Here is a 123,951-nt window from a genome sequence, read left to right as displayed (position 1 = left end):
CCCAACCCATGGGCTAATTTTGCCTGCCTCAGGTATTACATGGCCCCATAAATATCTGATTCTGCATATTTCAAGTGGTTTTTTTTTTTGAAGAGTATATTTCTAGCACCTATGTCTACAAAGACAGTCTTCTAAACATGAACTGAGGGCTTGTCTACACTTGAAATGCTATAGCAGCACAGCTGCAGCTGGGCCACTGTAGTGCTGCAGTGTAGACACTACCTATGTTAAAGGGAAGGGTTCCCCTGCTGGCGCAAGTAATCCACCTCGTGAGCGCTGGTCACGATGGATGCAGCCAGACCCAGTCGGTGTGTCTACACCACACACTAAGCCCAGGCTCTGACTCAGGTTTGTGTCCAAGGGCCGCTTCTGTTTGCACACAAATCAGTCCGACTCAGGTCAGCAAGCTTTCAGGACCCTGGTCCTAGGACCCTTCTAGGGAGTGGGTCAGAGCTTGAGTCCTGCTGAGATTCAGGTCCAAGCCCTGTCATTTTTCAGTGTGGACACAGGTCAAGCAGCAGACCCAATTCAGAAGGTCAGTGTAGTGCAGTATGATGAGTGAGCCTGGCTGTGAGACCTTGGCCCAGCAGCTATAAACCCAGGTTTACAATGCAGTGTGGATGCTCAGCATGGACTGGGAAATATCGGCTCCCACAGACTCAGGCTTAGTGTGCAGTCTAGATATACAGACACTCCCTGACTTATGCAAGCATTCTGTTCCGGAACGCCTTGCGTAAGTCTAATTTTGCGTAAGTCAGGGACATATAAACAACAATTACACACACAAAAAAAAAGCTTAAGGAACTTAATGGAACTTTTTCCGTAAGTGCGGGTTTGTGTAAGTCGGGTTTGCGTAACACAGGGAGCATCTGTACCCAATGTGGCCAGGCACTTTACAAGCATACCATACACAGCTCAGCCACTCCACCAGTCTTACTCCAGCTCTGGGACACACTGGCACCTTGGCAAAGGGTCCCCAGTTCTTTCTAAGCAACTCTGGTCTCAGACCTGACAAACTCACTAAACCAGGGCATTTATCCATAAAGAGTAACACGTAAGGTATCCACTGAAAGTTCATAACTTGGCAAGACTCAGAATCATTGTGAGGTGTGTGTACAGGTGATATTTAAGGACAATGTAAGTATATGGAAAGTCTGCTTTATAGTTATTTATAATTAAAGTTAGTCACCAGGGGCTATCATATCTCAGTGATGGGCCATTCAAGCAGGAGGGAGTTGTCACCCCTCCCTGTTTAGCTGGTGATGTAATGCAAGCCTTAGTTGTCCAGTCTTGTTCAATCCCAAGATTATCACAGGAAAACCATCAGAGACAGCTGCAAACAGTTGAAACCAGTCGGAGATAAAAAGGGAACATTACAACAGACTAGAGCGCTCACCCTGTCTATGAACAGAGACAAGACTTTTTCAGTATAACCCTGAGCGGAGACAGGCACCCTGGATGCATTCACTGAAGAAACATCTTGTACAATGGGGGTGTTTTAATCAAAAGTTTAGTTCCTGGTTCCTAAGACACCAGCCAGCTTTGCAACCTACTTTATTAGCTAGGAAAGGTAACTATTCATAACCGTAGGCCCTAGTGTGCATTCTATAGGGTTTTTTGTATTGTAACCATTTGTTTTTACCAGTCTCTTGTTTCCAGTTGAAGCTCTATTCCTTCTTAAATAAACCTACTTTTGTTTTATTATGAGTGCTCACAAGTGCTGTGCATTATATAGGAGCAGTGATTTAAGGTAAAACTAGTAACTAGAGTACACTGCTCCTTGTGGGGCAGAGGATCTGGGATTTCTGTGAGTTATCAATGTCAGGTGCAGAACATCACAGGAGAAAGGGACTTGGGGACTGGGGTGCACCAATTGTTAACCTGCATTTCCCAGAGGAGAGTGCTTGAGTGGCTAACAGGCTGGGGGTGTAGGGAGAAGACACCCAGTCACCACGGGCAAGGCCTACGTCTCGCTAGAATCATGGGGTAACAAGCTGACTCACAGTCCAGGATACCCCGAGAACCATCATAGCCTCCACCTAGCGCCAGTATCTCTCAATCCTGGCCAACAAAAGTTCTACTATTCCAGTCCTGCTCTCCTCACTCCTCTGCCAATCTACATCAAACAGGCCCACAGCACCTCTACTCTTCAAGTCTTCCCCCGTCCCCAGTCTGAGTCAATGTACCTTTATCTTGGCCTTCAGCCCTTCTGCAGTCCATAGTGGATCCCTGCTGAGCAGAAAATGCCAGCTCTATGACAGTTTTTGCAATGAGGAGAGAAGATTCAGGCCCTGATCCTGCAAACAAAAAAACATGTTTGACTTCAATGGGTCTGCTCACATCAGTAAATTATGCAAGGACTTGGGTATTTATAGGAATATTCACTTTAAATCTCAGTTCCCCCTTTGAGGTGAAAGGTAGGTATGTGCTGACTTTGCTGGGCCATGCATTTTCCCCAAATGTCTGGGAGTGTCCCCCTGCTGCAACAAAAGCATCTGCAGAGACCTGACAGCTCTCTGAACATCCATTCAGAGAAAAAATATTTGGGAAGAATGTACAGCTTGGATTAGTAACAGCTTCTGAACCATAGCTCAAACTTGCCACCTGGTGGCAGACTCCATGAACAGAATATTTTGCTCTCTCATGGCCATGGCCCCATGAGATGATGTCCTGTTTTAAAAAAAAACTTTTAAAGAACCATCTGTGCTTCCCACAGCCTATGGAATGCCCCACCCCATTTCTACACAGAGCCCTGTTCTCCCAACAAGGGCAGAGACTAAGGGAATGACTGGGCTGATCTCATGAGATTTAAAGGCTGTATCCTATTTTACAGTAGCAGACGCGTATTTGGGCAAGAGATGGACAATCATTTAAACAGATACCTAATTCCTTTCAAGGGTTTCATCAAGCAGTGTGGAATATACAAGTCTACCTCTGAGTCCTGGCTGCTGAGACTGTTAATAACACTGCGAATAGCCCTGGAAATCCAGGAAGAGTGACAAATTGGACAAAGCTTGTTTACAATTTACAAATAAGTACATAAAAATCTGAAACAATTGAAAAAAAGCCTTTAAAATAATGATCAATATCATGGTGGAACTTGGGTGGGAGTTAACTTCTGGCACTGGGACACTCTCCTCCTAGAGATCTAGCACCAAGCCATATTAGAAAGTTTAAATCCAAGTTGCTTTTTGAGTTTATCCGAATATGCATGTGTGTGGGGTGGGGTGGGGTGGGGATGGGGCAAATAAAATCAAAACATGGTGACTAACATCATTATGTTTTACACTTGCATTTTTTTACAGTTGAAACAGGACAAAAAACGCCTCCCCCCTCCATACACTTTGCAAAAGATGATACAAGAATGTACCAGGAAAGGCCTTGATCCTGCAAGGACTTATGCCGGGGCCTAAATTTATACACCTGCAGTTTTAGGAGCTTGATCACCGTGCATAAAATTAAGCACATGCATAAGTCTTTGCAGGACCGGAGCCAAAAGTAGTTTTGAAGAACAGAAAATTATAAACAGTATTGTCAACCAGAGAGTCACGTTTTATAGGGCAAGTTCTGTGTTTCTAGCTTGCTCACCGACACATCCTGACAGAACACTTGGGCTGCAGAAACGATCAGTGTGATATGATGTTTTTCATGACAACGCAACATTCCATTCAAATCCCATTTCAACACTGCACCACCTTGCTTCAGTACAGCATCTCCAACCTACAAAGCAGTTTCAAAGAAACATTGCATGTGACTCTGTAACTATTGCATGTGCCATCGGAACATTCTGAAGTGGCAATTATCACTTTGCGGTGGGCTTGACCTGACATCATCATGCTTTGTGGCGCTGACATCATATTCTGATATGACATCGTCAGACTGTTGTGTCGACATCATATTCTGGTCTGACGCCATCACTTTCTGACGCAGCGAGTTCATGTCTTGGAATGACATAATCGATGCTGACTGCTTTGCCGCCACTGCCCTGCCAGGATGCCCATGCAACATGCTGCCACTTCAGTCTCGTGACGCCAGAGTCTGGCTAAATAGAGAAGCTGAGCCCTAAGCTCCTGAGGGCGCCCGTGAAGGAAAGAGAACTACAATGCCCAGAAGGCAGTGCCGTAATGTCTCATACTGCGCATGCGTGGCTTCCTGGCGTGCGCTCGGCTGACCCCGTTGTCTCGCGTTCCCAGTTTCCGCTGCCGCCGCAGCACGTAGCGAGCTGGGGGAGAGGCCGGGTTTCCTATTCCGGCCAGCCTCGCTCTGGTCCCTGCGGCTGGCTGCCGAGCCTTGTGCCTCCGCCATATTGTCTGTGTGAGGCCGGTGGGGAGGGAGGCCAGAGCGGCGGTCGCTTCAGGTACCGGCGGGCCGGGCGGACCCGACCCCTCCTCCCGGGGCCCGGCGGGGCGGGGACCACCCCCGAGGCAGGGAGGGGACAGGGAATGGGGCCGCGGGGGGGGCCCTGAGCGGGGAGGGGGTCCCTGAGGGGAGGCTCATCCTCCTTCCCTCTGCAGAGGAGGGGCCTACCCCTGCCCGGCCCCGCTAGGGGGTAGGGATGGGGGGGCGGGGAGAGGGGCCCAGCCCCTTCCCATCTCTGCCCGATGGGTGGGGGCGGGCCGCTTCTTCGCTCTGTCGGGGGGGAGGAGTAGGGAGGCCTCGGTTCTCTGGGGGGTGGAAGTGGGTGGGGGTCTATATCTTCCTGGAGAAGAGCAGCCCCCCCCCCCCCCCCCCCCATCCCAGCTCTGTTGGCAAGGTATGTACCCCCGGGAGAGGTAGTGTCCTCCCCACGCCCCTTAACAGTGAGAGGATCTGTCTTGCTCCACCACGATGAGGGGCGGGAAGAGGAAGGGTCCGTCTCTGCCTAATGCTATCAGAGGAGTATATCCTCTCCCCATGTGAAATAGGCTGTTTTCTTCTTTTAGCGTCATTGGGAGTGCGCTCTTGCCCCTGAAGCTGTGGTTGGCCAGTCTCTTCACAGCTCTGTGGATGGCAGGGGTTTATGTCCTGAAGAAAGCTCTTATCACTGCTCTTCTCACCTCAGCTGAAAATTGGTTCAAAATACTTCTGTTGGAATAGCAAGTTATATCACTGTTGCTCAAGCATGTGATTTTTTTTTTTTTTTAAAGAGGACCAATTGGGTAAGAATGTTTAGGCCACATACATTTTTCTAGCCAGTGTTGGAAACAATGGGAGATTTATGCAAAGGCTGATGATGGAATATGCTCCTAAAATGTTAGCTAAACTTTTAAGGCCTGATCTTGTGTCAAGGTCCAGTAGTGCAGTCCTCTGTGCCCATGTGGAGTCCCATTGACTGCAGTGGACTCTACAGTGGTGCAGGGCTTTGCACTATTAGAACACGATGCAGGTTTGAGGAGCTCAAGAAAATTACTGTTGTAATCCACATCATTTAGTGCAGAGTAAGTGGTGGAGGGCACTGCTAGGACCACACTACCCTGTTCTCTTTTGTTATGCTCGTTTCACATGTAGTTACCAGATTTGTTCGCATAAATATGGTAACTGTGCAAATTTGGTTCACAACACAACCTAAATTATTTGGAAAAAGTGGCCCATAAAGTGTTATAATCAGCTTAAGAGTCAACACCCAATTGAGATGACTGGGGAATAGTTCACATCTCTCCTACAGTTGCTGTTTCAGGCTACTTGCAGACACCTGGAGACAACACATCAGCTTTGCAGGTGTTTATACTCAGGCCTGGTCTAGACTAAAAAATTATATTGACCCAGTTACATTGCTTAAGGGTGTGAAAAATCCACACTCCTGAGTGGCATAGTTAAGATGACCAAACCCTGGTGTACATAGTTCTAGGTGGATGGAAAAACTCTTCTGTCAGCCTAGCTCTCACCTCCCAGGGAGGTGGATTACTTGCGCCAGCAGGGGAACCCTTCCCTTTACCATAGGTAGTGTCTACACTGCAGCACTACAGTGGCCCAGCTGCAGCTGTGCTGCTATAGCATTTCAAGTGTAGACAAGCCCTCAGTTCATGTTTAGAAGACTGTCTTTGTAGACATAGGTGCTAGAAATATACTCTTCAAAAAAAAAAACCACTTGAAATATGCAGAATCAGATATTTATGGGGCCATGTAATACCTGAGGCAGGCAAAATTAGCCCATGGGTTGGGTGTTTGGCTCCATTGGCACAGACCATGGACATCTGTAATAGGTAAGTATCAAACATCTATCCAGTATATATATCCCTCTTCTGTTGAGACAGACACATCTGACAAAGAGGCAAACTTCATTTCATAGTTATCTTGGGGATAGATGGATCTGTGAGGTGGGTGGGTTTACATCTCCCTGTGGTGATGGAGGTCCTACCTGTTCCTTGAACAGTTAGGTGTCAACCTCTTCTCACACCTGTAGCAGAGAGGGGTGTATTGCCTAAGAGGTGAGGGTGGACTTCTTCCCAGCTCTGAGGTGGGGGTGTGGCCCTTTGAGGGGTGGAGGTCAGGGGATCTGTTCCCTTGCAGCTTAGAGGTGGGTAGATAAGTAGGGGTAGATACAAGTTTTGATATTTTCTACACATTAGTGGAAACTACATCCTCCAAAATCTTGGCATGCGGAGGTGCAAATCTCTTGGGGTGCTGATAGTATAAACTTCTTCTGACTGTATTTTTCTAAGTAGGATGTGTCCTCTGAAGAGGAATCACTTTCTTTCAAGTATAATCCCATAATGGAGTGGGTGGTTTGTTCTGGGAAGGTATTAATCCTAAAAATGATTTGAGGGAGGTTATAAAGAGAATTCCAAAACAAGGAGGTGAATCTGCAGTGGGGTTGGGAATGTGTCCTGGCAATGGTTGTGGTAAAAAGAGAAGGGAATTTGACATCAGTGGAGAACCAGGTGATCTAGTACGGCCAGGATTAGATGTAGTAAACTGAAGGAAACTAGGTCCTGGATGGAGAAAGGGTAGTGAAATTGCTGATATGGAGGGGAAGTATTTCATGGAGAAAACAGGAAAATACATTTTGGTTGGGGTGAAACATAAGTTAAGGTTATATAATAAAAATGAGGGGAGGAGTAGATCCTGGGGGAATATGGATGTGTGGAAAAGGGATTAGACCATCTGCAGTTGTGTGATCAAAGTGGGGACTTTAGATTGTAGGATGGGGCTGGGGCAATGGAGATGAGGGCTATAGTGACGGGGAAGGGTTGCCACTTCATAATCAGGAGGTGTGTGAATTGAGAATGAAGATGAACTCTTGGGGCTGGGGTGCAGGCAAAAATTGTAGTAAAAGTACTTTCTCAGGGTAGAAGAAGAAATTGCTTTGAGTGTTAAGGATGTGATAGAGGGGGTGCACTGAGTGGAGTAGTGTGTTAACCAAATGAGGATGTGAAAGGAGTAAGAGTAGGTGACAGAGTGGAGGTGTGATTAGTTTCCATGTTTCATGTTATCTCTAGGGAGGCATGGGAATCTTTCTGGATTATCAGATGTGTCATTCTTTTTATCCAATGATAGTGAATTGCTTATGTTAACTTGTCCCGCTTATGGGGCTCTTGTGGTGGGGCTGAGCTCTTTATAGTGAGAAGTAACTCCTAGATTTTTAAGTCCAGAAAGGACCATTATGATGATCTAGTCTCATCACAATGATCATCTAGTTTTGATTACAAGGAAACTGCCTCCTATGAACTCCCTTGGTGCCAAATGCACCATACATAATTGCCAAAACCTGAGTCGCCTTCCTTGATGACTTCTACAGTGTAGTTATGAGTGGTTGGTACAAAATTCTTTAGCTTATATTGACAACTAATAGTGAGGATACTGTAGAACACATTGAGCTTAATATTAAAAACAGGAGCCACTGTACTGATTTTAACTTTCATTCAACAAAAACCTTATTCGCCAAAATTTCCTTTCTTTGTTTTAATCTACCACAAGAGTGCCACAGATTTTAGAGTGGTAGTAGCCATCTTGGTCCCAGGATGTGAGAGAAACAAGGTGGGTGAGGTAATATCTTCTGTGGCTGAAAGAAACAAGCTTTTTAGCTTACACAGAGCTCTTCTTTAGTCCTGAAAAAGATCACTGTATGAGCGCAAAAGCCTGTCTTTCAACCACAGAAGTTGGTCCAATAAAACATACTACCTAACCCACCGTGTTTCTCTCAGATTTTAGGTTCAGTTTGCTGCAGAGTATGAGAACCTTGACAAAAGGGAGTTCAACTTCCACTTTAGTGAGATGCCTGGGTGTTCAGAACAAGTTGACTTATGAGGTTGGTCACTGCTAACAGCAGTGCGATCTCCACTATAGTCTACTTTTTTAGGGCATTTAGGTATGTCCCTCTTGACAGAGGCATATACATTTTTTGGTACTATTTTCAGAATAAATGAACCTGAGGCAGTTGGATTCACTTAGTTAGTAGGTATGAAGAATGTTGCCAAGATGGAGGACAGATTCTCCTTAGAACAGCAATTGACAGTTGTGATTTTTATTTTTGTTTTAATATTTTATATGCTAAGGATGGACTTCAGCATTCATATCCCTACCGAGTTGTAATGACTGTTGAATACTGCTAGTCTTGTGGATTTAGTTGTCTTCAAAAGTGCTGGTATGAAATGCAGAATTATCATGTGATGCATTCCTCAGTGGATATAATTCAATTGCCCACTCTGTCTGAGAGCTGCCCTGTCTAACAATAATTTTTATACAGGGCAGCCTTTTCTTATACTGTATTAGTAACACAATAGCTAGCATTTAACAAACTCTGATTTATGTGGACCACGACTGTTTTTCTCCCCTTATAGTATTTATATATAAACTTCTCTGAAGTTCAAGTATCAGGTTTGTATGGGTGAAAATATTTTTATGTATTGCATCTCCTGCTTTAGGATTTGGGAGTGGCACAAACTTTTCCTGCCTTAGTTTCTTTCCTGATGCTGCCTGAATGTTGTTGAAATGACTTGCAGTCACTTGTCTTGCCATCCAGTTCTGTCAATTTCTGATGGTTACCACAAATTTTCTGTTGAACAAAGTTTACAAGTATTACCTACTTGACAGGAACAGACAGCCATGAGGATTTCCTGAGGAGAAAATTCCAGATAGTGAGATGTTTTTCCTTTTGGTGGTGGTGGTATTTTCCAACTCTGCCAATACATGGGCTAGTTAAAAACTTTAAAAACAAACCAAAAAAAAAAAATTGTTAAAATAGCTGTGGCTTTGCTTTGTGAACTCCAGAGAAAGCCTGTGCTTTAATGAGAATACTTGGGGTTGGACTTTTAGTTGTGATATAGATGCCTCTGCAGAACTTGGGAACCTGAGATAATTCAGTAGACTTAATCTAGAACAGGTCTTAGAGTTTTTGGGTCTATGAAACAAATCCAGACAGTTTTCCTTCCTCTAATCCAGTGAGACTCAGATGGAGGCTCAGGAGCCACAAGCAGTTCTTTAATGTCTTCTGTGGCTCTTTGCAGCACTTGATAGTAAAACACAGTGCGATTTAATTATTAACCAATCAAGATGCTTTTATAATGTTAACCAATTGTAGAATACTTGGTCATTTTGCTGTGAGAATTATATAAATAAAATGGTAAATGAACAATTCACACTATGATTCTTCTTGGTAATGTTGATTGCTAATTTGGTTCCTGAATCACTGAGGTTTGAGTATCACTGCTCTAATGTAACTGACTTCTGTGAGCACACTGCAATGCACAGAACTAGCCTTAATATTTAAGAGAGGATCAGGTGAGACTTTTTTTGGGGTGTGGGAGGGAGAGCATCCCAAGTCAACAGCCTGCATAAAGTGTTTGTCGGGCATGGAGTGGGAGAGTGTGGAAGGAAACCTCCTGGCTACTAGCAGCCTCCTGTTGCAGGCCTAGTTCCCAGCTGTTTGGGCCAGGTTGCATATGTCACTGCCAATACTTACACAAGTTTTGCATGCGATAGTTGCCCAGATAAATTGGGGACCATTGGAGGGATCTGTGTGTAGCCCTTATAAAGTTGTCTGTAAACATCAGCAGATTAATTGCCTCAGTGAGCACCCCTGTCAGGTGTGGTACTTTCTCCATTTTACAGATGGCAGAACAAAAGCAGAAAACTTAGACTGTTGAGGAAGCTAGCGTCAAGTATGAGATTACAGCGCAGGTGTTCCTGGTTCTCAGTCCTGTGCATTGTCCACTAAACTGTGCTGCTCCATTTTAATGGGATGACTCTCTTTTATGTCCAGATACAGCTTTGACTGTTCAGCAGAAGAGCCATTGACCTGTTAGGGTGTTCGTGGTATCTTTAGTGCCTTCAGTGTCAGTTTAGAGAGTGTGCTAATGCTGGAATTACTCTGGGAGACTTACTACCAATTTCTGAACTAAACTTTCCTGTCATTTCCAGTTATAAAGGCTTGGTCACATTTTCTTTTAAGTTGCAAACTCTTCTCTTGTTGCCTGAGTTGACAGAGAGAGTTTCAGGCTTTATAAAATCTGACTCCTCATTTCTCCACAGCTGAGCATCACAAACCATTTAAAAGGAAACTGGAAGGATAGCTTTGGCTCAAAATGTAGCTCAGGAGGCAACAGTGGTGGAAGAACAAAACCGGGGTAGCAAAACTTACTAACCTTCCGAGCTGCATATGACACTCTTCAGAAGTTCAAGAACCGGGGCACGCCTGCTCCTGCTGAAGCCCTGACCCCCACCAGGCGCACTCTGCAGGGCTGAAGCCCCGTGACCTCCCTCCCTGCTGGGCAGAAGCCCGTACCCCACTACAAGGCACAGGTCCAGAGGTCCCCCCACAAGTCTGGTAGGTGGAGAATGGGAGGGAGGCGTGGGGGGCTCCACAAGCCACACTTTAACTGTAAAAGAGCCCTATGCAGCTCGTGAGCCACGGTTTGGCCACCTCGGACTAAACGTAAACATCTTGTCTATCGGGGTTGGGTTTTTAATCTCTGAATTTCAATAGAATGTTTTGTTTGGATTTTAAAAACTGATTTTATTTTTAAATTGACATCCCTTTAATGGGCAAATGGATTCCTGGAAAAAAAGATGCAAAACACCAGTCCTGGTAAATCCAAGCCATTTCCATTTCTAGTTGGATTATGAAAAATTCAGATTGCTGGAGTTCCCATATCCTGTAGATATGCAAACCAAGTCCCTATTGCCAAAGTGAATTTGTTTGTAATGTATACCACAGCATTCACTAATTCTTCTGTTTTAGGGTTAAGAATGGGATTTTTGAGTACCGAGTGCAGGAAAGACTGCCTTCTTTTTGACCAGATAGGCTTCCCTGAAGTCATCTACAGTGTGTCTAGCTATTTTATTTAGAGTAACATGCACTTTGCGCTAAGCCCTTTCCAGACACAAGGACAGTCCCTATTCCAGGGAGCCCACAGTTGAGGTTAGCCAGACAAAGAGGCAGAGGTTAGAGGAAAGGGAATAACAACAGGCAGTTTGTATGTAAGTCAACTGCTTTTAGGATGTTTCCAGTAACTACACTGGACATCTTTAAACATTGGTTATTTCAGAGATGGACCTAAACCTTAATTCTGAAAGAGAGTATTCCCCCCCCCCGTGGTGTGGTAGACAAATAGATGCAGGTTTGGAAAGGATTCTTGCTCCTTAGGCCACCTGAGGGAGGAGGGTGATTCATCATCATTTTGCACCTCTCTGATACCTGGTAAAAAGTGGTATTTCAGAATGAGCAGGCTGTTTTCTTTCCTAGCTGCATGAACACTGCTACAATTACAGCTGTTAACGAGCTTATGTAGGGAAAGTAGGAGTGAGTGGAAAGCCTTTGGACCCATCTGAGTAATCAGCCTTTGCTCTAGTTCTTTTCTTAGAGAAACCTGTTTGGTATATGCACTTTCTAGGGATAATGAAGTGAGGGGAAGATTTCCCTGGATCTCTGGGGGCAACAGGCAGCCACAAGAAATAATTTTTTAAAAACTGGATAATCTCGTCAGTGCTCATCGTGTTCCTCTAGAGACATTTTCTGCCAGCTTAGTCTGGCTCTTATAACTGGGTCATCTTCTGTAATGGTCATATGACATACTATTGAAAAGAGTTCAGCAGTGCTCTGTCGAGATAAACTCGTAGCTTTCTGGTAATATTCTGCTGCTGGTGGAAGTAGTGAAGCCGTGCTTCTACTACCCACTCTATGGATTGTTACTGTTTAGTGATGTTTGTGTCCAGGGATATCTTATTTATACACTTAGAAAGGTCAGGAGTTAGCTGTTGCAACATTCCTCAGGCCACCAGTCTTCTGGGAAGTTCTTGGCTTCCAGTTCACTTAGTGTCAATGTAAGCACTCAGACTCAGTGTGACACTTGTTTTAGGTGTAGGGCCCTGAAGAATCTTATGCTTGGAATTTTCTGCAAGGAGAGCTTGGTGCTAGAAGAACTTCCACTGAAAAGGAAATGCATTCCCATAATTTAGCTACGCTCTCAATAAAATATACAAAGTGCCTTTTCAAAACAGTCTCCAGAACTGTGAAGGGTGCTGGTATCTCATAGGCAGCTATATTTTGCTGACATTTTGTATAGAATTCTTCTACTGAAGTAAATTGACACACAGGAATTGACACACATCTTATTAATTAATATTACTTTTTTGTTGTGTTAATGTATACCACCCTTTAGAAAACACTTCTCTGATATGAGCGGCTTACTATTGAAATTAATGAGAGCAGATTTTAAAAGCTATCAGTCTGTCTTTTTTAAAAAAAAAAAAAAATATATGGCTAATTTAACTTTGGCTTAAACTAAGCAAAATTTTTTTTAAAATAGAATGTTAAGCATCTCAGTCTCAGCTTTCTCATCATTCTAGAGGTGAGCTCCATTTCTTGTGTCCTAACCTACAGAGTCAAGCTCTTGAGATGGCATACTGTTTGCATCTTGTTACTGACTTGAACGTTAGAGAATTGATTTAATCCTTTAATAGGTATAGAAAAGAGGATTGTAATGTGCATGGTGCCTAGCACAATTGCTTCTGATCTTTGATCGGTGCCTTTAGCTGCTACTCTAATACAATTAATAATCAATTATACACTTCATATTTAATTTAACTGTGGTCTCATGCTTTTACTCTGTATAGGATAAATTAAGTTCTGTGGGGTACTTCCAGTAAGGATGTTATATGAAATAGTGATAAGTCCATTCTCAATTTGGTTAGTTTTGTTAGGAAAACTTCAAATGGTCTCTAAGAGTTTGTCTGCATGGGGAAATTGACCAGCATAGTTATAGCGCAGGGGCTGTCAAACTTCATTGCAGTGGTTTTGAGCTTTGGCCTGCTAAACCCAGGGTTGTGAGTTTAATCCTTGAGGGGGGCATTTAGGGATCTGTCTGGGGATTGGTCTTGCTTTGAGCAGGGGGTTGGACTAGATGAACTCCTGAGGAACTTCCAATCCTGATATTCTATGATCTCCTTGCGATAAGAATTACTACACGACCCCAGGAGGGGGGACCAAAACCTAAGCCCGCCCAAGCCCCGCTGCCCTAGGTAAGGGGCCAAAGCTGAAACCCAAGGGCTTCAGCCTCAGGCTGGAGGCCTGTAACCTGAGCTCCACCACCCAGGGCTAAAGCCCTTGGGCTCGGGCTTTGGCTCTGGGTGCCAGCAAGTCTAACACGAGCCTTGGCGACCCCATTAAAACGGGGTCATGACCCACAGTTTGAGACCACTGCTGTAGCAGTTTCCACTATAGTGTTCACACCTGGGAATTACAGCTATTGCAGAATCTTTCTGAATTATGCTGCTATAGCAATGCTGGTCAGTTTCCCCATGTAGACAAATCCGTAGTATTGAACAATCGTTAATCTTTCTAAAGCCCGACTCTTCCTCCTTCACCCCTCTTTTAACCACAGTTTGTCTGAACTCCAATACAGCATTGCCTAGAAACCCAAAACTGTGATTCTCACTTAAACCATGTTTGTGGTAGAGGTGGGCCTTCTCCAAATCTTTAGAAATCAATGTTACATCCACCACTTATGAAGAGGTGCTGAGATTTCCTCAGAGTTGTAGTGCATTACTACGGGCCTCAAGTACTTGATGCTTTGCTTTGGTGACACTTGGCTTCCTTGCTTTGCAGTGCTTAGTGCCCCAAGATGTGTTTTGTGTCTGTGGGCAGGATGACAATTTTGTATTTTGTTTTAAGTATCAGAGGGGTAGCCGTGTTAGTCTGGATCTGTAAAAAGCAACAAGGTTGATAGATTTCCATTCCATATGGCTAGAGTCCTGTGGCACCTTATAGACTAACAGATGTATTGGAGCATAAACTTTTGTGGGTGAATACCCACTTGTCAGATGCATGTTGTTTGTTTTGTTTTAGTATCTGGTGAAGATAGTAATGTGAACTGTAGATTAGAGTAATCCAGCTGCTGGTACTTGGTTCCATGTGTCTGTCTTTTCGGTATTACATGCGTTTCTGCTGAAGATTAGGGAGTTCAAATACCTGTCGCAACCAGGAGCAGTGACCATTGTTGCTTTTAGGCCCTGTTCATGCTACATCTTGTGTTGAATCAGTTAACTGTCATGGTTGGCTCTGGCACGTGATTGACTTCCTGTAACCAGTTCAGCGCACATTGTATTTTGAAATGTGGACATGACCCAGTCTTCCTCCCCCTTATCCCCAACACATTGATGTGACTAGTTTGGTGGTTCGTTCTTTCTCCTAGCTCTGTGTGCAGTAGGACGTACTGGACATGGAACAATGCACTCCCCTTGGTACCACACTGCATTTCCTCCATGTACTCTAGTCTCTGAGATTCACTATATGGTAGCTAAATTTTCCCTAAATGAACAGTATTGTCAGGCAGTTTGGTATGTGCAGCTGCACAAACAAGATTGTTAAGGCTAGAAAGTTGCTGTGTGGAAACAAACTTTACTTTATTGCTTGTGACCACTTTGATAATGCCTTTTAATCTGTTACACAATCACAGGTCAGAAATGGTGTGGACAGGGGCCTCTGTTCTGTCTTGTGCTTTTTCCCATCATTTTTTTTGACATACTGAATGTTTAGTTCATTTTTGTTGGCTTCATTGCTGTTTGGTTTGAAGGGAGGTGTGTCCACCCAGATTTGAGAGCATAAATGATGGCAGGAGGAAGTAGAGATGATAGCATTCATGCAGAAATAAACAAGTCACATGCTACATATAGGCTCTATCCACACTACAAGTGTAACTGTGGTTTTGTAACCAGGTCATTACACTCATTTGACCTAGGTACAACTCAGCTGTTTGAATTATCCATAGTGCAACTTTTCTTCCTCACAGCTATGGACTGAACTGTATTTTGCATGTTTCCACCTACCAGACTGCCTAATCATGTTGGTATCAGTACATTTTGGCCAGGAACTTAAACCATCTTATTTTGCCTCTTGAGATTAACCCTCCCCAAGCCACCCACAACACATTTCTTATCAAAAGGGATGAGAGACTTGACAGTGCTGGTCACTTTTGGTTTTAAAGGAAATGGAAGATGATATGCAAGTAATGTTACATTTAAAATAAAAAATGACCACTACTGTCAAATTCTCTCATTCTTCCTCGTATAGAACTGTGGAGGTAAATACATATTTATCCTTCCAGTCCCAGAAGTTTGTGTGGAATTGTTGGGGAATCTCCAGTGAGTGGTGGATGATGGTTTTCTGAGGTGCCTTTTTAGAGGAGTTCTTCATATTGTACATCCTGTGTCAGGCTATTATTACATGACTTAGGAAGCCATCTACTGTGAAATTTGTCCTGTCTTTGACTAGTAAGACTCACTTTTTTTTCAACAAAATGATGAAATTGTTCTTCTAGAAGAAGCTAGACCAGATGGAGCACTCTAAAATTCTTATTGATATTTAAATCCCTGTACGAGTTCAAACTAAAACAGCCAAGTCAGTTTAGACTAGATTAGAATCAGCTAGTTCTCCAAAGAGTATTACTAGAAAACTCTCCTTTGCTATTATGCCTACAAAACTTGACAATGACTAGATTGCTGGTGTGTAGAGACCACTGCATATCATGCTGACTGATATTTTCTCATTTTTTCCTTCTCGCCTCCCCATCCCCCAAATCTTTGTTTCCATCTGTCTTGTCTTATACTTGGATTGTAAATTCTTTGGGGGAGACTCTCTTTTTGTTCTGTTTGTACAATGCTGAGCACAATGGGGTCCAGGTCAGTGGCTGGGCTCCTAGGCAGTACGATAATATAAATAATCTCAAATTAGAAAATTAACCAGCTGAAACATTGCTAATTAGTCTTGCATCTCTGTACATCCAACCAGCTAGATTTCTAACTTTAGCTATTTAGTTGCATGAATTGAAAGTCACTGTCCCTCTGCTGGGAGGGAGCAGGGCAAGGGAATGAATAAAAACGAAAGTTTTGACTTGAAACGTACGATCTTAATAGATTGCAGTATACTAAGTGCATTTTAGTAAAGGTCTGGATTCTTGCGGTGTATAATTACACTTCAGGGGCTTTTCCATCTATCTGCACTCCTAATTTCTAGTTGTGCAGGTCATGCAGAGCCACACTCATGGCCTTAGGCCTTAGATGACTGCTGGGTAGTTTTCTACAGTAATATTAGTTTGTTGCAAGGGCATAATACTCTTTCCTGCTAGAGATTTTCAGTTGGTGCTCCAGGCCCACTCAGCTGAGCTGCTCTGAAATGCACCAGTAAATGTGTCTTTATTCTACATTTTATTGGAGGCTTCAATCATATCTGTGATTCAGTGCGATGAGGATGCACACCTTTGTAACCTTGAGGCTGCATTATCACAATGACTTCTACTTGGAGTTACACTTAAAAAGCACCTGCATGTTGCAGTTACAGCAAAATGCTGCAGCCCATGATATGAGTAGGGTTCTACCAAACTCATGGTCCATTTTGGTCAATTTCATGGTCATAGGATTTTAAAAATCATAAATTTCATGATTTCAGCTATTTAAATCTGAAAATTCACGGTGTTGTAATTATAGGGATCTTGACCCAAAAACGAGTGTGGTGTGGGGGCGGGGGGGCGGGTCGCAAGATTATTGTAGGGGTGGGTTGCAGTATTGCTACCCTTACTTCTGCACTGCTGCTGGCAGTAGCGCTGCCTTCAGAGCTGGACAGCTAGAGATGGGTGGCTGCTGGCCAGGATCCCAGCCTGAAGGCAAAGCCGCCGTCAGTAGCAATGCAGAAGTAAGGATGGCATGGTATGGTATTGCCACCCTTACCTCTGCGTTGGCAATACCGCAACCCCCCTAAAATAACCTTGCAACTCCCCCTGCAACTCCCATTTGGGTCAGAACCCCCAATTTGTAGGGTAAAAGCACACAAACAACCAGATTTCACAGTCCGTGATGTGTTTTTTATGGCGGTGAATTTGGTAAGGAGCCCTATGTATGAGCCACTACGAGCACCTAACCAGTGCAGAGAACAGATTCTACTTGCTTGTTTCTGGGTATAGCTCAGGATGTTAGTTACATTGTACAAAGTCCAAAAGAGTCACCTGAGAAATTACCTTTCCCTTTGTCCTTACATAGTAAATTGCTTTCTGCAGTTGGCTTGCCATCTATTAAGGGCAGGGGATGGAATGCTCTCTGTGGCGGGTCTATACCTCTGGGACTTGTCTCTCTGGTTGTGTGTCCCAACCTAAATTTAGCATGCGTCAGGGTGCTGTGCAAGGCTTGTTGATAAAGCCATAGAAATGTAGAGCTGGAAGGGATCTCAAGAGGTTATGTAGTCCAGCCTCCTGTGCTGAGGCAGGACCAAGTATACCTAGACCATCCCTGACAGGAGTTTGTCTAACCTGTTCTTATAAACCTTCAGTGATGATAGGGCTTCCACAACCTTCCTTTGTAACCTGTTCTAGTGCATAACTATCCTTATAGTTTAACAGTTTTCCCTAATAGCTAACCTAAATCTCCCTAACTGCAGATTGAGCTGATTACTACTTGTCCTACCTTCAGTGGACATGGAGTACAGTTGATCACGGTCCTATTTATAATAGCCCTTAACATATTTGAAAACTCTCATCAAAGCTCCCCTCAGCCTTCTTTTCTCAAGGCTAAACATGCCTAGTTTTTTACTCTTTCTTTGTAGGTCAGGTTTTCTAAACCTTCTGTAATTTTTGTTGCTCTTCTCTGGACTTTTTCCAATTTGTCAACTCTTTTCCTAAAGTGAGACACCCAGAACTGGACTGTTCTCCAACTGGGGCCTTTCCAGGGCTGAGTAGAGTGGGACAGTGACCTCCGGTATCTAACGTATGACATTCCTGTTAATACATTCCAGAATATTAGCCTTTTTCACAGCTGCATCATACGATTGGCTCATATTCAATTTGTGATCCACTACAACCCCCCGTCCTCTTCAGCAGTACTACCACCTAGCCAGTTATTCCATCCTTTGTAGTTATGCATTTGATTCTTCCTTCCTAAGTGTAGTATTTTGCATTTCTCTATTGAATTTCACCTTGTTGATTTCAGGCAAGTTCTCCAATTTGTCAAGGTTGTCTTGAATTCTAATCTTGTCCTACAAAATGATAGCAACTCCTCCCCTCTTGGTTATGCATGTATTTTATAAGGATATGTCCATTCCATTATCTGAGTTATTTGTAAAAATATTGACTAGTACTGACCCTTGTGGGCCTCCATTAGATACAGCCTCTCAGTTTGACAGCAAACGATTGATAACTACTTTTTAAATATGGTCTTTCAACCAGTTTTGCACCCAACTTATAGTAACTTCATGTAGAGTATATTTCCTAGGTTGTTTGAGACTGTCACGTGGGACTGTGTCAAAAGCCTTACTAAAATAAAGATGTCACATCTACTGCTCTTTCCCATCCACTAGGCCAGTGGTTCCCAATCTGTGGGGCTTGTCCCCTAGGGGGGTGCTGAAGAACATTCAGGGGGACACAGCAGGGAACTGGGCCAACCCCCATGGTGGATGGGGAGGAAGCACCATGCTGCTCAGCTCCTGGGCTCCTACGCCCAGGGCTCCACTACCAGCCCCACACCTCCGGCTCTGACCCTATGCTTGTCCCTTTGCCCCAAGGAGGGGTGGAGGAGACACTGCACTAGGCCAGTAACCCAGTCAAAGAAGGAAATTAGGTTGGTTTGGCATGATTTGTTCTTGATAAATCCGTGTTGGCTATTTCTTCCCACCCTGTTATCCTGTAGGTGTTTACAAATTGATCATTTAATAATTTGTTCCAGTGTCTTTTCAGGTATCAAAGTTTGGCTGGCAGACCTGTAATTTCCCAGGTATTCTTTGTTCCCTTTTTATTGGTCGCTGATTGACCAGTGGAGCTATTACTTCAGTAGACACTTAGACTACAAAATATTAATAGAGGCCTGTGGTTTTTGTAAGGGGCAAGGTGTAAGCTGCAGCACATACATGGTTGAATTGTTTAGATTGTGCCCACTCTGATCTAGGTGCCTTCCGCACAAAGGAAGAGACAAATCTCTACCTCTGACTGTACAATTTAAATAGTACACTTCTAAGGGTTTGTGGGGGGGGGGGAGTGGTTTGTGGACCATTCTGAAATACAGCTGTCTTCTTTTCCAAAACTGTTTTCTGAAGCTAGCAAAGATTTTTATGTGGGACCATTTAAACCGATGTTTCTCAAATTTCTGTATTGGTGACCACTTTCACATAGCAAGCCTCTTAGTGCAAGGGTTTCAGGGTGGAGGCTGACAGCTCGCGACCCCCATATAATAACCTCGTGTCCCCCCCTGCGCCCCCGATTTAAGTAAGTGTGCTGCCTCACCCCTTGAGTTGAAGGGGTGAGGATATGCAAGGATACAGGAATTATCTCCCTCTTTAGGAGGGAAGAAATGTAGGATTGCAAACCCCAGGATTCACTTAATATGATTCTGAAGGGTGAGTATCTGTAATGCACACCTGTGATGCATATAAATACTAGTCACTTCTATAGAGCCTTCCATCTGAGAAGCTGTAGGTGCTTTGTGGTCTCTAAATTTGCTCATAACCTTGTGAGAGCTGCTATTAATTTATGGATACTGCTATAAGATCATGAGCATTGGTATCTGTTCTAGGAATAATCATGACTCTAGTCTCTTTAGGTTTGTACCATGCCCAGTACCATAGGATCTGTGCGCCTTCCAAAAGTGCATTCAGCAATGTGACTAGTGTCTCTCCTGCATGACTTTCTCCCTTCCTCCTACCAAGGAGATCTTGTGTGGGATTTTTTTTAATGGATTATATGTACACTTTGCTGTGTTTGTATTACCAAAGGCAAGGTCAAAGCATGCCTTGCATTTGGGGCAAAAGGTGGTGAGGTTTGTGGTGGGTTAGGTGGTACTGAGGTTCATTCCACCATACTGGACCAGCTCCTGAGAGAGCTATCTTCTGCACAAATGAGCTTTACCCTTACAATGGACAATTCCATTTTGCCTGAGGATCAGAGTAATCAGTCACGATCTTCAGCCCAGTTTTAGGTGATATTTTAAGTTTTCTGGGCTGAGACCATTTCATGAGCATTTAACAACAGTAGGTGGCCCTTGTGGAGGAGTAGACTAGTTATGCTGTGTGTTCAGGTCTAGATTTCAGAATGGATGGCAGTTACCCATAACATTTAAATATTAAAATTTTTCCTTGGAATTGAAGTTAGTCTGTGACTCATTCTGACTGATTATTACAGTGGCATTAGTTGACATTAAAGCAAGGGCAAAGCTTAACTGAACACTCAGTGAGAGTCACACTAAAAACGAGAACATGAGAAACTGTTTGCAATATTCCTAACAAGCAAGATGCAGAGCAGTGTTGTCAGACAATCATTTGAATGTGAGACAGCTTTGAGAGCCACATTTTCTTGTAGGACAATCAGATTTGAAGTCTTAACTTTTTATGGTCAAGTGATCAAAATTATTTTCCTCTGCCTGTAGAATTTCCTCTAGTTAATGCAGCAGGCCCCAGCGATCAGTCACAAGTTATTGAGAATAGTTTCAAACCAATGCTTAAAACTCTGGGTAGCTCACAATGATCAGTCTTACTAAGGCCATGTCTACACACTTCTTGTACTGGAATAATTGTCGGCCAGGTGCAGGTTTTTAATGATGCAGCACTTAGTCTGGACACAGTTACATCAATATAAAAGTGTCCTATACAGGTATAGTTTATTCCTTTTCCTATATGGGAATAGCTCCACAGGTATAAGCACCTTTATAGTGATATAACAACATGAACACTGGGGATGTCCTGCTTTAACTATACAAGTAAAGTTAAAGCAGTACAACTTTTGTGTGTAGGCAAGCCCTAAGGTATGTGCCGAGCCCTTAAAAGCATGAGGACCAAGAGACTGGCTGTTGTTACTACACCATTACCTCAATATAATGCCACCCGATATAACACAAATTTGGATCTCTCTCATGAAGGTGGGGTTGGATACGACAAATTTGGATATAAGGCGGTAAAGCAGTGCTCCGGGGAGGGCGGGGCTGCGCACTCCGGTGGATCAAATCAAGTTCAGTATAACACTGTTTCACCTATAACATGGTAAGATTTTTTGGCTCCCAAGGACAGCGTTATATCGAGGTAGAGGTGTATCTTGTTTGATCTTAAGTTAATGTGTCAAAGCTGGGTTTTGTGTGTAGAGGATGTCAGTGTTGGGATGTCTGTGCAGAAGAATACGAACATAGACTCTTCTCCGCTATTTCTCAGAACAAGAGGAAGTTGGAAAAGTTTTACACCACAAAATAGAAAAAAATATTCAAAGGAGTGTTGGGCTGACTTCAGTAACTTTGTTGCTGTTAGGTTGCATTTGAGGTCCTAGGCGTGTTTTGAATCTACTAAACTTACATTTTTATTTCTTGAGAGAGTAAGTAAGCTATATTACGAAGTCTGGTTATTTCTGTTTGACGCAAGCCTTTTCAAAGAGATTTGTGGTCAGAATAAACTTTCCAGCTTAGATATGGAAGGATCCTTGCTCTGAAGCAGATTTCAAGGGTTTTTTTACACAAGGTACGGGAGCTCTTATGGAAGTGATTAACCTTTATCTAAATACATAATTGGAGAGAAGTTGTTTATCTAGTTTCTAGCTAATTCCTTAAGTGGCATGGAGAAGCAACAGCAGTGACTCGAGGCCAGTGATTCTTTCCATTCCACAAAATGGATATATGTGGTCATAAAAGCAATCTCCTACATGTTAGTCCAGATAAAATGCTTGGATTTATGTCTGTTCTTGGTGGAGGAGATGGAGTAAATTACAGATGACAAGCACTGGGAAGCAGTAGAGAAGGATTTGTTTTACTGCAGGATTGTTGACTAGGACACTAAGCATCAATATTTTTGTTCATTAACATAGCATCCACAGTGTTTTAGATGCTTTAGAGGTAAAAAAGCCGCAATCTCTTCCATGAGGAGCTCTCACTCTAGATGGTATAAAACTGCTGAATGATCAGTGAAACGTCCACAAGTCTTGACTTTCTGTGACTTTTTTTTTCTTTGCTTTTTGCAGATTTAGGATTTGTTGGATGTGGAAAAATCAGTAGCAAACTATTTTAAAGTAGGGTAGGGATCCCTTTGGGCAAGGGTTGTCTGCTCTTAGTTGAGTGGTTGTACTCACAATAGCTGGGATAAGATGAGACAGTGTTTACTAAATATATGCTGGGTAAGTCTCTCACCACTTTGAAATGCCCCATCAACAGAAGACCTCTTTGAGGGTCTCTGTTCTGAATACCAATCTCTTGGGCCAAAGCAAGAAGTGTTTCTAGACGCCCAAAAGGTCTTTCATTTCTAAACATCGCTTTTTTTACCATTTTCCCTGGTATTTTGGCTGTAGATGGCAAACTAATTTTCTGAACATAAAATAACTGAGATTAGACTGGAATCGGGTTGAAACTCATGGGCTTGAGTTTAATAAAAAACAAGCATAGAGACAGGGGAGACTGAAAAGAAATGTTTAACCCTCTTCTTTCATGCATATTTGCACTTCAGAGAACAAAATCATAGGCTATTTTTGCCCCAATGCATTTATAGTTCTTAGATACACACGATTATAAGTACAGATTGAAATATTTAAATACAAAATATTGATAATTTTTACAAAATATTTTATAATTTTCTACTCCAGAAAACTTGTCAATCCGCCCATCATCCCCCTATATTATGCAGCATCATTTATCACTGCATTACAAATAAGTGGTGTATTCCAGTCATATACGTCATCTCGTAATGTGGATATAGTAGATTGGGCTCTTCAACACACGGTGATTTGAGAATTGTTTCTCTACTGGAGGGTTAAGGAGTTGGATGTTGTTGCTTTCAGAACATGGCTGAACTAGGAGTTTGTCTGCAGATTCAGACCACGCTGCATTGATTCCCATTTGCAACCATGAAAGTTAGAAAACTTTTTTTTAAAGTGAAATTTTGAATCTACTAAAATGGATGGGGTAGTACTCCTTCCCACTTACTCAGGGTGAGCAAGCAAATACGTTTTTCAAGCCCTGAGGAATGATCTCCGGCCATGGCCAGTTTCCAGTTCTGCTAGACAGCTTTTAATGATTAACTTAAACATTTTAATATTGCCTTGAGATTTTAACCTTTGTTCGTTTTGTTTCTATAGTGGGAAAAACCAAAGGCCCATCCAAGGCCTTCACCCTGTGTCGGGTTTTGAGATCAGAGGCTACCAGAACTCTAAACACCTAATATAACCCCATCCAGCAACCTGTCCGACATGTCAGGACCCGTGCCAAGCAGGGCCAGAGTTTACACTGATGTAAACACGCACAGACCCCGAGAGTACTGGGACTATGAGTCACATGTTGTCGAATGGGGGTAAGTGTCTGCACTTTGTATTGACTGTGCTGGGCAGGGGCTGATTCTTGTTGGATCTGGCTGAGTGGTGTGTGGGAAGCTATCAGTTCGAGCACCTATAATACTTAAGGTTTTTCTTGCATTTTGCCAGTACTGTAGTATGAATGGTGTACGTTAGGGTTGTAAGGTTTATCATCAATTGTAGAAATAGCACAGTGTCCCTTCAATGTCTGAAAGATTTTCTTGTCATTATTTTAAAACCACAGCAGTATAAGAAAACTTTGAGCAGCTCCCTCCTTCCTTTAGTCTAGTTGATTTTCAGTAGTGATGGAGAAACTAAGATCTTAGCTCTGGGTGAATAATCTGAAAAGGTGGCAAGATACCTTTGTAAACTGGGTGATAATAGAAGAGACTTTTTTTTTTTTTTTTTTTTTTTTTTTTTTACAGTGTCTCTGTGTATATCACTTTGTAACAGTCTCATTGGTCAGCTCTCTGCAAGGGTCTGGAGAAGTTTTGTACATTTAATTCAAAGGAATGGAGTGTTTAAATTGAGCTTAGAACTAAAACCTCCCAAGATTCAGACAGCATTGGTGCCAGCCGATATTGCAGCATTTCTGCTTTTATATAGTAGCATCGGGGCTGTGTAGGCCCTTCCTGTGCTTGACTCTGAAATACACGTTGTCTTCTGAGCATAAGCAGTGCCCCAGACTCAGTCCATTTTAAACAGGTTTTATAGCACTTTTGGTGCTGTCTCCCTTAATAATTTTAATTGATGTTAACAGTCTGTTAGATTTTGTGATGTGCATGGAAGTCATACATGTCAAGTCTGTGGTAGAAGGACCAAACAAACGTATTGGGGTGGTCTCAACTGAAACACATCATTTTTCCCAGCCCTTCACTCAAGGAAAAGATTGGGTACTGGTTTTATCTTGTCACTTGTTGGAGGAGAAACACCTTAACTGATTACTCTCATTATAGTTAGTATGGCAACACCCATTTTTTCATGTTCTCTGTGTAATATATATTTTCCTACTGTATTTTCCACTGCATGCATCCGATGAAGTGAGTTTTAGCCCACGAAAGCTTGTGCTTAGATAAATTTGTTAGTCTCTAAGGTGCCACAAAGTACTCCTCATTCTTTTTGCTGATCAGTTCAAGTGAACTTGGTTCTTGTGACATCCCGGGAAATAAATCCCCTATCCAAGAAAAGATGCAAAACAGATAATGACAATGAAAGGTTTCCTACACTCCTCTCCCAATGTTCTTCAGCCCTGAACATGAGGGGTCACCTCTCTGTGTGAGGGTAGCTGTCTACATGGTCCCTTCAGTCCTTGACCTCTCTTGATGAGACTGCTTCAAGGTCTCCAGGTATGAAGGTTTTTTTGGGGGGTAGGGGGGAGGAACTCCTGCTGAGGAGGAACTACTTGGAGACCAGGGTCATTACAAATAGGCAATTATCAAATGGCAGCTACTCTTGGTCATTACTCACCTGGGTTGCATTTGTATTGAGGTGGAAAAGTGAGGTTCCACATTTCTCTATCAGTCTTTGATCCTTTATTTTAGAAAGAGGAGTCCAGTCAGCCATACTACTTAGCTTTTATAAAAGACGAGGCAGAGAGCTGATGTTTGTAGAGGGATAATTTTGTGAATGAAAAAGGACCGACTGAGCTCTTTGGGGACTCTGTGCCTTTATCTCTTCACAGAAATCAAGATGACTACCAGTTAGTTCGGAAATTAGGCCGGGGCAAATACAGCGAAGTGTTTGAAGCCATCAACATCACAAATAATGAAAAAGTAGTAGTTAAAATCCTCAAGGTGAGTAAGGGACCGTGTGGAAGATGGAAATCTATCCCTAGGGTATTTAGATATAAAGTGCAAGGCTTTGGCATAGAACATCTGAGTCTCCTGAAATAATTCTGTTATGGAAAATGTCACTCAGTGGTACTTGGAACCCCTTTGAGGTTCCTGTAACTCAGCACTTTTCTCAGTCCATCCGTGCAAGGCCCATGCTTGCTTACCATGTCAAATCTGTCTATAGGAAATTTCTGCTGGTAGCAGTATCCACTTCTGTGCCTATCCATCCTTCCAAGGTGCTACTCTGTATCACAGTGTGCTGCCATGGCTTTCTCCCCACTGCATTAGGAAAGTAGGTTTTCTTTGTGATCAACGCCATTACACCAGACATTAGCTTTTAGAGCTGAGCTCATAATCTGACACCAAAGGGATGATTAGCAGGGGGTTGGACTAGATGACCTCGTGAGGTCCCTTCCAACCTTTTGATTCTATGATTAGAAAATTCTCTTGCCCTGTGTGAAGCCATGAGCTCCCTCCCCCATGAACACTCTGGCTATTTCCCCCTTAAGAACAGAGAGGCAAAACACCCAAGAGTCAAGCTGCAATTCTTCCTCTTTAAGACCACGGATTAGCTAAACCCGGGGTCGGCAGCCTTGCAGAAGTGCTGTGCCGAGTCTTCATTTAGTCACTCTAATTTAAGGTTTCGCGTGCCAGTAATACATTTTAACGTTTTTAGAAGGTCTCTTTCTAGAAGTCTATAATATATAACTAAACTATTGTATGTAAAGTAAATAAGGGTTTTAAAATGTTTAAGAAGCTTCATTTAAAATTAAAATGCAGAGCTCCCCGGACTGGTGGCCAGGACCCAGGCAGTGTGAGTGCCACTGAAAATCAGCTTATGTGCTGCAGGTTGCCTACCCCTGAGCTAAACTTTTAGTGACTGCTAGCCTTAGAGCATTGCTTTTCTGCTCTACAGAATGTCACCATAGTTAAGATTTACATCTAAAATGCAGACTCAAGATGTAGGCTCTCAATTGCTAACTGCCAAAGACTCTGGCTTGTTGTCTCTGGCTAATAAAAGATCACTTGCACTGGAACGCACACATCTTACAGCCTTAATTGGTGAACTGTTGTAATCCGGAGTTTCTCAGACTGGTTGTAGTGCTGGTGTTCCACTCAGAGCTTGCTGATCACATGGTACTACTACTCATTTCCAGCTGTCTGGTCATATAGATAGTATCAGGATCATTTTGTATTTTTGGCTACCTTTCCAGGTAATAAGTGGTTTTAGCTGTTGCTCTCACCAAGTGGTTGTACAACTGAGAGTGGAAGGAGAGATGGTCTGAGACTCCCCTCTTTCTAATGCATGCAAAATCAGATAATGAAACTGGGAAGTTTGGCTTTTTAACCTAATTCCATAAGGGCTCTGACAGCCACTTTTAAGAGAGAGACAGATGCTGAGCTGCAGCTTTTCCATTTGTCTTACTCACAAGAATGTTTTATTTTACCAATGCTTTGGGTTTTTTCCTTCAGCCAGTAAAAAAGAAGAAAATCAAGCGTGAAATCAAAATCTTAGAGAACTTGCGAGGTGGTCCCAATATAATCACCCTTGCAGATATAGTAAAAGACCCTGTGGTGAGTATAAACGGCTTAGGGATGGCGCTCAAATTGCTGGGTTTGACTTCAATGTTGACCTGTCCTCACTCTGCTTTCCCCTCTGCTCTTAAATCCTGTCTTTAAATTGCTTAATCAGATCAGCCTTCTAATCAGTTTAGCTTCTTTCAGAGGGCCCCACCCCATCCAGAGACCATTTCTTAGGCTTTTTCTACACTTAAAACACTAACAGCGGCATAGCTGCAGTGCTTCAGTGTAGACACTCACTACAGCAACAGGAGGGGTAACTATGTTGACAGAAGAATTCTTCCATCAATCTAGCGCTATCTATGCTGGGGGTGCGGGTGACATAGCTCTATCTCTCAGGGGCATAGATTTTTCACACCTGCGAGATGCACAGCTATACCGATCATAAGTTTTCAGTGTAAACCGTCCCTTGCCCTTCTAGACTAAGAGACTGAACTGAAATGTGTGAATTCATTCTGCAAACACAGGGCCAATGCAAAGTAGTGATGGCTTCAATTCTGCCATCTCTTTGTGAATCCCAGAAAACAACTGGAGCATGTAAATTGTCCAAGGGGGAAGGGATTTTAGTGATGATCATAGAAAATCACCAGATTCATAACTGTGTACAAAGATTTAACATAGCTAAATATTTCTTTCTCTCTCTCTCCCTAGTCCCGGACCCCTGCTTTGGTTTTTGAACATGTAAACAACACAGACTTTAAGGTACAGTTTGACATATCTGCTTGTAATTGTGTTCTTTTCCATTTGAAAGCCACCTCCCTTAACTTTTATTTATGGAGAGGTGGGACTAGTACCGTTGTCTTGGGCAGGTAATGCAATCGCTGTTTCCTTTTGACATGTTATCCTGACATTAAAGATGGTTAATCCTGGGGCAGAAGTTTGTAATGTGCTCATTCCTAATGACTCAGTAGTAGAATACTTAATAGAATCCAGGAATGCTGATCCCAAGTCCCATACTGTTAAACACTTCTTGTGCAGCAGGTGCATCTCCCCAGCATTCATTGCCCTGGTCACTTCCCAGTTTTGAAATGTGAAAATGCATGTTACTGTGGCTTCAGTTCTGTGGAGAGTGAGTTCAGTGCTGCTTGCCCTTACCTCTTTTGACATACCCCTCGAGTTATTTACCCCTTCACATAACACAAGAACCAGGGGTCACTCACAGAAATTAATAAGCAGCTTGTTTAAAACAAACATAAAGGAAGTACTTCTTCACACAATGCACAGTCATCCTGTGGAACTTGTTGCCAAGAGCCTTTGTGAAAGCCAAAAGTTAACGGGATTCATGGAGGACAGGTCCATCAATGGATATTCAACAAGATGATCAATGACGCAGCTCATGCTCTGGGTGTCCCTAAACCTCTGACTGCCAGAAGCTGGGACTAGGATGATGGGATAGATCAGTCAATAATTGCCATGGTCTGTTTATTCCCTCTGACACATTTAGCACTGACTACTGTCAGAAGACAGGATACTGGGCTAGATGGATGATTGGTCTGACCCATTATGGCCACTCTTTTGTTAACACCATCTTGAATAGTTGTCTTAATTCTGCGGAAATCTTCAACCTCTGAGAGCCAGCCTGCAAGCCATTGCTTTTTATGACACTGCATTCGAGGGCTGAGGGTGTCTGTGGGAAATGAAATCAGAACTTTACTTCTTGGAAGTGAGCTTTACATTGTCCAAAACTAGAGGTGAACGATACAGTTGAATTATAGAAGGAAGGGGGCAGTGCTGAGTGGCTGGTGGATTGAGGAAATGTTGCCACTGCCATGAATGCAGCTGGAAAATCATAGCTGCAGGGAACCTGGTTGTTTTATTCTGTATTGGCATGGATGTGATTTCCTGCTATGTTCTTAACACTGAAGTGATGTCTTTCTCTCCCACAGCAATTGTACCAGACATTAACAGACTATGATATTAGGTTCTACATGTATGAGATTTTGAAGGTAAGTGGATGTTCTCCAGTTCATTGATTTTTTTTATCAGTTTTGCGTGGATCTGGGATTTGCCCCCAGTACAGTCCTATGGTGGCTGGCATGACTAGTCCAGTGATAGAAAACAAATGCAGATGGGAGAAGGATCAGGTCTCTGAATGACAGAAGTGAGAGGGCTCATACCAAGTTTACAGGAACTGGCCTGCTTTGTTCCCACATATTCTTGCCCTGCTGGGTATAGACGGGCTGCTGCCTTTGAATTTTTGGGTACATTGAGACAAGTAGAAATACTAAATCAGATGTGTGTGTGTACAGCCTGAGAAAGGGGAAAACTTGGATTGGAAGCTGTGATGTGCTGGCTTCCTGCCTTAATGTTGTCTGTGAACTGAGTGCGTTTGCAACACAAAATCCCCTTTCTTATGCAAATGGAGGGTATCCCTTTTCCCCCCTTCATCAGAGTTTGAAGGAAGCAAGACCTGTTTGGTCCATGGTGCCTTATAGCTCTGCTTTTACAGCTGTTATTGAAATTCCACTTACATTAGAAGGCATCTGAAGTGAAGCTAGAAGCATTGCTCTCCCCAAAACACCTTGATGGGCCCACTTCTGGGAAGAAGGTATTGAAAAGCAAGTTCTATAGGTTTTCTTTTTAGTATGAGTGAGTAGAACAGACCTCAGATGATAGTCAGGTCTGCTGTGTGGTGAGATTGGGGTATGCATGAAAACACTTCCCCACCTGCTGGGTTTGAAGAAAGCTGTTTCTCAAACATTATTCCTGTAACCAATATTAACTTTACAACTGGTGCAGTTCATAAATCTGTCTGAAGTAGGGCAGCTATCTATTTTTGGAATCCTTCCTCATACAGCTTCCTCCTTTCCTAGGCATGGGAGCCTTGACAAGGGAGTAGATCTCAAAGAACACAAAATGGTGTCGTTCCTTTGTGACTCCTGCTTTGGTCAAGAGTGGGTGCAAAAGAAATCTGTGTTGAATGACTTCTTCCTTTCCTCTGTTCTATGCACAGGCTTTAGATTACTGTCATAGCATGGGGATCATGCACAGAGATGTCAAACCCCACAACGTCATGATTGACCATGAGCACAGAAAGGTAAGGAGCAGAATGCTGGTTGGGTTTCACTTTTTCCTTCAGATCTACAGCACCTCCATCATGCCATCACTGCGCTATGGTGCTGCCAGAGATCAAGGCTCAAAGTAGCAGCTTTTCCATCATGTGAATAAATCTAAAATGAAAATCTGTAAAAAGCCTTTAACTGAATAGCTATGATTAAACAGTTGAATTCTGTATAAAGTTTAAGTGACGACTCTTCCTCACATGTTGTAATTCATACTGTAACATGTATAGCTAGTGGTGATTACGTGTACATTCGTTCAGAAGTGATTCCTATGTGTGGTTGGAATGTGGCGACTGCTTTTACTTGCAAGTCTAGCTATGTTAGTGACTATAATGTGGTTCCTTTGTCCCTCAAAAACTGATCTTGTATGAGACATCCCCACCCTGTTAACCCAGACAGAAGCTGCTTGTGCTAAGAAATTTCCTTCCTACTACGTTAGATCTTGGAACTGAAATGCAGTGCTCTGACTTGCTCAAATAGTCTCAAATGTGTGTTGGTGGGGGGGGGGGGGAGAGTTTAAGTATTTCCAGCACAAAGATAGAGGGGTAACAGTGTCAAGTTTAGACTAATCTTCTACCAAGAATCAACACAGATGTTCATGATCTCACTTCCAGCGGATTAAAAAGACCCAATTTAGTCTAAAATTTTCTGAGACATGGTGTCTAAAGTAATTGGAGAGCCAAGGCCCAGACCAGGCCTTCTTACCTCTTCCTCTTCCATTTCTAGCTGAGGCTAATAGACTGGGGACTGGCTGAATTCTATCATCCTGGCCAGGAGTACAATGTCAGAGTGGCTTCCCGGTACTTCAAAGGACCTGAACTCCTTGTAGATTATCAGGTAAGAATCACAAGTGAGGTTCAGACCACAGTTGCTTAACTTTGGCTTATACAGAAGCCCAGTACCATATCAGAGCAGAAGACTAAGGAACTAGACCATCTGAAGACTTGACAGAATTCAAGAGCCTTGGAGGACCTGTCCTCCAATGCAGGAAAAAACAGCAGAGTATTCAGCACCAGTGTATTGGAGAGATTAATGTTTCTAAGAGGCTCTAGAGAAGAGCCAAAAAACTTACAGGCCTGCTTCCTTGATTTCAGAAGCAAGGGAAGATAAGGGGACCAGCCTTGTACTAAGGAAGAGCATACAAAGAATTGAACTGGACCCATGTTTACACTCAGGGTAACTAAATGTATGGCATAAATTACTAAATAGAGCCATTAAAATCCTAAAAAGAGAAGTTATTGCTGTAGTTCATTTTAGCTACATGCTGTTTCCATTGTGGAGGGTTACAAACTGCGTGCTGGGGCTGGAAGGATGTTACTGACTGACCAAGGGGCCCAGCACTCCCAGGATCTGTTCTGGTTCAGGGCCAAGCCAACTTCTCACTTGCCAATTTTTCCTAGGTGAGAAACAACCTGTTTCTATTCTTTCTTGCTTACCTCACATTACTTCTCTGGCAACACAACCTGCCAGTTGATCAATTCCATAATATCTACTTCCAGTGAACGCAGCCCTCACACACCTTGTTACAGTTCCATCAAGATAGAAGGATGGAGCTGAGGACAATTGCCACTGTTCTCTTAAGTTCCCAGAGCCCAGTTTGAGCAACTGGAATTTTAGAGCCAAACAAGGTTTTTTAGGATCATATTGTGTGAGCACGTTTCATTCTTTATTCTTATCATCATCTGGCCTATATATCATTTGGACAATGCTCTCTTTAGCATTGGAGTCACTTAAGAAGTTATCTTGCCAGAAGGAGTGAGTCATGTCTTTGTTTTTTCCAGATGTATGACTATAGTCTGGATATGTGGAGTTTGGGTTGCATGTTGGCCAGTATGATCTTCCGAAAGGAGCCATTTTTCCATGGCCACGACAATTATGATCAGGTGAGTTTGGCAGGTGCAGTCCCCATGGTCCAGGTTTCTGGTTTGCATTTCCAGCCATCACAAGGGGCTGAAGAATTAGCATTTATCGTCACTATTTTTCTCAATCTGAAGCCATGTTTTAGTCTCTATTCAATGTGTAATGTTTATCTACTGATTCATTCAATGGAAATGTATGGCTAGAAGGAACAAAACTTTCAAATGGAACATGTCTAAAATTAAGCACTTAATCCCCATGGATTTAGGTGCCTAAACTGATATGTGAAGTTAAAGAACGTTGGCCGCCTTATTCAGAGACCTTCATTCTTGAGCCTTCTAAGATAGTGTATTGCCCTTCAGTGGCTCATTCTGGGGCTTCTGACTTTTCCCCGGTTTTATTCCTGCCTTCCCACAGTTGCTATTTTGGGACTTTTCCTCTACAAATTGAATTAGAATGCTGCTTGCCCTCCTCTAATAGACTGACATGACTGACCAGAACTGAATATTGGTAAGGGCATGTTTGCTGTATTTGTGATCCTATGCAGTCTGGGGAATAGGAGCCACAAGACCACCCCTGACCATGGATTCTATGTTCTGGAATAGCACTTCAGTGCTGATAAGAGGATATACTGTGTTACTGTCTTGATGGTTGTATCACATCCTTCTTCGCCCTTCATAGCGGCTTATCTTTTGTTGTTTTGTTGTTTGATACCAGTTGGTGAGGATAGCCAAGGTGCTGGGCACAGAAGATCTATATGACTACATCGACAAATACAACATTGAGCTGGATCCACGCTTCAATGACATCTTGGGCAGGTGAGCCAGGAACCTTTAAGATCAACCCAAAATCTTTGAGCAGGTAAACTAATGCTCTGGCAGCAGTGCTGTGTCTAGACACAGACCGCTGTCTAGGAAGAAAGCAGCTGTAGGGTTCCTAAAACTAACCTGGTTCTTGTGTGATATCAATCCAGTAGAGCAGTGCTGCCTTGAAAAGAATCCTGTCTCTGCAGTTGTGGCTAAGGACAGATGCTGACAGATTCTGGGAGATCTTGTAGGCAATAAATGTACAGTTGGAGTTAGTGACTAGGCAGATGCTACCACTCTTCTTCAGGGGAATTTGAGGTGGCTGTTGACTTTGTTACAGCAAATCAATCACTGCTTAGGAGGAGTTGGATTTTTCTAGTACAGTGATCGTTTTCAGTGGTGACATCCACCAAAACTACCTTGGGGGAGGTAGAGTAGGGAGAGAGAGGGCTTGTCAACACTACCAGCCAGATCAATGCTCAGCGATCAATCCAGTGGGGGTCGATTTATCGTGTCTATACTAGCCAATCACTCTAGCGTTGACTCTGGTACTCCATCTCAACAAGAAGTGCAAGGGGAATCAATGGGAGAGCGTCTCCCATCAACACACTGCAGTAAGTAGATCTCAATACGTTGACTTCATAGCTAAAGTTGCATAACCCAGGCCTGGTCTACACTGGGGGGCTGGGGATTGATAGATCAAAGTTACACAACTTTAACTACGTACTTAGATCTACTTACTGTGGTAAGTCGATGGGAGAGCGCTCGGCTGGATCAATCGCTGCCCATCAATCCAGCGCGTAATGTAAACAAGCCCTTAGTGTAGACCAGCACGCAGTATGGGCTGGGAGTTAATTTCACAACCTGAAGTCACATTGACTACTGTGTGACCAAGAGGTGGCATGGTGTACTTCAACTTTCTAATCTCCAGTACAATTTTGATCATATTTGCTGCCACATTGAATAGTGACAGTATCTCTTGTGGCATACACCTGGCCAGCAGGCCCTGTTTCAAAGAGGAAAAGCCATATTCAACAGTGGTGTTCCAGACTCCGCTCATTTGACTTTCCTCACTCTACAGGCACTCCCGTAAGCGATGGGAGCGCTTTGTTCACAGTGAGAACCAACACTTGGTGAGCCCAGAAGCTCTGGATTTCTTAGACAAATTGCTGCGGTATGATCACCAGTCACGACTCACAGCAAGAGAAGCCATGGAACACCCTTACTTCTGTAAGTAGAAGCCTTCTCATGTTTTGCTACTGTTTGAGCTGCTGATTCTATTGGTTAATGATGATGGAGATGCAGCAAGTGGCTGTAAACTGAGCCTTGTCTCTCCAGATGCTTGCATAGGATCTGAAAGATTGCCTCTGACTGTGTTAGATGAGGTAGTCCATTACACCTAAGCCAGCCTGGATTTGCCCTTCTGGGAAGGAAGGGCCCTCCCAGGAGGGAGAACGAGTTGTAGTATATGGTATTGTCAAGCCAGTCAATCAGCTTGTTAATGAAGACACTTAGTGGTGCTGCTTTGGTGATAATTGCAGCACAGATGCCTGATTTCTTATCTATCTCCTGTGTTTTAATAAAACCAAATGAATAGTATCTCATCCCATTTTGTTGTTTAATGTATAGTTTTTGCCTATATTTTGTTTGCTAGTATGGCAAAATTCTCATACATTTGTTCAAACTTATCTGTGATTTCTTCAACAAATAATTCTTGGTCCGCAGATTTTTTATGAATAGTTGCAAAAATGTTAAATCTGATTATTTGCTTAGTAATACTAGTCACGTTGTTTTCTTGGTCCCTGATTGATTCGTACAATTAAGCAACACAGTCTACAAGGAAAATTTTGCAACTTAATACACAACTTAGTTTGCTTTTGGCAAATGTTAGAGCTAAAAAATTTGATTTTAAAGCTTGAGTGCTAGAACTTTCATGAAGAGCGAATGCAAAAGACTTCTAGAAAGAGCTGAAGAGAATTTTATTCCAAATATGAACAAATATCTGAAGAAAAATGATTTCAAGATTTGCTCAGCTGTAGCTCAGCAGCAACCAGGGAAACATTTATGGTTCTTCGTGCTGCTGCAGAAGCAGGCTCTGGGTCTTTTATTATCAACCATGGGTGTGGCACTGTCAGTCTGCAGCTGGGAAGAAAAGGGGCAGCTAATGAAACAGGCTTTTTATGAAAGATTAAGACCTAAAAAGTAATTGTCACCCCCGAAGTTATAGTATCATATTAAACCCTTGATACAGTGAACAACTTAGGGTTGTATTTGGAAATTATCGGTTAATTTGAGATAAATCTTGGTCTCTGATCCACTAAACTCACTTTCAGAGATCAATTCATTATTAGTCAAGTCACTTAATCTTTCCTTCCCAGACTAACTTTGGATGCATTTCCCTCAGCTGCCTTTTATTATGTCAAGCACACCCACTGAGACTAGAGTGCTGCATTGCTGCAGCTTATAGTGATCAAATGTTACCCTCATCCACCTGTGTGCATTTCCTGCTGAAGTCAGTGGGACTTGTTTCTGTGCACCTGAGGGCACAATATGACATTTCATACTTAGATATCAGTTAGCAGTGCATATACAGGCCTTGTGCTTCTGAGATGCTGTCTGGCAGAACAAACCCTAACCCCTTGTATGTTGTTCTTAGATCCCATTGTGAAGGACCAGGCTCGGATGGGTTCATCCAGCATGCCAGGTGGCAGCACTCCTGTCAGCAGCGCAAGTATGATGTCAGGTCAGTTCCTTCTTGGTAATTGCTGTAAAACTTCCTGTACAACAGTGAGATGGGCGGTGAGGAAAGCAATCAGGACTAGCGAATTCTGCAGGCAATGCTGCTAGCCCTCAGCCCCAGGGTATGACCTATGTAAGGGGGTACAAACGAGTTGGGGATGAAACAGGAGTAAAGAGTCACTAACCTGCCATGGTCCCTGCTTGATTCACAAGAAAGTGCTCTATTGTTTTGAATGCCTTTGGGGCAGGGTTGAAAGATATTGAGATGGGAGGATAGTACTTATCCAGTGTCACGTGTCTGCTCCCAAGAGGAGATGTGTACAAACATGATTCTCCCCCCACCATTTGAGACCAATGGTGATTGTTTAGAGGCCAATGAAAGCTCTTTAGTCACATCTTGTTCTTTAGAATGTAGTGGCATTTTGTTACTCACACTAAAGTGGCCTCCCAAAGTAGCTGGCCTTTGGAAGCATATTGGGTTGCCTCAGGTATGATGTGCCATCCCTGCTTTAATTCATACTGAACTGTCTTGTTTCAGGGATCTCTTCAGTGCCAACACCTTCGCCCCTTGGACCTCTAGCAGGCTCACCTGTGATTTCTGCCACCAATACTCTGGGGATGCCAGTTCCAGCTGCTGCAGGAGCTCAGCAGTAGTGATGCGTTTTGTCTCCGAATGCCTGAGCTGAGTCAGGTGGGGAAGAGGTTCCCCCTCTACCTCTCCCCAGGCTGCAGCTTGCACCTGGCAGGGGAAGGGAGGGGATGGAACACTTTGGAGGCACCGTGTCTGAACAGTTGCTTGTGGATTTATAGTAGTTCAGTCATTATATAAAAAAAAATTATTATAGGCTGATTTTTTTCTTTTTTTTTTACTTGAACTTTTCGTAACTCAGGGGAATCCCTGAAAATACTGCAGATGGAATATTTCTCGGACAATTTTTTTCCCAAACTCCTCATCACTTGAGAACAAAGATGAACCAACTACGTTTCCAGGCCATTGTATCCTGCTGGAAATCTCTTTTCTTCGTAGTCCCACCATTACTCCTCCACCAGCTCACACCGTGGGGAGATTGTCTTGTACTTTTCTCTGGAGTCTACCAGACCAAGTCTTCACAAGGCAGTGGGAGGGGGATTCTTAAAGTACCAGTCACTTTAACACCATATTCTGCATATGACTCAACTGGGGTACACTGAGGAGACAACGTCAGTTTGTAGAGATGGTAAAAACTTCTAAGAAATAAGCGCAGATAAGGCCTAAAACCCTATTCTGTCCTGTATGAATCATGTCCCTCTAGGAGCTAACCAGAGTGGCGACTCTCTCCCTTGCATGTAATTTTAGTCTTAAAGCATAAAATTACTGATCCAGTTGACATTCTTGCCATCTCCTGTTGAAGGTGCTTCAGTAGGGTAAGCTGTACTCTAATCAGTACCTTTTCCACATAAGGTTCTTCCGGCCAGTCCCTTGGCTTGGAATTCTGGAATTAATTTGTTACTGGGTATATTGTTTTTTTTTAAAATTGTTTATACGGATTTCAAAATGGTGGCTACTTAAAGAGCTGGAAAATCAGACTGCGCCAAGTCACATATTGAGTCATCGCCCAGCACCCCCACCCTCATGTGCCACGGGGTGAGAATACTGGTTACCTCACAGTCTTGTAAATATGCACTGAGAGGAAGGAGCGAGTAGACTAACTTAAACTGAAATGGTAGACCTGTAATTGTGGACAGATATTACTATTGATGACAAAGCATCCTTGTTACAGCCTTGCTACCCTTTGCTGTGTATATATACTTTGTCCTTCATATGTGAAAGATCCAGTGTTGGAAGTCTTTGGTGTAAATAAACATTTGGTTTTATTTATCAAGGTTAGATTTAAGTTCCCTGTGTAGAGGTCTCACTGGGTTGGTGTTGCACACTTTTACACAGGAGTGGCCTGCAGGCCTGCACATATTGAGGGAGGCTGCTTTCCTATTCATATGCACCTTTGAATGATCTCTTGTAGTGAGCAATGCAGAGAAGCCTTATAGAAGCATCACAAGCCAAAGTATCTCCTGGGATAAGGATCTTTTGCCATAGAACTCCTTTTGTTTCTCAGCCATGTTGGGATTTGTGGTAGGGAAACAATTCCCAGCTTTTTGTGCATTGCTGTTCACTGAAATCAAACCACTTAAGCTTGTCAGGTGCTCCACTAGAGAGACTTTAAGCACAATGGCACCCATCACTTCTGGATCCTCATTTTAATGCCATTGCAGCAGCTGCTTGTTCTGGGCACTGAGTACTCTTCTAGCTCTTGCAGCAAGTCCTGAAGCCTTGGCATTTCACCTGTTTGTTCTATAAGCACCTACCACTTTAATTTTGTGTGGTGGGGTTTCAACCATTATTTCCTTATTGCTTCAATTAATTCTGCAAAGTAAGGCAGTTGAGTGCATGGGCTGGATTAAATTGAGAGAAACTGGCCAGCATGGAACCCATAGTCCTCTTTACATTAGGATCACCTAAATGGGAGATGAATTTTTAATGAACACCAGGGTAGCTTTCTTCTCCAGGATGTCATCCAGTGGAAATGTATTGTACTTAGAATATTTTTATATCCTAGAATGATGTGAAAATCGGACCATGTTGACTGTTTCTTTGATGTGCAGTAGCTAAAAGCACCAAGTATGGCAAAGATATTACTTGTGGTTTGTTTGCACTAGGTCAAGAGCTACACAGGACACTTAACCAATTTATTTTTTGTAAATGAGAAAATCAAAACAGTTGGCTCCTTCCTAGCTAAGAGAGCATCCTTGTAGATAAGGCTGGATAATAAGGAAACCACAAACAGCTGAAGGTTCTCATGCCCATCAAGCCTTGCAAAAGAGAGCAAGAAAACAAGATGAGAATGGAAGGACTCTGTTCTGGAAGTGACACAAGCTCTTTATATAAAATGCTACATCAGACTCACTGCACAAGCATGCAACTAAATAGACTGGGATAGTGTGTCCAAGTGGTGATGGGAGGGCAAGGAGTTTACAGATTGTAACAACTTCTGTGTTGTAGATTACCTCATCTGTATACCTTGTATTGGAACACTTGTTTCTCAGTACTACTTGTCTCTGCATTGTGTTAAATGGCAGCAAATCAAATGCCAATATATTAGTCCTGTTGGCAACTAATCTTCAAGGTCTTTTTTTTTTTTAAAAGGTTTTTTTATCTTGTTTGAAGTGGCCCTTTTTTGCTGAAGTTAACTTTCTTTTCTCGATTTATTGGTTGTAATTGTATTGTAATTGTTATAACTAAACTTAACCATGCTGGGAAGAAGTTGTGCCATGGAGGTCTTTAATTTTTTTTTAATAAAAACATTGAAACAAAAACATCCCTGCAGAGTGAGCAGTACAGTAACCTGCAGCTAGTTGCACATGCATACTAAATTGCTTTGATTTTACACAAATTACATTGGTGTCTTCCATAAAAGGAAATAAAGACGAAATGTTATTGTATTCATTCTAATGCTGCAGAAATTTGTGCCCTGCTCAGACAGTATTTTTTTCATCTTCTGTACCTGTGCCACTTTGTGCCTTGTTTTTTCCAAGCTCTCACAAGCAAACAGGTCCTGGCTTGTCAGAGCTTGGACTGAGGCCTCCAAAGAGCATGTAGGTGCTGCAGGAAGTGGGGTTGATTTGGCGGGTGCATTTTTTCCTCTGAGTCAGTCTCTGTGGCGATTAGAGGCATGCTATTGCTGGCAATACTGTCACTTGTGTGAAGGATGAAAACAAATGTCCTGGTCATGTGTGGTCACTAAAAACCTTATGTTGGTCTTTGGAAGTATTAGATTTTGTGTAGAAGAGTGGGGATAATTCAAATAATTACATTTGCACCCAAACTGCTCCTGCAGTTTGAGCTGGATTAAGGCAGTGACTCTCAAATTCTGGAATTAGGAGTGTGTGGAGCCCTTCCTCTTAATCCATGGAATGAAACTTCAGGAGCACAAGCAATGTGATGGAGGATATGTAGTTAACTGAAAAGGGATCTTTGTCTTGCAAAGCAAATGTTGGGCTTCTGGTGATCTGGTATTTAATTCCTGGCCTAAACTACTGGTGTGCTGCTAAATAGTTGTCACATTACAACCCAGGTCTGGCTGCATTTAAATGGCAAGTGATGCAATCTCAAAGTTTGTCTTTAACACCAAGAAGCCCTAGTGAGGATCAGGGCCTAATTGTGCCAGAAGCTGTACAAATACACACTGAAGAAAGTCCATACCTGCAAGAACTCCCTTTTGTAAAGTGGTGGTGGTGGATGAGGTGCTAGGTAAATGAATGATGCTATTAAACTGGGCCTGAAAGGTAGGGGAAAAAATGTGAGAAGGGAGGAAAAAATTTAAAAGCAAATTAGAAGTAAAAAAAAAACTCCAGGATGGCTGGCTAGCTCTGCTTTATCTGTCTCAGACGAGATCTTAGTACAACTACATGTGACAGCTGTTCTGGTACAGTATCACTGATGGTCAATTTGCTTATTTTCATCTTTGTTTGCATGTAGAGAGGAGCCCTTCTGAGTGTCAACTGATGGATTTGGCTTCTTTCTCTGGGTCACCCTCTCTCTCTCTCCAGGTGGTGTGCATGTGGACTGTACCTGATGTGGAGGTCATGTTGGTGGCATCCTTATGGGATGTCCTAAATGTGATCATCTTTGTCATCTTACCATACTTGATGCTTTAGGTTGGTTGGCTCTCCTTACAACTTCTCATGCTGCTGAAACTTTCTGAGACACTCTGAACTTTCACACTCATTTACTTTGGAATGAAGTAATCTTACCAATTTTCTTTTAGATTTCCACGAGGCCGCTCCATAAAGGACAGACATGATGCTGGTGTTAAATATTCATCTTTCTGTTGGTGTCCGTCTGGCCATTTTCCCTTTACCCAGAGCACGTTCTCAGCGCAGGAAAGTGGGCCGGCTCAGGCTGCGCTCATCAGGCGCCGCCGCCGCTCTGCGTGCGGAAGGGAGTTGGCTGGGGGAGGGACAGGCTTGCAGCGATATCTGAGGCGGATCCACCGGGCCCCGCGCCGATTTGCTCACAGCCACGTGTCCCAGGCGCGCTGGCGGCAGGGCCGGAGCGCGAGAGGCCGCGCGCGCGCACGCACGACTCTCAGGCGGCTGCGTCAGTCTTGCGCACGCGCAGTGGTTTCTACTGGCCTCTTCCGCCCTGGCCACGGGACGGGAGCCTCATGCGCAAGCGCTCGGCGCGGTGACGTAGGCGGCCGCGCGCCGCTAGCGGAGGAAGCGGAGCCGGGCCCCGCCCGCCCGGGATGCGCTCCGGCGCCCGGAGACCATGTCCCTGCGCAGGCCGTCGCCGGACGGTATCGCGCCGCACGGTACTGGGGGGCTGGGCCCCGCGCGCGGCCCCGGCCTGGGGGGAGGGTCTCTGCAAGCCCCGCCCCTCCGGAGCGCCCGTGTCCCAGCTGCCCCCGGGCGAGTACCACAAGGTGCATACGGTGTCGCCAGAGCCCTCCTGCTACATGTACATCTACGTCAACACCACGGACGTGGCCCTGGAGCGGAACCTGACCCAGCTGCAGGAGCTGCGGGACAAGGTGCAGAACGGCAGCGGTGAGTCTCTGGGGCCCTGCCCCCTAGCCTAGCTCCTGGCTGCTGGCACTGGCACTGACCCCTGAGCCCAGATCCCCTGGAGCCCTGGCTGGGGGGAGTAGCGGGCAGAGATCCCTACCGCTGGGCGTCAGTGGCTGTGTCCCTGCCATGGGGCACCCCGGGCATTTCCCCCCTTCCCTGTGGCGTACAGGCCCCTGGGGGTGAGAAGCCATCTCATGCCTGTGCCCCCCCCTCACCCCCCCGTGCAGAGACGGAGCCCCTGCCCCCCGTTTGCCTGGCGCCGCCGGGGTCCGGCCCCGCCGTTCCATAGCCTACCGCCCGCCCGCCGCCTGCCTCGGTCCCCGCCGCCCCGGCCTCGCACCGCCCCCTCACCCTCCCCTTACCCCTGTCTCGCGTGTTACCCCGTCCCGACGCTGCTGTCTTCTTCGAGTCCCGCCCCCGCCCCTACCTCGGTCCTGCCGCCGGCCTTGCACCCCCGCCTGAACCCGCCCCCCCCGCCGCCTGCCTCGGTCCCCCCCGCCCTGCCCTTGCACCCCGCCCGCTCCGCCTCCCACCAGCCTGTCTCGGTGTTACCTTTCACCGGCCCCGCGCTGCCTGTCTGGTCCCACGCCGCCCGGCCTTGCACCCCCCCGCCGACCCGGCCCCCGCCCTATCTGCGGTCCCCGCCGCCCGGCCTCGCACCCGCCCGCTCCCCGCCCCCTTCCCCCTCACCCCTCCCTTACCCTCTGTCCTCGGTGTTACCCCGGCACCCCGCCCCCTACCCTCGGTCCCCGCCCTCCTATCCACCGGCCCCGCCCCGGCTTGCAACCCGCCCCCGCCCCCGTCTCGGGTGTTACCCGGGCCCCGCCGCCCCAGCCTCGCACCACGCCCGCTCCCCCTCCCCTCCCTTACCCACCTGTCTCGGGTGTACCCCGGCCCGCGCTGCCTGTCTCGGTCCCGCCGCCCGCCCTACCTCGGCTCCCTTACGCCCGGCCTTAGCACCCCCGCCCCCGCCCCCTGCGCTCGGTCCCGCCGCCGGCCTGCCCCGCCCCGCCCCCACGCCTGTCCGGTGTTCCCGGGCCACCGCCGCCCACCTCGCACCCGCCCCCTCCCTTACCCCTGTCTCGGTGTTACCCCGGCCTCCCGGCCGCTGCCTGTCCTTCGGATCCCCGCCTCACCGCTCCGCCTATCCGTCGGTCCCGCCGCCCGGCTTGCCCCGCCCCCTGCCCCCCGCCGTCTCGGTGTTTACCCCCCCGCCCCCCCGCACGCTGACCCGGCCCCCGCTCCGCCCCCTACCACGGTCCCCCGCGCCGGCCTTGCCCCCGCCCCCTCCCCCAACCGCCTGTCTCGGTGTTACACCGCTGACCCCCCCCCGCCGCCTGACCCGCCCCCCGGCCCCGCCCCCTGCCTCGGTCCCCGCCGCCCGTACTTGCCCCCCCCCACGCGCTGTCTGGTGTTACCCCGGCCCCGCTGCCTGCCTCGGTCCCTTGCGCCCAGGCCTGCACCCCACGCCGCTGACCCGGCCGCACGCCCCCGCCCCCTCCCCACCGCTGTCTCGGTGTTACCCACGCCCACCCCCGCTGACCCGGCCCCGCCCCCGCCCCTGCCTCGGTCCCCGCCGCCCGGCCTGCCCCACGACCCCGCTTCTCGGCCGCCCACCCCACCGCCTGTCTCGGTGTACCAGGCCGGCGTTACCCCGGCCCCGCAAAGCGAGCCGGAGGGTGGCCTGGCCCTGGCCTGCCCACGGCGCAGTGACAAGCCAGCCGACTTCCCAGCCGCGCTCCCTTGGCAGTAGCCCCCACGGGCGCTAGTGACCGGGAAGGGATTTGTTGGTTGTTTACCCTCTTGAATGCTTCTGTCGGGAGCTGCCCTTACAATACCTAAGGGGTTCTTGAACGGTGCATCCGAAAGCCACTGCCCATGGGTAGGCAAGTCTGGAGCAGAACCTACATCACTGATGACCCAGGCAAAGGGTTTGTTACCCTCCAAGAGTATTTACAACAAGTGAAATCAGACACTGGTGCAGTAGCATCCTAGATGATCATCTGCATCTTTGGGGTTTTTTATTTCTGTAGTTTTCTATTTCTACAGCTATGTAAAAGAGCACCTGTCACGGGCTTTGAGCTCCATCTTTAGTCCTGGACATAAACAAAATCCAGCTGAGCCTTATTTTATGGAGGATTTGGAATTACTTGTGCAGCAAAACCTACCTCATCCCTTTGGCTGCACATTTCTCTCAGGCCTTGGCTACACTGGCACTTTACAGCGCTGCAGCTTTCTCCCTGAGTTCTGCAAGTTACAGCGCTGCAAAGCGCCAGTGTAAACAGTGCCCCAGCTAATCCCACAGGGAGGTGGAGTACGTGCAGTGCCTCTCTCCCAGCACTGGCGCCATGACCACACTCGCACTTCAAAGCACTGCCATGGGAGCGCTCCCATGGCAGCGCTTTGGAGTTTCGAGTGTAGCCAAGCCCTCAGAGAAGGTGATGGTGATTGATACTTGCTAGGGATTTGAGTAGAAATTGTTGGTGGATCAAAAACATGTTTGAAAACGTGTTCTTTCCACCCCCACACAACAGTTCTCAATTGTCAAGCTGGTAAACTTTAAAAATAATGTATTGTGGAGGAGGCCAATGCAGCATATGTTTTCTTTCCTGGGTGTTGCTTCCTAAATTTTTTGCGCTTTCTCTTTTATAAGCTTTCTCTCCTCCTTCCTGATTCATTCACTGTGTGTCAATCCTGTTTTTGTGTTGACATTAAAGCTTGGCTTCAGTAGACAGTAGCTGAGTAGAAAGGAGGTAACTTCTGTTCACACACTAACACCTTGGTGAGCAGCGGGGAGGAGAACTACTGGGTGAGGTTTTGATAACTTTCTCTGTTTACTGGCATCAGGTGACTTGTTTCTTAAGAGGGAGTTGCAGGCCTATCAAAACCTAACAGAACTACATCTTGATTGAAAAACAAGCTATACAAAATGAGTTTTGAAAGGGATGTTGTTTAGATGGGTATCATACACCACTTGAGCTACTGACTTGTTTGTAGGTGTTTGAAAAGCCTGTCATCCTGTTCATTTCTTTCATTCAGAACACAATGCTGTAAACTGAGCCCTCAGGAGCAACTCTCTAATAGCAGACAAAGGTGCAAGAGCAGTGGGGAGGAAACACTTCTGATATCAAATGTTCAAAGGGTTGCTGTAAACTGCAGTGAGTGAAAGCATGGTGGGAAAACCAACAGTTTTCTCCATTAGGCCAGTTTTAGTCCATCCCGGTCCAGCCACCCCCTAAAAAATCCCATCCAGACTGACTTAGTACCAGTTTGATGCAGTTCAGATCAAAGGGGTGATATAATAGATGGTGAGAGTGGGGTTTAGACTGGAAGTCACACAATCATGATCTTTTTTGAAAAGCTTTTGAAGACAGGCTAGATGTGCTCTCTCATTTTACTCACTGGAACTATGGCTCTCAAACACAACCTTCAGGTGTCCTGAAGGATTTTGCTGCCAAAGGATATGGAAATCAGCTGATTCTCAGCTGCCTTTCTTTTCCCACATATAGCATAGTGCTGGCAAGTAACCCACTGCAAATATGGCCATGCTGGAATCTGCTCTAAGGAAGTATTTCTGTATCCTGTATAATGCCTTTAACCTGTTAACAGGCAGTTCACTACCTGTATTGTGTGTGTCATTCTTTTCCCCACCTAATGTCCCTAAAAATCAAATGTCCTATAAAGGCATTATGGTATGTTTGCTTGACAGTACTTAGCCCTGACATCAGTTTACAAATATTAATTGGCATATCCTTGCAACACTCCGGAGGGGTGGGTAGGTATGATCTGTATGGAAATTGGGTATAATTCTAATGTAAATGCTCCTGTGCACATATGGCAGCATTGGGGAAATGTTCAGTTACGTGATATTTCTAGGTACTGATTTGGGGTAAGCTCAGCTCAACAATACTAGAGTCTAGCTGCCAGCCAGTAGGAATTCAGAGTACCAGTCTTATGAAACACTTGACACCTGAGCTAGAAGCTGAGCCATCCCAGAAGTGGAAGACAAACAGTTGCAAAGTGGCTTTGAATAGTAATTACTGGGTCAGGTGCAGTGGCAGTTCTGTTGGCATTAGAATTGAAGGACAAGGGATCATGTAGAACATTAGTGATTGCTTCTCTGACACTTCAGAATTCATATGTCATCTGAAGAACAGGAGCCTATATTCCAGTGAGATCTCACAGGGTGTGCAGGAATTGCAGAGCTGGTAGCAGGGTAGCAGAGTTGGCACTTTAAGTGGTGAAAGTGCCGTTGTTATGCTTGGCCTTTGGTGAAGATTCTTGGTATCCAGTGATGATAGGTCATATATCATCTGCCCTTGCAGGGGAAGCAGAGTGAATGATCTCCTAGGCCTCTCTCATCTCTAACTGGAGTGACCCAACATGTTTTTTCAATCAGTTTTTTTACATGGTCTTTGCATCTGTGAGCTAATCCATTCTGTGCCTTCGTTTTGCATGCTGGACAATAGCTGTAATTCTGACCCTTTATTTTTTGTTCCTCTTGCAGAGTATAATTCTAAGAAGAAAAGGAAAGTAGCTGAGATTTATCAGGCCCTGAACAGCGATCCCATTGATGTGGCTGCACTCAGACGAATGGCAATCAGTGAAGGGGGTCTCCTGACAGATGAGATTCGTTGCAAAGTATGGCCAAAGCTTCTCAATGTGAAGACGGATGATCTGCCTCCTGCTCCAGGTACAGAGAAGCCCTTTCGTTGCTGCTTTGGGAAAAACTCTAGTGATCTTTTGGGCTGTTTTTAACTTGCATTTTCTTCATGTAAATTGAGATGCCTTTTCCATTGCACTTGCTTGAGAATCATACTTGTGGCACAGAATGATTCCCCGTGGTTTCACCTGCGTTGCATGTTTAATTATATGAATAGCAGATCCAGGAACAACCTGAATTTTTTATTTTTCCATTGCACTGCAAAAGCCCTCTTACTTTTGGGCCACGCTGATGGAAGTAAGCATATTTGGAACACAGCTGGTGCAGTCTGGTGTAATTTGTTTGCAAAATGCACGTTAACCAGTAGCAAAAAGCTGCCATGTTGCAAACATATCTAGTTTAATTACCTTTATTGTGAATGGGAGCTTGGCTTTATTGAATACTAAATGGAGGTTCCTGTCCTAGGCATGGGTGAATCGGTGGCCAGATTTCTGTAAATTGAAGCTTGTATGTAGAATAAGTCGCATCTGAGGCAGGGAAAATTTGCTTTCTAGTGACACGCCCACCTGGAGGAGTTCCATATGCAGTGGTTTTTACTTCCACAGCTCCCAGAGGGTAAGATGGGGTTTTTGTGAGCAGAAGTATCTGTTCAAAGTGTGCATTCCTGGTTGTCCTTGAGTAGCTAGGGTTGTATTAAAAATGCAGAGGTGCAGGAGACTTATGTGTATAAATATCTTAGCTACCCATGCTTAATTTCACTTAATTTCTATTTATTAAACTCTGTGGTGTTGCCTCTACCCCTACATAGTGTCTTAGAGCTATATTCTGCCTTACTCCAGTGGTATGGTGATGGGGCAAAGATTTATGCCAAAGGACAAAGGAAAGATGATGGTGTAAGGATCTCAAAATGATGTTTGTAGCAAAGAAATTAGTGCCCTGTTTTCTGGCACTGGAATGTCATAAATTGGTATTGACAGTGCAAGAATGTATAGCAGTACTGGTCTCACGTGTAACAAGTGAAAATGGGAATCTAAAATTGGGGACTTGAACAGTTTGGGGCCTAAATTTCATGCCCTTGACTTGTGCAGAGTCCTTCTATGAACCAGCTCCTTCTAATGCACTCTGTATGCTATTCAGGGACCTGGGTGGGTTTGTAATGCCCTTCTTTCTCCATCAGGACAGGAGCTGCGAGAGGACAATGAAGACTACCAGCAGGTGTTACTGGATGTGAGGCGATCCCTGCGCCGCTTCCCACCCGGTGAGATGGTCTTCCTGTTTATAGCAGGGAAGCTCCATGTGCACCAGGAGCTCCCTGTCCCCACATGTCCATGTGATGCATCTCACTTCAGGGGCCACAGTAGATCTGCAGGACCAACAGTCCAGGGACCCATAGAAATGGAGTCTTCTGGAAAGGGTTTCCGATCTGTTTGCAGCAACACCCTTTTCAGATATGGTTGCAGGCTTGCACTGCAGCTGTTTTTCAACATGTTCTTTCCACACTAAATTCTCACCCTTAATGCTGATTCATTCTGCCAGCCCATTTGGTACAGTCAAAACTCGCCCTGTACCTAGAGAGGCCTGACTCACATATTACCATCCCTGGCCATTCTGCTGCTGTTCATAAGATGCGACAGACTCATGTATGGCGTTGAAGGGGTTTACCATTTTCCTACATGTATCCTGGGCTGACACATGTCTGGGTTAGGAGCCTGAGTTCACGAATGATTTACTTGGATTTTGGTTTTTTTAATCATTGCTCCTTCCAGTGACTGTCATGCACCAACCTGTAACAGCTCTCAACGTATAATAACAAACCCTTCTTGCTTTTGCTTAGTTCATATGGTTGGTTGGTGCTTGGTGCTATTTATAAACCCTTTTACAGTAGCAGTTACCTGACTTTGCAGAGCAGCTGTTTGTTGCTCCTGGGCAGAAACTGCTTTTCACTGCTTGCTTTTTTCCTTTGTATAAACAGTCAGTATATTCAGATCATCAGTATGTCGTGGATACCATGCAGATCCCTGTTGCTCGAGGTTCTGCTAACCCCATATTACTTCTGAATGGCCATATTCTGACAATGCTTAGAATTCATAAGACCAAAAAAAAAGAGATCTTTGTGTTGTCAGAACCTTGCTTGGGATTTTGTGAAGCTTGTTCTGTCATGGGGCACTGTATCTACTTAAAGGAGTCCTGGCAAAAGGTGGATACAGTTTTCTCTACATGTAGCATTCTGTTTCAAAGATGCTTTCTATCAGTGGGCAGAATAAACCTCTCTATAAGTGGGCAGTGCATGTGGCTTCTGTGAGCTTTGCAAACTCAGCACAGTTTCCATGAAAGGGGATTAGTTTAATTAGGACTTCTGGAATATTAAAAATAATTAAAATCCTCAGCACTTACAGGCATGGAATGTAATTTAGCCTTCAAGATGTTTTACAAATACTAGCAAATCCACCCCATCCTTGCACAGTGACTATTAATATCCAGGAGTTGCTGATTTCTAGTCCCATGCTCAGGCCACAGCACCATGCCCCACTCTCAGTTAGGGTTGCTTGACAGTTGTCAGGACATTGAGATTGTGGCCGTCTCTGCATGACACAGCTGATTAGACTGCTCCTGGGATTCTGTGGGTTGACTGACACAGTATGTGGCAGGTACCTTGTCAGGTCTCTGACTCAGCCTTGTACTAGCCCATCTGCCGCTGTCCCCACAGGGATGCCAGATGAGCAGAGAGAAGGGCTCCAGGAAGAACTGATTGACATCATCCTGCAGGTTTTACAGCGCAACCCCCAGCTGCACTACTACCAGGGCTACCATGACATTGTGGTCACGTTTCTGCTGGTCGTGGGGGAGAGACTGGCGACTGCTCTTGTGGAAAAACTTTCCACCCACCACCTCAGGTACTTCAGCTGGGCATGCGTGCCATGTCTCCTGCAGAGAGGGGTGACGAGGAGCTTCCTGCCTGCCTTCCCTGTCAGAAGCCGCATGTTGCGGAGGAGAAGCCTTTCCTGCCATTCACATAGGGAAGAGTCTGGAAATGTAGGGAAAACAAAGAAGCCCCTAGAGCCCAAAAAGCAAAGCATGACTAGACTGGCTGCTTTTAGCCGACAGTGCTAACAAAGCCCTGGGCTGCTATGAAACTGCAGTGGTAATGACATGGCTTCACAGAGAGCCATACCAAGGGCGCAGCTGAACTGAGGGCTGGTTGTTCTAATGTCAGCGTGGAATGCATTGCCTCTGCAACTTAAAAATCCACTTCATAGCTCCTCCTGTGACCGCCTGTTTCATTGTCACGTCCAGGGCTTCCCCCAGCGTGACCTAACACAATGGCCTACTTCATGCAGTGCAATAGGCTGTCCTGGACCTGCTCAGCGGTGAGCGTGGCCAGGTACCATGGGAGAATCTGAGTCTGAGTGAGTTGTGTGTGTCAGCCAAGCAAGAAGTCAGCCTCTGGCCAATGGGACTGGTTTTGAAGGGAGCTTTCTCCAGTCCCTCAGTGAGGAGCTGTTGGCTACAACCCTTGGCCCTGGGAAGGCGTTAGGGTTGTGTTGACGTTGTTTTCCTCACTCTGGGCTTGTCCGCACTCAGGTGTGCACGGACATAGCGAAAGGTGTGAATAAAATCAGTGCTGTAATTTCAGTGCAAGGTTGTATGTAGACCAGCGGTTAGTTCTTACTGCTAATGGTAGGTTGCTGTTGCGGGAAGAGGGTGTGCTAGGGCAGAGTCCCTGGCTCTTTTCTGACTCCTTGTTGTGAGGCTGACCTCAGGAAGGGGTGGAACGCAGCAGGGTCAGAACCCCTGAGATGCAGTAGTAGGGACAGTCCCACCCCAGGGGTCAGTTAGGTTGCAAGTGTGTCTTAACTTCTGATTTGCTGTATGTTGTGCACTCATGGTGGTGAATGGGACCAGAATGACACTGTTGCCTGATGGAGCTTTTGTTTGTCTCATGGCAGGGATTTTATGGACCCAACAATGGACAACACCAAGCACATTTTAAATTACCTGATGCCCATTATAGACCAGGTGAACCCTGAACTCCATGACTTCATGCAAAGGTACATCAAGATTCACCAAACCTTTCCCTTTCTCACGGGGTTCAGCAGCAGCTCCCAGCCAAGCCCTGCCGTTCTCTTGGTGTTATTCCAAGGCACTGTGTGGCTCAACTGGTTCAGGACCTGCACAGCACAGCGGTGCTTTCCTCAAAGTGAAGCTGTGGCCCCACTGCTGATAAATGAGGAAACTCTTGTGGCCCTTGGTTTTCTGGCAGCCCAGCTGCCCCTTGCTTTTGAAGCCATTACACTGCATCTTGAGGGCTGGTTCATACTGTGGCATCACCACCCTGGCTCCTTATCGTCTGTGCTTGCATGACAAAATGATTAGCGGCTGGGGTGGGACACAGTTCTAATTAGTCAGTTCTGATTGCCTCATTTGTATAGTTCTGTGAGTGCTGAGACATCTCCTCTGGGGTCTTCTGCAGTTTATCATTGGCCCTGAGGATAATTGGGGCGTCTTTCAAAAATGGCAGTGGGTTGAAAACAGGGGACCTATCCAGAGAAAAGCAGAGATGGGGACACTTTTGTTCAGAGTCCCTTGCCCACTAGCCCCATGGCTGCGCTGCTCATTGCGCTAGCAATATCTCTGTAGTGAGGTTGGCGGCAGACTCCCAGGGGCTGGTAACTCTTCAGGGTGGGGAGCCCTGCTGGAAGGGTTGTAACGCGTACTGTGCAGTTTGCTATATGTGGGTGCAGCACACATCACTGTCTTTAAAACCCTCCTGAAGAGAGATTCCAGGGTCAAGCTCCCGACCTTTGTGATGGAACTGTGTCCTCACTGAATGAACCGCTTCCACGCGGTGGTGATCTGGGAACTGAGGGAATCCTCGGCTACAGGTGATATTCCAAGACCTGAGTGTATGTGGTGCAGTTACTGTGCGTTTCCATGGTGGTAGCATCTGTCTGTTGTGGGGAGGGAGACACAGTTACAGTGGTGGGCTGGGCCCTAACCTCTCATCACTGATGACCAATGGCCCGTCCCTTACCAGAAATGGAGGAACCCCTGCCATTAAGGGATCACCAGAAGGTACTTTTACCCACACTGGAGAGGTGTGGCCAAGGAGATTCTGGTAGCAGATGAGCTGTCTGATTGGGTGTTTTCTGTTTGCACAGTGCTGAAGTGGGGACCATCTTTGCACTCAGCTGGCTGATCACCTGGTTTGGGCATGTCTTAGCTGACTTCCGCCATGTGGTGCGATTGTATGACTTCTTCCTGGCATGTCACCCGCTGATGCCCATTTACTTCGCTGCTGTGGTCAGTATCAGCTGGTGTGACTTTGTAACGGAAGGGAACCAGTGTGCATCATTAACAGTTATACAGCTGAGGCGAGTGAATACAGCACTGGCTTCTGACTGTGTTCCATCTAGAGTGTCAGGTGTACCGAAAGCCCTTTCCAAGGGAATGGGGTTTAGTGAGTTCACTGTGTTTTTAGTGAAGAACATCATGTGTCCCTCTTTGCCCACTGCCCTGATCTCTAAACCCTGGGTGTGGAATCCCAGCTGTATTCACCTTCCTGCTGTTCCCATACAGGGCAGTCATCATGGCTGCACCATGTGGCTAAGAGGGAGGCAGGACATAAGCCTGTTGTTTCATACTACGGCGATGAGTGGCTGTGTTGGGCAGACCCTGGGTGCAATACTGACTGGAATTCTTTTTCTTGGCATTGCCACTGCAATTTGAGATGGAGACTTACCAAGGCATTATTTACAGTAAGGACTTGGTTGCAAACAGGTTTCTGATTTGTGTCCATGTGCCATTTATCTGAGTGCCACCTAAACACATGTCGCTTTTAAAGCAGTTTCACCCCAGGGTGCCTTGTTCAGATACTGACTGGGCCTGATCAGGAGTCTTCGACGGCTCTCAAAGCCACAGCACCTCCGGCAGGAGCTTTTCATGGCTTCAGAGCAGCTGAGGGAACTTACTATGTCTCCTCACCCAGGAGTGTGATGTTCTAATATGCACCTCCAGGCTGGATCCTGGAATTCATTAAGAACTGGTGGGGGGGTCCCTTTTCACGGCAGGCCAAGTTCCTTCCAGGCTCTAGAGGCAGCAGTTGTGAATGAAAACAGAAAGGGCACCATTCTACCCCAGAGCACTGAGCTGCTGCTTCCTTCCCTTTGCAGATCGTGTTGTATCGGGAGCAGGAGGTTCTGGACTGCGAATGCGACATGGCCTCTGTCCACCATCTCTTGTCCCAGATCCCACAGGACCTTCCCTATGAGACCCTGATTAGCAGAGCTGGGGATCTCTTCGTCCAGTTTCCTCCGTCGGAGCTTGCCAGGAAGGCAGCACAGCAGCGTGCTGAGAGGTGAGTGGCAGATAGCGTGCGTTATCACTGTGCGACTCCCTGCATGCAGCATTAGTGCAGCTCAGGAGGGAATCCCAGTGTCCATCTCAGAAAGTGCTTGCAGGAATGGAGTATGACTGGGATCAGAGCGTGTGCTTTAAATCCTCGTGCTTCTGACCTGGGCAGGCAGAATGTTCCATTTCACCTGGTCACAGCTCTTTAAAAGAAAACCAAACCTGCAGGTTGGCTCATTCCTTCAGGCTCTGCCTTTTCCTCTTCTGCACAAACTCCCTGACAGCTTCTTTGCTCCCTTGGCACTCCCTGTGCTGCCCCCTCCCTGCTGGATCCATTCCTTCTGTGGGCTGGGATTCCTCGTCTTGGGGTCCAAAAGCCCACGCTCCTCTCTGCCATTTGGATCCCACACAAATCCAAACCCCGTAGCACTTGGTCAGGATAACAGAGCTTTGTTTCAACGTGGTATTAAGAGGATACTCTCACTTTGTTGGATGGACTGTTCTTGAGGCTGGTGGATACAACACCAGCAGAACAGTACTTAGGGGCTGACTAACATAAGAACAGCACTACTGGATCAGACCAAAGGTCCATCCAGCCCAGTGTCCTGTCCAGTAGCCAATGCCAGGTGCCCCAGAGGGAATGAACAGAACAGGGAATCACTAAGTGATCCATCCCCCGTCGCCCATTCGCAGCTTCAGGCAAACAGAGGCTAGGGACATCATCCCTGTCCAGCCTGGCTAAGAGCCACTGAGGGACCTACCCTCCATTAACTATTTTAAAGTGTTAGCCATGCTCTGTTCATGCCTAATCAAACCAGCAAAGCTGAAGGGGCCTCGCTACTCCAGAGTGCTGCTTTTCCATGATAAATGTCTCTTTCGGGTTCTGTCTGGAACACCAGTTTCCACCCTTTGCAGTCACTTGCCCTCTGGTTTTGTGCCTGTGGCATTGGCAGTATCTTATGGAGCAGTGGTTTTTACCAATATTTCTCTTTGCACTTCAGTTAGGTGCTTTCAGGACAGCGTAGGTCTGCAGTCCCTGCTCTTTCATCGCTCTCATTCAGCCAGCAGGGTGGAGTATGCTGAGCAATGTTCATCCTGCTTGGAGCAGCTTTCCATGGGCTAAGGGTGTCTGAGTGCAGAAGGACCCATTCAGCTCCTTTTCTCTTTATTTCTGTCTCTTCACTTGCAGAACCGCTGCTTCCACCTTTAAAGACTTTGAGTTGGCTTCAGCCCAGCAGAGACCAGACACTGTGCTGCGACAGCGCATCAGAGACCGGCTCCGAGTGGAGGAACGGACAAAATCCATCTTGACAAAACCAAGGACCAATCGCTTTGTCAAGCTGGCAGTGATGGGGCTGACGGTGGCACTGGGGGCAGCTGCTCTTGCCGTGGTGAAGAGTGCCCTAGAATGGGCACCCAAGTTTGAACTGCAGATTTTCCCCTGATGGAGGGAGAATGGTGCCCTGCCACTTTAAAGACCATGTCCTGCCATGGCAGGAGAGGCTGGTGTTTCCTTTACTGAAAGGACTTGTCTAAAAATGCCTGGCGTAGAGAGTTTTCTAGTCCTGCTGCTCTCCATAACACGACCTGCCTTTGTCTCCAAGGTGGAGGGGGACTGGCCCAGCAGCAGTGCTCACCATATGAGGATGCTCACCTTGTTCTTGTCTCCCTGAGCAGCAAGGAAACCCCTCCTCTCTTACTCTGAGGAATTAGAAGCGAATGCTTCCTGAACTGGCAGTGTCTGGAACAGCCTTGTGGGTCAGGTTTCGCACACAGTGGCTGGACACCTGCAGAGCTCTGTGTGTGTCGATCTCTTGAAGCACTCTGATGTTCTCCCCCCAGAGTGTAACAGGAGAGGAAATGACTAAATATTTTCAGGTAGATGAGCGGTCACATCTGCACTAGGAATCAGTCTGGGAACTCAGTGGGTTTGAGGGGAGGTTAGACTCCTGACGAATGGTGTAAGTAGCTTTCAGGTTCCCATAGCATCCCTTTCTGCCCTCCCCCAAAGCACTCCGCTTTCTGCAGAGTCAGGGTCTTACCAACACCCTGATCTTTTTCTTGCTCTGCAGGCAATGTTTTAGTAGAGCAGAGCCCTCTTTGCAAATTCCTCTCATGGGAATAGACCCCCTAGACTAACGCTAGGGTTCAAGGTTGTCACCACTGTATAACTGCATGAGTTAAGTTAGTGTCCTAATCTCCCCAGTCTGGTATGTGTAGAGGAGGGAACATCTGTGGGCTTTTTCTGGTCTGCTGGAGAGAGGTCAGCTCTCAGCCAGCCACAGCAACTGGACTGGTGGTAAGCTAGTCCGTTCTTTCAGTTCAGCAACATAAGACAGGGCTGAGTGTGAATTATTTGTCCCAGGTGTGAACAGTTACTTGCCAGGCCACACCAGCTCCTGTTACTACACCTGGAGAAGCCATTTCAATTGCTAACTTTTAAACACAGCCTTTAAAATAAAAAAAAAGAATCTTTCCACCATGCAAAATAGCTTGCGGCAGGACAGAAGCCATTGCCACTGGAAGCCCCTTTAAAATGTCTCTCCAACTAACCATTCAGACTTTCGCATCAACCTTAAAATGCTGCAGGTGAGTGACTTTTCCAGAAATTGACCCCAGGTGCCTAGAGCCCAGCCGCTCACCAGATCTGCTGCCAGCTTCTCCCAGCCCAAAAACCTCCAGGCACCTAGTACTGTCTAACTTAAACTAAGTTAATAGACGCTACACATCTCTACCTCCTCCTCACTGCTGCTAACCCCTCCCACAAGTGTCCTTACCCTGCCCCACTGCTTCCCAGGTGACTGACTGTCCCCTGCCGCATCCCACCCAATGCCATCTGTCCCCATTTCCAGCAGTTACACATCTAGAAATTAGGTGTTGGTTGAAGAGTTAAGGAAATCTGAATATACTAGAAGCTTTGTGCCCTGCAGTAATGTAGAGCCTTTTATTCATTCTTAATGCAGTCAATTTTATATCTGAACTACTCTGACTGTGCTGTCAGTCCTGAAGGCACCGTGCCATTCAGAACTGCAGCATAAGGAAGTAACAGTGCCTAGATAACATAGCAGTGTTCACCTATATACAAGCATAACTTTCTCGGATGGGAGCAGGGCTCTGAGCAAACTGCCCTTTGCTTGTGCAGTGGCTGATGTCTGTGGTATGTTTTGATTCAACAAACAAGAAAAGGAGGAGGAAATTTGCACCATTCCCCTTTCTGTTGCTGGCCCCTCTTTGTGGGCACCTTGCTTTCTAGTGACATCTGGCTAGTCACTGATCAGGTTGATTCCACTCAAGCAATCACTCTTCCCCTTGGCCAGCCTGTCATCTAACGAGCTGCATGTGTAAAAGGTATTGTCAATTTGCAGCTGCATGGGAGTGGGCAGCCCAACCAATGGGAAGTTGCTGGTGGCATCCTCTGCATAGCAATAAATGGAGTTGGGGCTATGGGGAGAGCTGTTAAATGAAGCACTTTATTTAAAAAAAACAAAGCACTGCTAGAAGAGGAGGGGACTCACCCCGTGGTTATTTGCTCACATGGTTTACCTTCCTCACCTAACTACAAACCCAGGACCCTGGTTCCATCGGGGCACCTTGGATACTTTCCTGTATAGCTACCGAAAGGGCTGAGCCTTTCTGCAGCATTTGGCCCTTGTTTAACTTGGTGTGGTTTGTGATAGGCCCAGGCAGGGAATTAAGAGGAGAGAGGGAGTGTGTGAGAGGATTTTTCCAAAGCACTTAGATGAGTTGGAAGTACAAGTCCCATTCAGTGGGGTTTATGCTCCTAATTCAGGGGCTTCTGCAACTCCTGCCTGATCTCTACAATTAAAATACAGGGGGGGGGTTTGGCCTTTTCTGTTGGGTAAAGGTAGCTGGAAAGGAGTTCCCACCCCCATCTGAAAATCTGGTTTTTTTTCTTTTTTAAACATTAGAAATTCAGGTCTTGTCTCACCTGCTTTGCTTGTCAAATGCAGGGCAACTAGAGAGCTGGTAGGATTGATATCACAAGTGTCAAGGAGCAAATACTGAGCCGTTGAGAGGTATAGTCAGCTTTTAACATTGTTTTTCCTGTTAACAGCTGTAGCTCCAACACCAGACACAGTTGGCAGGAAAAATATTCGTTAAAGATTGAAACCCTCTGCCCATGCTTCAGTTATAGGCTGCCAGTGCCTGTTCCAGCTGTCTGGTCCTCCACCACACACAGGGAAGAGACTTGATGTTACTGACTCCTGAGGGAAAAACACAAACGTCCCTGCCTGCCTTCCATATGCCTAGTAAAGCGACAGAAGGTGCCATTGCAGGGACCTGTTGTGGCACTGAGTGTTGTGTGTACTGTGTGATTTCCCTTTGCATGTACAGATCAAAAGCCCTAGCGGGTAGCCTGGAGATGCTGCTGGAAACCAGCACAGCTTAGGGATCCAGTCAGACACTTCCCACACCTAAGTGTGAACCCCTGCCTTACACGCTCAGCAGTTTCCAGCCCATGTGTAAACTCATTCCCGCCTGGAGGGGTTCCTGCACCTTCAGTACCCTGCTGTGGCTGAGGGTCCCTGGAGACTGGCAGTAGGTGCACTTGGCCTGCATTCAGGCTCTCCAGGAATGCAACAGTTTAATTCTCTTTTCACACCTTCACGGAGGAGGCCAGGATGGCCCTGCTGAAAGACACTGTTCTCATCAGGTGGTTTACTCTATATAAGGACTTGTATACATGTGTAAATGCTATTTTGTACAGAACTGTGTAAAATAAACAGCAATACCCGGTTACCACGTGTGACAAAGTGGGGGTTTTCTTGGGTTTTTTTTGTCTTTTCCAGGGTTTGCATGCACAGGGGGTGGGACTCAATGTACCTGGGTGTTACTGGTTTAACGAGGTGAGGGGAGAGGGAGTTTGTTGTTACAGAGGACCGGAGAGGGACTCGGGACCCCAGCCCAGGAGACACAACCGGTTCTGGCCAGTGGGAGGACAATGGGCTGCAGAGAGAGGACCCCGGTGACCTGACCAGCCGGTTCCAGCCAGAGGAGAGCTGCAAGGAGAGGGGACTCAGGCCTTCCTGTTTACGACCCTGTTTACCTGGAGAGAAGACAATGGACTGAGGCGGGGCTTGAGGCCGGGGATATCAGAGACCCAGCTGGGAAGCAGGGGGGCTCGGGCTGGCGAGGGGAAGCAGGCAGAGCCCACCTGGATGCAGGGAGACTGGGATGTGCTGTTATTGTGAGAGGCCAGGCCTGAGGCCCTGAGAGTTTCCTGTGCTGTGTTCAACTCTCAATAAACCCTCCTGTTTTATGCTGGCTGAGAGTCACTCTGGTCTAGAGAACAGGGTTGCATCAGCCCCTTTGGGGGTGAAGAGGCCCAGGGGGTCCAGAGTGCGTGGACTCCCGGAGGGGGCCCACGGCAGAGACAGACGTGCTAAGGCTCAGAGAGGTGCGGCTCCAGGAGGTGGAGGGGCCTGACCCCGAGGGAGAGTGGACCCCCGAGAAGGGCTGTCTCACTGAAAGGGGCACCCCCCACGGAGCGCACAGGGCCAAGTGTGGGCACGATCTGTGAGTCCGTGACACCACGTATCTCCCCTAGTGTGAGTGCACCTCTGTGCTAGCAGGTCTCCTGGCCTCCCAGGCACATGGCTTGCAGCATGTGTGGTCCAAAATTGGCTTTTCTGTCTCCCCCGAGCCTGGACCTGGTTGTGCTGTGCAGTGAGTGAGTCATCCCGTGGTTCTGTTTCCAGCCCTGCCACTGACAGATGTGTTGCTGCTCAAGGAACTTCATTGTTTCTAGTTCCCTATTTGCCACAAGTTCACTTGTGAACTGAGGAAGGCGAAAGGACGAGAGAATGGAGAGGCTGAAATGCACTTAGTGCCGTGCTCAGAGGTGCTGTGCATGTTGCCCATGTCACTTAGCCACCTCAAAATGAGACTGTAGGGCACCCATTGACCCCAGCCTGGCAGCACCATCTGCAGCTGGGTTTGAGTTCATTAGCAGCCCTCCCCCAAGCTCTGCTGAGCTGTGCAGACACTGCTGGTGTGCTTCTCCCCACTTCCGTGACAGGTTTCATGCACGCGGTAGCAGGAGGCTGTTTACTAGAGTGGGCTGGTGCTATTTTCGCCATGCTGCGACTTCCTCTCAAGAAGTAATTTTCATAATAGCATTTCAGGTTTATCTTGTAGGAATGTTAAATTGGATGTATTACTTCATCTGCTGGTGCAACGCAGCTCACCCCTGCACGACAGCAGCTAGTTACCAGTGTTCTTATCCAGCAGCACAGGCCAGGAAGGGAGTTGGACTTCATGCCAAAGGAGAAGCCAGGTAGCCAGATCTTGTAAAGGGAAGTGGGATTTACTCATGAATAACCAGGAGCTCAGGGGGTCTTGTGCACAGCTCAGGGCGTAGCCAGCAGACTGGATCCTCCACTGGGGTAAATCAGCATGGACGACAATGGGGTGGGGATTCTATCACAGTGAGACTAATTGCTGACAAACACCAGCCCCTCCTGGTACGAAGGAGCCGCTTTTATTCCCCAAAGCAGGAATCGTTTGGCCTAGTTTGGGATCTATGTCTACAAGTCACTGATGTGTCGAGGCAGGCTAACCCTGCCTCTCAGTAGATGCCATATCTGCATAACCAGGCACAGCACCAACATTGACACACAAACTTCTGGCTCAAAAGTTGCAGCTCTTTATTGTAAATCCAGATGGAGGGCAGTGAAAGCTGCCTGCTAAGAACTAACACTGCCCAGTCTGTCCCCAGTGCCCTGGAGCGTACCGTGCATGCCAGCTGGCTGGGAGGCTGCTGGGTCCTGCTGCACCAGCTGACTGAGAAGTGCTCCTGGGCTGCAGCAGACAGGCTGGAAGCTGTAACTGGAGCCAGGTGTAGGGGTTTGGGGTTGCCCTGGCAGTCCCCTGTGCTGCTCAGCAGTTTTGCTCCTCTCTGATGGGGTGGCCCTTTTTTCTGCTTGGCCACTTTGGGAGATGAGGGGCACCAAAAACCTTTTTCACTGTGGCTGGCAAAATGGCTCAGGTTGCAGTGCTGACCTGTAGGCAAGGGGGAGCCATGTTTTCCCTAAGGGATGAGCAAGGGTTCCTTCAGGCCTGAGGGCCACCAATGTACCTGCCACCTCCATCAACTAGAGGAGCCTGAATGTTCCTAATGTTCCTGCTGTTCCAACCCGGCCTGGTCATTTTCTACACAGCTGCTGCGGCGGGACACCTGAAGGGAGTAGCTTGTGAGGCAGGCCCCCCTCAACTTTCACAGGGCACACGGTTCCCAGCAGGGGGTGGCCAGCACCCAGTCTTCTCCTAAGTCCGCCTCCAATCCATGGACCCCCACGGCTGCGGACCTGCGCAGTCCTTCCCCAAGCGGACACATGGGTCTGTGGTGGGCTCAGGGAGCCAGAAACCAAGAGGCCTGGCCCCAGGCTATGAAGGCATGGTGGGGAGAGAAGCCAGGGGCTCGAGGGGAGCTGTGTGCCCCCCCCACCCCCAATGGGGCTGGAGCAATGTGTAGGGAGTGACCGCCCCCTCCTTCCTCTTGGCTCGTGTGCTCAGTGGCAGTTCTGACAGCGGGGATGGCAAGCAACGCCGTTCAGCCTGCAGCGGCAGCCACCGCTGGTATCGCCCGGGCCCTGGGGAGAGGAGAGCAGAGGAGAGATGATGCACACGCAGGTGATGGAGGGAGGGGTAGGAGGCAGTCAGGATGTGGGACTGGGAGCGAGGCATGTGTGCTAAGCTGCTAGCAGGGCTGAGTTTTGGGCAGGCTGGAGGCAGGCAAGGCTCTTGGCACTGGAGGTGGGGAGTGGAGAATCACATTTCCCTTCCCTTTGTGAGGTGGGAGAGGAAGGAAAATGTAATAGGAGGAGAACTGGAAGCAACTCCCCACTCCTGCAGCCAGCTGAGCTGTGAGCCGTGGCTCCTGCACCCGCCAGCCACTCCAGCATCCTGGGGGCCACCTGTGTGCAGCAGCAGTTAGTCATTTAAATGGTCACAATTAGGCTTCAGAGTGAACAGCCCTGCTGCGTCCAGTGGTTCATGCCTCTCTGAGCGTGTGGGGTGGGCTGTTTGCAGACTGGAGAAGGCAGAGCCGCAGGAACTTGGGTTGGACAGGTTTTTTTAATTCTGGGGCAAGCGACTCCGCAGAATGGCAGGATTCCCCAGGTCGAACCTACAGTTGCACACGCTGGTTCATGCTCCAAACCTACCGCTGGCCCCCAGCGTGGCCCCTTGGTCACCCAGCAGATCTCCGTGTGACAGACAGTGCAGCGGATCCAGTCACAGCCGTCCTTCTTCTGGACAATGATCTTACAGGTGGGACAGTACATGGCCTCGCCTCTCTGGACCATTGTCTGAAAGGAGAGGAGGGAGCTGATGGCCCTGGCTTCCTATTCCTACCCTGGATCCCAGGCAGTGCCACCTAAGACGCTCAGTGGGATCTGCCCTTTGCAGCTGATGAGGCTAGCGCCTGGACTGCCCCGAGCTCAGAATCATTGGACTGGTCGCTTTCCCTGGCTCTGTAAAGCTGATACTTCCCCCATTTTCGACTATTGCACCCACCAGGTAGCAGAATGCCCAGGAGTCAAGCCATGCGAGCCCCTGTTGGTGCAGTCACATTCCCCTGGTCTGCAGTGGCAAGCCGGGGCATTTACCTCTCTCCCCATCTGCCTGGATTAAGCCCTGCTGTCTGGTCAGTGCATTTCCTAAAGCAGCAGCAAGGGCTGAGAATGGTCACACGACTTTAGTTACCATTAAATCTGCTGTGCCTCCCTGGCCATACCATCAGTGCTGGCCTGCAGCCCCTTCCTTCCTGCCCTCCCCCCCCATCCCCTCGTTTCATTGGCACCCCACAAATGGGCCAGGCCAGAGCGGGCTCTTACTGTCAGCATCTCGGTGGTCTGCCTGGCAGCCTGGTCGTTCTCAGCCCGGTGCTTGAGGTCGTCCTGATACTCCTTGCAGTTCATGTTCTCATGAATGGCCTGGGGAGAGCATGCTGGTAGTTCCCCAGGTTCTAACATGCCTCCTCTAGCATGTGTCCCAGCTGCTGCGCCCCAGCTCAGGGGCCAGAACAGGTCCCCTCCCGACAGCTACAGCAACTGTGCCTAGGGGAACGCATCTCCTCCAACACAAGCCTGGGGTCACGGAGATGGAGTGGGCCCCCGGGTACCCCCTCACACTGCAGGGCAGGGCCACATACACATTCCATGCCTCTTTTGTGGGGCAAGGAGAAGTGACCAGAGTTGAGGGGCAGATCAGAGTGAGCTGGGGCTGGCTCCAGGAGAGGGATGGAGCACAGGGCAGTGGCGATGGGCCTGTTAGCACCTCTAGGAATGCTATTCTCTGTCCCTTGTGCTGAACTGTCCCGGGGGGAGGCTGAGGGGCCATGGCGGGCAGCATGTGACACCATGGCTCTAGGATGTGCCTTGAACACGCTGCTCCTTCCAGGCTCGTCTAAAGCCCTGGGCGGGGCCTTCGCCAGTTCCAGGGCAGCCATGCTGCACTAGGACAGAGCAGGGCTTGTGCGCTTGGTCAGTGTTGCCACACAGTTCAAAGGCCACCAGCTGCTTTAAAGCTGGATCCCCCTCCTGCTGGTGCCAGGATCCCCCCACCCCTTCCCCAAATACAGCCGTGCCCCATGGCACCTGGTTTCGCAGAGCCCAGCGGGCTTTGAACTCCTCTCCAGCCATTCTGGCCTCTCAGCCTGGGAAGCTGCAAAGATGCTGGGGCAGAGGCAGGTGGCATCTCACCTTGCAGAGCAGGCAGTTCACCTTCTGGCACACCGGGCAGGCAAATTCGTTCACGTCATCCTCGAAGATGCACCAGCCCCGGCAATCCATGGTCTTGCAGTGGTAGCTGGATTGGCTGCGGTTCTCGGCGATGGAGACGCCCAGGTCCAGGAAGTGCTGGTATTCGGCAGAGCTCAGGAGCTGTGAGTGGGACCCAACCCTTTCCATCAGCACCGAGACTCTCGCCCATCCCCTGGCGGAGACTCGTAACAGCGCCATCCTCTTCTCCCTGCCCCACATGCCCCTGCTCCCTCACAAAGTAGCTGCCCCAGTTCCCCTGCACCAGCGCAGCCTACAAGACCCAGCCACACTGGCACGCCATCGCTGTCTTGGGTTGAATCCAGCCTCAGCTGTGCCTGCAGCTCCCACCCTCACCCCTGGCTCTGACCCCTCCTGCTCCCGCCCCATGGGCCCTGGCCCCTACCGCTCTGATCTCACGCTCCAGCAGCTGTCCTGTGCAGGAGTACTTCTCGTCGATGTACGGGCAAGGCACCTCGGGCTCCGGGCTGTTCAGTATTGTCCCCTTCAGACAGTCCCTGGAGGGAGCCAGGGGTCAGAGGAGACACCAGCAAAGCACAAGCTGCTTGAAGACTGAGCTGGACGGGGTCACCTAGGGGCCAACCGAGGCAGCAGGAGAGCCAGGTCTGAGGTAAGGAGAGGAATCCCAGCAGCAGACCAGGCCCCTGGATAACCCAGGGGAACGGCCGCAGCCTGCCTGGGGCCCCAGTCCCTGGGTGGAGACAGAGTGATTAGCTCCTTTCCACCTACCTGCAGACTGGCACCCCAAGTGAGACTAACTTGTACATAAGCAGGCACCCCAGCAATCAGCTTCCCCTGGTTCACAGCACTGGAGGCGGCTTCGTGGCTGCAGGCACAGGGCTGGAGTTAAAGCCCCTGCAGGTACGTGGCTAATTGATGGCAGGTGCCCATAAAGGAGGAGGGCTGAGGGCTTGGAAGGAGGGTAGCAGTGAGGATGGAGCAAGCTGATGATGATTGCATCCCTGCTCCGGCACAGGGACCCGTCAGCACCCAGAACACCGTCTCCAGTCCCATTTTCTCCTACTCGGGGGCCGGTGTGAAGCCTTTGGGTCGAGCGGGAGCACAATCCCACCTGGACCTGGGCCCACGGGGGTGGGTTAAGATGTGATGAATGCCATGGTGGGGAAGGGCCCGGACATACTGCGAGTGGTTCCTGTCTGGCAGAGCCCCTGCTCCCCACAGATTTTTAGGTAGCCCAGACCAGTCCATCCACCCCACACAGCAGGGCCATGCTAAGGTGGCTAGAGCAGGAGCATAGACTGTTAACATGATTCAGCCAGGCTAGTTCTCTGTCGTGTTACTGATCTTTGGCCACATGGGGCACCTTGACGATGTCCTCCCTGTTGGCAAGCGAGCCGGGGGAACGCCCTGTCTGTCTTCGCGCAGCCCAGCTGAGCAGCTCTTCCAGCCAGGGGCATGCAACCAGGCGCTCTAGCCCAGAGACACAAACAGGCTGGCAAAGCCTAGGTGGGTCTGAGGCAGGTAAGGCTCCTGGGTTGAAGGCCAGACAGGGGTGGGGCCGGGGCTCTTGGGTGCAGACTGGCTGGGCAGGAGAGAGGCTGGGGCTGAGGCCAGTTGGCTGGGTGGTAGAGGGGCGGAGGCTCCCAGGGCAGAAGCCAGACAGGAGAGGGAACCAGGGCAGAGGCCGGCTGGGCGGGAGAGGTGTTGGGGCAGAGGCTGGTCAGCTGGGTGGGAAAGAGGCCAGGGTTAGGGCAGACCCACCTGCAGAAGGAGTGCAGGCACTCCCGGAGGGTCACTCCCTCTCCAGGCTGCAGGGTCACAAAGCAGATGGGACATTCGATCACTTCATCGGCAGGCACCAGGCTCTGCCCATCCACCTGCAGGAGGTGCTGGTAGTTCTCGATCTTCTGCTGCTCTCTCACCTTGGCAGATAAACCAACCAGTGTCAACAGGAGGGTCTGGTGGGTGGGGCACTCGCTTACATTTCCTATCAGGAACCTTGACCCCTATGGGGCTGTGCCCTCACCTCTCTACACCACCCCAGCTGGATCCCCCACTGCTGAATGCTCTGTGCCGTGGGGATTCCCCAGGGTTGCAGGGACAGTGAAAGGGCCTCCCAGAGCAGTGGCAAGGGAAGGGACCTGACCCCAGCATGCTTTGTGCTCCAGCTGTTCTGGGCTGCCAGTCTGTCCCCTAGGGATGGTTACAGCCTGGGTGTAAGTTAGAGCAGTCCCTGGGCTGCTCTGACTTACCCCAGGACCCAAGCCAGCCCCTTGGCCATCCCACGACGCTGGAAGGTTTGGTGCTATGAGAACAAAGCCACAATAAGCCAGTGCTCACCTGCTAGGTGGAGAGCCCAATTCAGCAGCAGGGGGGCTACTACTTCCTCCAACCCATCTCAAACCTGGGCTTGTTTTTAGAGTGTCCTCTCAGCCTCCCTCCCTCCCTCCCTCTCTGTCTGTCTCTGATAAATCGTGCCCAAGGTCAGCCCCACGACAGCCTGGCCAGTGGGATGCGGGAGGGGAAGTAATTAGTATCTCAGCAGCGACTTCCAGCCATTGACGGATTTCAGAGCTGTCCAGGGGGGAACTAAGGCCCAGGTCTCCCAAACGATTTGGGCACCTCATCCAATCAGTAAGTGACTTGCCCCCAGGGAGACTGTGGCAGAGCCTGGACCCTCCTTCCTCCACTCAGGCCTGCTCCTTTGCAGTCACTGCAAAAGCTTCATACAAATAAACAGAGGGAGAAGGGGTTCAGGGAGGGAATCAGCCTCTCCCTTGGGTGCCCATCCTGTGATGAGAGCTTTCCCAGCCCACCATGCCCCACGCTCCTTCATTAAAACCAGGAGCAACACACAGCTGCAGCCTTCCAGGTCCATTGCAGCTGGCCACTGCAGGCTGCACCTCCCTGCCCCGCAGTGGCTCCGTGTTGCTGAGGAGATGGCCCGCGGCAGGGCCCAGCTGGGGCAGGCCCCTCGGCAGCATGGCATGAAGGCTGGAAAGAACCCAGAAATGAGGCTCTTCTGGCTCTGGTGCAAAGCGCGGCTGGCCCTGGCGAGGTCTGGGCTACGGGCCCCACTGCTGGAGATCAGGCACCACGACCGACTGGACCTGCCTGCGGCCAGGAGAGGGGTTGGGGCTCCTGCCTTGCCAGAGCAGCCTGGAAGCGACAGGCCCCCCTGGCAGGCCCCACTCTCACTCTCGAGCCAGCATGGCTCTCCCTTCCCAGCTCACTCAGAGGCCGGGCTGGCCACCCCGTGCCTCCCAGCTCAGCGGGGGTGAGGCTAGCATAACTCTGTGCTCCTGAGTCCTCCTGCCACAGGCTGGACAAGCCCCATCAGCCTTGGGGAGATCCGGTGCCCCTGACAAGCGCCCCTGGGGCCCTGTGCAGCTGAGCCTAGAGGAAGAGGGGAAGAACCAGTGACCCCAGTCTCTGTGCAGGGACCAGCCTAGTGGAGCCAGGGCAGGGTGCTGCACCAGGAGCCGCATTACAACAGCTGCTTACGGCGACAGTGCACAAGGCAGGATCTGCCCGGCAGCCAGCGGCGGCACTCAGCAGCCGCGACTCCCCAGCATCCCGGCCTCCAACCTGTTGGTACTGCCACATGGCTTCCTCCTCATTCCTCATCCTCGCCAGCTCCTCCTCGTCCGGCTGGTAAGCCGCGGGCACCGCGTAGTCCTCGGGCCGCTCCTTGCAGCAGATCTCGCAGCCGGGGCGGGTGGGCTTGTTGACATAGGTGCAGCTTGGACAGACCCAGCCGACCTAGGAACAACCCCAGTGAGAACACGGGAGGTGAAAAACGAGCCAGAGGGGGGCGTTGGCGACCCACATCTGCGGCTCTCTTACCTTGGGGGGTTCAGGGGGCAGGGCAGCTTCCACCTGTGAGAGCTCATGCCTCAGCTCCTCCATGCACAGGCTGTCCTGCGCCCCTCCGAGCCCTGCGTCCGCCGATTCCTGGCTCCCACGAGGCTGCAGGCTAATGTCTCCGAAGCCCAGTTCTAGAAGGAAGGGAGAGGGAGGGAGTTGCAGACAGGAGACAGATCTCCCTGCTGCTCCCACACGCTCTGGCCGTCTCTACAGAGCCAGCACTCAATGCAGCCCCGGATTTCAGCGCCTGTATCTTGCCGTCACCCCTCAAGGGACGTCTGCTCCTGAGACCAGTGCTGGCCTTCTGCCCTGGGGAGCAATCCTCAGCCGCAAGTCCAGCGGTCCCCTCTGCTTCCTGCCCGCTGGAATTCCCCAGCACCAGGCTCTGCCTTTGGGGGTCCCCTTGGCCACTCCCCCAGCCTCACCTGCCAGGACTCGGCGCTGCCGCTCCCTCTGGAATGTCTCTTTGCTGAGCTTGGCCTCTTTGGCAGACCTGAGGTAGAGATAGGCCATGTCACCATCTCGCTGGATGCCGTTGTAGTGCAGGGTCTCCTGGTCTCTGGGGAGCCTCTTGCCCACCACCCACTGCTGAACGCTGGGTGGGAAGCCGTAGTGGAGGAATACCTGGGCCAGGAGACATGAAGAGACACCGAGGGCCTCGTTCAGGACCAGCTGGCCACCGGGTGCTGTTGAGGGCAGTCGCTCAGTGACCTTACGCTGGTGCCCACCAGCAGCAGGTGCCAGCAGATCATGCCGCACAAATCAAGGCAAGCAGAGGGCAGCCCAGGAAGGGGGTGTCAGTAAAAGGACTGCCATGTGGAGAGAGACCACCAGTCCTGGCGTTCACACCTGCTCTCAGGAGCTCCCTCCCTAAGCCTGGACCCACCGCCAGGCTCACTCTGCTGCTCCGTTGTGTAGCCTGGAGGCGGCGACACATGGGGCTGTCTTGCTCACACTCTGCAGGGTCCCCTGTGCGAGGCAGCAGGGCTCACCCCACTCTGTGCCATCAGTGCCCCCAGTGCCAGCCCACAGGCCCGTACCATGTCCTTCAGAGAAGCCACAGTCATATGAGGATTGACTTGCAGGTAGATGGGGACTGTGGTCATCTGGGCATCCTCCACTCCCACCCACAAGCTGAAAGAAGAGAGGCAGTGAGAGCGGCTCTGGTGTTCCTCCTGCCCTCCCCGAGGTCCCACCGCAAGGTGTGTGCCTGGCTCCCGGCGCCTGCCTCAGTGCTCAGCCTCCAAGCTCACGTGCTCCTGCTTTCTGTCATTCCCGTCCTCCTGCTCACACAGTCCAGGTCACCTCCTCCAGGCTGCTGGTCTGGGGAAAGAGCTGGGAAGGGAAACGCCATCACCTCATCCTTCCCTACTGAGCCCAGGGCTGGCCCCTCTTGGCTCCACACAGCTGCAGACCTGACAAGGGGCTTGGACCCAGGGACCATCAGAGCAACAGGTGCAGCCTCCCCCACTGGAGCCAAAGCCCTAGATCGGGGTGGGCAAACTTTTTGGCCTGAGGGCAGAGGTGACAGTAAGCTGGTACGGTCTGGTATGGCGTACCGGCAAGAGCCTGTATGCTGTGCCGGACCGCACCAGCTTCCGCAGCCAGGATTAAAAGGGCTCTAGGCTCCCCGCTGTGGCGTGGAGCCCAGAGCCCTTTAAATCCTGCCCGCAGCTCTGGCGGCTGGGCCGGGGCTGGGATTTAAAGGGCTCGGAGCTCCCTGCCACCATGGAGAGCCCAGAGCCCTTTAAATCCTGCCCGCAGCTCCGGCGGCTGGGCCGGGGTTGGGATTTAAAGGGCTCGGAGCTCCCCGGAGCCGCAGGAGCTCTGGGCCCTTTAAATCCCAGCCCCAGCCCAGCAAGGCTTGGGGCTCCCACAGCTGCCTTTATATCCCAGCTGGATCTGCGGTGGGAATTTGAAGGGCCTGGAGCTCCATGGTGGCCGGAGCCCCGGGCCCTTTAATTTGCCTGTGAGCCCCGGGGGCTCCCAGCCACCTCTGCAGCTGCAAGTCCCGGGTTGATTTAAAGGCCCTGGGGCTCCCAGCCACAGCCACTGCCCCAGGGCCTTTAAGTCTTGAGAGGCCCCGCCTCTTCCAGTTGAGGCCACACCCCCTGCAGGACTCGAGCAGTACCGCTAAGTCCTGTAAGTTACTTTCACCCCTGCCAGAGGGCCACATCGGGTTTCCGAAATTATATGGAGGGCTGGTTAAGGGAGGCTGTGCCTCTCCAAACAGCCAGGCATGGCCCGGCCCCTGCCCCCTATCTGACACCCCCTGTTTCTCGCCCCCTGATGGCCCACTTGGGACTCCTGCCCCAGCCAACCCTCCTGCTTCCTCTCCCCTGACCGCCCCAGGACTTTCCACCCCTGATTTCCCCTGTTCCCCGCCCCCTGACTGTGCCACCCCCATCCACACCCCCGGCCCGACCACCACCCCAAACTCCCCTGCCCTCTATCCAACCCCCCCGCTCCCTCCAGGCCAGGCAGCCGCGCCACTGTGCGGCACAGAGCACCGGGTCAGGCCGGGCTCTGCAGCTGCGCTGCCCCGGGAGCTCACAGCCCACCACCCAGAGCATGCACCAGCAGCAGGGCGAGCTGAGGCTGCAGGGGAGGGGGAACAGCAGGGGAGGGGCCAGGGGCAGCTTCCCAGGTCAGGAGCTCAGGGGCCAGGCAGGAGGGTCCTGCGGGCCGGATGCCCTAGGTCAGTGGTCCCCAACGTGGTGCTCACAGGGACCATGGCGCCCGCTAGGGCATTTATGTGCGCCCGCCTAGTGCCCAGCAGGGGACCTGCCAGGGACAGAGAACTCTGGGGCTGCAGGCGCTGGTGTTCTTGGTCCCCAGAAGGTGTGGGGCCCGCCTAGTGCCCCGCAGGGGAGAGAAGCTGTGGCCCCACACCTGCCAGGGACAGAGAACTCTGGGGCTGCAGGTGCTGGTGTTCTTAGTCCCCAGAAGGTGTGGGGCCCGCCTAGTGCCCCACAGGGGAGAGAAGCTGTGGCCCCACGCCTGCCAGGGACAGAGAACTCTGGGGCTGCAGGCGCTGCTGTTCTCTGTTCCCGGCAGGTGCGGGGCCTGCCTAGTGCCCTGCAGGGGAGAGAAGCCATGGCCCCACGCCTGCCGGGGACAGAGAACTCGGGGGCTGCAGCCGCTGGTATTCTTGGTCCCCGGAAGGTGCCCAGCAGAGAAGAGAATCTGGGGCCTCGTGCCTGCCGGGGACAGAGTACTCCAGGGCTGCGGGCACTGGTGTTCTCTGTCCTTGTGGCTCTTCTCCAACTTCTCTCTGGATTCATATATTATGTAATATTTTTTTTGTATTATTTAACGTACAAATACAAATCAATCCTTGAAAAATTGTTGGCGTCCGCCACACTCTTCTGAAAACATGAATGTGCTACTGGCCACAAAAAGGTTGGGGCCCACTGCCCAAGGTCCTTCACATCTCCTGTGGACTAGTCACTAGAGGGGGGCCATGGAGCTGCCCCCGGAGTATGGAGTGAAGCGGGTCAGGGCCTCAGGAGGGAGACCCAAGAGCTGCAGTGATGATCCCCCCCACTCTGGGGAGTGAGCAGTCCCACCCCAGCCCCCTGAATCTGCTGCTGTCACGTCTCTCAGAGCAGTGGCCTAACACGCCCTTTCAAAGGACAATGAGCACGGCTGGCCACCATTCCCATTGCCCCGAGGCCCACGGGTGGCACCCACCTGATTTCCTTTTTGGGGTAGGCCTCCGGCTTCATCTGCACCGTGACGGGCGCCCGCTGCTCGGCCAGCCAGCCAGCACACTCCAGTGCCAGCTCCTTGTCCCCTCCCTCGATGGCCTCAGCCAGCTTCAGGGCCAGCTCCTCTGCTACAGACAAGAGACCAGGCTGGCCTGGATCCTACTGGGGGGTCTCCTGGTTCAGGGCCAGGGCAGGACCTGCTCAAAGAGCCGTATGGGCTCCATCTAGGGCCTGGCAGGGGAGCTGTGGGGAGCTGTTTGCTGCTTAAGTTGCTAATTACCATAGACAAATATAATTATTTAGATTTATGCAAAGATTAAGAGCGGTCCCTCCACAGCTCTGGGGGCTCCCGTTAACAAACTGCAGCCCCACACTGAGCTGCTTCGCAGAACAATGAATCCCCCTCCCACCAGACATCTGCTTTCTCTGCCCCCCTTCTCCGCCAGCGCATCTTGCAGCATGCCTGCTTAGGGATGTACAGGCCAAACCTCCATGCACCTGTGTGCGTTTCCCAAGACCCCCACACAGAGGGGCTTCCTCAGACGCCCCAGTGACCCCACCTTTCTTCGTCATCTCCTCCACGTATTTTGTCCCCATCGCAGCAGAATCCTGGGGCTCTTTAAAGCAAACAGAAGCATGTCAAACCCGGGCTGTGGGAGCAGGGCTGAATGGCGGGGGCGCTGGGAGCCTGGTGCAGGGACCCCAGAGCCCAGCTGCCAGGGCGAGGGCACGGTGCTGCCAACTTCCCCCAAAGGCAGCGGGAGAGTCCAGGGGCGCTGTCCTGGGCTAGGTGTGGCCAGGGCAAGCGAGCCGGGTAGGGTCACATGCACCCTCCCTTCCCACTAGCCATGCACCCGCTTAGCTCTCCCCACCCATGCCCCAGAGCTCCTTCTTGTGTTCTCCAGTGTGCATTACGCCTGCTCCATCCCACTCTAGGCTACCCTGAGCCCAGCAGCCCCCTGCTCCCAAAGCGAGGGCGGACGGACCCCAGCAGGCCTGTCCCAGCGCGGAGGACATAGAGGCCCGGTGGCTGCCTCGCCCTCTTTTAAAAAGTCCTTTCCCAGGGGGCGTGTGGGTCTGTTTGTTTCCCTGGAGGTGTTAGCCCATCCCTGAATCAGCCCAGGTGCAGGCTGCGCTTTCAGAATATTGTGCCTCCAGCCAGGCCATGCTGGGTCTTGCAGGCCCCACCTGTGCTGGGGTGAGTCCTTGCCCTGCATGCCTCAGACACAGATCTCCAGTACTGCTGGAGGCTGGACGGACAAGGCTAGAAAAGTGCTGACAGTGAGCTGGGCACTGCACACCACCCAGCAGATACATTCCCTGCCCCGCTGACCTTCCAACCCCAGCCACGTTTGCCAGCTGCCCTGGGATCGAGCTGGGTCAGCACTGGCAGGCCCTGCAGTTCGCTGAGCTGGGGCTCTGCCCGGACCAAAGCCCCCACTGGCCCATGGAGCGGGAACCTGGACTCCAAGCCAAGGCTACACGAGCGAGCGAGCGATCGATCCTTGCATGTGGCTCCACACAGGCCTGGCAGACCTCTCCCCCGAGCACACAGCAGCAGGAAGAGGAACTCAGCAGCAGGGAAGTCCGGCAGGCACAAAAACACCCCACACCGCCAGGCTGGAGAGCAAAAGCCACCCCGAGTGTCTGACCTGCCTGGCTTGCTTACCTCCCGGAGCCCTGCCCCGGGGGGCTCGACGCTGGGCAGGGATCAGGGCCAGCTGAGAGCTCACCACTGACTGAAGTGAAAACCGAAAGCAGAAGCGGAGAGATGAGGAAGTGGAGCCAAGGCCTTGAAACAGGGCAGGGCTGAGAGCAACAGGAACAAAACCGCAGAAGCAGCTGCAGGGGACTCAGAAACTGAAAGTGAAGCTCCCCAGCCCTCCCACGGCACGGCACGGCACGCCGGCCAGCTGAGAGGAATCACTAGGTGCTCCCCCCACCCACAGACTGCGGAGCCGGGGCTCTGACCCACTCGGCCTCCCAGGGATTCCCATGCACTGATGAGCCGCCTGGGGAGGGCCGTGCTGGGCTTTGAAGCAAGGGAAGGAGAGGCCTGCCCTGAAGGCGCCATCCCAGGGATTGGTGGGGAGTTGAGGCAGGCTGGGACAGGACTCGGGGGGTGCTAGTGAGAGCTGCGGCACCATCCAGCCCCAGGGTCGCCTTCCATGAAGCTGTAACAAGAGGAAATTCAGCGAAGACAGATGCCAAGTCTGACACTTAGGAAGGAAAATCAAATGCCCAGCTACAAAATGGGGCCTAGGTGGTGGTGCTGGGGTCACCGAGGCTCACCTCCTGGGGGTCACTGAGGCTCACCAGCTGAGCGTGAGTCCATGTGATGCAGTTGTGAAAAGGGCTATATCCTTCTGGGGTGTTAGCAGGAGTGCTGTACATAAGGCACAGGAGGTCATTGTCCTGCTCTACTCGGCACTGGGGAGGCCTCTGGCACCCCACTTCAGGAGAGATGTGGACAAACTGGAGAGAGGCCAGAGAAGAGCAGTACAAATGGTAAAAGGTTTAGAAAACCTGACCTGTGCAGACAGGTTAAACGCACTGGGCATGTTTCATCTAGAGATAAGAGCCCAAATGAGGGACCCGGTATCAGTCTTCAGATGTGTTAAGGGCCGTTAGAGAGGCCGGATCAGTTGTTCTTCACGTCCCCTGAAGGCGGGACAAGAAGGAATGGGCGAAATCTGGAGCCAAGGAGGTTTAGGTTGAATGGTTGGAGCTTTCTGACTCTAAGGGCAGTGAAGCTCTGGAACAGGCAGCTGAGCGAGGCTGTGGAATCGCTTTCCTTGGAGGTTTCTAGGGACAAACCCACCAGGGCTGATCTGGGTTTACTTGGTCCTGCCGCAGCACGGGGGCTGGATGGGCTGAGCTCTCAGGGTCCCTTCCAGCCCCCCGTTTCTGTGATTCTACACTGGGCATCACATCAGGGCTTCTCCCCGTTTCCTGTACTGGGCCCCCAGCCCCGCGCACACTGAGCCAGATGGGACAGGCAGATGGAGAAGCCCTGACTGAGTCATGGTGTGTTCAGTCCCAGCTCCCAAGGATGTGGGTAGCAAGACAACACTGCCTGCTGGTAGGGCTGGGTCTGTCTGCATGAGGGGCAGCCCCAGGGGACGGAGGGGTGGACTGGCTGACTGCAAGAAGGAGCCCCAGGGCTGCGTACTTATCAGCAAACAAAGGGAAGTATGTGAGGGAAGGGGAGAGGGTCGAACCCAGGACCAGCCCCAGGGAAGCAGGTGGAGATGTTGTCCCTCACCTAACGCAAGAGGTTATGGGTCAGTGGTGAGCGATTCTGAGGGGGCTCTGCTGTCCTCCTGCACCGGCAGGGTTGGGCTGAGGACCTGCCCATTTCCCCATCCTGCTCAGCTGCATGGCCACCCTCTGAACCTTCATCCCTCACCCCATCCCACAGGCCAAACTGCTGTCCTGCAGCACCAACCAGGGTCCGTTCCTGGCGCCGCTGAGAGCAGGATGTGGGTCAGTCCTGCACTAGCCCCCATACAAGGTACATCTCACCCTAGCACCTCTCCCCTAGCGCCTCTGCCTGGCTGAGTCCCAGCAGCTCTGCTTGTGCACCTCAGCACCGCAAAGCTTGGCTTGGAAAAGATCCCCAGCCTCCTCTCCAACCCCCATGCACCCAGACCCTGGCGTGGCATGAAAACAAGCGGCTCCTCCTCGGCTCTCTGGGAAAAGGGTTAGACCATCCAAGGGCTGAGTGGAATTCTCTTCTGCAGCTTTCACAGCCTGCCCCTCCCCCCCGGAGATCGTGTGAGCAACTGACTGAGCTGCCTGCTGCAGACTGGGGAAAACCACTCTCCAGGGCAGAGGGGTCTAAGCACAGCCCCCCGCACTCTCCTGTGCCTGGCCCCGGAACCAGCTCTGCCTGGCCAGACGTGGCAGGGTGCAGGGGAGCCTGGCTAGCCTGCCGAAGCAGTCAGACCTGGTGTGGCAGGGGGCAGGTTGTTAGACTCACACAGAGGTCTCTTCCGGAGTGAGGCATTCCTCTCCTTCTGGCTCCACGGGGAGGCAGCTGGCTAGTCGTCCACATAGGCCCACCTTGGGTGGAGAGCAGCTGGCGCTGTTGCTACTGAAGAGGGAGTGGTAGACTGGCGATGGAAGGAACATGCTCTCTCGTACTATGAACACTGGAATTGCCACAGGATCAGGCCAATGGTCCATTGGGTCCTTTCTCCAGAAGCAGCCAGGCCTAGTTACTAGAGGAAGGGTGGATAGCTACAGACCAACCTGGCCCTGGGGAAGCTTCTTTCTGAGCCCTGCCACTTTGGGGCTGACACGCCCTGTAACACATGGCGTTATGTCCCTATGAATAGCTATCCGCTCTGATGTAACTGCAGCTGTTTCCGCTCTCAGTATCAATGCTTAATCCCTTTTCCAGTCCTGAGAAATCCTTGGACTCAGTAACTGTCTAGTAGCCGTGAGTTCCACATGCTAAATCATACATAGTATTTAAAATATTTACTTTTAGCCATTTGAAATACATTACCTTATTTATTCAGATATCCTGTAGCACAACCCATGAACGGGGCTAACTAGAAGCATCCACTTTCTCTTCTCAACCTCGTTCATTATTGGATATTTCCTTTCTCATTCAACTCCTCTCTCCAATGACACACTTCTACTTTCTCCTCCCTTAGGTGGCTTTCCAATTGTTCCTGCTGCCCTTCGCTAGCTGCTAGACATGTGCCCACACAGCGTGTAAGATACAGAGGCAGGTAGGTGTGACGCAGTAGGGAGTGGGGCAGATTGACCTGGGAATGTTGTCTAATTTTACTGGGACTGTCTGCATTGGGGATGGGAGAGCAGGGGATGATTTTACTTGAGTTACCTGAGCGGGGGTGTGTGTGTGTGCGCGCCAGGTGACACCTTTTCCCCGGGAAACTGGACAAGGGGAGGGGAGGAGCTGAGGGGAAGAGAGATGGCTAGAGGGCATTTTGCTTTCAGTGTTGGGCTGGGTAGTGAAACGCAGGGAACCCCAAAGCTGGATCTAAGCTCCCTCACTCCCCTCCGGACTTGATTGAGGGGTCCTGGTTGTACCTATATGCTCTGCTTGGGACTGTGTTCCTGTCATCTAATAAATCTTGTTTTCCTGGCTGGCTGAGAGTCCCGGTGAATCGCAGGAAGAGGGGTGCAGGGCCCTGACTTCCCCCGACTCTGTGACAGTAGGTGATCTGAATGGCACACGCTATCCCTGGACAGGAGGAGGTGGACAATGACAGACTATTTGCAGGATTATTATCAATCCCTTTCTACTTACATCCAAACATCGTGTTTGATTTTTTGCCCCCTGCTAGGCACTGAGCAGATGTTTTTACTGACCTGATCACAGTGATGGCCAGGCCTTTCTTCTGAGCAGCTACAGTTAATTCAGATCCTGGCAATGTGGATGACTTAATCTGAATACAAGTCCTAGAGGTGGTGCCAGACCAGGAACACTTTATCCAAACCCCCTTGAGCTGCATGGGCTGGGTTCACACGGAATCAGGAGCCTTTGCAAAGCCAAACCAGAGCCCATCTCTGCTGCACCTGGGCCCGGCGCAGAAGTTCCAAGCAGCACACAGGCGAGGAGCCAGCATTACAAACCTTTTATTTGTCAAAGGACAGAAGAATAGACACATGGTGCCGTGTATAAATGAGTCCTGGCCTGGGCCCTGTAGTGTCAACACATGGTGGGGGTACAAACGCACGCTACGAAGGCACAGCTCCGGGAGAGGCGAGGCCCCGGGCCTGTGCTGGGAGAGCAGCGGGTGCCCACCTGAGCTAAGTGGGATGGAGCAGGCAGGTCCATTCTGCGCACGCCGGCCGCTCCCCAGAAACCAGCTGCCTCACAACTCCCTGAGATACATATGGTCAAAGTTCTTCTGGGCTGCTGCCGGCCCCACGCCCCCTGGCCTGAGGGGATGGCACAGGGTTCCTGGGGTGGAGCAGAGGGCAGGGTCCCCAGTGGGGAGGTTAGAGAGCCAAGGCAGCCTGCTGCAGTCACAGCACAAGATGGGGGCGGGGGCCCTACATGGCACGATCGTGCAGAGACTTCATAGTGCCCCCACCCCAGCCAGGGCTCACTCTCTGCCCCCCCACCGGGAACAACTCGGGCAGGGGCTTTATTTGCTTATTGCCAGGAGCCCAAGGGCCATGCCTGGCAAATGGGGCAGGCCATAGTCACCGTCCTTACTAGCATAGACTTGTGCCTCACCCCAGCATGGTGTGTCCCCTTCCCCTCTGCTTCAGGGTGAGCACTGCATGCTGGGACTTGGAGTCTGTAGGGCTACAGCTACAAAGGAAGGGGAGGTGGCCGTGGGCACCTCACAGGGCTCTATAGGCTGCATCCAGCTCTTGGGCTCTGCTCTGACATGACCTTGGAACACCCCACCCCCCGCCTTGTTCACACTTCCACCCAGCTGCCTCCCCCTCTCCCTTCTCTGCTCTGCCCATTAACGTCTCTACCCTCCAAGCCCCACGGAGCCACTGCCCTGGCTGCAGCAAAGCTCAGTTCCCAGGTGACAAGACAAGGAGCTCCTCAAACACCCTCCCATGCCCGCTATCCTGTGCCCTCTGGGAAAGGGCCCCCCCACTTCAGGAAGCTGGTATCAGAGCTCAGCCCCCTCTGCACCCATCCTGCTTCTACATGGCCACAGGGACTGGTGCACAACCCGGAGATGCCAGGGCCTGCCTCGGTTCCCTGACCACTCCCTGCCTCCGGAGCCCCATGTCTGGGAATGGGAAACGCACCATCCCGCTGGGAGGGTGCTGCTGGTGATCAGAGTTTGAACAAGTTCTTTGGCACGACTAAGCGGGAGCCCCCTAGACCAGGGCTCACTGGGGATTCCCTCCTATTTAGTCACGTCCACCCTGAATCGCCGTGTATGAGGCTAAGGCACTTTCCCGCTCTGCAGGATTCAGACACGTGCTTGGACAACCACAGCTCCCCCTCTAAGGCACTTGGGTTTGCAAGTCCTGGCTCTGGGCCCTGCTGGGGCCGACACAGCCACAGTGTTATCCCGATCTGAGCAGCAGCCCCCCCTTAGACAAACAGTCACCAGCCCTAGCTCGCCTGGAGCAGCCGACAGTCTAAGGTTCCCTGGAGGGCTCCTTTGATAAAGCATCCTTGGGGATCCTCTGAATGCTTAACTCTGCAGCTCTTCTTCCTCCTCCTCCTCCTCCTCCTTCTGGCTCCAGGTGTCTGGCACAACTTGCTCCATCCCCTGCTCCCCAGAGGGGTTTGTGCAGGAGACCTCGGAGGCAGCATCACCACTCGCTAGCCAGGGGTGGAGCAAAATCTCCCGGGCTGTCAGTCTCTCAGAGGGGGTCTTGCGCAGGAGGCATCGGATGAGGCACCTGGCCTTGGGGGAGAGGCTGTCCGGGATGGAGAAGACCCCCCGGCGAATCTTGCTGAAGAGCGTGGCAGGCTCAGTGTCCTGGAAGGGGTATCGCCCCACCAGCATGGTGTAGAGCACCACACCCAGGCTCCACACGTCAGCCGCCTTCCCTGAGTACGAGTTCTTGGAGCTGAGGATCTCCGGGCTCACGTATGCTGGGCAGCCGTGCTTGTCCGACAGAGAGTCATCTGAGCTGCTCAGAAGACAGGCGTCCTCCAGGTTCTCCAGCACCAGCTTCGTCCTGCAGAGAAAGAGGGAAAGCGCCAGGTAAATCAGCCTGTCGACAGCTGTTGCTGTCCAACCGCGCTAGGTAGGCAGGCCACAGAGCTAGACCCCAGGAGTCCCAACTGCCAGACGGCAGCTCTCAGCATGAGACAATGGCACCACCCCAGAAAACTAGGTGGGAACTAACTCAAGTGACCAAGACAGGGACTGGAGGGAGGCGCCATCGGAGGTGGCTTTAGAGCTGAGCCCTGGCGGCTCTGGAAGGATACAAAGGTCTGAATTCCCTGCAGCACAAGCAGACCTCTGTGAGCTGTGCAAAGAACCGGGCCCAGAGCAAAAGCTGAAGCCAGAATGACCCTGAGCTATGCCCTGGGGCTCTGCTAGCTCACTGCCATGGCGCTGTGATCAGGCCCCGTGGACACAAAACATGAGGCCCCAGGAGCATCTGCAACATGCAGGGGGCACGTGGGCTCAGCCTGGCTGGAGAAGCAGGTTTCAAATGGAAGTGAGGCTCCTGCTAGGCCTAGGAGCCCCTCCCTCCACTAGCACTGATAAGCTGCTGTCTCTCTCTTCTCCTGGCTTTCCTGGGGTCAGACAGCCTGTGTCCCAGCAAGGCCACTGCAGCCGCACGCAGGGAGAGCTCATTCCAGAGCCTTGGCTGGGCTCTGCACAACAATCGTCTTGATGAGGAAAATGGCACTGGGCTCCCATGCCCTAGACCCAGGAGTCCTGCTCCCCATCCAGCCTGCTGCGGGGCCCCTGATGCTGAAGGGTTCAGCTGGACGCCAGCCCTCACCTCTCCCTGTCCACGAAGAGGAACTTGCGGAGTTTGAGGTCTCGGAGGATGATCCCGTGGTCGTGGCAGTGGGTGACTGCCTCGGCCATCTGCCGGAAGAGCCCAGCGGCCTCTCTCTCAGGCAGGCGCTTGCATCGGCGGACGTGGCTGTGCATGTCACCTCTGCCGGACTGGAAGAAGACGTAGACGTTCTGGTCCCCTTGGATCACCTCGGCAACCTGGGCCACGTTGGGGTGGGGCGAGAGGTTCCCGTAAGGGGCCATCGTCTCTGGGTAACTCCTTGCTGGATAAACCTAAAAGAGAAACAACGCTGGGCATGAGGAAAAGCACCCTGGAAAGAGAGGCAGGGGGATGGTCCACAGGCCTCAAGGCAATCGCTCCCTCTTGTCTACAGTCCTGCTGCTGCAAGGGATATAGGGCTCTGTCTAAGTGGGGGCAGGGGGTCTCCGAGCTGCAGTATCGTACCTCGCTCGTGTGCACCATGCTGTCCAAGGATAGCCACCAGGGGGCAGCACCGCTTAGGAGGAATGCGAGGAGCAAGGAGAGGGGACCCCTGGACCAGGAGCCCACTAGCCCCAGTGTAGGTCTCTTATCTTCCCTGCCCAGCATCAGAGAACATGTCCATCCATCCCCTGTCCGCTCATGGAAGGACAATTCTCGCCCACGTCCAACAGGCTGGAAAGGGGAGCTGATAAACCTGAGGGGGACCCCAGCTGGGAATGGAGAAACTTTCCAAACAAACCCCTTGCCAATGCTGTTCTCTGCAGCCAGAGCCCTCACTGGCCCTGAGGCCCACCTGCCCTCTTTGCCAGTCTAACAGAACAGTGCCAGGGGGGCTAGCGCAGGTGTCCTCAGAGAGTTGCCCCCAGGGGCATCTCCACTAGGGCATGAAGTGCCATGGCATTTTCCCATAAACAATCTGAAGTCCATAGACTTCCCCAGGGCACGTAATCTCCAGTAACACCAGGCTCTGATTTCCTTGTAGGGGGGGGAGCAGAGAATGGCACCAGAAACCCTGCTGTACCTTGCAGCTGTACTCCGTCTCCGTGTGCCTGTGCACAGCCCTGTAGGAGTGGCCCCCTTCCCTGGGCTCCAGAAGGATGTATGGTCCAATCTGCAAGACCCTTGAGTCCTGTTCCACGGCACGAGGAGACTGCACAAGGGGCTGCAGGCATGGGGTGAGTCCTGACACTGGAGCCAACCGTGGGCGCTTGGGTTTTGAGGGCTCAGAGTCAGCGGTATCCTCAAAGTCCAGCCGTTTCTTCTTCAGTGGAGACACTACAGGGATCACCTGTACGTTTAGACTCATCTGCAAAACAAGATGATGGAAGGGTTACATCAAGATGAAGCGACTAGTTTCACTCTGCAGCTGCAAGAAAGAAAACCCAGAAAATCCCTGCTCTACCGGGTCTTCTATCCCCTTCATACAGAGCCATTCTGGAAACGCGGGTTTGTTTTCTAGCATGCTGTGAGCATCCCCAGCTCCTGGTCCATACAGACATATACTGGGTGGGGCAACAACCTGCCATGCACTGTGTTTAGCTCTCAATTTCCAATTGTACAGCCTTAAGTATTCCGTGGGTATCAGATGCAGTGTTAATATGTCAGTCTGCACAAACCAGGGCCAAAAGCACCTGCTTCAATGCCCCAAGAAGGAGATTTGTGCCACCCTGCTACCAAGGAAGACCTAGGCACTCTTGCTGCTTCTGATTAACTAGAATGATTACAGTGAAGGGAAGAAAGCCCCAAGTTAAACAGGAGTTCATCCAAAGCCAGCTGAGAAGTATTTCTGTCGAAAACTTGCCACCCACTGACGTCCTGTCCAAAGTAGTAAAGGCTCCAGCCAGCCAGCCAGCCAGCCAGCGCCAGCGGGTACGTGTCTGAGGAGGATGTGTGTGTGCATTCACGTCTGATGATGTAATGATACTGTCTCATAGTGTAATAATGGTGAGTGTGTGTCATGATAGCATGGGTTTCTCTCTCTCATAGTGAGTGCATATGTGTCTCATAGTGTAAGAATGATGGGTGAGTGTGTGTGTGTCAGTGTCATGACAGTGTGTCTGTGTGTAACAAGGATGAGAGTGTGTGTGTTTAATATTTAATAGGAGGATAAGTGAATGTGTGTGTGTCTCCATGTGATAATGGTGGTGAGTACGTGTGTCAATGTCATGACAGTGAGTGTGTCTCACAGTGTAACAATGGCGGTGAGTGTGTGTCTGCTGATGGTGGGGGGTGAGCCTGCAGGACAGGTACAGAACAGAGCCCCCCACCCAGCTGTGAGCCCCCCAGCAGCCAGGTGAGGCCGGCAGCCTGCACCGGGCCTTGCCTGCTCTAGGGGGCAGCCTGGTGCTGTTCTCCACCCTCCCGGCCAGCGCTGCACCATCCTGCTGCCGCCGAGTCACCGCTACACAACGGCTGCCAACGGGAGCGGGGGGGAACCCCCCTTCCCCGCAGCACCGGGCACCCCGAGCCGGGCACCCCCCCTTCCCCGCAGCACCGGGCACCCCCCCTTTCTCCGCAGCACGGCACCCCGAGCCGGCACCCCCTTACCCCGCAGCACACGGGCACCCCGACCGGCACCCTCCCCGCAGACACCGCACCCCGAGCCGGGCACCCCCCCCTCCCCGACACCGGTCACCCCTTCCACCGCAGCAAAACCGCACCCCCACTTCCCCGCAGCACCGCACCCCGACCGGGCACCCCCCTCTCCCCGCACGCACCGGCACCTCCGCACACCGTGCACCCACCGAGCCCCTTCCCGCAGCATTCCGGCACCCCGACCGGGCACCCCCTTCCCCGCAAGCACCGGGCACACCCGAGCCGGGCCACCCCCCTTCCCGCAGCACCGGCCACGAGTCCCCCCCTTCCCCGCAGCACCCACGAGCGCAACCCCACCCCCGCAGCACCGGGCACCCCGAGCCGGGCACCCCCCCTAGCTCCGCAGACCGGCACCCCGATCTAACCGGGCACCCCCCCTTCTCACGCAGCACCAGGGCACACACGAGCCGGACAACCCACCTTCCCCGCAACACCAGGCACCCCCGAAGCCGGGCACCCCCCCTCTCCCCGCAGCAAACCGGCAACCCGCGACGCACCCCCGCCTCTCCCCAGCACCGGCACCCCGAGCCGGCACCCCCCCTCCGCAGCACCGGGCACACCGAACCGCCCCATTCCCGCAGCACGGCCACCAACCCTTGAGCCGGGCACGACCCCCACTTCCGAGCACCGGCACACCGGCGCACCCCCCCTTCCCCCAGCCCACCCGGCCGGCACCCCTTCCGACCGACCCGGCACACCCCCCTCCCGCACCACCGGGCACCCCACCTGTCCCCGCAGCCCACCGGCACCCCAGACCGGGCACCCCCTTGTCCCCGCAGGCACCGGCGCACACCCCTTACCCGCAGCAACCAGGGCACCCCTGACCGCACCACTCTAGCACCGGACCCCGAGCCGGCACCTCCCCCTTCCCCGCAGCACCGGCACCCCCTTACCCCGCAGCAACCGGCACCCCCCTTCCCCGCAGCACCGGCACCCCATCCTCGCGCCCTCCCCATCTCCAGCCTGGCCCAGGCCGACACATAACACACCTCGCTCCTACCCATTGTGCGCGCTGCCTCCGAGGCCATGGCGCGCTCGCATTACGCCGCCCGCAGAAGGGCCCCCGACTCTGCCGACCGATCCCGGGGCCGGGGCGGTAATATGCGCTTCCCCCCGAGCCCGCAGGTGCAACCGGGAGCGCGCCCCGAGAGACCCCTGCCCCGGGAGTCAGGCGCCCTACCTTCGGGGGCGGCCGGCGGGGGGGAGGCGCGGGGCTGGCGATCCCCGCGGGCCGATCCCGGAGGATCCTGCTCCCGGAGCCTCAGACGCCCCGACTCGCCATTGTCCCGGGCTGGGGGCGATCGATGGGCTGCGGCGGCCGCTTTGTTCGCGGGGCTGGCTCACACCGCCCGGCCCCCTGGCTCCGAGTCCCAGATCCCGGCGGATGATGTAAACCGGAGCTAATCGGCACTGCCCCGCCCCCGCGCCGCTCGCCTGCCCTCCCCGCCCGGCGCGGCTGACGCTGGACTCACTCCGGATTGCAACATGCCGCGACTACAGCACCGCCCCTCCGCTTCCCCGCCGTGACGACACGCGGAGGTTCACCCTCCGGCGAGCGGGATTGCGCTACTCCCGGGCTCGGGTTACTCAGCCCCGGTGCCGGGCTGCAGTGATGACACAGCCCCACCCCTGGCTTAGAGAATCGGGGGCGCCCCCGGCTCTCTGGTTCGGGCACACGCCCGCTGCCCGGTCCCCAGCGGGTTGGTGACTGGTTTCAAAGCAAAATATCTGGGGTGGGTGCGAGAAAACTGTGCGGGGGGAGACAGGGCCACCTCTGCCCACAGCACTGCCCTATATACAGGCAGAATCAGGCGATTGCAGCCCAGAAATTCCACTCTGCCCCTCCTCCTGCACCTGTGCAAAATGAGCTGGAATGTGACTGCCCCCCCGCCCTGCCTGCTTCCCCATTGTCCTGCACCTTGCACTGCTGTTTGCACCCGTGCAAGGCCACTGTGATGGACTGCTGCTTGTCTGCATCCACTTGTGGAACTGACTCCCCAAAGCAGAGGGCAGTGGGGAGACGCTTCCGCGCAGCAGCACATAACTGCCCTGCTCCTGAGAGGTCTCCGAGTCCATTTGCCCGTCTGATTATCCCTTTTGTGCCCCCCTCACCGCTGTGCAAAAGCATGCACAAAACTGGGCCTGCAATTCTGCAGCTGCAACGCAGAAAGCAGGTCCTGTGCCCCTGGAAGGAGTGTACTGGCCTGCCCCTGCCCTTGCCACCTCCTCTCCCTACCCAAATGGTTCCCAAACTGGGGTTTGTGAAATGTTACAGGGGATTCTCAGGAAAAAATTCCCTGATGGCGGACAGAGCTGTCCGTAGGGACCCCAGGTAGCCCGGGGCCAGCAGCCCGGAGCCCCTGGACTTCCAAGAGCTAAGCAGATCAAAGCAAGCATCTCTATCACACTTCAAGACTCCTTATGAGAAATGGAAAGGGAGGTGGACATTTTTTACTGTTTTTAAAATTAAATAGGCAGCTAGTCTTGATTTTAAAATTATGATGAAGAACAAGTTGAAGCTTTGTTGTAATGTGCATTGTTTGCCTGGCCTGCTGTGACGAACTGGGAATGTTGTTAATGTTTTCTCTGAATACTGTGTTGGTGCCTCAGTGTCCCCTATGCAGTTCTTAATATCTAGGTGGTGGAATAAGGGTGTGTGATTGCTGCAGAGGAAGGGGCCAGTGCACCTAAATGCCTGGCACTCTGTCTCCTAGCAACTGAAGGCCTGGGCCCCTCCCCTGCAAAGGTGCCAGCTGAAGGTGTTGGAGACAAAGGGATCAGGTGACCTCCTGGCCCGGGAAAGGAGCTGAGCAGAGAGGAGGGGCTGGAGGGGGTTGTTAGTCTGGAGCTGGCTGGGGACGAGGAGTGAAGTGCAGACCTAGGGGTCTGGCTCACTGCCCCCCAGAATGGACCCGGCCGAGGGGTCCGGTTCGCTGTATCTACAAGCTCTGTTTTAGACCCTGTTCCTGTCATCGAATAAACCTCTGTTTTGCTGGCTGAGAGTCACGTCTGACTGCAAAGTGGGGGTGCAGAACCCTGTGGCTTCCCCAGGACCCCGCCTGGGTGGGCTCGCTGTGGGAAGCCCACGGAGGGGCAGAGGATGCTGAATGCTCCAAGGAGAGACCCAGGAGGTGAAGACGTGTGAGCTTCTTGCCCTGAACAAGTCTGCTCCAAGGGAGAGGAGGCTCCCCGAAGTCCTGCCTGGCTTGGTGGGGAGCAGTTCCAGAGCATTGCCCGGGGACTCTGTGACACCTGCTCAAGCCCTGAATGCTTGTGTAGGAGGAATTCTTTGAGTTGGCTTCTTAGATACCTTCCTGCTCTTTCCCATCTGATACTCCTTGGTGAAACATAGGAGCCTTGTCTTGTAACAGGCTTATTCACAGTCATACAAGCTACAAAAGTGAGATCTTGGCAGAGTGTTGCTGTTTTCATAATATAATAAAAATACAGTAATGATAAATAATAAATAGTAATGACCAAGTCATAAAACCACATTTTACATTCCCAGCTCACGGCTTTTATCATTTATACTCAGGTAATGGAGAAAATCCCTGGAAAGATTCATGTTTAGGAGGGGGCTCGCGAGACTTGACAGTTTAGTGACGGGTTCACAGGTTGTTAAAGTTTGGGAACCACTGGCTTAGGCACTGGATGTCGGCAGGGCCACTCATGCCACCCCCCGCAGGTGAAACGGGAGGGTGTGAGCAGCGGAGTTATCCAGGCAGCAGCGCACTGGGCAGAGTGGAAGGTAAAGAAGAGGCCTGGCTCCGTGGCTGCACAACTAGTGCCACGGCACAAAGCAGCTGAAGGTGAGTAGAACAGGCACGTCCCGCCAGGCCCCCTGTCTTTGTCGTTCTCTTTCGAATTATTTTCCATGCTTGCCACCCGGAGCCCTGAGCTTCCGCTCCCAGCCAGCGTCCCAGATCCCAGCCTTGCGCTTTAGCTGTGCTGACACGTCGTAACACCCGTGGTGAGCTGGCCCAGCAGCGGTGCAAATCTCTGCTTCTGGCACTACGCTAGGACATAGGTTGCTGAAATTTGTTCATGGCCAGTTTATCCTGGTTGTTCTTGTGCCAGCATTGCCCTTTAGCTTAAGTGCTCTTCTCCCTCCTGGTGTTTAGCCTGGATGTGTTTGTAGAGAGCGGTCAGATCCCCGCTCGGCCTTTGTCTTGCCAAGCTCAGACCATAGGCCCCCAATCCCCTGACCATCCCAGGAGCCCTTCTCTGCACCTGCCCCAGTTTGAAATCATCTTGCTTGAACATGGGGGCCAAGGATTGTAGGCAGGATTCCAGCTGAGGCAGAAGGCATGGACCCGGATTGGAATCCAGCCAGAACGCCAGGGCAAACCCTCCGAGTCTTGTTGGGAGGGAACCCTAAGTGCTCAGCGCCTTGGGTTTACCTCTCATGTCAAGGCAAGATCAAACTGAATTGGCGGAAGGAGAGACTCCTATCCTCTGCTGACAGCAGCCTTGTTTCTCTTTTGATATCACATGCCAAGGCGAAGCTGTTCTGTGTTCCCAGGCACCCTGCCGTGAGAGGTGCAAAAGTCACTCCCAGGAGAGGAACTGGCAGCTAGTTCTCAGAGGCTGCTGCACCTGCCCCAAAGCATGTGCTTTGTCGTGATCTTTATTTGTAGAATGCCAGGTAAACGCAGGGAACTTTGACCCAGCCCAGAGCTGACCAGCCCCTCCAAGCACTGTGGGGAACGCTGTGGGTTAGTGTCGGCAGGCCCTGGACACCTGCTAGAATCTGGCGGAAAGAGTTTGCTGTGATCATGGACTCACAGATGGAGCAGGACAAGACCTACCCAGTCAGCCCTGTGGATGGGGAGGCAGAGGAAGCATTTCCTTTCATCCCACAGAGCAGATCTTTGTAGGTTTCATTCCGACTGTGCCACAATGGGAGGGGAGACCCCCATCTGTTTCTCAGTCTCATTCACTTATTCTCTGGGACAGCAGGAGCTCGGGGCAGATGGAGAGAGAGAGCACATCTCAGCAACCACGCCAGCCGACTACAGCATGACACAGCTGGGTTCCCAAGGGAGCCCCATCCAGTGCTCCTGGCTTGGGGGGCTGTGGCGCTGTGCACATAAAGCAGAGGGTGCAAAGCAGGGGAATGCTGTGCGTGTTTGGGGATCTGCAAATCCCTGACAACTTTATGGAAAAACCTCCCAGGGTAGATTTAAAATACACACATTGGAAGAGCTGTGCAAGGGACTTCCCTGCCATGGGGGCCGTGTGCTCTTTGAGCGTTTCCTGTATCGTGCAGTTCCTTTCAGAGGAATTTTGCCTCCATCCTGAATGGTTTGTTGTGATGAGCTGCAGCAAATGGCTTTGTTTTCTTCCGGAAATGTTCCCTTGAATACACGCTGAAAAATAGCAAGGGCTGAGCTGATCCTGGAGTCAGGGCTTTGGGGAGCCCCGAGCCCTGGTTGCAAACGCTCCATTGGGCAGCAGACCCTTAGTGTCAGCGCAGGGGTCAGTTTCCATCATGATCAAAGTGCCACAAGGTTTCCTATGACGACTGGTGTTAGTTATGTTGTTTGTTAATGAAGCGGGAAAGGGGGGAGCAGGGCGGTGGCAACATATGCAGATTATTTAGCTTAGACAAGATCCAAGATGGTAGCGAGTTCCAGAGGAACAGGGAAAGAGCCAGCGTATTCCCAGGGAGGTAGGAAAGAACCGAGGGAGATTCATCTTTAAAAGAGAGGGCCCACACTGCAGTGTGTAAGAATCAGGCAGTATCCCTTGAAATACGTGGTGAGCCTTCTAGTGACCCTCACTGTGTTCTTTGTTTAGAGCCTCCAGAAACCAGGCAGACAGAAGGACACCTGTCTCTGTATATTTAGTGAACCTAGTTATTTGGGACCCAGCTGTGCCCTGGTGGGTTCTCCAGATTGATTTGGTTGTGCAAAGAGAAACAGATGCCACATGTGCCTGTAAGGAGCAGGGCAGCGTATGACCACGGCCCTGCCATACAAAAGGTAGCCTGCTCTGTTCAGGGGTGTCTCGAGGGGAAGGTCGATGGCTCGGCCTGTGGGTGCTGGAGGCTGGTCGGGGACCTGGGGGAGCTCACTTTGGGGGCAGGTGGTAATTGTTGGGTGTTTCTGAGAGGTACCTCAGCAGTGTCTGTCTGTCTTATGCTGTGCCCATCATCGGGGTCTTGAGCAGATTCCAGGCTCTGCTGGGTTTGGCTGACAGATGAGTGCTTTGGGGGCCTTGGCACCAGGTGCCACCCCAACAACCTGAAAGTGTCCCCTCTGCTGCTGCTGAGGTGCCTATTGCTGTGCCCACACCCATAGGAGGTGAATTATATGGGCCCGTGGTGCCTGGGCTCCACCAATATTCAGAAATTTGGGCCCGGCTCCACCAATGTTTGGGCTGATATTTTCAGAGCCACCCTGTCCATAGGACAGACTAGGGCAACCGCCCTGGGTCCCACGCTTTGGGGGGCCCCATGCTTCACAGGGACACAGGGTGCAGGGTGACCTGAGGAGTTAGCGGAGGGCCTGTGTTGGCAGCAGCGAGTGACCCAGCTCCGCTTTGTCCTGCCTCTTTCTGTCCCTACTGTGCCTCGCCCCCATGCCACCCTTCCTCCAAGTCCCTGTCTCACCTCTTCCCACCCTTGCTGTGCCTCTGCCCCCATTCCACCCCTTCCCCCAAGCCCCCACCCTACCTCTCTCCAGCTTCCACCCCCTCCCCCGAGCAATGCCAGCAGGGTGGGGAGGAGCGGGCTGGGGCCAGGTCACTTTCTGCTGCTGGCACCAGGCCCCCTGCTAACCCCCCAGGCTGCTCTGGCCCCTGCATCCCCTGAAATGTGGAGCCCCCAAAGCATGGGGCCCCCTAAAACACGGGGATGGGGCAGTTGCCCTGGTCCATCCTATGGACTGGATGGCTCTGCTTGGACCCGTTCTGGGCACCACCAACAATTATACAAACCTGGCACCCATGCCCACCCCCTCCTCTGGCACTGCCAGTGCCACTGGTGCTCTGCCCCCCACCTGTCCCTCCCTGTGAGCATCGCCCGTCCCATCAGGGCCCTGTTTGCCAGGCTTGGCAAGATTCCAGTAGTTATCGCTGTAAATGGCTGACACCAGCTGTTAACCGATGACGTGTGGATTTAGCTCTTTTCTCGGGGCAGTTCCGTGGGGTTCCAAGGGGCATCGAGCTGTAATGCCGCCCCCGGCCTTGGGGGAGAAGCAGGGGGGAGATATTAGCACTAAAGTCTGAGGGAAAGTGTCCTGCTTGAGTCGAGCGAGGTGTGACACAGAGAATAGCTCGTGACCACTAACTAGGGTGAAATCTCTCAAGCAGCTCTCCTAGGGACAAGAGAAATTATCTGCCGGCCAGAGCTGGTCGCCCACTAAAGCTGAACATACTTACAGTGGGAGCTTTGGGGATATTTTAGCACAATCCCTTACTACCATTTGCCATTCTCCTGGCTTTGGAGGATCTCAACAAAGCGAGGAAGTTTCTATCCCCATTTTACAGCTAGGTAAACTAAGGCATTTCATGAGAAAGGGACTTGTCCAAGCTCACACAGCTGGTCAGCAGCAGAGCGAGGAATAAAACCCATGTCTTCTTGTCACCTGCTCTAACCATTAGGAAATGCCATAAGTAACAATCTGGCTAAGTCTCCAAGACAAATGAGCCGAACACATCCCGGGATCAGAATAGCAACACTCGGCACAATGCATAACTGAAGTACTCCGTGAAGAAGGGGAATGACACTTAGCCCATGAGACAGCTGGGGAAACAGAGGCACAAAGACAGGAACAGAACCCAGGAGCCGTGTCACCAGCCCAGTTGGTAGCTGAGCTGGGATGAGATATGCAAATGCCTGGCTCCCAGACCCATATTCAGTTCACTAGGCCATGGTGCTGGCCATGGGAAGAACGGGGCCATTCTCCATCACCTGCTCCCACTACAACCCGGTGGAATAACAGGCCTAAGGACACAGCTGTTCCAGCGCTCAAGGGCTCACGCTCCCAGTACGAGCCAATGCCTGGCAGGTTAGTCATGAGGCTTCAGGCGCCAGTTTTCCGGCTGTGTATGGTGCCGTGTTACCTCACTTTCCCCTACCACCCAGGGGTCACCAAGTGTCTCTGACCCCAGATACCGTGCCCATCCCCCTTTCAGCTGGCGCACTGTCCATGCGAGGCTGCCCTTTGCAGGCTGTTCTCGGGGCACGTCCCATCCCACATGGCCAGGAAAGTCTCCTCCGAGAGGGACTCCACCACCCCAGGAAGGTGAGCTGGAGGCAGAGATGCAATGAGCAGCCCTGGGTCAGACCCTCTAGGTCTGGGCTGTCTGCGTGATTAGCCCAGCTGCAGCTGGGATTGGGCAGGGACTGGGAGCCTGCACTGTCGGGAAACTCAGACAGTTCATCTTCATGAGAGGAAAGCATCCTGCTCAGACAGGCTCTGGCTACCTGCCACACCCTGCGTCTTGAGAAACGGAGCCCGGCCCCTTCCTGCCATCCATCCCTGGCTGGGCTTCGCCACCACCTTGATCCTGAGGGCAGGCGCCGCAGCATGGCTGGCAGGTCTTCTGGGGAAGGGGAGTGGGACGGAGGATGGCTTCTTCCTCTGTCCTCCCACTACAGCGTCGTCAAAGGCGCCTGCTCCAGCCGCGGTATTTTAAATTCCGGGAGGGTTGGTTGTTCAGCTCCAGACCTACCATCTCTGGCCAAAGCGCTTGAATGGAAAGGTAGCAGAGCCTAGTAACGTAGTTGCTCCCAGCTGCTCCCCCAGCCTCATGGGCCTGCGGGGGCTTGGAGCGGGATAGTTACGCCAGGGCACTTCCCCCATATAGATGCATTGCCTTGGTCTCAAGCAGGGCTTGTGCCTGTGAGCCTCACCCTGACTTCCAGCCTCTACTGGTGTAAAGCTCCCGCCAGGATTCAAGCCCTGAGAAGTCAGCTGTATTTCGCTACATAGCCCACGGGAGCTTCTCAGCCATCCCAGCCGGCCCAGCAGCCAAATCCCGTGATCATAGTCTCAGCGGGGCTGTTCTTTGAGGGGTCCTGTTCAGGTAATAGTGTGGTACTGGGCTTGCGCTCTCCGTCCATAGACTCAGCGCTTTATGAAGGTGGCTCGCTAAGTGTATGACTAGCCCTATGTGCAGATGGGGAAACTGAGGCACGGATAAACGCAGCCACTTGCCCCAGGCGGCCCTGTGAGTCAGTGGTGGAGCCTGGTGCTGTAGAGGCTTTGGCAGGCCCTGCATTGGCAGTTTTTTGCCACGCTATGGCAGGGCTGGAATTTCACAGTGATGGGGCCCAAGCTGCCAGACACGCACGCAGAGCTGGCATTTGAGCACCTCTCAATTTGGGGTTGGACCTTCCAGGCTTCAGGGGCGTTTGGGGCCCAAACCTACTCTCAGGTGACGGGTAAGGGGGATACTGTATTGCAGGTGAAGAACAAACAAATGTGAGGCAGAGAGAAGTTTCAGCAGAGGCTTGAAAGCATGTTGGGCAGGGGACGGTGCTGGTGACTTCACAGCAAAAATGGTGACTTGACTGCAGAACAGCAGCAGAGAGCCCTGGGAACCAGCCGCTTGTGGTTGGTGTCTCATGGCTGCACTCAGCTGATAACTAGTCAAACCTTAGGCTTGGAATCACACAGTGCAGCAGGGAGGGGATTTCCCTCCCAGAAGGGCAGTCTATCAGGGCTTGCTACCAGCTTCCTGGCTAAGCCCTGCAGGCTGTAGGACAGAGGGAATTGGAGATGAGGGTAGGGTGACCAGACAGCAAGTGTGAAAAATTGGGACAGGGGGTGGGGGGTAATAGAAGCCTATATAAGAAAAAACCCCAGAAATCAGAACTGGTCACCCTAGATGAGGGAGAGCCATCACATAACAACAGGAGCAGCATTTACAAAGCCAGTAGGGACCTTAGGCAGAGAACTTCCTCAAAATAATTCCTAGAGAAAATCTATTAGAAAAACATCCAGTCTAGTGTCACCACGGCCCTGGGTAAATTGTTCCAAGGTTAAAAATGTTACACCTGCTTTCCCATCAGAATGTGTCAAGCTTCCGCTTGCAGCCAGTGCATCGTGTTATAACTTTCTCTGCTAGATCGGAGAGCCCATTATTAAATATTTGTTCCTCATGTCGGTATTTAGACTGGCATCAAGTCACCCCTTAATTGTCTCTTTCTTAAGCTAAATAGATGGAGTTCCTTGAATCTATCCCCGTTAGGCAGGTTTTTTAAGCCTTTAATCATTCTTGTGGCTCTCCTCTGAACCCGCTTCAGTTTATCAACAGCCTCCCTGAATTGTGGGCACCTGAACTGGACACAGGATTCCAGCCGCTGTTATTGCACAGAGGGGCAATAACTTCTCTATCCCCACTTGAGATTCCCCTGTTTCAGCATCCCAGGTTTGCATTAGCCCTTTTGGCCCCAGTGTCGCACTGGGAACTCATCTTCAGCTGATTATCCACCAGGACCCTCAAATCTTTTCCAGTCCCTGCTTCCCAGGATAGAGTCCCCCATCATGTAAGTGGGGCCGGCGATCTTTGTTCCTAGGTGTGCGTATTTACATTTAGTCACATCAAAAAGCATATTGTTTGCTTGCACCCAGCTTACCAAGCCATCCAGATCTGAATCAGTGGCCTATCTTTTTTGATATTTATCACTCCCCCAGTTTTTGTATCAATTGCAAACTTTATCAGTGATGGTTTTGTCACCCGCTTGATGATCCTGACAAATTAAAGAAATGGCTTGAAATCAGCAAGAAGAAATTCAATAAAGACAAGTGTGAAGTACTTCGCTTAGGAAGGAAAAATCAAATGCATAACTATGAAATGGGGACTGACTGGCTAGGTGGTCATGCTGCGGAAAAGGATCTGGGGGTTATACTGGACCACAAACTGAATAGAAATTGTCAATGTGATGCAGCTGCAAAAAAGGGCTAATATGATTCTGGGGTGTGTTAACAGCAGTGTTGTACATAAGACACGGGAGGTAATTGTCCAGCTCTACTCGGCAGCTGGAGTCCTGTATCCAATCCTGGGCACCGCACTATTTGAAAGTTGTGGACAAATTGGAAAAAATCCAGAGGAGAGCGACAAAAATGATCAAAGGTTTAAAGAACCTGACCGACAAGGAAAGGTTAAAAAAACTGGGCCTGTTTAGTCTTGAGAAAAGACGATCGAGGGGATACTGATCACAACCGTCCAATCTGTTAAGGGATGTTATAAAGAGGAGGGTGATGAATTGTTCTCCACATCCACTGAAGGCAGGACGAAAAGTAATTGGCTTAATCTGCAGCAAGGGAGTTTCAGGTAAAACACACGACTAAAATATCTACTAACAATATATATAAACAAAGATGCAGCATTTAGTAATAACTGATACTTACAAATACAAACCAATGCATAACAACCGGCAAACGTAGAGACTCTGTTTGAAACACGTGAGCTGAGAGAGAGGCTTCGAGGTGATCAGGCTCGGTTACGGGGTACACAGGATACATAGGATTCGTTTTTCTTTCTCCTCTCCCTGCCTGCACATGGCAGGGTGGCCTAAAGTACCCACTATGACATCACAGAAGTGTCATAGGGGACGGAGCCCAAAACCTGTGTGTGTTCGTTTCTGACTGGCACAAGCAAAGTTTACACCAAGTAGGGGAGCAGGTGCCAAAAAGTCTGGCTTCGCCCCCAAAAGGTGAGGTAATGCATATTGTTGTAGAATGCGTTCAACACTGAATGACAAAAGAAGAGGCCAGGGCAATACCGGTATGGGCAAGTTCTACAGGATGCAGACAGGAACCCATCTTAACACAATCTGTTAAGGGCTGTTATAGAGAGGAGGGTGATGAATTGTTCTCCACATCCACTGAAGGCAGGATGAAAAGTAATTGGCTTAATCTGCAGCAAGGGAGTTTCAGGTAAGATATTGGGGGAAACTTTCCAACTCTTAGCGCAGTTAAGCTCTGGACCAGGCTTCCACATGAGACTGTGCAATTCCTGTCATTGGCACTTTTAAAGACAAGCTGGACAAACCCGTCAGGGCTGGTCTAGGTTTCCTTGGTCCGGCCGCAGCACAGGGGCTGGATCTGATGATTTTGCAAGGTCCCTTCCAGCCTGGCATTGCTATGAGTCTCCATTTACAGTTACATTTTGAGACCCATGAGTGACCCGGCCTGTAATCCATTCCACATGCGCCATGTTGGTTTTTATATCACACTTGGGTTTTTTTTATCCAAACGTTGTGTGGTCCCAAGTCAAACGTGTCTGTTACATCAATGACCTTTGTCAGCCAAATTTGCAATCTCCACCAGAACAGATATGAAGTGAGTGGGACAGGCAGTTTTCCAGAACCCCCCATTGATTGGCATTAATTACATTACTCTCCTTTAACTCTTCATCAGTCAAGTCCCATTATGTTGCCCAGGGACCTGCTGGAAGGGCTGGAGCTGCTGTGGGCTCATTGTGGACCCAGGAGGGCTGGGGGAGCACACGGGCAGGGCGCCCAGGCAGAGGTCAGGTGGGGCAGTGGTTGACATCAGCAGGAAGCCAGCTTGCGGTGCCGAGCCAGTGCTCACTGACAGTGCACGGGGATGCTGGGTCTCAGGAAGTCAAACTCAGAACACTCCAAACCAACTGGTTTCCTTCAGGTCCCCTCCACCACCACCACCCCTGCTGACTTTCTACTGCTTTCCAGTGCACACTAGACCTTTACAAACAGATAGGGGGCCAAGATGTGGATCTTCCCCAGGATTCAGGGTGCCTTGATTTAGGGCGTTGGTCTGGGCCCTTCCCCGAGACTCTGCTAAGGGGCAGGTGGATGTGGCAGGAAAGTGAGTGTCTCAGGTAGTGAGTCTTTCGCAGGTGCCTGGGATCTCTCCTGATTTCTCGCTCTCTTTGCCACTTCCATTGGAGAAAGTGTTTTTGCCGCCTCTGGCTCTTACCAGAAAATGGCCTCATCATCGGGACTGTTACCAGGAACTGAGCTGTCAGTGGGAAAGTCATCATTCCTCCAGGAGGGGAATCCCACTGGGGAGGGGTGGCAGGAGGCAGCAGATGGCTCCTTCCCGACAAAGGAGAGACGGAGCTGGGCTGGCTGCCTCCTCCCCCTCCTAAACCACAGACCTTGCTCAGCGTTTGCCTGTCCTGGGGGGTTTGGCATGGGATTTCTGGACTCCTCCCCCTGTCCGAATCTGTGTGCGGAAGGCAAAGTGCTGGGCCCACAGGGATGGTGCATTGTGCGGTATTTCTATGTGGTTCCCAGCAGCCCCAGGCAGACACTGGGGCATGTCTGCCTGCTCTGCTCTGGGCCTCTGGCCTGCCAGGGCCCAGCGTTCTAGCCAAAGGTAACGCTGGTGCAGGCGCCTCCAGTCCCATCCTGGCTGGGCAGCTGGAAGTGACCGAAATGGGCTCTGAGCAGCTGGATTCCAGGAAAGTGCAGAAGCGTTGCTTGTTCTAGCTGCTGCGGAAGATGATACATCTGGGCTCACAAGGGGGGTCTGGGAGCCCCAGCTCAGTGCAGGCCAGTGCAGAGGGCTGGGTCTGACAGTGGAAGGCAGCCAGGGAGCGGTAGAAGAGCTGAGGCTTGGCACTAGACATCTCCGACCTGGGGTGTTCCCAGTGGTGGGCGAGTTCTGCCTGAGGTGTGATTTCTCCTTTCCCAATCCCGTTCGGGGAAGCAGTGACTGCCCGCCAGGGAGGGCGTGGGTGCAGCTGAGAAACCCCACAACTTCCTCAAACCCTATCTAGGCTGGCCCACTGCCAGGTTTTGCTACAAATGGCATCCGAAGCTATGCAGCTTCTTAAACCCTGGGGAAATCCAGGCTCCCGTCTCGTTTCTGGTGAAATAGAAAGTCCAGCTGCTTGGCTCCCCTCCACCCCATCCTGTGTCTAGAATGCAGCCCGTGCTCGCCAAGGAAGTGTTTCTCTGCCACTGTTGCAATGTAGCCTCCCAGTGAGTGTGCTCTGTCCGGGGAGTCTCCTGCAGGCTCTGGTTTGGGCCACGCTCTCTTGGTGTAGCCAGGGCCCAGGAGGCAAGCCACTGCCAAAAACTGCTGGCTGCAGTGCCTTGAGCTTGCAGCTCCTGCATGGTGCCAGGTGCCCACCCGTCTGCCATCCCCATTGTTCTGCAGGGGGACGAGGTCTCTAGCTCAGGTGGGGCAGAACCAGTGACACTGACAATGGCCTCGTCTCTCCTCTCACAGCTGTATACAGGCCCTATCAGCATAGCATCTGAGTGCCTGGTGCAGACGGGAAAACACAACCTTTGCAGTTTCAGCAGCTCAGCTGCTCCCATAGCTGCAGCCATGAGGGCCTGGAAGTGACACTCTATAGACCAGAGGAGAGGTCTTGGGCCCATCAGGTCATGAAGCAGCTGGCTGCTGAATGCCCGCTCTGCTCACACTCACCCACCCATGGGCTGACGAGTTCCCCTTGATGTGGTGCCATGTCTGTTCTGAAATGGCAATGGGGCTGTAGCGGGGTGAGCACCCCGCTCGAGCCCTGGAAGGGTGAAAGCAGCCCTGGAGACAGCTGCAGCAGGGGGAGAGAGATTAAGAACGGCTGGGGAAGCTGAGTGGGTAGCTGACCACAGCTGTGCCTGGCTTAATGAGGGCCCAGCTGGCCCTTATAAGAGGGTTGTGGGCCAGAAGCCAGACTCTCTCTAGCCACTGAGAGGGATGGGCTTGGCTGCTGGGAGCTCAGCAGGGCACCTAGCCGGGAGCAGGGCTGGGGAAAGGCCAGAGGCGCTGAGGAGCCCTGGCCTGGAAAACCCCCAGGCTGCAGGCCTTGTTAAAGGCCAAAAAGGGTACTGGGGTTGCAGAGAGGCAGCCCAAGGGTAGGCAGAGGCAGCAGGTTCAAACCCCCATTGCCGATGATGAGTGGCACTTACACTGCAGTCCGCCCCAGTGAGCGGGGGCTAGATCGTAACTGGCGGTTGCCAAAGACTGAGGTGGAGATAGGGGGGTTGGGGGTTCCCTGGGGAGGAGAGACCCAGCGAGACTGCGGGGCAGAACCCAGAGAGAAGGGGCACTGGGGTCTGGGAGGGACATGGGGGGCCAGTGGTAAGGCGAGACACAGGCCTGCAGAGGGCGCTCCGGAGGCTGGAGAGCTAATTCCCTGGACGACCAGCAGGAGGTGCCACCGGGTGAGCCGTCGCCTCTCCACAGGGGCACAGAGCAAACCTCAGGCTTTTCTATCTCCCATTGCAGGGAGGTTGGGGGAAATGCCTGCCTAAGGGGCACCAGAGATCAGGCTGCTGGCAGTGCCTGCTGCCCCATCACAAGCCTTCAGACCTCCATGTACGGGCAATGCCCACTGCCAGCCCAAGGCTTGGGTGCCTAGTAACTGCTTGCGCTAGCTGAGCAGCCTATTCCAGAATCCCCCTAAGGTAGCTTCGGACACAGTCACGGTCACGGTACGGTGCAGGGCGTCTGGCCTCCTGACTCTGGGCAGAGCAAATGATTCTAATGTTCAGCTCCGGAGCCACGGCAGAAGCCTGAGGTTTGGTTCAGCCTGTTACTGAGCCAGGGCTCAGCTGCAGAGCTTGGCTCCAAATGCCTCCAGGCTTTGGGGGTGTTTGGTTGGCAGGGGGCTGTTCAGGGGTCCCTCTGCTACTCTGAACCTTGGAAAGCTGGGCCAGACCCATCCCAGGGAGAGCTCCTGCTGCCAGAGCTGGGAACAGAAATGTCACAAATCCAGGCACTACCGTGGGAAGTGGAGTATCAATGGACAGACAGACAGACCTGCCTTTCTCCTGGTACCCCCCTGGCACTGCCCAGCCCAGACTCAAATCCGAACATGCAAAGGGACCTACAGAACCCTCTGGACCCTGGAGAACCTCAAACACCTGCTTGGTTCATGCAATGAGTGATGGCTCAAACCCTCATGCCCTGTTCTCACCCCACATCACTCCAGAGTCCCCAGCCTTTAAAGTTCTGCAGTGGGGAAAGCAGAACCTTAGCATCAGGACAGGCCCCAGGATGGTAGCTCCTGTTCCTGTCTCTGGCTCCCACGTATAACAGAAACATTTGTATCTGCCTCAGTAAGTCCTGGAAATGCCCAGGGAAGGAAGGGGAGGGAGGTGAGATAGGGCTGGCTTGGAGGGCCAAAGGGAACTGCCTCTGACTTCCCACCAGGGGAGGATTCTCAGTCCCCGGCAGTCTGATGCTGGGGTTCGGGACGAGCTGATTTCAAAAGATTCTGCCATAATCACCAGCAGCCTGTGAGAGGGAACAGAAAGGCCTGGCTTCTGGAGAGCTATCCCTCGGCGACTCAGGAGGAGCAGGCACTGGCTTCTAATCCCAACTCTGCCACTGGCCCGCTGGGGGTCCTTGGGCAAGTCACCTGACCCCTTTGGGTCTCTTCTTCAAAGCAAGGACAATGCTGCTTCCCCTTCTGGTCAGTGCTGCAATGGCAGGCGGTGTCTGAGTTACCTTGGCGGCTGTTCTGTTGTGGTTCCCAGCGGTGGGAGCACCTCCAGGGTTGCAGTGGCACATTGCAGTCATTGTGTTATGCAGCAGGAGTCGGAACCGTGTGAGCATGAGGAGTTAGCATGGCCATACCATGTGCTCAGTGGTAGGTGGCTGGTAGCACAGAGCACTTTACCCACTGGGCCAAAAGCTGTCAGGTAGTTTTGAATCCATCCTTACTGTGGAGTGAGGAGATGAACCCAAGGAGCCAGGCCTCAAGCAGTAGCTAGACAGCTCCCTGCCCGGGAAGTCCCTCCTTGTCCAACTCCCCCTGCAACGCGACTCCCCACATGCTCAGGCAAACTCCAGCGGGATCAGTGGGCATTTGGCCCACAGGAGGGCTCAGGAGTTGTGCCCCGGGGAACGTTCCGTCTCCACTCTACAGCCCGGCAGCGCAATGACCAGTTCACGCAGCCACACCGGAGCAGCCAATGGTGCCAGGACCGTAAAACAGTCGCATTCTGGTCAGACAGTGGGGCCCAAACCCCAGCCCTGTGCATTGTCCGGCTCAGGCTGTGACGTTGCAAATCGAATGGCCCCTTAATGAAAGGATAAAAAACGTGTGGGTCAGATTTTCAGCCCCAGCCTTTGATTCTGCACATTCCATGGAGAGCCCCCCAGGAGGGACCATATGCCTCCATCACTTGTGCAAAGCACATGAAACGCAGGCCCAAAGGCAAGCGCAAACAGCTGTCCCCCAGAATCAGCTGCACTGATGTCTATTCCTGAGCACCAGCAGGGTGTCAGCAGAGTCCAGGACACTGCATGTCTCCTCCGTACTGAGTGGATTGTCTGCCTGGCCCTATGGCAGGGAGCAGAGACAGTGAGCTAGCTCAGGTTAGGGGGCTGAGGCCAGTGGCTGTTCGGAGCATAGATGGGAGACGGAGTGAGGCAGGCTCCAGGGCAAGGGCAATGCTCTGCAGCATGGAGCCTTGTCAGTACCCTGGTGAGCCTTCTGCTTTTCCAGCTCCTCGGCCAGTTCCCTTCCCTGACTGAACGCTCCCCCCAGAGCTGCCCCACAGCTGTCTGTACCAACACACGCACTGGTGCTTATCCTATGGGCTGGCGGATGCCTGAGCGACAGCCCTGTAGCATTGCCAGGAATAGGCCAACCACCCCGAACTACCACATGGTAAAAACACCAGGCCCCGGTCTTCACTTAGGACGTTACAGGAGAGAGCTCTCCCCGCGGGAGTTCGTGCAGGCCAAGCGTGACTTCAGTGCAGACAGCGCCTGAGTCTCGACGGGCGCTGCTGCCCCTCGCCCCAGCCACCTCTCCCTCCAAACGCCACAACGACCCCACGAGCCTCCCGAAGAGCCCTGTCCCTGCAGGGAACCCCAGCACGGCACCAGAGCCTGAACCGCCCCGCAAAGGCCCTGCCGTGGGCTCAGTCATGCCACTAACCCTGGCTGCACTTGGAAGGGCCTGGGGACCCCCGCTGAGCTGCTCTAGTAAAGTGTGACACACTCTGTTCTAAGATACTGCCTTCCGCTGCCCAGTGCTTGAGATCCTCACAGTACCAGATGACGTGCATGAGATAAACTCCCCCTTCTCCCTGCAAACCATCGGGCACAAGCGGTGGGTATGAGAGATCCTGTGCCCTCTCTGCCCCCCAAGAGCAGGGAACAAACAAGGTGTGGACATAACTACGGCCCTGCCCATCTGGCAAGCAGCCTGTATTTTGGCCTGGCGGGCCACACAATTTAGATGCAACTTTCAAAAAGACAAGCTACTGCCCCGCCCTCCTGGGAGGACTGCTCTGTGCCGGAGGCTCCTGGACGGTGCAGTTCAGGCTCTGTGGGTGTCAGGTATCCAGGATCTGAGTCCCTATTATGGCATGGGAGTGGCGTAACCAGAAGTGGAACAAGGAAGGTAACCCCCAGGGTGCACCCAGGGCACGCTTGTGTCTATGTCCAGCCAGCCCAGCCCCCTGGCTGGGAGCCTTCATTTCGCTGTGCCCTTAGCAGACCGCACCTGGAGAAGAGCACAGCACCACAGGATGTTCACACCAGTCCTCTAGTGCGTCTGGGGACGCATTTTCCGATCCCTGCCTGTGCACCCCTAGGCCACTTGCACATTTCCTGCTCAGCTCAGGGTCAAGGCAATGGCAAGTGCAAACAGCCAGCTAAACCTCTAGCTGGTCACTTCCACGCACAACCGCTTGAATTGCACATCCACGGTCAGCGTGGAATTGTGGCCATGTTTGTGCCCGCAGGAGGCTGAGGTTCTGCTCTCACGCCTGAAAAGGGCTGCGCTAACCCTAGCTCCTGCACGCAGCCCTTGCCCACACCTAGGGGCTGGCACAGGGCCGCAGGGGAGTGGCTGGGATGAGGAGTCAGAACTCCTGGGTCCCGTTGCTCAGGTCCCTACTCCTGCTGCCTCTGCTACCAGTGAAGTCCGGTAGTCCGGCACGCCGGAGAGGCAATGTTTCCTTTGCACTGTGGCTTGGACAGGAAAGACAAGGAGCAGGGCGGATGCATGGGGTGGGGAATGAAGAAGCCTGCTAGGGGCGGAAACCCCTCTGCCTTTTCCAGGGTAGGACTCCCCACTTCCCTCCCTGAATTTCCCTTTGCCTTCCACTCCCCCACCCTCCCTGTGCTTTCCCTTCTCCTCTCCGCATGGTGCCTGCCCTTTTAAAGTCTGGGCCTCGCTCTCCCAGAGCAGCCCCTCCTCTTCTCGGGAGAGCAGCCAAGCCTCTGCCAGAGGTATGCGTTTTGCATCAAGAGGGTTATGCAAGGAGCCAGAGGCAGTGCTAGCCCATTGGATGTGCCTCCCCCCCAATAATATAAAGCAAATGGGGGCCCCCTTGAGCTGCTTGGGGCCCTAAGCAATTGCTTAGTCTGCTTCTGCCTCGCGCTGACTCTGCAAGGAGCAGCTCAGTCTCTCGCACATAGGCCAATGGGCCAGCTGCACCCGCACCTGCGCCTGCCCCGCCACACTGCACGGGGGGAGGCCCCACAACCCAAGGCGGAGGCCCAGACGACAGGAAGGCTTTGCTGGTGCTGCTGGGCCCTGCTCTGCCCATGAGCAGTGCGATGGTGTCCCCCATAATGCTTGATGGAAATATGCTTATGAATGTATCTATGACATAACTGGAATGGGTTTTGTGCTATGCACGCCACGTAACAGATCTCTGGGAAGGTTATGAGCTACTGAACATATTCATCCTATTTGTAGGCTTGTGTCACTATTGTAGTCGAAGTTATGAATATTGGCTGTGGACTTGTTTGATTTTAAGTAGGCTGTAGTGAAGCAGTACTCTTCTCAGTACGTGCCCAATCAAGAAACACTTAAGCTAACAATGAACATGGGGTCGCCAGTCCACATCGGAGCTTTCCCAGAAATGTGGCCTGGCTGGTAAGGAATTCAGTCATGCATGGACATGTGACCTGCCCATGTGACTCCAAAACTCCATCTTGGAACTACATTCTGGATAAGAGGGGGGGGTCTCCACCCACAAGAGAAAGCCCCTGAGAGACCCCTCCATTTTGTCTTCAGCTGGCTCAAGAGTTAGCCCCTCCACCCCCAAGGTTACCTGAAAGAGCCTGGAAGGAAGGACAGTAACCACAGGGGTGTGAATGATTGCTGGACCCAGACTAGAAGGAGGCTAGTGTGTAAAAGAAGCTTCCTGGGAATCTCTCAGGGTGAGATTTCATCTGTAATCACTTCCGTGCTGTATTAGGCATAGACTTGCATGTTTTGTTGTGTTTTGTTTGGGAATTTGCTTTGTTCTGTCTGTTATGAGTTGGAACCACTGAAATCCGACTTCCTGTATCTAATACAGTCACTGTTTACTTAGTAATTAACCCCCAGTGTGTATGAATACCGGGGGGGGGGGGCAACCAGCTGTGCAAATCTCTCTATCAGTGTTATAGAGGGGGAACAATTTATGAGTTTACCCTGCATAAGCTTTATACAGGGTCAAACGGATTTATTTGGGGTTTGGACCCCGCTGGGAGCTGGGCACCTGAGTGCTGGAGACAGGAACACTTCTTAAGCCGGTTTCAGTGAAGCGTTCAGCTGTTGGGGGACGTTGTTCAGACCTGGGTCTGGGTTTGTAACAGGCTGGCGTGTCTGGCAAGATTCTGGAGTCCCAGGCTGCCAGGGGAAACAGGCTCAGGGGCAGGCTCAGCACATCAGTTGGCAGTTCCCAGAGGGGTTTCTGTGATCCAACCCATCACAAGCAGCTCCTCCGAAAATGCCCCATCCCTGGGGACAGGCAAGTCTGAACCTCCTCCCCCTCCTTCAGCCCCCCACTGCCTCCCAGGGCATGGTGCCAATAGCGCCAGCCTTGGGATTGCAAAGAGGCTGAATGGCGAGCGTGTCCCCCTCGTACAGCATCCGTGGCCAGGTCCCATCCCCGCAATGGAGGCTGCGCTGGTTTCCATGGGAAGGGGACGTTGCCCTGCATGTGCAGGCCTCGTCAGGCCTGGGGGGCAGTAGCGGCCCTGCCCCATGGTGGTGGCAGAACCGGGGCTGGGAGAAGCAGTGAAGAATCACTTGTCACATGGAGTGTGCAGCAGTGATGAAGCTAGGCGGAGAGTCACCTGCACTGGAGTCCAGGGCTCCTGTCCCTCCCCAGAAGGGACCAGGATCTCTGGGAACGAGTGAGGGGCTGGGCCCTAGGTCAGACAGCGCCTCCTGGCACCAGGCTGGGCATTGGCTCAGGGGGGAGAGAGCCCCCTCCGGAGTCACTACCACCACTTCTGGCAGCACCTGGCTCGTTCTTGGAAGGCATCTCTCTGCGCCTCAACCCATACAGCTCTGCTCAGCTCCAGGGCCAGGCGAGACCATACTGCGCGGGGCACAGAGCGCTGCATGGCCTCTGCTGCCCTCCGAACCCACGCTCCCCACTGCGGCCTGGGTGGGGTGCCGGCACCTTTGGGAACCAGCCCCGGGACTGCGGTAGACCCAGCGGCAATGGAGCCTTCTGACCCATCCCTAAAGGCAGCCCCGGGCTCCTCCCTCACTCTCCGACAACCAGAGCTGTCCATGGATGCTGCAAAGCCACCGAGGAAACTCCAGCTGCTCCGGACCGTGCCTGGCCTGGCCCCCCGGCCTGACTCTGCTGGAGCTGCAGCTTTAGGAGGAGCCAAGGCCCTGGACACTGAGCCAGGGGGACATCCGTCTGGGCCTGCACTGTCTGCTGAACAAGCAGCTGAGTGAAGAGAGACAGCAAAGGGGAGGCTTCTAGAGTCCGTCCCATCGCAGGATCTCAGAGCTTCCCAAATGCTCCTTCACCAGGCCCTGGTGACACGGTGGCTGTTGTGCCCATTTTGCAGATGGCAAAACTGAAGCAAAGTGACTTGCCTGAAGTCACAGCTGGTCACTGACAGATGCAGGACTAGAACCCGCAGCCCCGTGCCTTCTCTGCTAGAGCCGGAAGCAGCTTGCGTCCCCCTTTCTGGCTGTAACCCAAGCTCAGCAGGCAGGCGCTGTTTAAGCAGGGAAGCCTAAAAGCCAAGCCCCCCTGTGCTGCACCAGAACCTCTCAGGATTGTGGCCTGGTTGGCAGATTATACAACCGCAGTTCTGGCACGTGGTCCGGCTCATTTCATTCAGTGCTTCCCCGTTCTGTGCGCCAGGCCGCACCGACTCCTAATCTCAGGCCCTTACCTGGTGGCAAACAGCTGCTGCCAAACACCAACTCACCTCAGGGGAGCACTCGTTGCCATGGACACATTCAAAACACACACGTATCCACAGGGGAATGAGCTCATCACACATGTGCCAGTACATGTAACACCAGGTAATGCACCCAGCCCTGTGTTTACACACGCGTGTGCACATACACACACAGAGTCTCCCTCTCTCTCTGGCTAATACACACAGCCTTGACTAATAACACGCAACAGGAGCAGCCCTGTGCCCACGTCTATAGACAATTCTGAGCAGATCCACGTGCCGTTATTCGCACCATCGGCATTCACGTACTCCTGCACCTTTAGTCACAGCCACGTGCACTCCTAGACATTTCCTGCCAGCCATCTGCATAGGTGTGATCTCACCCCCCAACATCCCCACGCAGCTGGAGGGCAAACTCTCCTCGCTGTGAGCCTCACCTGGGATTCCCCCCATGGCTTTCCTAGGGCACCCATCCTGAGCTGTGGGGTGCAGCTGGCCAGAGCCCACTTTTCTAAGTGATACAAACCCCGAGGGGCTCCATGGCTCTGTTGTTCTCCCAGCAGCCCCGGACCAGGGCCCATCGTGCCAGGCACTGACCATGCAGGCACTGAATGATAACCTATGCCCCAAAGAGCTCACAATAAGGCCTAACACATGGATGAAACCAACATGCAGGGAAGGGGGAGCAGGAGGGTGGGGTAAGAGTGACCATAGAATGGTTAAACCCGGGGGGGCTGCATGCCCAGCGGGTTGGTGTAATTAACCAACGAGAAGAGCAGCAGTGGTCCCAGCAGCTCCCTTCCCTGGCCCTGCAGTGCCCAGAGCTCTGCAGGCATGAGGGGAAGGGGATGGCTGTGGGGGGGTTCCCAAATCCCCATGCACGTGGGGCGGCACGGGACAAAGCATGAAGGGAGGAGCGGGTGAGCCAGGCTGGCATGGTGGGCAGAGTGAATGGAGAACTCACCCTGCAGCTGTGGGGCAGGCAGGGTGGGCAGGGCTGAGCTGTGGAGGGCTTTGAAGAGGAGGCTCAGAAGTTCCTGGTAGAGGAGGGAGAGCCAGGGGTGGGCTTGGGGGCAGGGGGCATTGTCCTAGGGCAGGGTCTAGGGGGAGATCTGAGCCATGCGTTCTGGATGGACTCCATGGGCATGCAGGCCAGGCGGCAGGGCCAGTGGGGAGGAGGCTGACGGTGCTGGATACACAGGGTGTGGCCCAGGGCCCGCTACAACTGGCCTTACAGCACCAGAGAGAGGGTGGGAGAGAAGCCGGCCCCTGGCAGTGACTCCCAGGAGGCAGGTTTCCCACTGCAGTCCTCGCCCCAGGAGCCAGCGAGGGGCAGAGCCGAGGGGAATGTGAGCTGGCCTGGTGGGGCCCCAGGACGGGGAGCACATTCCTCAGGCGCCTTCCTCACTGCGGCTGGAATGCCCCCTCCCTGCTCCGGGAAGTTGGCTCCCACGCCGCCTGCCCAGCCTCCTACATCCGCTTCCCAACGCACCCCCTGGGGCTGCCGCGTTCCCACGCACTTGGGGTCAGGAGCTCACTCCAGGCTCAGGGCAGCAGCAGCAGCTTCTGTTTTCCCCCCTCCGAGGGACCACCACTCCCCCTGCCTAGCTATTCCCCAAAGGGCTGACATGCTGGTCCCAGGAGGCCTGGGCAGTGGCTGTGATGGGGGCTGTCTAGGGGGTGCTGCGAGGTTAGATGGCGGTGGGTCTGGAAGCACCCTGCTGATGGAGGTGGGTCTGGAAGCACCCTGCTGATGGAAGGACGGACCTAGCAGGGAACAGTAGTGCTGGCATCAGGCCTGCGCTGCTGGTGCTGATGCTGCAGTTGCCAGAACCGCTGATTTCTAAACTCAGACACGGGCACCATCGGGGTGCAATGCCCAAAGCCTCGGCCGTGGTGCCCCGGGGCTGGAATCGGACCTGCCTGTGGGTCAGGGGCTGGGGCTGTAGCCGCTGGGGTGACAGGTTTGACTCAGGCAGCCATGGTCTCGAGCCAGATGTTCGTGCGTAGGTGGGTTGGGAGCCAGATGCCTCATGCTGCCATCCTTGTAACTGGCTGATGGGGATGGGGCCAGCCAGTCCCCGGCACGGCCTGGGAGGAGTTTCTTATTGTGCCCAGGCATTACAGGGATGGCAAGTGGTACCCAAACACCAGCTCACCCAGCTGCCCAGTGCCCAGCCTTGACAGGGCTGGGGCCTGACTCCACCGGGCCTGACACCTCTGCCCTGTGGCACACCAGAGGCATTGCGAAACTGCCAGTGTGATTACACCATGCAAGTTCATCTAGGGTTACGCAATCCCCTGGCTGTTCTCCGAGAGCGCCTGGTCCCCTGCCAAGTTGTTGGTGGGACAGGATCCTTCTGGCACCAGGAAGCTGGGCCTGTCATGGAGCCAGCGGTCCCCTCCTGCCCCCCGTGTGTGGGGTGCTGCAGCGGCACAGGAAGAAGCTGAGCTGTGCAGTGATTTGCAGTGTGCCTGCGCTGGGGCAAGGGGCAGGAAACGGGCTGATGTGCTGGCAGTGACCCTGATCCAGCCTGGGCTGCTGAGGAGTCGTGAGCGAGTGACTCAGGCCCAGGGACGGGCGAGGGGATGGGAACCCCAGGGCGCTGAACAGAGCGGGCATGAGCGAATGCAATGCACAGCTGAGGCCAGTAGAGGGCGTGCAGCTCAGGGAGTCCGGAGGGACCAGGGTGGACACAAGGCGATGAAAGTTGACGCATTTTTGCAAGTGTCCTTGACTAAGGGCTCCCCTTGGGCCCTGCAGGCTGCTCGCTGTCTCCTGGGAAAACGCAGCTCCTGCCTGGGAGAGAACCCCCACCAGGAGCGGGTGTGTGCACACGCGCTAACTCTCCGCCGTGCCCACCCGACGCTGACCCTCGTGCACTGTGGAGTGTGCTTGCCATGCATTACAGAGCATGGCGCGTCCATCCTCCAGTCACACACGTGTGAAGCCACAGCCCATATTTGCACATGGGAGACAACGGTGGATCTGGAGCTGGGCTGTGGCGCTGAGCCACTGCCCCCCTTCAGTCCACTGGCTTTCGCCATGCGTCTTCAGACAGGTTCTTGGCTCCATTTACCAGAGCGGGTCCCCTCCTTCCCCAAGGTGCCTGCCTGAGGCCTGATTCCCAGAGACCCTGTTTTCCAGAAATGGGGAGGCCTGCCCAGGGGATGAGCCCCTCTCCCGTCCCAGCACTCAGAGCTCCCTTCCTCACTGCTGCAGCGAAGCTAGGCCACAACCTGTCTGTAATGCTGGAGAGACTGTGAGAAGGGCCCAGGCAATGGCATCACATGAGGGACAGCACCTCTCTGGGGCTGGAGGAGGGGAACAGAATCTTTCCAAAGAAAGGACCTCACCCCATGCTGTGGGTGACCCAGAAATAGCTCCCTGCTGCCTGTCATATGTGTTCCCTGCACAGCAGGCCCAAGGTGGGGGGTGGGGGACAAACTGGGGTGTTTGCATTCAGATGGTGGGCCTTTGACAGCACATGGCAAGGTGGTGGGAGAGGGGGGCCCAGTCAGTTTCGCTCTCTTATGGGCACTCAGCTTGGCAGGTCTGTCATTGAGGGTATGTCCGATACAGGGAGCATGGCCCTGCCTGGTGAGCCAGACACAGCTGGGAAAGTGACTGTAGCAGAAGGGGTGAAGCTATTTCCTGGAACCCAACCTTCTGTTCCACTTGGACCCATTTCCTAACCCCCTTGGACTAGCAGTGGGTGCGAGCTCAGACATCCCAGGGCTAGGGGCTTGGATCCCCGGCCTGTGTCTGGCCCATTAGAGAGACAAGAGGCCCCCACCAAATGTGGATACAAATCTGGATCCAAGTTTCCCTGCAGCTGTGGGCTGTTTGAATGTAGGGGTTTGGCTCTGGCCAATCTCTACCTACCCATAGAAACAGGGCAGATTTTCAAGCCAGTTTGCGCACAGTTTCCATCACCGACTACAAGCAGGGCACAAAGGAGGTCGCCATTGCGTACTGTCACCTCGCGGGGTTGGAATCCATCGCGCTTCCCGTCAGCCCCAGGTGTACGTCTCTGTGCCCTGAGTTAGAATAAACCATGTGGCCAAAGTATCGCCTTGGAAAGGAAATAAACCTACAAACCCCGCAGCACATTGGCCTCCCTTTATTCCCAAGGCCAGGCCTGGGCAGTGGCTCTGCCGACCCTGAATGCAGCTCTCACAGAACCAGCCAGGTTAAAGAACCGGTCTCCTGGTGGCAGGAGGCACAGTCAAGCCTATGTCAGCGTCAGGGCTAATGCCCGGCTTCCGCTTGCACAGCTGTTGCCATGATCCAGGCTGCTGGGAGCTGCTACCTGACTCAGCCTTCTCGGTCAGCAGCTCTTTGTATCTCTCCCATTCATCTCAGGCCAGGTTCCGCGTCTGCATGCTCCAGAAGCCCCCGATGCCCAAGGCAGTGCGCATCTCCGGGAGCAGTGTGCACACGGCCGGGAGGGCGTAGCTCTGCGCAACCAGAAGTGTGCTCAAGGGAACGGCTGGGAACTCCTGCACCTTGGGGAGCGGAGAGGAGGGGAGAGCTGCACCTTCTGCATTCTCAGCCTCTCTCAGTGGGTGGCACTGCAGGGCATGGGGCAGAAGCACTGGCTACAAAGGCTCTTCCAGCTGCATTAGCCCTACCTCCTCCCAGCAGGCATCACTGGACAGGGTGTGGTGTGGGGGATCTCACCCCTGCTCCAACCCTGGCCTCTCCCACCATTGGCCTGTCTGCAATGAGGAAGGAGCAATGGCTGCATTTGGGAGCGCAGAGCCGCATGCATCCCCCCAACCCTCCATGGGGGTCACTGTAGGGAATGGGGCCTGGGAGCTGGCTGCGGAGGAGCTGAGGGACTGGGTTCATGTGACCACGTTTGTTACATGCTGTGGAAGCAGCCTGGGGAGAGCTGGTGCAGGATCTGAGCTGCAGGGGCATTGGGCCCTCTTTGGCTCCTCCCTGGGTAACAAACTGGGGGGTGCCAGGGCAGAAAGCCCTTTGGAAGGGCCGCTGTCAGGGCCGTGCCGTCCTGGGAGCCGTAAGTGCTAGTTCCTTTCCCTCTCCCTCTGCCGACTGCTGCCTGTGTAGGAGGAAATGCTCAACTTCCTTCCGCAGGCTGCTCTCCAGGTCTCCCCCCAATCCAGGCCGAGCCACAGGATGTCCTGTCTGCAGCGAGGGAGCCAGACCCTGGAGGGGAATGGCCAGTCACTGCTGCTGCCTCACCCTCCTGCCCCGCTTCCCAGGAACTGCCTGCCTCCCTCACCCATTCTCCTGAGGGCCCTGTCTGGGCTGTGTGCCCATGTACAGAGCTGGCACATGCCAGGGGAAGCTCTGAGGAACCCCAGCCTGCTTGGGGATGGCCCCTGCTCTGGATTTCTCCTCCCCTGCTCTTTCTCTTCCAGAAATGACTGGGGCGGGAGGGCACAATTTAAAGATTCTGGTGGGATGCAGGAGGGTTCAGGGCTGGACATAGAAACCCTGACAGAAATCAGGGGCGGAGGGGGAGGGCATGTGACCCTGCCTCTGTCCCAGCCCCCACGTCACCTCTGTTTCTTCTTTCCTTCCCTATTTCACTCACTCCTCCAGTTACTTGCTGCTTCATTCATTCTTTCCCATGCCCTGGAAGTCACCTTCCCCTCGCCCTCACACTCCGCCCTCTCCCACTTCCTTCTTCATTCACTTTTTTGTTTCCTCCCTCATTCAGTCATTCAGAGACTAGGCCTGTCACTTTCTCGCCCAGGGGCTCGCCAGCACCAGCATTGTCTGTACCTTGGGTGCGAGGCGTAAGGGAAGGGAGCTGAAGGCAGGAAATCTGAGATTAGCAGTCCCTCTCGACCTCTACGCAGGCTCCCTTCCCCTTCCCCATCATCAGGCCTGTTCTCCCCACTTTTCTAGCATCTCCCACAGCTGTTCGCAGAAGCTACAATTCATTGCATGCTGCATGAACCCTCTCTGGAGAGCTTGACCCAGATCTGACAGGATATCACATGGCCTTTGTAGGATGCAGAGTTTGGCAAAAAATAGGATGCAGGGCCCTGATCCTGCCCCCAGTTAAGCCTGGGCCCCAGGGGTGCAGGTTGCTGGAAGTGGTCTCTCTAGGCTCTGTGCAGACTCAGTGAGCACCAGCCAGGTTGTAAGCATCCTTAAAGCTGCCCCACACCATGGGATCCTTGTGGATGGAAAGGGGTGTGGAAGCAAGTCATTAGCATGGTACAAAGTACTTACCTGGGGACCGAGGGGAGGGACTGCAAGGGCTGGCAAACAAGGCAGCAAGAGGCAAAGGGTTGCCCCAGGTGTCCATATTTACACACTAGCAATGAATAAAACCCACCTGCATTAAAGTGACACTATCAGAGGGGGGATGCCGGGGCGGTTGGAGGTGGAGGGATCCAGGTTGGGCAGCACAGCAGTCAGGACTGAATCCATTGCCCGGGGAGGTCGGGTCCCATGTCACAGCGATACTGCGCCTGAGCTGAGCTGACTGGTCAGGGAACAAGGGATAAGAAGCAGAAACGGGATGTTTCTCCCAGGTCAGTTCCCTGGTCAGGGAGCCAGGGAAGCCTGAGCTCTGAGGGATTTGCTGCTCCCTGGGATCTGCACTGAGACAGCCCCTGCTCCAGCGTGGTAGCGAGAACTGGGTAGGTAATGGGCCCAGCCGGGCAGGCATGAGGCACTCCCAGAGCTCGGGGCTTGATGTATTGGGCAGAGATGATCTCTGCTACTCACTGGAAAGCTGCTCTGTGTCCTCAGGAACCTGCTGTCAGTGAGCCCTGGCACTGCCATTCCTCCAGCCCTGAGCTCTGAGCACACAGCTCCACCAGGCGGTGATGTGTGGAAAAGGGGCCGCCCAGATTCCTGCCTCTGCTCGAGGGAGGCCTGGGAACATGCAGGGCTAGAGTGGCACATGGGGCTGGGCAGTCTGAGGTCGGGGGTGCAGACGGAGATGAACACCTCGAGGGCCAGACATGGCACGGGCGGCTGTGCCCAGCGCAGGCTGTGCTCACCAGGGAGTGCTCACATAACCCTCCAGGGCTCCCTGCCCCTGGGCTGCTTTCCTGCCTGCTCACACCCTCCCCTGGTGTGTGTCACATGCCCGGGCCATGGATTCCCCTGATCTCTCTGACTAGGGCACTGGCAGCTTCCACAGGAATATCCTAAAAGCCGGCCCCAATCCAGGAAGTGCTGAATGGGGCCATCAGCTCAAGTCTGTTCTTGTCATTTGGACTGAACTCAACGTCTGAGCTTATCCATGGTAGACAGGGGCTGAACCTGGCCCATTTACCCAGAAGTCCCCGATGAGGGTGGGGAGTTGGATGAATCGGCTATGGGTCTGAACTGCCCCATGTCCCTGCAAAATCAATACTTTCTTAAATACTTCATGGCCAGGTATATTACTTTGTGGTAGTCCAGCTGTGAGGTGGCGAAGGCCTGAATCATTGAGGTCAAATCATTGCCCATTTCCACCAGGACGGGATGGAATCTCCTAACAAATATCTTGAATTAACTTTGCTTTTTCTTTCCATCCCCAGCTCTTGGAGTCATGTGATTATATGAAACTCTCAGCTTTCACTTGAAGAAAAAAAAAAGGACATTTATATCCCATGGTTGCAGAGAAAAGCATGCAAACCTGACCCCTAAAGGCTCCGAAACCAGTAAGCAAATAAAAAGAACACAACTTTTTTATTTTCAGAATCCCACGCTTTAAGCCATTCTTCCCATGTTGGGGGCCCTGAGTCAAGCTTTTTCAACTCCTGGGTAGAGCTGGTCAAGAATTTTTCAAGGAAACATTTTTACCATTTGTCAAACCTAAAACTGTTCCTGAAAGTGGGTTGATTCAGAGGCATTTCCTGGCTCAAAAACCCAACCCTCAGGGTACATAACAGGTGATGCACGTTGAAGGTAATAGGAATATCCAGGCCCAAGTCATGGGTGCTACTTACAAAGGGCTAAATTCCACTCCCAGTTATACCAGTGCAAAACTGCTGACATCAGTAGAGTGGCCTCACCATATCTGAGAAAAGAATGTGCCCAAAGTCAATAGCAGCGTCTAACTAGCCCTGCTTGGACATGTGCTGGAGTCCCACAGGATTGTTGTGAGGTTTTCTTTGGGCTCTTCTACCTTCTGCATGTTTCATTCTCCTTCCTAGTAATTAACAGAACTTTATTCTGCATCTGCCTTTCATTTAAAAACATATTCTAAACAGTAACTGAATGGCATTTGACCTCTGTAACCATTGATCAGATTAGCCAGTAACCCGTTTAAAGTGTCTCAAGGGTGGAAGCTGTGTCAAATGATTTTGTGATCTGATTAAGCATAGAATTGAATCAAGTTGTGGGAGTGGTGGAAGGTGAAGGTGAAACCCAGGCTCATGGAACTGTGACAAAGTCATGCCGGAAATGACTGATGATGAACCTGAGTTTCTTTGTATCTTTATTGAACCAGCATGGAAGGAGGACATTGCTGGACTGGTGCTCGGACACTTTCATCAGTTACAGCTGACCAGGAAGCAGGGCAGAGAAAGGTGGACCACAGAAAAGTTGAGACTTTGTCCATTAGGTGATGGCCAATCACACTCCACCTCTACCTCCGAACACAGTTTCCTTCTTGCTGATAGGTTGCAATTATAGCCCAGCCTCCAGATGATGCAGCATGAAATGATCCTATTGGCTTAAAGGCTGAGTCAGCCTGAGCTCAGGTGGGGAATTTCTGTTCTGGTTTGAGCCAGGTGTCCTGGCCAGACGACACCTCCAGCAGTTCTCAGATCTTCTCACATGGGGGCCGGGCCACAGCCTCCCTCCACACTCCCCCCCCAGGTTCTGCAGATGAAGCAGCAGGAAGGGGTGCAGGTGCTGCACACACCTTCCTCCTGCTAGGGCTGAATGGTGACACGTCGGGACTCCTTAGAGCCGGGGCAGTGGGGCTGTAAATCGGGTGTGCCAGTAATGTGGGGGGAGACAGGAGAGCTCTTAGCTTCAGGGAGCGGGTGCAGTGGTGGAGGGAGGCAGGAGGGGGAGCTGTGTGTCCCTCTTTGGCTGTATGTTTTGTATCTGCGAAATGCCGAAGGGCACGGCCGGTGATCCTGCTGCTGCCGGCGGCACAATGATGGTGCTGTGCTTCTTCAGGGGGCTCTCCCGCAGAATGGGCGATAGCTGCTGCTCCTCCTCTTCCTCGCCCCCTCGCGCAGCCCTGCCCAGCATGCATGCCAGGACGCCCACCACCCCCAGGGCCCCAGCCACGGCGCACAGGACAGTGCCCACCAGTCTGCAGGTCACCAGGGCATGGTTATATGCCATCGCCTGCAGGTCAAGCACCATAAACTCTTCCTCGCCGATGCCCTCCAGCTTTGGGGGCACCAAGTATCCTGTGGCCAGTGCTGCAGCTCCAATCAGCAAGAGCAGCATTCCAGCTGAGAGACTCACCTGGGGGCCAGGATGCAAAGGGCTCAGTCAGCGTGGTACTAACGAGAGGAAAGGCTCTACCATGGGGGATGGGGACAGAATGGCCTAGGCACTGGCCTGGCACCCCCGAAAGCTGGGTTTCTAGTCCTGACTCAGCCCTTGGGCACTCCCTCCCCCTCTCTGGGCCTCTGTTTCCCCTCCCACCCCTTGCCTGTAGACCATCTGCTCTTCGGGGCAGGGACTGTCTCTTGCAGCGCCTGGCACCCAGGGCACCTAAGACAAATTAACAACCCCAGCCCCATGGAGAGGACCCCTCTGATTCTGTGCCCAGGGCTCCCGCTTTCATTGCGGGCCGGGAGATGGGGCATCTCTGATTCTGCAGGGGCACAATGAGGACTTGATCGAGGGGAGGAGAGGGCCGGGACCATGCCAGCACAGCAGCTGCATTGCATCCAGTACTGCTGGCCAATTCATTTGGGAGAGGTGTCAGCTGATCTCTGGGCTATGGGCACAGTTGACCTGGTGACCCTGCACTGTCAAATGACCAGGTGGGGAAGCCCTGGCTTGAAATCTTCCTGAGTGCTGAGCTCCTTCCTCCTCTCTGACTAGCTGGGAAACAGTGAGACGTTGCACCTTAGGGCCGTAGCGTGGTGGGCAGCTTGCATGCAAAGGGTAGGAATCAGGGGCAGGGATTCAAGACTCCTGGGTTGCATCCCTCTCTGGCCTGAGACAGGCAGGTCTCCGCCTATGTGTGCCTCAGTTTCTTCCTCTATAAAATGGGGTCAAGGATCCCTCCCTCCCAGGGCTGCGAGGCTGAGTTAATATTTATGCTGGGAAGTGAGTCGAGACCCTCTGATAAAAGGGCAGTTGGGATTGGGACAGCAAGGGCGTGAGGTGGTTTCTCCTCCGAGTCCCCAGCAGTTCCTAGTGACCAGTGTTCAGACATCGGCTCGGCTCTGCCTCATTGAAGCCAGAAAGGCGCAAGCTTGTAACTCAGCATGGGAACAGCTTACCGAGGGCTGTGGGGATTCTCCCTGGATGGGATGGTTTCTCCCAGATTGGCTCTAGTTCAAACGGGTTGTTTGGGGAAGTCCCGGGGCCTGTGCTGGACAGGTCAGACTAGCTGATCACAGTGGCCCTAGAGTCTGGGTTCAGCAGGAGCCCAGGGCTGGCTAGACAGAGTTGCTGCTTGCCAGCACGGAGGGGAGGGGAGAGGTTCCGGGGAGGGGCAGGCCAGGGCTGCGTCGTCTGAGCTGTGAGGGGGAGGCCGGTGCCGTACCTGCCTGCACGGTGCCTCAGCCGGATGAGTCTGCGATCCAGAGAGCTGGGTGATCACAGACGGCTGAAAAGCCCAGCATCTCCGGCACATTGTCTCTCATCTTCCTCTGGCCCGGAGGAGGGTCTCTAGCCTCCTAACTGCGGGGCCAGAGAGGGTCCCTGAAAGGGACAAGCCAGGCAATCCAAAACGGGGAGGAGGGGAAGGAACCCAGGCTCTTACTGTGGGCTGGAGAGTTTCGGGGGGAAATCCTGGGATGGGGGAACGTGACCATCCCAGAGGTGACATTCAGAGAGGGTGAATGTCCCTTGATCCCAGGCTTCGGGAACAGATCACCTCCCAGCAGGGGCTAATGATGCTGACGTGGTTCTTACCTTCCAGGCGAGGGAGGGCCATCCGCCATGGACACGGGAGACTGGGGGTTCGGTCATGTCATCAGCCAGACTGGCGCCGGTGCAGTCCTCATAGAAGAGGTGCAGGTAGGAGCGGACCCCATACCACTTCCTGTGCTCCACATTGGGCCCCCGGCTGCAGCCGCATGACTGGTCGCGGGCAGGCATGGGTCCTGGGGAGGGGATTGACAACGCCTGTCAGGACATCCCTTTGCTGCTGATGCCAAGCTTGGGGACGTGAACACCTCCAGGAGCGGAGCTAGCCCTGTGCCCTGTGGGCATGGCGCATCAGGGATACCCACAAGACATGTCCGGGCCCCATCCCCCAGCCGGATGCCAGGACATGACCTCAGCCAGACATTCATTTTCTGCTGAGCACGGTCCATTCCTGAGGTGAGTGACTCGGGGGGTGCCCAGGAGTGCACTGCTGGCTCCTGAATTTCCCACGGTGTGAGCACAGTGTACCCCTGCGCCTGTCCCCTGTTTCTGGCTAGAGGGCATCCCCTAGTGGTTAGAAGACAGACAGAACCCAGGACTCTTGGGTTCAGTTCCAAGCTGTGCTGATATCTAGCCAAGTAGTCTTGGGCCAGTCACTTAATCTCAGCATGACTCAGTTTCCCCAGCTGTGAAATGGGGGTGATGACCCTTCTGCCTGTCACAAAGGCCTGGGCAGCGCGCTTTGGTTCATTCACGTTCCATGGGGAGGGAGGGGCTACGGGATTATGGAAAGTCAGAGCCAGTCTGTAAAGCTCTGACTCAGCTTTCCGTTCCCCTCCTCTCACCCAGAGGCCAAGAATGTTCCCCCTGCTCTTTCTGAGCGTGCCCCTCACCCATCTCGTGAGGCAGGACACCCCCAGCTGGGTGCCACCTCCCTCCCATGGGTGCCACCTCCCTCCCAGAGCCCTCTCCCGGCTGGAGACACTGGGGAGCAGCTTCACCTTCATCTCAGTCGGGACGTGATGTTTGAAAGCTGGGGGCAGAGAGGATCTGGTTAGCCAGGGCTGAGGGGTTAATGGCCAGGGCATGGGATAACAATACCTGGGGGCGGGGAGCCAAGGGGCGGGGATGGGGACAGGAGTGACAGCTCCTCGGCCTCCTGAGAGCGCCTCCTGCTGGTACCAAGGAGACATGGGCATTCTCAGCTGGTCACACCTAGTATCCTAGGCTCATGGGGAGCTGGCCTGGGCCCTTCAGAGCAGGGATAGCCCTTGCTGAGCCAGGGCCCTGCTCCCACAGCTCCCCTGCTCAGCCCCATTGATATCAAGGAGGGTTTGGCCAGGACCGGAGCCCATCGTCCTGTGGGCAGAGTCAGCCTGCAGGACCTGGGAAGGGCCAAGGAGATGATTGTTGGGTCACCTCCCATCAGGACATTGGTGGAACCTGCAACCCTGTGCTTTGCAAGCCTTGGGTAGCCGGGGGGGCAGCATGACCTTCATGTGCCTGTGCTCCCTGGCGATCAGTTCCAGAGTCACTGGCTTTCGTATGAGCTGAGATTGACACCTCTGGTGCACCCACCCATCGCGGGACCCTCTCTGGGTCCCAAACACCCGCCAGCCCTGCAGCTGAACGGAGACTGGCTCCATCCTTCCTATGGGCCCAGCCCCCCACTAGGAGTGCAGTGGGGCTGCCAGGTGTTCAGCTGCTTGCAGAATCAGGCCCTATATCAGGGTATCCCCAGTTACCCAATCGTGTGAGTGGAGGAGGAGGGGCTGGGACCACTTGGCTCTGCCTCCCCATGCTGAAGCAATCCCCATCCCCCCCACACTTTTCCTATAGCGCTCACACCCACCCTGTCCTGCCTTTCCCCACCAATCACCGCGTCCGCCTGCAGTGGGGCTGAGCAGCGCAGCCCAGGGCTGATTGAGCATTGCCGTGGGAACTGCCTCACTGGGTCGCAGCCACAGTGTGTGGGGAGGGGGAGGATATGGCAGAGCCTCCCTGCGGCGGACAAGGGGCCGGGGAGAAGGGGGACCCCTTCAGTCCCAGGGGGAGGGGTTTGGGAAGGATCTAGTGGCCAAATTCCTCACTGGAGTAACCCTGGTGGAGTCGCACCCAGGGGCCGAGGGGCTGTGCTCTTGTGTTAATTTCAGAGAGCGCAGGCCTGGCTGGGGCCTTGACCTCAGCACTGACACATCACCTAGCCAGAGAGACATGCCACGGGGCCTGGCATGGCAGACGGTGATCCTGCACCCACAGGGCCTGTCTGCCAGGCCGTGGTGGTTAGCACAGGATCATCCGAGAAGGCACCTCCCATCCCTGAGGAGCAGCAGCCTGGGCATAACCCCCTGCCCCAGTTCCAGCCAGTCGATCCATCCCTACCCGCCTGGGCTACACCCTGATGCTGGGTTTGGGGCCCAGTTACTGGCACTGGGGCGTTTGTCATTCCTTCCCCGCTCCTGTACTGAGAAGCCCCATGTCTGGGTAAGAGGTGTCTAAACTTGGGCTCTGTGAGGGGGCCCTGTTGGCACCAGACATCAGAAAATCTCCCCCGCTCCTTGGCTGGTGAGTCACAGGCAAGTAAACGCCACTGTCAGCAACGCTGCATCTCATTCTCCCCCCTCATGCCCAACACCCCCCTCCCTGCCGATCGCTCCCCCCCTTCCTTTCTGCACTTCCATACATGTCCAGAATTTTAGCACATCGATTTCCCCTTGTGCCCTGCTTGGCCCTGAGGCAGAGCCGGGGGGCCCTGAGCCATGCCAAGCTGCCTCCCCCAGGGTGTGACCTGCAGCAGTTCATGGAGCTGCACCCGCTGCCCTTACCGCTGGCTGAGCTCCTAGCGCATCCTTTCCCCTCTGGGTTCTGCCTCTGGGGATGGCCCCTTTGTTTGCGGGACGCCCTCCAGACCAAGACCCGTAGCGAGATGACAGATCTTGCTCCGACGGTATCCAAACTGGAACGGGCACCTCTTCTCTCTGGCTGACTGGGACACAGGATGCCGGCTTGTGCCGGGGTTTGGCTGCCGGTGGGAGCTGGAGTTATTTTTCTTCTCCAAAGGGCTTAGCAGCACCCGCTGAATTGGAGGGTGTGAAATGGGAGGGAGCAGGGCTGTGTGCAGGGCAGTGAGGAGGGGGCAATGAAGAGAGAGCTGTTTACCTGTTGCAGTGGCCAGCCAGCCCAGCATCTGTCTGGCGTTTCCCAGCCAGCAGCAGCTTGTGAGAGGCTGGCTCCGCACAAGCGTGGAGCTGAGCAGTGTCTGAGTCAGAGGAAGAGAGAGGATGCGTGGCTGTGTGTGTCAGCGGGTCTGAGGGGATGGGAGCATGTGGAGGAGCCATCAGTCGCAGCGCTGGGGAGTGTGGTGTGCTGGAGGGTGCCAGGCAGAGCATGACCCCAGCCTGGCGGTACAGCAAGGGCCCATATTGGCTGGCAGGGCAGAGCGGAGAGCCGCTGTCTCCTACGGTTCATGGGCAGGGCAGGCCTGCAGCATCAGACTCTGCCCCCTCGGAGACACTGGTGTAAACCCAGGCCTAGGACCCCTGAGAAGAGAATCCAGCTTCAGGCCTCTGGGCGTGATGGCTGGTCCAGCCTCCAGGCCATCCGGTAGCCCCCTTGCTGGGCTTCCCAGGGCCATAGTTCTCTCCGGAAAGCCCAGCCAGGCTGGCAGGGATGAGAATCTCCCTTGGCTGTGGAGTTTCACTGACAGCTTGTAGCTTCACGGGCACGTCCGCAGCTTCCTGTTGTGCCATCAAATCAAAGGCAGCTCCCTCAAAATCCATCGCCTTCCCCTGGAGCTTGCCTGGTGACCCAGCAGTTACTGACCAAGCACGGCCTCTCTGTAGGAACCACATTGCAAAGGGCAGAGCTGGGAATAGAACCCAGGCCTCCTGATGCACAGTTCCCCCCCCCCAACTGCTAGGCAACGCTCCCCTCCCTGAGCTCAGACTAGAACCAGGAGTCCTGCCTGCAGCCCCGTGCTCTAACTCGCTAGCTCTCCAGACCTCCCTTAGAAGCAATGTTCTAGCATAATCAGGGCAGGCCGCAGGGTTGCTGGCTGTACTGGGCTGCGTTTTGGCCTGATTTGGTGCTGGTAGCACCTTCCCCGGCTCCCTGCCCTTGAATGGCACATGATGCTCATTGCTCCCGGAGCCTGCACAGGGACAGATGGCCCATAGCTCTGAGCAGGGAAGCCCCAGCATAGCGGGGTGACAGCAGGGCCCGGCCCCAAGTTTGGAGCCGCAGAGAGCCTTTTTGATCCCAATGGCTTTCTCTCCTGAAGGCCTCATCTCTGTGTTTCTCCACCCCCTTCTCTCTCCCCAGTCCTTCTCTTCTGCGCTGCCTTTCCAGCCTGCCAGCCTTCTCTTTCAGCTCCCCTCCTGCACCTCCTTTCCTGCCAATCCTCCCCCCCCACCCCATTCCTGCCTGGTGACTGAGTGCCCCAGAAAGAGAAGTGATCTGCAGCGACTTTCCCTGGGCTCTGATCGTCTGGAGCAGGGCCAGCGCTGCGCAGAGATGGTGCAGCGAAGGAGCACCAGTTGGGCGTGATGCAGCGGTCCATCGAAGGAGCTGTGAGCATGCAGCACATGACCTCTCAAAGGTTCCATTGCTGGGGCAGAATTCTGATCCTGCATTCAGCCGATCACAGCGGTTGCTAAAGCAACATCCCTAAGGTGGGCTTGGAAACTTTCTGTTGCTAACAAACCTGGAGGAAACTGAGCTGCTGCTAGGATGCTCAGGTGAACCCAGGGGTGCGGATGGCACACACAGGAGTCTATCTCCCATTGCTCTGAGGCTGAGCAATCCTGGATACTGGGCTGTACGTGACCATGGCAGCTGGGACCGAGCACGAGGCTGGGCACCCCAGAGACACTGGTGCCCACTGGGGAAGTGGGCACATCATAGGCACAGAGACGTGGCATAGCATTCATGGGGCAGTGAGCAGGGGAGGGATTTAGTCATGGTGGCTGCTGCACTGAGAGTAACCCAGTGCCTGTTGGGGCCGAAAACCAGGCCCAAAGCCTGCTGCTTAGTCACCATGCAAATCTGCCCGGCCATGCTGCTCCGGGAACCTGCTGTCATAGTACAATCGGCTCTGACTGTAGGTCCTGCTGTGTCTGCCTGCGTGCCCCCTCCCTGCACACCTGGAGCTGGGGGGATGTCAGGAGGGAATCCAGGGAGCTGCTGCTCCCGTCACCGTCTCCCCACTTTACCAACTCCCTGCTCGTCTCCCTGCCTTGCTTACAGTGTCCAGCCCACTTGCTTGTTTGTAGCACTTCCAGAAGCAGAGGGGTCGTGCCCAGCCCTCCATGCCTGAGGCTGGTGACTGATAGCTGGGCCATCTCTCTCCACTCAAAGGCGAACACAGAGTTTTAATGTGAGCTGTTACGCTGAGACTGGATGTCTCTAAAAGACATGTCCAGCTCAGCCAGCAACGAGGGGCTGGGTGCAGGAATCCCTAGGGGAGAGTCTCAGGCCTGTGCTTTTCAGGAGCTCAGGTGAGATGATCCTAATGGGCCCTTTTGGCTGGCAGATCTCTGCAGCTGATCATGGCACAAAAGCTTTTCCAAACTGACCGAACAGGATCATTTGGGCCTCAGTTTTCAGTTGTTGCCCAACATCCAGCACACTAGGAGTTCAGAACAGAGACATGCCTTAGGCTTTGTCATGGCGCGGATCAGCTCTAAAATGTAGGTTGGACCTAACTAGCACCCTTCCAAATTTATCAGAGGGGTAGCCATGTTAGTCTGGATCTGTAAAAGCAGCAAAGAGTCCTGTGGCACCTTATAGACCAACAGTCTGTTAGTCTATAAGGTGCCACAGGACTCTTTGCTGCTTACAAATTTAGGGGCAAGTTCTGCTTTTGGTTGGAATGGTGTAATCTGGAGTCACTCTGGATTTAATCCAGTGTGAGATCAGAAATTGAGCCATAGAGAGGCTAACTCACAGGGCTCAACTGGGCTTTGTGGAGGGCATGGTGAGTGGAAGTTGGAGAGATGGTTGATTTAATTCCAAGTATCTAAAGATCTGTTTCTCTTCTTTCTCCCAGAAGGAATTGATGATGGGAAAGGATCTATGTGAAGTCCAGGGGAGATGCAAGGCACATGAGGAGAAAGGAATAACTGAGGGGCTAGAAATATAAAAGGAAGAGGAAATAACTGGATTGGGGAGACTACAGAAAAAAACAGAACTTTGGGTTGGCTTTGGGGCAGGATGCAACATTTGGAATCTACCCTTTCCCCCTCCAAAAAAATGAAGTTTTGGGGTATTCAGATGCTGGAGGCTTGATCTGGATCCAAGCTACCTCAAAATGTAGAGGGGATTTGGTTTGGACCTATCCCTAGCAAACGTTAGATCCAACCAAGCAGGGACCCGCATCCCCCTGGTTATGTGTTTGGTCCTGCTATCACCTTGGTAACAGCTGCTTGGAGAGCAGAGGAGAAGATGAAAACAAGAAAGTTGGGTATTAATTCCTTCGGGCGCCTTGGAGACAAGGCTTCTGGGGCAGAGGGGTGTATTCAGATCTCGAGTCTCTCGTTGTTGTTGTTGTGCTCAGATTTATTTACTATGTAAATGCAGTGGGATTAGGGGATGTGGCTTAGAGGCGTGAGCTGCCCTGCAGTTCACCCAATCCTGTAATTCCCCAGCTGGTGTAATAACTTTCTAATACTGGATACAGACAAGAGACCAGCTGCACGGTCTAATCCAGCCATGAATTTCGGAGCAGTTCTAAAGGGATTTGAATGGCTCTATTATTTCCACATGGGTTTTATCTGCAGCAGGGGAGAGTTTTTCAATTCTTCCTGGAGTCTCTCGGCAGTTGGCTCAGGGGACAGCTCATTTACCATGAGTCATAGGCCAGCGCCACCGCCCTGTTGCCATGGAGACACCTTTCGCTGGATGCTGAAGCTGACATTCATAGGCCATTGGTTCTGGAAGGTGGAGCTGGGAGGCCCTTGCCACCCCAACGATAATGGATTTAGGGGTGTCCTGAGCCCCTCTGGAAGGATGAACATGCAAGGAGCTGCTCAAGCCATTGGGTCTGGTCTGCCGATGCTTCGGAGGAGAGCAAATAAACCCCGTTAAACCTACGGCGCCTTCCCCTCATGGGTCTCAGTGCTTTTTGGGGACATTAAACATGAAGAGTTTACTGCTGGGGGTTAGCTGACTTGCCCCCACCCAGGTGTCATGATTCCCAGTCTCAGACCTGTACCACAGCTAGGTGTGCCAGGGTACCCCTATCCTGATCTGCTGATACCCTGACCAGTCAAGTCAGACGTCCCCATAGAAGGATCACAGTGGCTGAAGTTCTCAGTCAAGTGCTTAGCCCAGAAGGCACAACAACGTTGTCCTACTAGCTAGCCAAGGAAGGGGAGTGTGGTACTTAGTGGCTTGGGGTGAAGTCCTGGCCCCGCTGCAGTCAATGGGAAGGGACTTTGCCATAGATTTCAGTCTAGCCGGGATCTCAGCCATAGCCTCCATGAGGTCGATGCTTGTCCAAGCTCCAATGGTGTGATCGTGGGTAAGTCTCTTACCCTCCCCATCTGCTGCTTTTTGGGAGAGTGGCTGCATACTGCAGTGAGACACACTGAGAACCGGGGAAGCAGGACAACTGGGCCCTCCCCACAGCCCAGTCCATCCAGGCCTCTCTGCCAGCGAGCACTAACCACAGGGGTGGGTTTTGTGGGGTGGACTGAGAACACTGGCTGCTAGACGGGTGCCCGATGGCAACATAAGCGACCTCCAATCCCTGCTGTCACGGGGCAGATTTCAGTCAGCACCCAGGGAAAGGCTCCAACCCCTCTGCCTCTGGGCTGCCTGTTTCCCTGGACTGCTCTCCCAGCTGCCTGGTATATCCGACGTGTCTCCTGGGTCCCTCAAGCCCCTTTGTGCTGCGGCCTGCCACCGGGCACCTGTTCTAACCTGGTTGCCCTGGCAAACCCAGCTCCCAGCCTTGGCGTCTCTCCATGGCGCCAGATGCTGGAGCTTCTCTTGTGTACAAGGTGAGGAGGGCTGGGCTCGTGTCTAGTACTCAGGGGTCACTGACGACAGCTGGGATGGGGTTTCACATGGACTTTTAAAGGGGGGTGAGTTTTAGCCCTCAAATTGTTACAACAGGGCAGGGGAAGTCCAGCAGAGTCTAAACGTTTGGGGTTTGGTGTGTGTGTAAAATCTACCCTCATCCCTTTCCATGATTAAGCTCTTTCTTTTTCTTCCCAAAAAGGTTTATATTTGTGGGACCCACAATAACCAAAGTATTGTGCCCTCTGCTGGCTCTCTGCCAGCTGCTAACTAACCAATGTTAGTCCCAGATGCCAGTGATACTGAGGCCCAAAGAGCGCTTTGGCAGGGCACCATGCTTTATTCAAGGGACTGATTTGATAAAATCATCTGTGTTCATTTCAGCTCCGAGCCAGACCTGGTGACTGAGTTCCTGTCTGCCACACACACAGTCCTGCCGGCTGCGTGTGCATACCCAGTGCACAGAGGACACCGTGCAGACTGCATGCACCTTTAAAGGTAACTCACACTTTATTCTTCTCTCAGTTCCCCCGCAAAGCATGGGAGAAGCAAATCCCAGACATTGTCACAGGGGGAGAATGAGCTTTTTCACTATATTCAAACGGGGCATGTCCCGGAGTTCTGTCACAGTTAAGAGTGGAAGGACTTTGAAGCCGGGGGGTTGAGTTTTAAGTGATTCTGTTGGGTGGTGGCGCTGTCAGAGCCTCTGGGACATAAAGGGCCCTGTGATCTGCTTCAGGTTCTAGTTTCCTCTTCACTCCCCCCTTTCCTTGGGTGGAGGCTTGTTACCGTCCCCCAAGGTACCGGCCTGCCCTGTCAGTAGCTGCTACCCCCGCTGGCCAGCAGATGTCTCTGTGAACCATACAGCAGCAGCCTCGTTTCCTGTCTGTTGGTCTCCTAGAAGCGTGGGGGGACCCTGCCCTGGGCTGCTGTGATGCTCAGAGAGGTCTCGGGGATGGTGCCAGAGAAGGAGGAGACTAGAGGCAGCCGAGTCCCTGTACAGTCTGGCTCCTTTGAGACATTTGTAACACACCCTCAGCCCCGTAGGACGGAGGCTGGTGGTGGGTGCAATGCAAAGGCTCATCAGAGACTTTGAAAACCAAGGTCCCGTCTGCTCTGTGTGGGCATGAAAGAATTCCCGGCACTGTTCCAATGGTTTCCTTGAGCAGAACTCCCCCCAACCCTGGCTGAATGCCAGCTCTCTGTCTGTCTGCTGCCCTATACTCCAGAGGTGGCTGCATTTCCAACATGCTGCACATAGTGGTATGAAATACTGTTGAATGAAATGCACAGTATGCATGTGAAAGGGAACCTCACTTTCCCTGCCTGTAAAAGGGGGGGATACTAATTCCTACCTGCCTTTGGAAAGTGCTTTGAGATGCCGGGATGAAAACGCTGTGGAAGCACAAAGCATTACTGAACCTAGTTAGGGGACTGTGCTGCAAGCAAAGGCTGGGGCTAGGAATGTGGCTCTCTGCTCTCTTGCTCCGGCGTGGAGATCTTGTGAGCAGGGGCATATTACAGCTGTACATGGGGACAGTCAGGGATAAGACAGGAACAGAGCATTTAGCTCTACTGAACTACTGTGAACAGCTCCAGGGAGGGAATGAATGGGGACTGGAGACGGTCAGCATGGAGAACGGGGAGGAAATTTTCCACAAAAAGGGAATTTTGCCCCAGAATCCAATGAAATTCACGAAAACATTTCTGCGAGATTTGTAATGCATTTTGGGGCGGGGTGGGAGGGATTTCTGTTCTCCCAGCTTTCCAGGTGTGTCTGTGGAGGGTGCGACTCCTGGTTCTAAGGCACTGCTGCAGGACTCAGAGCCTGGGGTTTGCCCCTTCTACATTGGAAGTATCTGTGCATTGGAACTACAGTGAGAGTCGCCCTTTTCTGCGGCAGCGGTAGTAGATGGGGTTACGTGTGCTGAGCAGAGCTGGGCTTGGCTGGTGTTTGGATGGGGGATCGCCAAGGAAAATCTAGCCACTGCAGTTGGTGGCATTTCCCTAGGTGGTGCTTTTCCCTCCAATCAGTAGCAGATCAGCACAGGAGTCGCTGGGCCCTGCATTTAACCCTGGAGTCTCTTAGAATGGGTAGTGAGTCCCGTCCATACTGTTAGCCGTGCTAGTAGCCGTGATGGCCTCTCGGAGCATGCCTAGCATGAATGAGACGTTTCCCAGCACCTGGGCATGCTGAGCACTCTTGTGGTTAGTAAAAAGGGCTGTGTTACAACAGTGGTTTCAACCAGAGATCTTCCAGGGGGTACATCAACTCATCTAGAGATTTGCCTAGTTTTACAACAGGCTACAGGAAA

General features: G+C 52.1%; 5 protein-coding genes across 9 annotated transcripts; 2 read left to right on the top strand and 3 right to left on the bottom strand.

Moving 5' to 3' along the window:
- Positions 1 to 4,161: 4,161 nt before the first annotated feature.
- CSNK2A1 (casein kinase 2 alpha 1) lies at positions 4,162 to 38,933 on the top strand. Of its 2 annotated transcripts, XM_032766416.2 has the most exons (14): positions 4,281 to 4,357; positions 4,923 to 5,138; positions 23,493 to 23,704; positions 25,387 to 25,498; positions 27,011 to 27,112; positions 27,770 to 27,820; positions 29,005 to 29,064; positions 30,072 to 30,155; positions 30,907 to 31,017; positions 31,962 to 32,063; positions 32,755 to 32,855; positions 33,925 to 34,073; positions 35,500 to 35,586; positions 36,121 to 38,933. In XM_032766416.2, the coding sequence occupies exons 3-14, from the start codon at positions 23,604 to 23,606 to the stop codon at positions 36,234 to 36,236; spliced, it is 1,176 nt and encodes a 391-aa protein (XP_032622307.1). In that variant the 5' UTR covers positions 4,281 to 4,357; positions 4,923 to 5,138; positions 23,493 to 23,603; the 3' UTR covers positions 36,237 to 38,933. The 2 variants fall into 2 exon arrangements, with proteins under 2 accessions (XP_032622306.1, XP_032622307.1); XM_032766415.2 differs by lacking the exon at positions 4,923 to 5,138 and having other exon boundaries at positions 4,162 to 4,357.
- A 1,872-nt stretch (positions 38,934 to 40,805) lies between these two features.
- TBC1D20 (TBC1 domain family member 20) lies at positions 40,806 to 56,958 on the top strand. Of its 2 annotated transcripts, none has more exons than XM_032766413.2 (8): positions 40,806 to 40,930; positions 45,694 to 45,879; positions 47,027 to 47,107; positions 48,557 to 48,743; positions 49,797 to 49,898; positions 51,009 to 51,150; positions 52,020 to 52,204; positions 53,387 to 56,958. In XM_032766413.2, the coding sequence occupies exons 1-8, from the start codon at positions 40,888 to 40,890 to the stop codon at positions 53,640 to 53,642; spliced, it is 1,182 nt and encodes a 393-aa protein (XP_032622304.1). In that variant the 5' UTR covers positions 40,806 to 40,887; the 3' UTR covers positions 53,643 to 56,958. The 2 variants fall into 2 exon arrangements, with proteins under 2 accessions (XP_032622304.1, XP_032622305.1); XM_032766414.2 differs by lacking the exon at positions 40,806 to 40,930 and adding an exon at positions 43,884 to 43,995.
- Positions 56,959 to 58,841: 1,883 nt separating this feature from the next.
- On the bottom strand, positions 58,842 to 71,289 carry RBCK1 (RANBP2-type and C3HC4-type zinc finger containing 1). 2 transcript variants are annotated; one of them, XM_032766267.2, is made up of 13 exons: positions 71,208 to 71,289; positions 70,099 to 70,153; positions 69,522 to 69,666; positions 66,869 to 66,962; positions 66,254 to 66,452; positions 65,808 to 65,959; positions 65,550 to 65,723; positions 63,723 to 63,883; positions 62,386 to 62,497; positions 61,923 to 62,102; positions 61,056 to 61,154; positions 60,384 to 60,527; positions 58,842 to 59,810 (listed from the first exon to the last, which is right to left on the bottom strand). In XM_032766267.2, exons 2-13 carry the CDS (start codon positions 70,133 to 70,135, stop codon positions 59,730 to 59,732), a joined length of 1,578 nt encoding a protein of 525 aa, XP_032622158.1. In that variant the 5' UTR covers positions 70,136 to 70,153; positions 71,208 to 71,289; the 3' UTR covers positions 58,842 to 59,729. The 2 variants fall into 2 exon arrangements, with proteins under 2 accessions (XP_032622158.1, XP_032622161.1); XM_032766270.2 differs by lacking the exons at positions 58,842 to 59,810; positions 60,384 to 60,527; positions 61,056 to 61,154 and adding an exon at positions 61,207 to 61,277 and having other exon boundaries at positions 71,208 to 71,288.
- Positions 71,290 to 75,136: 3,847 nt separating this feature from the next.
- On the bottom strand, positions 75,137 to 82,042 carry TRIB3 (tribbles pseudokinase 3). The gene is made up of 4 exons (XM_032766271.2): positions 81,741 to 82,042; positions 78,987 to 79,271; positions 77,963 to 78,255; positions 75,137 to 77,182 (listed from the first exon to the last, which is right to left on the bottom strand). Exons 2-4 carry the CDS (start codon positions 79,269 to 79,271, stop codon positions 76,690 to 76,692), a joined length of 1,071 nt encoding a protein of 356 aa, XP_032622162.1. The 5' UTR covers positions 81,741 to 82,042; the 3' UTR covers positions 75,137 to 76,689.
- Positions 82,043 to 111,048: 29,006 nt separating this feature from the next.
- On the bottom strand, positions 111,049 to 116,864 carry NRSN2 (neurensin 2). 2 transcript variants are annotated; one of them, XM_032766352.2, is made up of 3 exons: positions 116,443 to 116,864; positions 113,663 to 113,853; positions 111,049 to 112,033 (listed from the first exon to the last, which is right to left on the bottom strand). In XM_032766352.2, exons 2-3 carry the CDS (start codon positions 113,846 to 113,848, stop codon positions 111,587 to 111,589), a joined length of 633 nt encoding a protein of 210 aa, XP_032622243.1. In that variant the 5' UTR covers positions 113,849 to 113,853; positions 116,443 to 116,864; the 3' UTR covers positions 111,049 to 111,586. The 2 variants fall into 2 exon arrangements, with proteins under 2 accessions (XP_032622243.1, XP_032622242.1); XM_032766351.2 differs by lacking the exon at positions 116,443 to 116,864 and adding an exon at positions 116,000 to 116,175.
- Positions 116,865 to 123,951: the final 7,087 nt, after the last annotated feature.

The sequence above is a fragment of the Chelonoidis abingdonii genome, chromosome 14, assembly GCF_003597395.2.
Source record: "Chelonoidis abingdonii isolate Lonesome George chromosome 14, CheloAbing_2.0, whole genome shotgun sequence".
NCBI lineage: Eukaryota > Metazoa > Chordata > Testudines > Testudinidae > Chelonoidis > Chelonoidis abingdonii.
This window is presented reverse-complemented; position numbering and strand designations above follow the sequence as displayed.

What these genes read in the sequence shown, in the direction of transcription:
- CSNK2A1 (XM_032766415.2), top strand. Translation starts at nt 23,604, where the DNA reads ATGTCAGGACCCGTGCCAAGCAGGGCCAGAGTTTACACTGATGTAAAC. An exon ending in TAAACAACACAGACTTTAAG is followed by an intron (nt 27,821 to 29,004) that starts GTACAGTTTGAC and finishes TCTCTCCCACAG; the next exon opens with CAATTGTACCAGACATTAAC. An exon ending in AACTCCTTGTAGATTATCAG is followed by an intron (nt 31,018 to 31,961) that starts GTAAGAATCACA and finishes TGTTTTTTCCAG; the next exon opens with ATGTATGACTATAGTCTGGA.
- TBC1D20 (XM_032766413.2), top strand. Translation starts at nt 40,888, where the DNA reads ATGTCCCTGCGCAGGCCGTCGCCGGACGGTATCGCGCCGCACG. An exon ending in CCATTTACTTCGCTGCTGTG is followed by an intron (nt 51,151 to 52,019) that starts GTCAGTATCAGC and finishes TTCCCTTTGCAG; the next exon opens with ATCGTGTTGTATCGGGAGCA. An exon ending in GCACAGCAGCGTGCTGAGAG is followed by an intron (nt 52,205 to 53,386) that starts GTGAGTGGCAGA and finishes CTTCACTTGCAG; the next exon opens with AACCGCTGCTTCCACCTTTA.
- RBCK1 (XM_032766267.2), bottom strand. Translation starts at nt 70,135, where the DNA reads ATGGGGACAAAATACGTGGAGGAGATGACGAAGAAAG. An exon ending in TACCCCAAAAAGGAAATCAG is followed by an intron (nt 66,963 to 69,521) that starts GTGGGTGCCACC and finishes CTCTTCTTTCAG; the next exon opens with CTTGTGGGTGGGAGTGGAGG. An exon ending in TGCCCCCTGAACCCCCCAAG is followed by an intron (nt 65,724 to 65,807) that starts GTAAGAGAGCCG and finishes GGTTGTTCCTAG; the next exon opens with GTCGGCTGGGTCTGTCCAAG.
- TRIB3 (XM_032766271.2), bottom strand. Translation starts at nt 79,271, where the DNA reads ATGAGTCTAAACGTACAGGTGATCCCTGTAGTGTCTCCACTGAAGAAG. An exon ending in AGACGGAGTACAGCTGCAAG is followed by an intron (nt 78,256 to 78,986) that starts GTACAGCAGGGT and finishes TTTCTCTTTTAG; the next exon opens with GTTTATCCAGCAAGGAGTTA. An exon ending in CTCTTCGTGGACAGGGAGAG is followed by an intron (nt 77,183 to 77,962) that starts GTGAGGGCTGGC and finishes CTTTCTCTGCAG; the next exon opens with GACGAAGCTGGTGCTGGAGA.
- NRSN2 (XM_032766351.2), bottom strand. Translation starts at nt 116,063, where the DNA reads ATGACAAACGCCCCAGTGCCAGTAACTGGGCCCCAAACCCAGCATCAG. An exon ending in TCAGGGTGTAGCCCAGGCGG is followed by an intron (nt 113,854 to 115,999) that starts GTAGGGATGGAT and finishes TCCCCTCCCCAG; the next exon opens with GACCCATGCCTGCCCGCGAC. An exon ending in GGCCCTCCCTCGCCTGGAAG is followed by an intron (nt 112,034 to 113,662) that starts GTAAGAACCACG and finishes CCTGGCCCCCAG; the next exon opens with GTGAGTCTCTCAGCTGGAAT.